General features: G+C 49.4%; 1 protein-coding gene across 1 annotated transcript; it reads right to left on the bottom strand.

The window, feature by feature from the left end:
* Positions 1-27,294: 27,294 nt before the first annotated feature.
* On the bottom strand, positions 27,295-131,487 carry LOC140405458 (complement C1q-like protein 2). Its single transcript, XM_072493908.1, has 2 exons — positions 130,606-131,487; positions 27,295-28,517 (listed from the first exon to the last, which is right to left on the bottom strand). Exons 1-2 carry the CDS (start codon positions 131,173-131,175, stop codon positions 28,338-28,340), a joined length of 750 nt encoding a protein of 249 aa, XP_072350009.1. The 5' UTR covers positions 131,176-131,487; the 3' UTR covers positions 27,295-28,337.
* Positions 131,488-144,179: the final 12,692 nt, after the last annotated feature.

Raw genomic sequence — 144,179 nt, 5'->3', positions numbered from 1 at the left:
TGGAAGATCCATGTAAATCGCGTAAAAATTGTGTAAACAGCATTTGTGCCGAAAGTTCCGGCGAAATTGCAGCGAATAATCAGACAAATTCACACACAAATTAATGGCATATGGCAGTTTCTGTTCCTTGCAGAGTTTGTGGAATCATAGAAATTTCAGAACAGAAGGAAGCCACTTGGTTCATCAGGCCTGTGCTGGCTCTACATTTTCTTGCTCCTTCCCTACCCGTTTTAATAATTTTCTTCAAGTGTTTAATTCTCTCAAGTATCATGATTAATGCAGCTTCAATACCCACTTGTCAAACTGCATTCCATATTCTAATCACCCCTTGCATAGAAAATTCAACCCCCCCCCCCCCCCTCCCCATTACAAGGCAAACAATGAAAATAATCTTCATGGAAATCTTTTCATAAAACTTCCATTTTATAAACTCTCACCTTTTGTGTTCCAGTGAATACATGCCTAGTTCAAGTCAACTAAACGTATATATTTCCAGCAGTGGTATCAGAGTGAATTTATATTGTAACTTTTCCTTTGCTCCAATGTCATCCCTACAATGGGATGCCGACAACTGCACAAAATTGCAGTTGCAGCCTCCCTCCCCAATTTCTTGTTCTGCTTCAATGTTAACTCCTCATTTTCACCCCCAAAATTTTGAAGTTAATTTGTGGTGGGTTTTTCAGGGAGCTTCCCACCAGCTATTCTGGTGAGTTCCCCACCGCTATTCAATGACACTTAGTCACTTTTTTGGGCCCTGGGGAGTTTCTCACCGGTTTAGCCCACACTTAGGGCGTGATCTTCCGGCAACGTTGTGCCGGAAAAGCATCTCGCCACGGCGCAGCACGGACGGTGAAAGCCAGGAGACCCCGCTCCCGGAATCTACCCGGCTCGCAACGTCTTGTGAGATTCAACGTAATCTTGCGAGACGTTGCGCTGTAAATCCCACCCACAATGGGTGGGATCAGTTTTTGGCAAATCTGCATATTAGAGCGAGGCAGTAAGCCTGACTCTAACGTGCAGATTCCCAAGGTACCTGAGGCTTTGGGATTCAATCACTTTGCCTTGGGGACCTTGAGCAAGGGCAATTTGGTACTGATCTCCACAAATGGGGACCAGATGGAACGGCACTCATGGGGTCTCCAGGGGGATCGGAGCCTCCTGAGCTGCATGCCCTTTGGGCAGGGTGGTGCCCTGGCACTGCTGGTGCCACCTGGGTACCCTGGCAGTGCCACCTGGATGCCAGCTGATGGAGCCAAGCTGGCATTTTTTGCGAGCCATGTGTTTCTCGGCACTGCGAATGCCGGGAAACATGTGGCTAAACATGCTCGCTCGGGAACTTTGTTCCCTTTTGGAAAGATCGCGCCTGTAGAATTTTCTTTCGCACCGGGGAGCTCAACTCCGAGATCGGGCGGCCATTTTCGAAAGGGTGCTCCGATTTCTAAGTGAGCTTGTGGGTCACCCCCCATCCATGTGCAATGTCACCCCTCACACACATGGGCACTACCCGACACTCCCCAAGTGAGGACACCCCGCCTCCTTTTCAGGACCCCCACCTGTCAACCCCCCCCAACCGTCTAGAGGCCCCTACTTACCTGACCTGCACAACGCCACCTGTCAAACTGCCCCCTACCCTCCTTTCATGGGCATGGCCCCCCCTTGGGCCTGGACCCTTGGTAGTGCCACCCTGGCACCTGGGCACCCTTGTACTGCTACCCTGGCACCCGGGCAGTGCTCCTACCAGCTTGGCAGTACCACCTGGGCAGTACCAAGATGGCCACGTTCCAAGAGGAAGGCCAGGGAGCCACCTTGCACTGACCTGACCACCCAGGATGGCCTGGAAGATCCCCTGGCTGTTTTGTATGGTCCACACGTGGACCAGTGCTGACCAGCGCCTGGCTGTGGTCTCGCTGGGAGGTCAGTGGATCCTGCGAGGCCGGTGGATCCCGGGTAAGTTCGCCGAAGTTGGTTTAGAACCGGCTTCGGAGAGCACCGTGTGGGCATGCCCCTTGTGGCCGTGTTTCTGACTCGGTTGCCCCATGGGGCTTGGGTGGAACCCACGAGGCCTCTCCTGGCATTTACCGGCTCGAACGAGAGCGCAACGCGGCCGGTGGATCGCGTCCTAGAATCTAACCACTCAGTTAGATCAGTACTAGAATTCAACAGCAGGCATTGAGCAAATGAGTCATTGGAAGAAGATAAGTTGATTAGGGTTAATTAGCATAATTTTGTGAAAGGTAGTTCATGTCTTACTAACCATTAATTTGACAGAGCTACCGAGATGGTAGCTAGAGGACCATAAGTAGATGTTTTACACCTAGATTTTTCAGAAGATTCTGTACAAGACATTGCTCGCTAAAACTGTTGTGCATGGAATTGGAGATAACCTTGTTGTATGGATAGGAATCTGGCTGGGAGCTAGAACAAGGTGTTAGAATAAAATGAATACTTTTTGATTGACAAGCAGCAAATCAGTTTTTCAAATGTGACCTCAATCTTGGAACAGAGGAGAGCGTATCTAAATGTTCAGATGACACTGGTATAGTAAATTGTGATAAAGAGAAGATTGCAAAAGACCATAAATTGTGCCCTTGGATTGATCAATGGCAGATGTAACAAGGAGTGAGGTGGTATATTTTAGATGCAAGAATGGGGATAAAGTCTAAATGATGAAGCGGGGATGGATGAACAAGGCATTTAGATATCCTGGTAATCATTCAAAACTTTCTAGGAGCTGTAAAAAGGGTTACTGGCCTTCATCACAAGAGGTTTCGAATAGAAAAGAAAGGAGGTGCTGCCGCAGTTAGAGAGTTAAATCTCATTTGAATATTTATGTTTCATTCTGAGAGGACACCTTAGGAAGGATGTACTGCCATTGAGAAAATCCAGCAATGATTCACAAGGATATAATACCTGGGATGAAAAATATGAGTTACAATGAGCGGCTAAGTAAACTTGAGTTATATCCCCTGGAATGTAAGGATGTTAAAAGGCGTTTAAAATAACAAAGATGTTTAAAACAATGAAGGGAATGGACATGAAAGATAGAGGGAATGACTTTTCCATTCAGGAGGGATATTTTGAGCTAAACTGGATTAAAACATAATCTAGGAAGAATGTCAGATAAAGAGTACATTATTCCTCACAGCTTGTTTGGTATCGTCAAACTTTGTTGTTGGTCCCTCCAAGACCATGTGCAAACCTGTGTCAATAACAGGCCCAACACAGATCCCTTGGGCACCCCAATGCTCTGCTTTCTATTCATGAGCCATTCCTCTATCCATCCCACAACCTTGCCTTGAATGCCATAGGCTTTATTCTTCGCAAGCCTTTCATGTGTCACTTTATCAAATGCTTTTCAAAGTACAAATATATCACCTCCACTAGATTCTGCATGGTAATTTCCTCAAAATAATTAAGTTAGTCAAACATGATCCATTTTTTAGAGATTTGTATTGACTGTCCTTGATCAGCCCATACGTTTCAAAGTGTTCACTGATTTTATCTTTTACTGTGGTCCCTGGCAGTTTTCCTAATGCAGCAGTAAGAGGATAATCGGAATACAGTTGTGTAATTATTTAACATCGCAGTGCAGGTGACCCAGTGGTATTTAGTATCATGAGCTGAGGGAAAAGATCAGTGCAAAAATAGCAGTTAGTTCTGTGTTAGGGTAAAGAGAGCAGGTTGGGAGGAATCCATTTCCAGTGTTTTATTTTAAATAGGCTGGTCAATGAGACTGGTGCTATAATGAGGGAAGACCGTACTGAATTCAGTATCAAACTGTTCAGGGAAGCCAGTTATAATAATAATCTTTATTGTCACAAGTAGGCTTACATTAACACTGCAATGAGGTTACTGTGAGAATCCCCTCGTCGCCACATTCCGGCGCCTGTTCGGGTACACAGAGGGAGAATTCAGAATATCCAATTCACCTAACAGCACGTCTTTCGGGACTTGTGGGAGGAAACTGGAGCACCCGGAGGAAACCCACACAGACACGGGGAGAACGTGCAGACTCCGCACAGACAGTGACCCAGCGGGGAATCGAACCTGGGACCTGGAGCTGTGAAGCAATTGTGCTAACCACTGTGCAACCGTGCTGCCCGTGTTGTTCAAAGCAGTACAGTAAAAGAATGATTGTAATGACATTTAAATTAAAATTATTCAGTAGGTTACAGCCAGAATGTAGGAGAAAAAGGTTTAATACTGGAGGAAGGGATAGACAATTACAGCACAGTGAATATTCATTTGCTGTATTTAGGAATGTTCATGATACCACATTTAATTTTCCTAAAATATGAGATTGTGGATTTAGATGCACTAGTGAAATATATTTTTTTAAATCACTAATTATGAACTTCAAAATAATCACAAAGTTACAAAATTGGAGGTTTCTGGAACACATTGAGGCAATCTAACACTGGATAAAAGCAAATTACCGCGGATGCTGTAATCTGAAACCAAAAGAGAAAATGCTGGAAAATCTCAGCAGGTCTGGCAGCATCTGTAGGGAGAGAAAAGAGCTAACGTTTCGAGTCCAGATGACCCTGTGTCAAAGCAATATTATCATTAGGTGGAGTTTGCTGTTTGAATGGTGATATTGACACCAGTGCCCATTTGTATAATAAAGGATAAACACTTGAGTGGATAAATTTCCTGTAAAAATGTGAAAATCTGTTTTTCTTTGTAATTAATGACCCACTAAGAAAACCTCAGAAGTGCCACATTTCAAAGCTCTGTGTTCTGAGGCTGCAGTTTTGTAAGTGAGTCACGAAGTGTGGACAAAAGCAGGTACCCCATTCCATTTTTGTTGAGGAGAAATTTCCTCTTATCTCCCCTGCTTCCTGACCATTCCACAATACAATGCGATGACATAACTTCCAGCAAAATGAATTGTTAGGCAACATGAGTGTCACGGGATTGCTTACTTTGCAGTTCTAGCTTGTTTTCCTTCCCACAATGATTAGCAACCTGGGGTCACGCTGTTGGGACCTCGGCCCATCCGGGCCGCTGAATAGCGGGGGGCCCGGAGAATCGCAAGACTCAGCACCTCGGGCGATTCTCTGGGCGGCGCGGCGCCGACCTCGATGACGCCGTTCTCGCTGGTTGGGAGAATGGTGGAACGGCGTCGCGCAAAAATCCGGCGTGAACGGCGATTCTCCCAGCCGGCGTGGCATGGGAGAATCCTGCCCTGTTTACTGTATATGCCTTCTGGACCGCATTGACGCCGCTGTCTAGGTGATGGAGAACTGCGACTTGGCGTCAAATTGGCTTCCGCTCAATTTTTCCGTTGGAACCTATTCTCCGCTCAATCGCGTTTCTTGATTGCGGCGTCAGCCAATGGAGGACCCCGCCCATTATTTTTCTGAATCGATTTTTAACAACTATTTTCTCGGCAGATGATTATCATTGATAAATGTTCTGAACATCACAATCTGAAGGCTTTTCTTTTTTTCCCAATAAATGTAAACAAAGGGATATTATTTTGGGCATCCATTGTTGGCAGGAAGCACTCTCAGATCAGCTTTAGCACAGTTAGCTGCTTCATGAAGTTCTAAGAGCATGCCAGCCTCAGATAACCCAGTTTACCACGCTCGTGTAGCATTTCCATTTTGCACACCAGCCATCCAAATGACCAATTTGAACAAGATGGCCAAAATATTGGTGGTATCTGATTATGGCTCCACAAGTCTATGGTATCCGATTATAAGATAATTGATTGAAAATGGCCCAACTTACATTATATGGAAATCTTGCAGGTAGAGGTCACATTTATAGCTCCTTCTGTCTGGGTTGAGATTGAGTCCACACTCCAGAGATGAAAAGATATGTCTAGCCCACTGTATCACCCAATCCACCACCATTGGAGAACTTTGCTGATGGAAATGCTTCATTCAAAGCTATTTGTGAGCATGGGTAGTCTTCACCCAACTGAAAACAGTAATTTAAACACACACATCACAGATCGCCATGCAATCTTAGCCAATGGCAAACAAGGTGAAATCATGGTGTTGATGCCAAAGTCTGTCAATAGTCTCTCCAATCTGACCAATGGCTGTTCTCAGCATCACTGTAAACATCATTTATCTTGTGTGGTAGAAATGATGAAAATTAAGCAATACCGGGAACTAGATATTCAAGCAGTATCACAGGAGCTGTCCTGAAAATCTCTAATCGAACGATGCAGAGAACTGCAGAACATTACAGAGCTCTGGAATAGCACTGGCTGCTTTCCCTCCCAATATGATTGCAGTACAAATTCATGTGAGGCACACAGAGTGTGGAGAATATAGAAAGCATGTTAATAATGCAATAAATTTTAGAACATGGCATTGACAGCAGTAGGAGAAAAACGTCTGCTTGGTCAAGAATCAATCTCAATATACTTTATCCTTGAAGATTTGTAAGTGGAAAGTGAGACACAGGCAGTTTCAATTAGTCCCAGGGTGCACCATTTTCATTGTCCAAATTCAGTTTCTCTATTAAAAACTCAATTCTGATGAAGGGTCTCCATATAAAGCATTAACATACATTTTGTTTAGAAGCTGTCAGACCTGCTGTATTTTTTTAAGAGTTTTGTTTTGTTTTAACTTCAGATTCCCAGCCATTTGCAGGTTCTTTTCAAACATTCTTGTCATTATCAATACAGGGGTTTGCTTCCTTTTTTCCTTAAAATGGCTATCGATGGCGCCATAACTGTACTTGGGCTGCCAAGCTAGGAAAGCCCTCCATTGCATTTCCCTGTCACTCTTATTTGTTAGCTTCTTGACTTCCAAACATGGAGTTGTAAGTATACTGTCACGCAGGCAAAAAGAGGAGTTGCCACAGCGATCTGGAGAAAAAGATGGTATTGCGCTTGCTTGGGACCATAGCCATGTAGTAGGTGCAATCAGTGCGGCCTAGGGGAAAATACAGCCAGTCAACAGCTACACACAGCCTCACTCTACATCTCAGAGCTGCTACGTCGAAGGCCCCCTAGTTCTGATTCAACCCAAAAATGGAATCATTTTCCCTACCTTTACCCAAGCAAACCCTTTCATAATTTTGAAGAACTCGATCAGGTCATCATCTCACACTCTTCTCATTTCTAGCCTGTTCAGTCTTTCCTGATTCGTATAACCTCTCATCTCTGGAATCATTCTAGTAAGTCTCTCTAATTTTTACATAATATGGAGACCAGTACTGTTCATAGTACTCCATTTTAACCAAAGTTCAATACAAGTTTAACATAACTTCTCTGCATTTCAACCCTATCCCTCTAGAAGTGAACCCCAGTGCTTAGATTGCTTTTTTATTCATGGCATTAATAACCTGCATCTTGCTTTTAGTGATTTGCATGTCTATACTCCCAGATCCCTGTATATCTATCCCATTGAGACGCTTATTTTCCAAGAATTATGTGGCTCCCTTATACTTCCGAACAAAATGTATTATCTCATACTTGTCCATATTGAAGTAATTTGCCAATTGCATGCTCATTCGGCAAGTTTATTAATGTATTCCTGTATTTTGTCACAAACCTCTTCTGTGTTCGCTACAATTCCCAATTTTGTGTCATCTGCAAATTTTGAAATTATACTTCTGATTCACGAGTCTAAATCATGAAATGGAAATTGTGAAAAGTGGTCCCAGTGCTGAACCTTGTGGAACATCACTTCCTACCATTTGCCAATCTTTTATCCCTAATCTCTGCTTTCTGTTTTGTAGCCACTTTGCTATTCATTTGCTTTGTCACCTGACTCCACATTTTCCACACTATCACACAAGATTTTTTTCTTGTATCCTGTCCTGTTAAAAGCTCAAACCTTTCAGTCCTTGCAACATTCAGGTGATCAAAAATCATCTCTTGGAGCAATATCTTTTGAATTCCAAATAAATCTGATTTAAAAACAAATTTAGACATGCCAGATCTCAGTTGGGCCACTAGATGGAGCATTTCTTAGTGGCAGACTGTTGAACATCAGAGGAGTCCGGGAACCAGAAGAATCATCATGGACACACAGCTACCATGGAAATATGAGTCAGTGAAGCATATAAGGTGACCCCATGTTTTGGGTGCCAAAATGCATGCTGAGGGCCATACTCGCATTGTTTAGCTCATAAGTTGGCGCATGGATCAAGCAGGTGACATGGACCATGTTGTTGCCAAGAAGTCCTGCGGGAGTTTGACACGTCCACGCAAAGCAAACCGTGCATGGCGACTGACAAACAGAAATGTGTTCTCTGGCAAATAGAATGAAGTAAGAAACAAGTTTCAAGCTAAACGTCGTAACATTTGCTAACTCCTCAAATAACTATGCTGCAGCGAGGGAATTTGGTGTTAGTGAAAAACTGGTGGGAGAATGGAAGAAGCAGGAATCCACCCTGAAGAAAATGCCCAAGACCAAATGCGCCATGAGATCAGGGACCAGTTCCTGAGAAGATTGTATCGGAATGGGTTCTTGAAAACCATCAGAACGGTTGCATCGTCACCAGAAATGCAATGCATTCATATGCACATCAGTGGACCAAATCAAATTGAGTCCAGCAAAGATTTCAGAGCAACAGATGGTTGATGTAGCCACTTTACGGAATGAAAATATCTAATGTAACAGAAGACCAAGATTTCTCAGAGAATACGAAAAGACCTTGGTGCCAAAATGACCCGTTTCCAGCAATTCATCATCAGACAGCAGCAAAAACACAAGTACACATTAAATTATGTCAACATGGATGAAACACCCCTGAATTTCAATATGTCCAGCAGTCGAACTGTGGAGTGAAAAGGTTTGAAAATGGTTCTAGTGAAAAACCACAGGACATGAAAAGACATGAAAAGCCTGCATGGCCAACAGAACAAATTAAAACCTATACTAATTTTCAGACGTAAAACCATGCCGAAAATCAAGCTCCCTTCAAGGGTTTTTGTGCATGCACCTTAACAATGGTTGAATAGACGAGGATGGACTGAAGTTGTGGATCAATAATGTATTGGAATAGACATTCTGGTGGCCTATGCAAAGAATGCAGCTTATTGGTGCAGGACATGTTCAGATCCTATAACTGATGAGATCAAGAGGGGCCTGTGAAGAAATAATACCCAAATTATAAGAGGGAATCTAACGTCTGGAGTTCAAACTTTGGATGTGCGTCTCAACAAGCCATTCAAGGATCATGTTCATGCCGAATGGAGTATGATTGATAGAGAAAAAAAATCTTCAGAAAGATAGCTTCATCATCAAATCAGATGCTCTTACAAACTATCAGATCATTCAATAAATGTGGAATTTCCAATTCAGTGAATGGAGAGGAAGATCATTTGTTGTGGACTGTGGATTGATGATTCTGAAACTAAAAGCACCAAATCCGATCCAGAATGGGATCCTTACAATAATGCCATAGCTAGTGATCCAGGATGAATTTGTGAACTCTTGGCATCACATGCTGAAGATGATGAATTTAACAGTTTTAAAAAAATGTTTTGATTGTGGTTCAAACTATCCTTGTAGAATTAATTAATTCAACAAAATGTGACACTGATTTAATTTGAAGTACCGTTTTTATTCTTTTTCGCGTTTCAAAATGGCAACCACCTACACCAACACTGGAAGTTCATGTTTTAAACCCCGTGCATAAGCTGGCCCCTGTTTTTGGAAGGATTTTTTGAAGCTTCAAAGAAAGACTTGTACTCCTGCGATTTGCAGTCTGCTGAAAAACATGGAGGAAGTTTCCTGTTAGCAAATACAGATCTGAGCTGAATTGATAGTGTTTCAGGAGAAGTCAATGGCTTGGAAATTCCTGCCCTTTCAGCTGAGGCATTATGCCAGATTGAAGGAATAAATATGGATAGAAAAATTACATACAAAGATACCTCACATTACTTGATTTGAAAGTGTGTTTTTACACCCTTTGGAAACCCTTTGGCTTTGGAAACTTAGACTATTTTAAAAATCTAAGAAATTGCCCAGGCCTAAGCTTTTTCCATTAGTAGCATCCTTCTAACATCGCTTGTGACATTGAATGGAAAGGAGCATAAACATAACCAATGATGCACTGGCATTCTATGATAATGTCATCACAATGCTTTACTGTGGGGAGCGAACTGTGAGCTGAAGAATCATTGCCTAAAGCAGTTTGTGACTGGAGATATAAAAGACATGCAGTGATATCCATTATGTTGAAACACATCACGTGCACTTGCCTTTGTTGTGTTACAAACAACACAGCTCTGCTGGTGGTCCTTTTGCCCCAAGCAAAGAAAAATTTTGCCCATTTTTATGAAGACATTGCTTATTTAAACTTATACAGGCACTAGAAACCAGAACATAAATAAAGAAGACATACTCGAAAGAGCAAATTGGGGATACTGATAGAATTCTGCCCCATTACGTTTTGATAGGCTGGATAAGGAGCACCTGTATCCTCTGGCATGTAGTTTGGTAACCCGAGGACATCGATTTATGGGATTGGCTGAAGAGCTAGAGGGGCGATGAGGAGAATTGTTTTTCAGGCAGTGAGTTGTTATGATTTGGAAAGCACTAACTCAAAGGATGATGGGTGCAGATTCAGAGGTAAAGGGAATGGGATCTATACTTGAAGTGGAAAGAATTTGCAGGGTTGTGGGAAAAGAGCAAGGGACAGGGACTAATTGGATAGATCTTTCAAAGAGCCAGCACAGGCATGATGGGCCGAATGGCTTCCTTCTAAGTAACAATCAGACACCTTGCTTATTTCTTAATGTAAATTCCACTTGTTTGTCCAACTAGCAAAAATTGGTTGAGTTACCATGTTGCCATTATAAAGTGCATTGACCAGCTCCCCTCCTGTGGTTCGAGTATATTTGCTGCAGTGAGAATTTACAATACTTTGTTTGCGTTGCGCTACTTGAGATACATTCTTCTTCAAGAAGCTCTGCTTACTAATGACCATATCTGTTCACAGGGGACCTGGGTTGTGGTGATCCAAGCAGAACAAGAAAATCCCACAAATCAATCATTCGCAGAAACTGTAGACTTTAATCAATGTGTGTGATTAATTTGCTGCTCCACTGTGGAATAATGAAGCTGGAAGTTTAGTAATACATCAGGTGCTGTGCAGGAGGAGCCAAGACCAATGGCAAGAACTTTGGGCACGATCTTCCGAAAAAGGAACAAAGTCCCTAAGCGAGCGCGTTTAGCCGCGTGTTTCCTGGCACTCGCAGTGCCGAGAAACACATGGTGATTCAACGCGACTCGCTTTGAATAAGGAGCCTAAATGGGGAATGCGTGGCTGAAGCCGCATATAGCCCCGTTTTTTACAATGGGGAGCTCCGCTCGCCAGAACGCCCCGTTGTAGCGAGAGATCGGGACGCCAGTAAGGCCTTGCTCTAATATGCAGATTTGCCAAATACTGATCCTGCCCATTGTGGGTGGGATTCTCCTCGTAACGGTCTCGCGAGATTGCGCTGAATCTTGCGAGGCATTGTGAGCCGGATAGATCCTGCCGCGGCGAGCTGCTTTTCCGGCGCAGGGTGGGCCAGAAGATCACCCTTTTGTATCACCTGGCAACCAGTGAAGGTTTTATATTGTTCATCAGACAAAAAAAGCCAGAATCCTCCGAGGTCCTACATCATATGGTGTGTTACCAATATAATGCTAAAGGGATCACTTCAAACAAAAACATAACATTTTAAAAATTATGTCACAAAAATCAAAGAAATTCTAGTTCCCAGACATTGGTGCAGTGAATGACAATGTTGTCCAACCTCTGCCTCACTTTCATAGACAATGATATCCTTTGCAAGACCTTGTAATGCGCTGTCTTGTGTCTTTATTCATTTGACTGATTAAATCAACGTGAGCCAATGTCACAATTTATAGTTACTGGTATTACTTGATGCTAAACATTGTCTTATTCAAGGCCCACTTTTAAATAATGTCTAACACACTGCACTGCAGAACAATGGGAGATAGTTTCAATGCAACCCTTTTATTTTCCTGTGTTGGGATACCATACCATCTGATAGTGTCCATTTCCCTCCCTAACAGCACTGTGGGTGTACTTACACCACATAGATCGCAGTGGTTCAAGAAGGCAGCTTACCACCACCTCAAGGGCAATTAGGGATGGGCAATAAATGCTGGTCTAGCTAGCGACACCCACATTTTGAGAGAATAAAAAACATTGCTTTCTATTGCTTGGAGAGCAAGAAAGGGAGTGGGATTGACATTGTTGAAACACATTGAGAAGCAAATCTGCTAGAGGCCAGAGAGATGGTGGGTGATAATTCGCCCTCGAGTCACATCATGAATACCACTGGATAATGCATATCAGGTAAAGTGTAAATACGCATGTTGTTTGGTTAGTGTAAGTCCACCGTTGACTCGTAAACATATGCATGCTCTAAACTATGTAGTGACTGCAGAAAAGCTGCTGTCCGAGAGAGAAAAATCAAAATTTCTTGCATTTATATGTTGCATTATCCCATCTCAGAAACATTTCAAATTATTCACAGAAATGCATACGCTGCAGCCATTTTGTGCGCAGCAAGATTTCACAAGCAGTAATGAAATGCATGACCAGTTAATCTCATGGTGTTAGTTGAAGAAGGTGATGCACGATCAATGACCACTAAAGCGAGGTTGTAGTCCAACTGAAGGCTTTAATAAGCTAGATGTTTCCCCCAGCAGCTCAGGTACAGAATGAGGGCTGCTGGGGCGGCACGGGTTCTTATACCCCGCCTATCAGGGCGGACCTATCATACACTCTAACCAATAGAAAGCATACAGTTTCCACCAATGGTATCTATAATACCACATTCACCCCCTGTTAAAAAAAAGAGTCCGGCGGGGGTGGTGGCCAGCAACTACAAAACATAACATGGTATAATTAGTTATGGAGGTACCGTAATACCTCCATACAGTGTTTAGTAACTATTTACAAGTCTGGTAGCTATGTACATTTGATGGTATATATTTACAGATTACAGTTAAAATGAAGCAATCAGTCGATCGGGGGCCCTGGTCGTCCTCTGTGATCGTCGGAGCCATGGTGGTGACTCCAGTGGAGGCTCGGGCATCTGTGACTCCGGGAGCGTGGCTTCGATCTCCATGGCAGCTTTGTCACCCCTAGACGGCGCTGGTGGGGAAAACGGCTGACCTGGGGAGGGAGCGCCTGCGGGGGGCGTCGGTGGGTGGGGGGGGCCTTGACGGGGGCGGCGGAAGGACCGATCCTCCTGTAAGGTGCTGAGGTGGAGGGGAGGGTGGGACTGGTGGCTGGAATGTGCGTGGGGTTCCGGCGGGCGCCAGGTCCCGTTGGGAGACCGTTCTTGTCGGCCGTCGGGGTACTGGGGGTTAGCATGGAGCAGATGGACCCTCTCGACCAACGGGTCCGACTTGTGCGCCCGCACGTGTTTTCGGAGCAGGAGGGTCCGGGTGCTGCCAGCCAGGTCGGGAGCGAGGTCCCAGAGGAGGACCTCCTAGGGAAGACAAGGAGACGTTCGTGAGGTGTCTGGTTGGTGGTCGTACAAAGCAGTGACCGGATGGAGTGGAGGGCATCCGGGAGGACTTCTTGCCAGCGGGAGACTGGGAGGTTCCTGGACCGTAGGGCCAGTAGGACGGTCTTCCAGACCGTTCTGTTCTCCCTCTCTACCTGTCCGTTACCCCGGAGGTTATAACTGGTCGTCCTGCTTGAGGCGATGCCCTTGCTGAGCAGGAATTGACGCAGTTCGTCACTCATAAAGGAGGACCCCCTATCACTGTGTATGTAAGCGGGGAACCCGAACAGTGCAAAGATGCTATGGAGGGCCTTGATGACGGTGGTTGCAGTCATGTCGGGGCAGGGGATGGCGAATGGGAACCGGGAGTACTCGTCAATCACGTTCAGGAAGTACGTGTTGCGGTCGGTGGAGGGGAGGGGGCCTTTGAAGTCCACGCTGAGGCGTTCAAAGGGACGGGAAGCCTTTATCAGGTGCGCTTTCTCTGGCCGGTAGAAGTGTGGTTTGCACTCCACGCAGATTTGGCAGTCCCTGGTGGTTGTCCTGGCCTCCTCGATGGAGTAGGGCAGGTTGCGGGTCTTGACAAAATGGAAAAAGCGAGTGACCCCCGGGTGGCAGAGGTCCTCGTGGAGGGCTCGGAGGCGGTCCACTTGTGCGGTGGCACATGTGCCGCGGGGCAGGGCGTCAGGAGGCTCATTTAGCTTCCCGGGACGATACAAGATCTCGTAGTTGTCGGTGGAGAGTTCAATCCTCCACCGCAAGATCTTGTCGTTTTTTTATCTTGCCCCGCTGTGCATTATCAAACATGAAGGCCACCGACCGTTGGTCAGTGAGGAGAGTGAATCTCCTGCCGGCCAGGTAATGCCTCCAAAGTCGCACAGCTTCTACTATGGCCTGGGCCTCCTTTTCGACTGAGGAGTGGCGGATTTCGGAAGGATGGAGTGCGGGAGAAGAAGGCCACGGGTCTGCCCGCTTGGTTGAGGGTGGCCGCCAGAGCTACGTCGGACGCATCGCCCTCTACCTGGAAGGGGGGGGACTCGTCGCTGGCGTGCATCGTGGCCTTTGCAATGTCTGCTTTGATGCGGCTGAAGGCCTGGCGGGCCTCTATCAACAGGGGAAAAACTGTGGATTGAATCAGGGGACGGGCTTTGTCCGCGTAGTTGGGGACCCACTGAGCGTAGTAACTGAAAAAGCCCAGGCAGCGTTTCAGGGCCTTGGAGCAGTGAGGGAGGGGGAACTCCATAAGGGGGCGCATGCGTTCAGGGTCGGGGCCTATAACTCCATTTTGCACTACGTAGCCGAGGATGGCTAGACGGTCGGTGCTAAACACGCATTTATCCTTGTTGTATGTAAGGTTAAGGATTTTAGCGGTCTGGAGAAATTTTCGGAGGTTGGTGTCGTGGTCCTGCTGGTCGTGGCCGCAGATGGTGACATTATCGAGATATGGGAATGTTGCCCGTAAACCGTACCGGTCAACCATTCGGTCCATCTCGCGTTGGAAGACCGAGACCGTTGGTGACACCGAAGGGAACCCTTAAGAAGTGATAGAGCCGCCCATCTGCCTCGAAGGCAGTGTATTTGCGGTCACTAGTGCGGATGGGGAGCTGGTGGTAGGCGGACTTGAGATCCACCGTGGAGAAGACCTTATAATGCGCAATCCTGTTTACCAGGTCGGATATGCGGGGGAGAGGGTACGTGTCCAGCTGCGTAAACCTGTTGATGGTCTGACTGTAGTCGATGACCATCCTATGCTTCTCCCCGGTCTTTACCACCACTACCTGAGCTCTCCAGGGACTATTACTGGCTTCAATGACCCCTTCCCTCAGTAGCCTTTGGACCTCTGACCTAATAAAGATCCGGTCCTGGGCACTGTAGCATCTGCTCCTGGTGGCGACGGGTTTGCAATCCGGGGTGAGGTTCGCAAACAGGGAAGGCGGGTCGACCTTAAGAGTTGCGAGGCCGCAGACAGTAAGGGGGGTATAGGGCCGCCGAATTGGAAGGTCAGACTTTGAAGGTTACACTGGAAGTCTAAACCCAGGAGTGTAGCCGCGCAGAGGTGGGGAAGGACGTAGAGACGGAAATTTTTGAACTCCCTACCCTGGACTGTGAGGTTTGCTACACAAAACCCCTTTATCTCCACTGAGTGTGAACCGGAGGCCAGTGAGATTTTTTGATTAATGGGGTGGTGAGGAGAGAACAGCGCCTTACCGTGTCGGGGTGTATGAAGCTCTCCGTGCTCCCAGAGTCGATTAGGCAGGACGTCTCGTGCCCGTTAGTGAATACGGTCGTCGTAGCGGTTGAGAGTGTTCGAGGCCGAGACTGATCCAGAGTCACCGAGGCCAATCGCAGCAGTTGAGAGTTCTGTTCGGGCAGTGTGTGGTCAGCCAAGCTGGGGTCCTGGGGGTTCATCCAAGATGGCGTCTCCCATTGGTCGCACATGGCTGGGGGTGCACAAAATGACCTTCCTTTTCTGTAGCTGGAAAGGTGTCAGGAATGGGGGAATCGGAGGAACTGGAGACCACCGTCGTCTCCTTGGTGGCTGGCCCCGGGATGGCATCCAGCTCATCCTCCTCCCTGACGGTGCCCATGGGGCCCTGAGGGTCTCCATGGGATGGAGGGGCAGCTGGAGTGAGCTCCAGAGGCCTCGGCGTTATCTGGCTCTGACAGTCCTGGCGTCTCCCCATTGTCTGCACCAGGGTGCCGATGCCCCGGCAATGCTCCTATGTGACCCGGCTCTGCTATGCAGTGCCTCAGCAATGTCCATCTGCACCTGGGACACTCTGGAGTGCCACGGCAATGTCTATATGTGTCTGTGTCACGTCCCTCAACACCTGGGATATGCTCTGCAGTGCCTCGGTAAGGTCCACCTGCATCTGGGACATGTCCCTCAGCAACTGGGACATGATGTCGAGGCCCTCAGCCATGGTCATCACAGACTGAGCTATGCTTTGGACACCAGCACTCAAGATGCTGACCTCGTACTCCATGCTTTTCATTGCGGTCACCATCCTAGCAGTGTTGGCCTCAGTGCCACGCATTACCGGAGCCATCTCCTGTGCCCATAGCCTTTGGGACTCCTCCAATTGGCTATACACCCGCCGGAGTGTCGCTGACACCCCCTCCTGAATCTCCTGGCCGTGTTCTAGCATCTGTATCAGCTCTGGGATAACCTTGTTCAGAGGCTCGGCTTGGACCCAGCTGAATCCTGGGGTGCAGCAGACCTCTGACTGCTGCCTCCCCTAGATGTTTCGGCCTCCATCTGATGTGCATCAGCAACTGTGTGGTGCTCAGCAGATTGTGCCCCAGAAGCCTGTCCTCTGATGTCGCCGACTGAGGTATGTGTCTCTGCGCTGTGGAAGGTGGAGGTGATGGAGACCACCCTCAGAGCTCTCCTCCGAGGTGGTCTTTTAGGCGGTGGTGGAAACGACGCTGGATGGCCCGGCCTCATCAGATGGAGATTCTGCGAGAGAATGGACATGTGGTCACTGAGAGGGAAGGATCATTTTGTCTGACTTTAACAACTCACTTGATACAGGTGATCTGGGTGAAGGGACAGTGGATCCTCACCTCTGCAGCACAGGCCAATCTCGCTGTCAGTGACTGCTCTCTCCCCGGTCAATCTTATGATCTCCAGGGTCCATTCCTCATAGTGGGTGAGGACTCTGATCTCTGGTATTCTTCTGCCCATCTTGGCATTCTCACTCCAGTTATGGGTCACCTTCTCCTGCGGGGACAAAGAGAGGGCATTGTGAGCCACACACCTGATGGATCAGAGGGGGTCTATAGCAGGTGGCATGTGTGGACACTGCAATTGGACATGGTGGGTACCAGGGGGTGCTTAGGAACAAGCACAAAGGCCGGATGTGGAGGGGGGGGATGTTAGCCAGTGATTTGTTGGGGGGACATCACCAAAGTGAGGAGCAGGTCTGCGCGCTTGCATGCTTTGTGTGTTGACTGGAGTGAGTGTCAGGCAGCGTTTAAACGCAGCTTCCCCTGGGTGGAGGCGAGACGCTAAGTGTGGGTCTGGCAAATCAGACAGCAAGACCGTCATTAAAGGCGAGAAGGTTGTGGGGTCTAATTTCTGGCACTAGGCGCGCTGAATACGATTTCGCCAACGTGGCCGTCGGTAAACACCCCGCCAATCGTGACCAAAATGACACTTGGAATTTTTTCCGCTAAATCACGCCCTATGTTCTCCCACCACAGCTGAATTGCACCTGATTTGTGATTCCCAATCCTTCGCCATACACATTTATGCATGGTGAGGATTGCGAACGATTCCCTTGGAAATCCGACTATCGGGCCACCATTTTGAGCAGGCGGCCCAGTAGTGAGGTTGACCCGACCCCCCCCCCCCCCCTCCCCTCCGCCACAGAGACCCCTTAAATACAGAGAACCCCCAGAGGCCCCCTAAATAATGAGTCCCGTCCCCCCCCAGAAACCCCATAAATAAAGAGCCCCACCTCAGAGCCCCACTAAATAAAGAGACCCTCCCAGGGTTCCTCCAAATAAAGAGAATAGAGGGACCCATAAAGAGACCCTCTAAATAGACCCCCCCACCCCCCCACAGACACTCCCTAAATAAAGAGGCACCCCCCCCACAGACCCCCTAGAAAAGTGAGCCCTGTCAGGAAGCCCCCCACAGAATAGAGACCTTGGTCTGGAAGCTGGAGAGCTGTCCCGACTGGGGCCTGGTGTACAATGTGTAATAAATAACCAGTTTGGACTTCCAGTTGCGGCTATGCAGAGCTAAGTCACACGTTCGGCAGCTCCCGCTAAAAACGGACTTTTGGGCTCTTTTTAGGGCCCGCAACGGCGCTTGTTCGACGTTTCCCGGTGTGGGAAGGGGACAGCAACATTCCCCCGATAGTGTATGGAGTGGACCAGGAGTGGGGCGATTAAAAAAGTGGCATTGAAGCAAAGAAAGGTGCGAGGGAGGAGGACCAAGATGGCGGTGGGCGGAGACCAGGCAGCGTGGAAGCAGTGGGCACAAGAGCAGCAGGAGCTTCTCCAGCGCTGTTTGAAGGAACTGAAAGCAGAGCTGCTGGAGCCAATGAAGGCTTCAATCGATAAGCTGCTGGAGACCCAGACGGCCCAAGGGGTGGCGATCCGGGAGGTCCGGCAGAAGGTCTCAGAGAACGAGGACGAGATCCTGGGCCTGGCGGTGGAGGTGGAGGTGCACAAGGTGCTCCACAAGAAATGGCAGGCTTCGAGGTTCGAGGAGATGGAGAACCGGTCGAGGTGGAAAAACCTGCGGATCCTGGGATCGGACGTGGGGGCCTACGTGGTCACCATGCTGAATTCGCTGATGGGAACGGGGGCCTTTCAGGGGCCCTTAGAGCTGGAGGGGGCCCACCGAGTGCTGGCGAGGAGGCCCAAGCCCAGCGAGCCGCCGCGGGCGGTGCTGATGCGGTTCCACCGGTTTGCTGATCGAGAGCGTGTGTTAGTGTGGGCCAAGAAGGAGCGGAGCAGCAGGTGGGAAAACGTGGAGGTTCGGATCTACCAGGATTGGAGCGCGGAGGTGGCGAAGAAGAGGGTCGGTTACAACCGGGCAAAGGCAGTGTTGCACAGGAAGGGGGTGAAGTTTGGCATGCTGCAACCGGCGCGTCTGTGGGTCACCTATAAGGATCGACACCACTATTTCGAGTTTCGAGTCCCCGGAGGAGGCGTGGGCCTTTGTTCAGGCCGAAAAACTGGACTCAAACTAAGGGTCGGGGATGAGGGGTCGCGGTGGAGGGATGGTTGGGGATTGTTGGGTTGTGTTTCGAGGGGGGGTTCTTTGCTTTTTGGGGGTTGATTGGGCATTGTTTTAATTAGGTCCGCCGGGCGGGCTCGTTGTGGGGGGGGAGGGGGGGGGTGGACTGCTTGGGAGGGGTCGGTGGTCGGTGGGGGAGGTGGGGCCCCGCGGGGAGGGGGGTGGGGGAGGGGGAGAGGCCTGAGTTGAGGGTAGTGGGGTAGTGGGACCGGGCCTGGAAAGGGTGCTGCGCCAGGGGAGGCGGGGACGGGCAAGTGGAAAGCGCGGGCTTTTTTCCCCCGTGTTTAGGGCAGAAAGGGCGGGGCCGGAACTGGGCAGCGCGGGCTTTTTCTCCCGTGCTGGGAGTGGAATGAACGAGATCATGCTGGTGGACAGGGGGGGGGAAGGGGAAGTTCCACACTGGGTGGGGTCGATGGAACGGCGGGAGTGGCCGAGGTCAGCAGGAGTCAGCTGACTGATGGGAGTGCAATGGGGGGAGCAATGCAGCTAGGGGGGGACAGGACTGCTGCTGGACTGGCCAAGGGGGGAGCTGGAGTTGGTAGAGGAGGTCGGGGAGGGGGTCTGCCGCTGTGGGGAACGGGCCGTGCGGGGGGCGCGGGCACGTGGCTGGCCTAGGAAGGGATATGGCTAGTCGGCGGGGGAGGGGGGGGGGGGTGGTGGCGGGTAGCCCCCTGATCAGGCTGATAACCTGGAATGTAAGGGGACTGAATGGGCCGGTCAAATGGGCCCGGCTGTTCGCACACCTGAAGGGGCTGAAGGCGGATGTGGCCATGCTTCAAGAGACGCACCTGAGGGTGGCGGATCAGGTAAGGTTGAGAAAGGGGTGGGTAGGTCAGGTGTTTCATTCGGGTTTGGATGCAAAAAATCGGGGGGTGGCGATCTTGGTGGGGAAGCGGGTGTCGTTCGAGGCGTCGAGCATTGTGGCAGACAATGGCGGTAGGTATGTGATGGTAAGTGGCAAGCTGCAGGGGGAGCGGGTGGTGTTGGTCAATGTATACACCCCGAATTGGGACGATGCGGGGTTCATGCGGCGTATGCTGGGCCGGATTCCAGACCTGGAGACGGGGCCTGATAATGGGGGGGGGGGATTTCAACACGGTGCTGGATCCGACATTGAATCGCTCTCGGTCTAGGACGGGCAGGAGGCCGGCGGCGGCCAAGGTGCTGAGGGGGTTCATGGACCAGATGTGAGGGGTGGATCCATGGAGGTTTGCGAGGCTGGGAGCCAAGGAATTTTCATTCTTCTCCCATGTTCACAAGGCCTACTCCCGGATTGACTTTTTTATCATGAGCAGGGCGCTGATTCAGAGGGTGAGGATACGGAGTACTCGGCGATAGCCATTTCTGATCATGCTCCGCACTGGGTGGACCTCGAGTTGGGGGAGGAGAGGGACCAGCGCCCGCTGTGGCGCCTAGAGGTGGGGTTGCTGGCAGACGAGGAGGTGAGCGGGCGGGTCCGGAAGTGTATAGAGACATACCTGGAGGCTAATGACAATGGGGAGGTGCAAGTAGGGGTGGTCTGGGAGGCGCTGAAGGCGGTGGTCAGAGGAGAGCTGATCTCCATTAGGGCACACAAGGAGAGGGGGGAAAGGAGAGACAGGGAGAGGTTGGTGGGGGAGATGATGAGGGTGGATAGGAGGTACGCGGAGGCCCCGGAGGAGGGATTGCTTAGGGAGCGGCGTAGCCTCCAGGCTGAGTTCGATTTGTTGACCACCAGGAAGGCAGAGGCGCAGTGGAGGCAGGCGCAGGGGGCGGTATATGAATACGGAGAAAAGGCGAGCTGTATGCTGGCGCACCAGCTTCGGAAGCGAGAGGCAGCTAGGGAGATCGGGGGAGTTAGGGATGGAGGAGGGAACACGGTGCGAAGTGCGGTGGGTATCAATGGGGTCTTCAGGGACTTCTACGAGGAACTGTACCGGTCTGAGCCCCCACTGGAAGAGGGAGGGATGGGTCGCTTCCTGGACTGGCTGGGGTTTCCGAGGGTGGAGGAGGGGCAGGTGGCGGGGTTGGGGGGCGCCGGTTGGGTTGGAGGAGTTGGTCAAAGGGATAGGGAACATGCAGGCGGGGAAGGCACCGGGGCCGGATGGGTTCCCGGTTGAATTTTATAAGAAGTATTCGGACCTGCTGGGCCCGCTGTTGGCAAGGACCTTTAACGAGGCAAGGGAAGGGGGTGCTCTGTCCCCGACGATGTCTAGAGCGCTGATTTCCCTGATCCTGAAGCGGGACAAGGATCCCCTACAGTGTGGGTCATACAGGCCGATCTCACTCTTAAATGTAGATGCAAAGTTGCTGGCAAAGATTTTGGCCTTGAGGATAGAGGACTGTGTGCCGCAGGTCATACACGAGGATCAGACGGGGTTCGTGAAAGGGAGGCAGTTGAATACCAATGTAAGGAGGCTCTTGAATGTTATAATGATGCCGGCGATGGACGGGGAGGCGGAGATAGTGGCGGCGATGGATACGGAGAAGGCCTTTGATAGGGTGGAGTGGGGGTACCTGTGGGAGGTGTTGGAAAGGTTCGGGTTCGGGGAAGGGTTCGTCAGGCTGCTGTATGAGGCCCCGGTGGTGAGTGTGGCCACGAACAGAAGGAGGTCAGAATATTTACGGCTACACTGGGGGACGAGGCAGGGGTGTCCCCTGTCCCCCATGCTCTTTGCACTGGCGATTGAACCCCTGGCCATGGCGTTGAGGGAGTCGAGGAACTGGAGGGGGCTGGTGCGGGGTGGGGAGGAGCACGGGTGTCGCTCTATGCGGATGATTTGCTGCTATATGTGGTGGACCCGGTGGGGGGAATGCCGGAGGTGATGAGGATCCTTAGGGAGTTTGGAGATTTCTCCGGGTACAAGCTTAATATGGGGAAGAGCGAGTTGTTCGTAGTGCACCTGGGGGACCAGGAGAGGTGGATTGGTGAGCTCCCGCTAAAAAGGGCGGAGAGGATTTTCAGGTACCTGGGGGTCCAGGTGGCTAGGAGCTGGGGGGCCCTGCATAAACTTAACTTCACGAGGCTGGTGGAGCAGATGGAGGAGGAGTTTAAGAGGTGGGACGTGCTGCCACTCTCCCTGGCGGGTAGAGTGCAGTCAGTTAAAATGACGGTGCTCCCGAGGTTTTTGTTCCTGTTCCAATGCCTCCCCATCCTGATCCCTAGGACTTCTTCAGGCGGGTTAACAGGAGCGTTATGGGGTTTGTATGGGCGCAGAAGACCCCGAGGGTGAGAAGGATGTTCCTGGAGCGGTGCATGGATGGGGGGGGGTTGGCGCTGCCTAACCTCTGTGGGTATTATTGGGCCGCCAACGTGGCAATGGTGCATAAGTGGGTGATGGAGGGGGATGAGGTGGCATGGAAGAGGCTGGAGATGGCGTCCTGTGTGGGCACGAGCCTGGTGACGGCGCCGCTGCCGCTTCCTCCAACGAGGTACACCACGAGCCCGGTGGTGGCGGCTGCCCTCAAAATTTGGGGGCAATGGAGACGTCACGGGGGAGGTGGGGGGCCTCGGTGTGGTCCCCGATTCGGGGGAACCACCGGTTTGTCCCGGGGAGGATGGATGGAGGGTTTCTGAGCTGGCACAAGGTAGGCAGTAGAAGGATGGGGGACCTGTTTGTGGACGGGAAGTTCGTGAGCCTGGGTGAGCTGGAGGAGAAGTTTGGGCTCCCCCCGGGGAACACCTTCAGATATATGCAGGTAAGGGCATTTGTTCGGCGGCAGGTGGTGGAGTTCCCACTGTTGCCGCCACGCGGGGTCCAGGACAGGGTGCTGTCGGGGGTGTGGGTTGGAGAGGGAAGGATTTCGGCAACATATCAGGTGATGCAGGAGGAGGAGGAGGCCTCGGTGGAGGAGCTAAAGGGTAAGTGGGCGGAGGAGTTGGGTGAGGAGATTGATGAGGGGATGTGGGCGGATGCCATGGGGAGGGTGAACTCTACCTCCTCTTGCGCGAGGCTCAGCCTCATACAATTTAAGGTGCTGCATAGGGCTCACATGACCAGGACAAGGATGAGCCGGTTCTTTGGGTGCGAGGACAGGTGTGTTAGGTGCTCAGGGAGCCCAGCAAATCACTCCCATATGTTCTGGGCATGCCCAGCACTGGAGGAATTTTGGAAGGGTGTAGCGAGGACGGTGTCGAGGGTGGTAGGATCCAGGGTCAAACCGGGCTGGGGGCTCGCAATATTTGGGGTGGCAGAGGAGCCGGGTGTGCAGGAGGCGAAAGATGCCGGTATTCTGGCCTTTGCGTCCCTGGTAGCCCGGCGAAGGATCCTTCTTCAGTGGAAGGATGCGAGGCCCCCAAGCGTGGAATCCTGGATCAGCGACATAGCGGGGTGTATTAAGTTGGAGAGGGTGAAATTCACCTTAAGCGGATTGGTACAAGGGTTTTTCAGGCGGTGGCAACCGTTCCTAGACTTCCTGGCAGAACGGTAGACAATGGTCAGCAGCAACCCGGGGGGTGGGGGGGTTTCGTTTTTCGTTTTTCTTGAGTGGGCGTGTATTTTTGCCTTTGTGTTGATGAAGATTGTTAATTTATTATTTATGTATATGGGGGGGGGGGGGGAGGGTTTGTTCTTTTCTTTCTATATTTTGTTGTTGATATTTTGTGAAAATTTGAATAACAATTATTTTTTTCTAAATAAATAAATAAATAACCAGTTTCTTTAAGCCTCTCGTGCGGACTCCTCTGTGGATCCAATACTGACATTGCACCGCTCTCTCATTATTCCCATGGATTGACAGCCTATCTTAGGTACTTAACTGCTGGTTTGGAACATGAATCCACAAATTTCTGACTCAAGCTGTTAGCTAAGCCAAACTGATACTTAAGAGAAGAGAGCATTGTTAATGGAGACTACGGTGTTTGGGAAGAGTTAGCTGATTTGGCAATAAGGGAGCTGGTACACATTTGTCTAATGTCGCAAATGCATACGGAACTACATAAATCATGTACGCCTCCTGTACAAGTGGTGTATATCTTATATATATATGTATATATTTCCCTATGGCCACGCTGTGCCCAAAAAGCAGCGTGCCGCGGCGCAGCGTGGCCAATAGAAGCCTGGAGACCCCGCTCTCGGGATCTACCTAGCTTTCAACGCCTCGCGAGATCTAACACGATCTTGCGATGTAAATCCCGCCCATTGTGGGTGGTATCATTTTTTGGCAAATCCGGAAATCTAAGCGAGACAACTAGTTCCACTTTAATGTGCAGATTCCCGAGGTACACGAGGCGTTGGAATCTATTCTCTTTGCTTCGGAGACCTCGGGCAAGTGTGGTTCAGTATTGGTCTCCACAAACGGGGACCAGACGGAACGGCACTCGTGGGGGTCTCACAGGGGACTGGACGCCCCAGATGCATGTCCTCTGGGCAGGATGGTACCCTGGCACTGCTGAGCTCCAGAGATCGGGATGCCATTCTCGCTGCACTGGGGGGTTTTGGCAAACGGGGCTCCTCAATGTACAAAATGGGGCTATGTGCAGCCTTCCCCACTGAGGCCCCCAATCAAACCTGGGTGCCATTTTATAGCATTGTATTTCTCGGCACTGAGCATCAGGAAACACTTAGCCTAAAATAGAAGTCCCATAGGGAGTGCGTTTAGCCATGTACAATAGCCGTGCCCAATTTATTAAAATTGGCATCAACAGCCCTCCCTCCACATGATCATTCTTCGAACAATAAATGCTAGAAAGCTATTTGGCTGTGAGGACCATAATGAATGAGTCAATTCTGACCTCATTCCAAGTCCGCATGCATACTCTCCTTCCAGCAAGTTAATTAGTCTTACATATTGTCTGATGTCTTTGGAAGCCAACGCAATGAGATTGACTTTAGGAATAAATATCAATCATTTGTGCTGACTGGAACAGGGGAGGGTGGAGGTGTTAAAGAGGCCAAAGCAGGAATCACTTTCCTATTATAGGTGAGTGGCAGAACAATACAAGGGATTCTGTGGGATAGGCATCCTAAAGCTGTTTCGCCTTAGATTATTTTAAAACAACTTTGGGCAAAAAACAAATTTTGTTTTGTTAGAAAGAATTACCTGCTGTGTTGAGACTGTCCAAACTCATTTCATTTAGGATACTTGCAGCCAGCAAAGAGAGTCACCATTCATCGTAGTTTTGAAGTGACTGACACCATCTGCCCACAATGGACTCGATAAAAGCTGACAGTTCAATCATATCAGGCATCGGTTCTGTACATCAACTCTTAAAATATGAACAAAGTAGGTAATATGACCAGCCACCATCAAAAAGGAGATGCTGTCTCAGAACAGGATAATCTTTTTCTTAAATTAGCGTACCCAATTCTTTGGCAGCATGGTGGCGCAGTGGTTAGCACTGCTGCCTCACGGAGCCGAGGTCCCAGGTTCGATCCCGGCTCTGGGTCACTGTCCGTGTGGAGTTTGCACATTCTCCCCGTGTTTGCGTGGGTTTCGCCCCCACAACCCAAAGATGTGCAGGGTGGGTGGATTGGCCACGCTAAATTGCTCCTTAATTGGGAAAAATTAATTGGGTACTCTAAATTTATTTTAAAAAAGCGTACCCAATTCTTATTTCCAATTAAGGGGCAATTTAGCGTGGCCAATTCACCTCCCTGCATATCTTTGGATTATGGGGGGTGAGACCCACTCAAGACGCGGGGAGAATGTGTAAACTCCACACAGACAGTGACCCAGAGCCGGGATTGAACCCAGGTCCTCGGCGCCGTGAGGCAGCAGTGCTAACCACTGCGCGACCGTGCCACCCAGAACAGGATAATCTGTGGTGGGAGAAACTTGATTCATTTGTAGAGTATTTCAAATGGATAGAGAAACCATATGAATCCTGTGTGAATCAAAAACTCTTTGTACAAGATAACTTACAGTGCTTATGCTATTATGTGTGACATGCGCATAGTACAAATCAGTCTACTTAGCATGCATATCAAATTTGCTTCCTTTCAGTTCAATCACATAGGCCCTATTTACATGAAGGTATCATCTTGTGATTTATCTTTATGGTTAATAATTTATCAAATGATTTTAGCATTTTGAATGGCTATCTGCGCAGAATTTCTAAAATTCTAATTTAATTTGACATAGTGCTGAAACTAGGTGGTGCACTTGTTAACAGGATCAGCTAACACGTATTGGGTTTTTGTGGTTTGGCATTCTTGGAAAGACCAACAGATGCCATTCAAGGCCTCAAAAAGTGATGTTCCTGTCTGCTGTATTTTTCACAGAATTAGTCACTAGTAACCTTTGCACTCCATGGGATGCAAGCTCAAATTAGAGGACATTTCTCCACAATTAATAACTCCCATCAACAAAGAATTTCAACTGCTAAACTCATAAATGTATGCAAATATAAGAAACAGGTGCAAGATCAATTTTGGGAACTAGAATGGTACTAGCCAGCAAATGAAGCATCTTGAACATTTTCATTTCTAGAGTCCAATTCAGTAACGTTGTAGTTCTGCGTAGCTTTCTGGGAAAGCCATACAGCCAAAAAATCTGGAAGTCAGGAAGAAAGACAGATCTGCTCATCTACAATCCTTCTGACACTAGTAATTAAGTGTCCTTGCTGTCAGTGAACAAATGTACAGATATTCTAGCAGAAAGAAACACTTCATAGAACAGTTTCTATTCTGCAGTTTGGTATCAGCAGATTCTGCCAAATTCTAACTTCAGCCAGATTTAGTAAGATTAGCTTTCTCTCACTGTGTTACGTGTTTTCTCCTACAAATATTTCAGTTTAAATGCTCGATGTGTTTGCATGAAATTTCTTTGTGCCCTTGGATTTAAAAAGCACACAGTAATTTAGTACAAGCATATTAATTGTATGAGAGCAGCACTGGTCAAGAACATATACCCTGGCATTTCTTCTTTCTGTCAGAACTTCCCTCCATTTATTGGGTCACTGCCAAGGTATTCAATGTGGTCAATGATGTAAGCAAGTCATCTTGCTGATTAACAGAAACTGACTTCTGTAATGTGACTTCACAGCATGTGGAAGCATGGAAGTGATGGTCTGGTGACAGGGCTCAGCTAGTGTGCGATAAAGATAAGACCAGAACTGGTGGCCTACAGGAGGTGAATTCCCCAACCTAAATAATACTGAAAGCAACCATTTTCACGATAACTAACGCCCCCTTTATTTTGCATATTAAAGTGATGTTAGCAACAGGGCGGAGTCAGTAATAAGAACAAACATTTCATAAATTTGATCTTAATGATTGCTGAGAGCGTAGATAGTTATACTTGGGGAAAACAGCATCATTTAAAATTGGTAAGAAAAAAAAGCATTGCATTAATATAGCGCCTTATCATAATGAGCTTCTTTGAAGTGCAGTGATTGTTACATCGGCAAATGCAGCAGCCATTTTGCGCAAGCAATAATCCAACAAACAGCAATGACCTGTCAATCGTTTTTTGTAGTAGTTAGCAGAGGGAGAAAATAGTGCCATAGGATCTTTAACATCCACCTGCACCACTGGAACATGTTGATGGGTCCTTGAGATTTATTATAAAGTTTATGTTGCTGCCCCTATTCTCAGTAGATTATATCACTACTGATGATGTCACGGGTTGATTGGCAACCTGGCAGTTTCATTGCTGATACAAACATGACATCAGCCAGTGGGACATGGCACATAGAAAGCAAGAAGGAAAATTTAAGGATCAGGATCAGGATTTGGGACTTTTTGTTCTTTAGGTTAAATAATGGAGCCTTTACCTGTCAAAATGTATAAAGCACACTGCTGGGTTAAATATTTGATTGAAGTGAATGTCAAATATGCTTCTGGCACATATACTTGCCTTGAAGTCAGATTGTACCATGTTAGTGATTTGGCGTTCATCGTTATTTAATCCTCTGGATTTTTATATACAGTTTTTTAGCGCCATTCATTGCCTTTGCTTATCACAGGATTCCACTTACTTCTCTCACATTGCTAAAAGATCAGATTGTGTCAATGGATCGATTGATACACTAAAATAAAAATAAAATACTTATTGTGAAGCAAGAAATAAAATTGCAAAAGGATCTTTCATTTATCTATTGAACATTTAGAAGTTAGGGGGTTGCTAATATTCTGTGCTCCATTTGACCTGATCGATACTAAACACATTCCTCCCCGGTTGGTCTGCAAAAGGACACAAAGGCGCCTTTCATCAGTCTGGGTAGATGATGAAACCGGAAAAGGTGCTATACTTGTTGTTATTGCCACCATGAACTTTCCCTCCATCAAGCTTCACGTAGACTTCATCTCCGACATCCAGGTGCAAGATGACACTGTTGCTAGCGTAGTCATAGTTCTGATCAGCGTCTTGGGCAATGGCACTGGCACGTACCTGAACCAAGATAGAATACAACAGGTATCAGTGGGATTAAACAATCTCTCAGTTCTCATCTCCTCCTGTGCTATTCCCTGATTAAACAAATGGAAAGATAACCAAGTTCAGGGCTTTGATTTTCCCTATTCTCTTTGGAGAGGCACATCCATCAGATCCAATTTGTTTTGTCTGAAAATGTTTCAGAAATTATAGCATAGCACACCTTTCCTTGAGCATTACTAGAATTTGCTGAATGGAATTTTATTGAGAACTTGCCAATTACAGTGCGTTGTATCACACAGTTAAGGTCATCACTGAGAACATAGAAATTCTCCCATGAACCACATCCAATTTACCCTGTTATCAAATTCTTCTTCTGAGAGAACGTTCACCCTAGTTTCTCTTTACTTTCTCACCTAAAGGTAACCAAGCAGGAATCAGGAATGATACAGGTCTGTGTCTGCTTGTTCTGTTTCAATTTCTAACATGTTTACATGTGAAATGCATCAAAACAGATCTCAAAACCAAATTGGTTCTCACTTGTTAAGGATTTGACTCAGTCTATAACAGGGTTAAAAAATGGAATCAGTTAAAACACAGCTAAAAATCCTTTGAGAAACTCGCACACAATTTCACGCAAACACAGATGCAAGAAATCAGGAAAACACGCTGATGACATTGTACCTGCTTTTTAGAAAAATAATGTTTTGTTTCTAAAGAATAGCTCATATCAAAGGGGTTTAACAGTAAGACTAACATTGGGTGGGATTTTCCCCAAATTTGTCAGCGTGTCAGGTTCTGACTGAAAACTGCCGTCATTCTCTTCAGAAACGCAGCTATGTTTTCAAACTAGATTTGTTGGCACTTGGTGCACAGAACGTCTGGGGTCATGGTTTATGCAGTCACTCTGGCGGGATCTGATAGATCTTTAAACGGCGCCCCGAACTGCGTTTAAAATAATTCCCCCAACCCCCACGGACAACTCAGTATGGGGGGGGCACTCTTCCCCCCCCCCCACCCAGGGATTGGCCATGCCAATCCCTAGATTGTGTGGTCCTGTTCCAGGTGCAAACCTAACCCCTGCCCCACCGACCACCCATAACTCCCACTGACCGCCGAGGTCTCTGGCCGCGTGGCTGAAAGCAGTTGCTAACTGGGAATTGGCAATCGTAGTAATAAATAATAATAATCTTTATTATTGTCACAAGTAGGCTTACATTAACACTGTAATGAAGTCACTGTGAAAATGCCCTCGTCGCCACATTCCGGCGCCTGTTCGGGTCACAGAGGGAGAATTCAGAATGTCCAATTCACCTAACAGCACGTCTTTCAGGACTCGTGGGAGGAAACCGGAGCACCCGGAGGAAACCCACGCAGACACGGGGAGAACGTGCAGACACCGCACAGACAGTGACCCAAGCCGGGAATCGAACCTGGGACCCTGGCGCTGTGAAGCAACAGTGCTAACCACTGTGCTACCGTGCCGCTTAAGTGAGCACTTCCACATATCCCGAGTGGATCCCTGTGGGTTGGCGTGCCATGTAGCATATTGGAGTTATTGCCTCGCATCCAAATCAGACTGTGATGCCTGGCCACTGCAGGAAGCAACACCATGGACGCAGCAGCCAACATCCAAACACCCAGGGGCTGGGCCCAAGCACCGGGGACATTTCAACGACCAGAGGGTGGATGTGTGCATCGGGGAGGGGACCAGTGTCCGGTCCAGGTAACGTTACCTGCGGGTGTCTGTGGTACAGGGTGTGGGGACCGGTGAGCAGGGGACCCCGCTGCTGCCGGGGGGGGGGGTGTGTGTTGGCAGGACGTATTGCGGGGGGGGGGGGGGGGGGGAAGACAATGGAGGGACTGGAGAGTCCCGGGGTGGGGTGGAAGATACCACTGGTTGTCAGTCTCACACCCTCTCCCGATTCCTTACAGATATTACACGATATGGACAATATCTTCAACCTCGTTGAAGCGGCCCTCTTGGTGTTGCTGGGCCAAACGCCGGAGTAGATGGCGGCAGCAGCATCGATGGAGACTTGAGGTGGCGGCCCATGTGCAGGGCCCCGCACCACACCCTGAAGACACGGCCACCCATCATCCCAGGGATGGACCCAGAGGGGGAGGCCGGCGACGGTCCAAGGTGGACAGGCGCCACTGGTCTTTTGAACAGATGACAGATAGCGTGTCCCACAGGTGTTGTATTGGCCTAGGTCAGCGATTTTTATTAATTAACAACTGCCCCAATCCCCCGATGGTCCCTCCAATCCCTCCCATCACCCGCCCCCCCCCCCACCAACCCCTCTCTCCCCCCCCCCCCCCCAACCCCACCGCCACCCTAGCAGTGACGGCCTCGGCGCCACACATTGCCGACGACATCTCCTGTGCCCGTAGTCTCTGGGACTCCTCCAATCGGCTATGGACCTGCTTGAGGGTCGCTGACACCCCTCTCTGAATCTCACAGCCGCATCCTGGCGTCTGCATCAGCTCCAGGGCAAACCTGGTCCAGAGGCTCAGCATCTGACTGGGACCCAGCTGGGCCCTGGGATCCAGCAGACCTCCGACTGCTGTCTCTCCTGTGGGTTCCTGCCTCCACCTGATGTGTATCAGCAGCAGCTGTGTGGTGCTCACCAGAATGTGCCCCAGAAGCCTGTCCACTGCTGTTGTCCACTGAGGTGTCTATCTCTGCGCTGATGGAGGGTGGGGATGACAGCTGCGACACTTCGACGGTGACACCCTCGGAGCTTTCGTCCGAGGTGTTGTCGTGAGAGGCAAGGGCCACCCCGGATGGCGATACAGCGGGAGAATGGACAAATGGTCAGTGGGAGGGATAAGTCAGCCTGTATGGCATTAACAACTCACGTGTGAAGGTCATCTGGGTGGGGGCCGGTGGATCCTCAGCTTTGCGCCGTACACTAACCTCTACGTCAGTAACATATCTGTCCTCGGCCACTCCCACTCCAGGGCCCATTCTTCGTAGGGGGTGAGGAGTCAGATGTCCGGCACCCCACCGCCCGTCTTGGTCCTTTCCCGTCTGTTGTGGGCCAACCTCTCCTGCAGGGACACAGAGGGGGCATCATTGGCCGCATGCGTCGTTCATCGCGGGGGTGGGGTGGGGGCTCAGGGCAGGGAGGGATTCAGCAGAGGAGCTGGTTGGGGAAACAGCCCGTATGGGGTGGGTTTGGCGCGGGGTGAGGTGGGCGGCACTGCTGACTGTCCAAGACCCTCGGGGAACAGGGCATCCCGTCTGGTGTTGACCGCGTCCAGTAATCTGCCCAGGTCGTCATCCCCGAATCGTGGGGCTGGTCTTCTCAGTGGCATAGCTGAATGGAGTTAGCTGTGCCGGATCAGTTTATAACCCTGCAAGGGACTCATCCAGCGAGGGATGATGGTTCCCTAGTGTTGATTGGGTTGTGAGTTAACCAGCACTAGTATAACAGGTCAGCTGCTGTAGTAGTTGACAGAAAGGAGTGAGGACCCGGAGATGTGTAACTGGGTCCTGTGTAAATACTGCTGTTATACTGAATAAACGTCTTTCCTGTGAAATGTTCCGACTCCCCTTTGCTGTTTACTTCAGTGCCACACTCCCTTGTTGACGGGGGGGCTGGCGAGTGCAGACCGGGCGAATCAGCTGGTGGGACCATCATTTGCGGTGTGAAGCCCATGGGGCCTCATTAAGTGGACAAATTAGAGGTCAGCACGGTGGCGCAGTGGTTAGCATTGCTACCTCACGGCGCCGAGGTCCCAGGTTCGATCCCGGCTCTGGGTCACTGTCCGTGTGGAGTTTGCACATTCCCCCCGTGTTTGCGCGGGTTTCTCCCCCATAACCCAAAGATGTGCAGGGTAGGTGGATTGGCCACGCTAAATTGCCCCTTAATTGGGAAAAATGAATTGGGTACCCTAAATTTTTTTTTAAAAAGTGGCTAAATTAACGTTTCATAGTGGTGACGACTTCGCCGGTCCGAGCGTCGGGAAACTTGCGGCAGTTCCCACTCGCTACCACACTTGGAATCCTTTTTGATTAAATCGCGCCCTACATCTGGAACACCAGCCGCAGAATAAAACTGGATGGAATATTAGAGAGATTGGGAATGTAATGAATTCACACACTACAGGTCGTTCTAATTGAGAGCAAGTTTTAGGTAGGTGTTAAGATGCACACAAGGATAATTATTGAATCAAACTTGAAAGAAAAATAATTGATCATACAGATTTAATCTAAGCTTTATTTTTTGGGGGTGTTTTCAAATTAAAGACCCCAGTGGGGTTATCACAGACCTGTGACACAATGAGCTACTGCATGGAATGATGTTACACATCAGACATGTGAGTGTTCCATCCAAAAACGGCGCAAATCCGACCTTCATCACGCCGCCCCAAACGTCGCAAAGTATCCGGCCCGGAATGGGCTAGCAGCGATGTGACGGGATACGCGCTTGCTCACATGCTTCACGCCGTGCGGCGTCATACACGCCACACAGCGTGACGGCTCATCAGGACGCGCTGCTCTCCCCCCACCCGACCGGAACACCCGACCGGATGGCCACCCACTGCTCAGCCCCGAGGTTCCAGTCACGGGATGTGGAGGCGCTCCTGGATGCAGTGGAGCAGAGGAGGGAGGCCCTGTATCCCGGACACGGCCGCAGAGTTGCCCCACGTCACAGCCGGCGTCTGAGGAGGGAGGTGGCAGAGGCCGTCACCGCTGTGGCCCTGACACCACGGACAGACACCCAGTGCCACAAGAAGGTGAACGACCTCGTCAGAGCAGCCAGGGTGAGCCTCCCCCCCCCCGCCCGATATCCATATCCCCCTCCCCATGTCCCCCATATCCCCCCTCCCCCATATCCCCCCTCCCCATATCCCCCCTCCCCCATCTCCCCCATATCCACCTTCCCCCATTTCCCCAAGTGAATCCAGCCCTAACCTTAACCTCTGCAATACACGCGCAACCGATAGCGTGCATTCATATACCTGTTTAACGCTGTTGCCTTTTACCACCCCCCCCCCAAACAGGAGAAACGCGCACACAACAATAGGGAGCATGTGAGGACTGGAGGAGGCCCCGTTGATGAGAGGCCACTGACCGAACACGAGGAAAGGGCCCTGGAACTGGCTGGCGGACCTGAGGACCGGGAGGTTGCTGATGCAGAGGGCGGGGGCGTACTAGCAAGTGAGCCACCGACAGCCCGTCCCCATATCCCCCCTCCCCTATATCCCCCTCCCCATATCACCTGATCACTGCCTGTGTGTCTACCCACGCATGCTTCATTGTGTATCGCAGGAGCAAACGTCGAGGCGCCCATCCCCGCAGATGCAGACTGCCCGCATGATGCCCCTCGGAGGCCACGGGAGACGGAGAGACCCGGACACTCCGGCATGCGACGCCCGCAGGATGCCCCTCGCACACCACGGGAGACGGAGAGACCCGGACCCTCCGGCATGCGACGCCCGCAGGATGCCCCTCGCACACCACGGGAGACGGAGAGACCCGGACCCTCCGGCATGTGACGCCCGCAGGATGTCCCTTGGAGACCACTGGAGACGGAGAGACCTGGAGCAACAGGGAGACGACGCCCCCGTCTCGTGCGGGTGCGACGACGCAGGCGTGTGCCACCCAGCGACAAGAGGGGCAGCCACAGGCCCCTGTCACAGCCGAGCCAGGACACCACTACCCAGGACACCACTACCCAGGACACCCCTACCCGGGACAGCACTACCCAGGAAAACAAAATACCAGACAGTGACACAGAGTGGATGGGTGGAGACGAACCCCCACCCCAAAGTGCCATGGACTCAGAGTGGGACGAAGAGCACGACACAACGCCACTGCTGTCACCAACACCCTCCAACATCGCAGAAACACTCACCTCGGTTGGGCACTTTAGTGATGAGGCGTCTGGTACACTCACTGGTGCGCACAACACAGCCGTCCCGGTACAGCAGGCGGAGGTAGGAGCAGCAGAGGGGCCGGGCGGTCGGAGGGCAGCCCAGCCCAAGCGAACGTCTGCCGCCCAGATGGATCCCGGGTTCCTGGAGTTACCACACCCACCCATAGATCCGATGCAACCACCGAACCGGAGACGAGTGAAGAGGGTGACGGCCGGCTTGCGGCGGCTGCGGTCGCAGGTGGAGGAGTCCACCCGCGTCCAGGAGCTGGAAGTGGTGCCGGTCATGCGTGCCACCCAGGCCGACACCGCACGGGTGGCATCCGCGGTGGAGGCAATGGGTGCGACGTTATCAGACATGGGGAGCGGTTTGCGAGGCCTGGGGCTTTCCGTGCAGGCGGTGTCTGTGGCCCAGGACATGGCTGCCCTCTCACAGGAGGCCATGAGCCAGTGCCAGCGCCAGATGGCAGAGGCGGTCAACGCCATGGCACAGTCTCAGCAGGCCATAGTCCAGTCTCAGCAGGCCATGGCCCAGTTTCTGCAGGCCATGGCCCAGTCTCTGCAGGCCATGGCCCAGTCTCTGCAGGCTATCGCTGAGGGCATCGGCGCCATTGGCCATGTGCGAGCCGGCGTCGCACAGTCACAGACAGGGTTTGCCAATCCCCCGAGCTCCATGGCTGCAAACCTGCAGACCCCTGTCAATACCAGCACGGGCCTCCAGGACTGGCAGCGCCAGATGTCGGGGGGGCGTCGGATGGCCAGTCCGTTCGCATCCCCCACCCATGTAGAGGCCTGGGGGCCATCGGGCACCCTGAGGGAGGAGGAGGTGCTGTGGTCCGTCCCGGGTCCCCCTGTAGGGGAGGTCCCAGAACACCACGACACCTCGGACCCCCCCCCCCCCATCCTCCTCCCCCCGGCACGGACCCCCCCATCCCCCTCCCCGGCACGGACCCCCCCCCCCCCCATCCTCCTCCCCGGCACGGACCCCCCCCATCCTCCTCCCCGGCACAGACCCCCACATCCTCCTCCCCGGCACGGACCCCCCCATCCCCCCTCCCCGGCACGGACCCCCCATCCTCCTCCCCGGCACGGACCCCCCCATCCTCCTCCCCGGCACGGACCCCCCCCCCCCCCCCCATCCTCCCCGGCATGGACTCCCCCCCATCCTCCTCCCCGGCACGGACCCAATCCCCCCTCCCGGCACTCCCCCGGAGCCCAGCCCACTCTAACCACCCCCCCCCCCCCCCCCGCCCCCCCGCCGCACACACACACAAAACCCTACACACACCTCTCCCCCACACATTCAGACTGCGGCCACGCCATCGCCTGTCCAGCGGCCAACCCCCCAGGCCGTCACCCACCTCCACGCTGGTCGGCGTGAGCCTGGAGCACAGGTTGACGTCGATTGAAAGGAGGTTTGATTTACGTCGACGTGACCCGTCATCACGTCGACGGGACTTCGGCCCATCCGGACGGGAGAATATCGACAGGCCCAAAATCGATTGCCTTGCGCCCACCCGTGCCATTCTCCGAGGTTTGTGGCGCCATTGACGCCCCGGCGACTTTTCTCCCTTCGGAGACTTCGGCGGGCGCGGAATTCACGGCGGCCAACGGGCATTCTCCGACCCGCTGGGGGGTCGGAGAATGACGCCCCAGTTATTGCTCATTCCAAAATGGCCACAGAGCTTTGAAACTGTCCTAGGGTTTAGTACAACTCCTTTGGAATTTACAGATGATCTAAGAGGGCCTCTTAAAACAGTTTCCAAAATCCTGTGAGATGCCGACAGAATCACAACAGCAAAACTGCAAATCCTCAGGAAACCACTGAAGTTTATACACTGGAATGGATCAGATCTGTCCACAATGAACACTAGCAAATTTATATTCTAAGTTCCTATATATGATTTAAAATAAAACAATTTTGACAAGAATGATCTCAGTGAGAAAGACATTTTCCTTACACAAAATAAGTAAATAAAGATAAAACCAATGCTTAGGTGTTGTAACATTTTCTGTTAACTGCTCTTCAATTGAAAGCCCATGGCTATGACCCAGATTACATATGCCCAGCTCACTTCAGCTCTTTGAAACAGAAATCCAGACTCCAAACAACTTCTGTTCAGTTTGCCAAATTCTCTATCAATATCTTAATTTCTTCTGTTCTACTAATTTCAGCTGTACAGTGAAACCGATTTAAGCTTTTATAGCCTATTTTCTTCCCTGCTCTCATAAAGGTGTTAATCTGTGTTGGGGCATTGTTCCATACAACAGGCACCTTGGGTATTAGCAGGCTTTTTTCCTACCTGGGAGGGCACATCGGTCAACAGTTGGCATCCATACCCTGTCCACGTTCCAGCACTGGCACCTGATGTGCTTCTGGTAAAAGGTGTTTTAAGTCGTATGGATGTTAAAAGGAAAGCTTAAAGGATTACTTAGTGTTGTATTCTTTGGGGGTTGTATTTTAATTAATGGTTGCTAAGATGTTCACTGTATGTTTCAAAAAGGTTAACTTGAGTTCATAGAATAAACATTGTTTTGCTTCAAAAAATACTTTTCCATTGCTGCTGTACCACACCTGTAGAGTGGGCCGTGTGCTCCCCATACCACAATCTATTAAAGGTTGTGGGTCAGGTGAACTCCATGATACGCTTTGGGGTTCTCTAAACCCTGGCCCATAACACAGCACAGACCAGGAACAGAACCACTGGATCTTTCTGATCAGGTTGGCTCAGTACAATACCGGGTACAGCATTTAGGAATTCTGCTTACACCAAAATTCCTCTCCACCCTTTAGGACAAGGCTAATCATAAAGAATAAAAATGTACCAGAAAGTACATCTAAATTGCATATGGGTTTAATAATACATTATATATGCTTTTTGGTAAAATATATATATATTTTTAACACAACTGCATGGTCTTTTGCACTAATTAAAAAAGATGATTTCTACAGTACAATGCTGCTGCTCAGTGCGTGACAGAAACATTCAGCACTGCCAAGGACCGCACTTTCTAATATGACGTGTCCCTGAGTCTACCCTTGATAGGTCCCAAGGCATCAACTGTCAGCACCAATTGTTGTTTCCCTCCTGCTTCTTCACATTCTCAACGCATGATCAATTGTGCAGCTCAAAAGAGGTATTATGCTATTCTTCAGTGATATATATAAAGAAAGCTAGCCTGCATGTTGCCTTGTTTGCTGGTGTTAAGGTGAAAGATGACCAGAAGATGCAGCAATTTTCTTTTTCTGCATCCAAGAATTGATGCAGAGTAACCGAATGGCATATCAGGCTGCTTCTGACTACACTGCCTCAGTCAATTGTTTCAAACTGAGATATTAAATAATGCTCTCATATCAGAGAAATGTTCTTTTGGCACCTCTCTTACCATCCTGCACCGAATACATGAAGAAAATCAGTTTACAGGTTTCACCATCATGCCATTTCTTATCATTTTTAAAAATCTATACTACGATAGCACTGGGGACTCTAAACCTTCCTCAATTGTTTCCTCTGAACTGCCCCAGATGCTCTTTATCTTCCTTGTATCCTTGCGGTGCAGATATCAGGATTCATTCTTGTCAGATACTCAAAATATGCAACTCCTCATCTTCTTCAACCTTCTCTTCCTCTTTCAATTTTCAGGCTTTTAAAACCTAGCCTGGCATCACATAAATTTATCAGTCTATCTTGTCTTGCAAACCTTGGTGATCTTCTGTATTAAAGATTTTTTCCCCTTTGTCTACATTTATTCAGTTTATAAATGCTGCTGCAACGTTTTTCTAAACAATGGCATGACATTTTTCTCATGGGTTATTTATTAACATCCAACATCATGTAGATTTAAAAATCATAGCCAGTGTAAAAATTGTATTGAAACTTAAATATGGATTCATGCTATGCTGTAGTTCCAACGTCATTGAGGTAGCAGAGGTCCTCAAGCCCTGTTAATTAATCTTTTCAGTTATATAAAGTTGGATTTTCTGGCTCACTGTGTTCTATCAATGTCTCACATGCAAACTGTTTCCCCATGCTCATGCACATTGTTTATACCAGTCCTCCTGTTCACACTCCCCGAGCTCTCGGCCGCCACCACTTCGTCCCAGGTAACTCTGGCTGCCCTGTGGCTCACCCTCGGGGGAACAGGACATTCCTCCACTGCATCAAGGAGCCTCTCGAGGTCTGCATCCCTGAATCCTGGGGCCGGTTGTCTCGGCGCCATGGCTGCGAGCTGAGTGGGGTTGGCTGAGCAAGTGCTGCTTAACCTTGTTAGTGGGAGGCTGGTGAGCACGGTCCCGACGAATCGGCTGGTGAGTCTTCATTTGCGGCGAGAAGCCCGTGGGGCCTCGTTAAGTGGACCAATTAATGTTGAATAGGGTTGCCGGCCTCGCCGGGTCGAGCGGCAGAAAGCTCGCAGTCCCCTTTATTATTTAATCACTGCAACCTTCTATCCTATCATAAGACCTCTTGTTCTGTACTCCTCTCCCCCTCCATTTTCCTGGAGTCTGTACTTGTTTGCAAACTATTAAAGCTCGAAATTTCAACACATAATGAGGAGCGTAGATAAGGTAGATAGTCAACATCTTTTCCCAAACGTAGAGGAGTCTTGAATTAGAGGGCATAGGTTTAAGGTGAGAGGGGAGAGATACAAAAGAGACCAGAGGGGAAATTTCTTCACACAGAGGGTGGTGAGAATCTGGAACGAGGTAGAGGCGGGTACGATTTTGTCCTTTGAAAAGCAGTTAGACAGTTACATGGGCAGGGTGGGTATAGAGGGATATGGGCCAAATGTGGGCAAGTGAGACTAGCTTAGTGATAGAAATTGGGCGGCATGGACCAGCTGGGCCGAAGGGCCTGTTTCTATGCTGTAAACATCTCTGACTCTAGATTCCCACTGGTTATCACACTTCAAAATCTTTCTGGAAAAGTATTTTTATTCCAATTTTCAACATTTTACATTTAGGGGCAGCACAGTGGTTAGCACTGTTGCTTCACAGCTCTAGGGTCCCAGGTTCGATTCTGGCTTGGTCACTGTGTGCGGAGTCTGCACATCCTCCCCGTGTGTGCGTGGGTTTCCTCCGGGTGCTCCGGTTTCCTCCCACAGTCCAAAGATGTGCAGGTTAGGTGGATTGGCCATGCTAAATTGCCCTTAGTGTCCAAAACGGTTAGGTGGGGTTACAGGGATAGGGTGGTGGCGTGGGCAAGAGTAGGGTGCTCTTTCCAACGGTCGGTGCAGACTCAATGGGCTGAATGGCCTCCTTCTGCACTGTAAATTCTGTGATTTTACAAAAAAAACCACACGCAACATATTAAACCTCCCACCCAATAAGAACCCCCCTCCCCCTTCCCCCTCCCCTTAACAGTCAACGGGAACCAACTCTCCAAAATGCAAAATGAACAAACCCCAACTCTTGTGGTACCCATCACTCACCCTCCCCCCGCTTCCCCCCCAGGGCAAATTTCACCTTCTCCAGGGCTAAGAACGCCAATCGGTCCCCCACCACGCTGAGGCACAGGGTGGAGAAACTGACCTCCACCCCAACAGGACCCGCCTGCGAGCAATCAACGAGGCGAAGGCTACAACATCTGTCTCCGCACCCGTCTGCACCCCAAATATGGCCTCCAGGGGACTGGGCTCCACATCTACATACAAAACCGCCGAGCTGGTGCTGAAAACTGACCTCCAAAACCTTTCCAACTTTGGACAGAACCAGAACATATGCACAGCGGGCCCCGCCCACACCATTCACAGATATCCTCTACCCCCTCAAGCAGCCGGCTCATCCTTGACTTTGTCAGGTTCTCCCTGTGCCCCACCTTCAGCTGTATCAGTCTGGGCCTCGCACACGAGGTCGAGGCATTCACCCTCCACAGCACCTCGCACCACGATCCCTCCTCCAATGCCGCCCAACATTTAGCCATAATCCTCATGTTTTACCATGTTAAGGGTATGTGGTAGTATGTATTAGGGTCATGTGGGACTGTGAAGCCGTGATGCCATTGGCTGACAGATCCCGGGTCCTGGTTGGCTGTTGACTCCTGGCTCCGCCCTGAAGGCGGAGTATAAGAACCCGAGATTCTCCCCGCCGCTCCATTCTGTTGCTGAACTGCTGGGGACAAGTCTCGCTTAATAAAGCCTCATCGACTTCATCTCTACTTGTCTCTCTCATAAGTCATTGTGCGCTACAATTTATTAAGCGAGCTTAAAGGACTATGGAGCTCCGGATCGCCCCGGAATGCCTGCGGATCAGCCCCCACGCAGTGAACTCGGCAGCAGTTTTTAAACACTGGCAAGCTTGTTTTGAAGGCTACCTCCGAACGGCCCCCGGACGGATCACAGAAGACCAGAAAATGCAGGTCCTGCATTCGAGGGTAAGCCCGGAAATTTACCCTCTCATAGAAGACGCAGAGGATTTCCCGACGGCGCTCGCAGCACCGAAGAGCATCTACGTTCGCCCCGTGAACCAGGTCTACGCACGCTACCAACTCGCAACGAGACGGCAAAGTCCCGGCGAATCGTTAGAGGAATTCTACGCCGCGCTGCTAATTTTGGGACGGGGCTGCAGCTGCCCGCCGGTGAACGCGATTGAACACACGGACATGCTAATTCGCGATGCGTTTGTGGCAGGTATGAACTCTCCCCAAATCCGCCAAAGACTTTTAGAAAAAGAGTCGCTAGGACTCTCAGAGGCACGGGCCATTGCAGCTTCCCTAGATGTGGCCTCGCAAAACGCCCGCGCCTATGGCCCCGACCGCGCGGCAGCCCCTTGGGCTCCGTGGACCCCCGTCGCGACAAACCCCCCCCCCTCCCTCACAGGCTTGCGCGGTTAAAGCGCCAGATCATCCCGGGGGGGCCCGCTGCTATTTCTGCGGGCAAGCGAAACACCCCCGGCAGCGCTGCCCGGCCCGCGCAGCTATTTGCAAAAGCTGCGGCAAGAAGGGCCATTATGCGGCTGTGTGCCGGTCCTGGGGGGTCGCCGCAATCCCCGGAGAAGAACGAGCCCAGCGCATCCCAAACGCTCCCCAACCCCCCCCAGCGCCCCATGTGCGACCCACGGGCGCCGCCATTTTGGGTCCCGGCCACCACGAGGGGAGGATGGGCGCCGCCATCTTGTGACTCCCCAGCCACGTGCGATTCATGGGGGCGGCCATTTTGTCCACCCCCGACCACGTGCGATCCATGGGGGTGGCCATTTTGTCCACCCCCGGCCACGTGCGATTCATGGACGCCGCCATCTTGGATGACAACAAAGGACCCCAGCATCGACGGCTCCACGGGGTCCGAAGAAGACGCCGAGACACTACGACCACGACTGGCTTCGGTGACGCTGGATCAATCACGGCCCCGGACGCTCCAGACGACAACAACAACGGTGCTGATCAACGGACACGAGACATCATGCCCGATCGACTCCGGGAGCACCGAAAGTTTCATTCACCCCGACGCGGTAAGACGCTGTTTTCTGACCATCCATCCAAGTACGCAAAAGATTTCCCTAGCTGCAGGATCCCACTCCGTAGAGATCAAAGGGTTCTGCATCGCGAACCTAACGGTGCAAGGGAGGGAGTTTAAAAGCTACAGGCTCTACGTCCTTCCCCAACTCTGCGCGCCCACATTACTGGGATTAGATTTCCAGTGTAACCTGCAGAGCCTAACATTTCAATTCGGCGGCCCAATACCCCCACTCACTATCTGCGGCCTCGCAACTCTCAAGGTTGAACCGCCGTCCTTGTTTGCAAACCTCACCCCGGATTGCAAACCCGTCGCCACTAGGAGCAGACGGTACAGCGCCCAGGACCGGATATTTATTCGGTCTGAAGTCCAGCGGTTGCTGAAGGAAGGCATAATCCAGGCCAGCAATAGTCCCTGGAGAGCCCAGGTGGTAGTAGTAAAGACCGGGGAAAAGCAAAGGATGGTCATAGACTATAGCCAGACCATCAACAGGTACACACAGCTAGATGTGTACCCTCTCCCCCGCATATCCGACATGGTAAATCGGATTGCCCAGTATAAGGTTTTCTCCACCGTGGACCTCAAGTCCGCCTACCACCAGCTCCCCATCCGCCCAGGTGACCGCAAGTACACAGCCTTCGAGGCAGACGGGCGTCTATACCACTTCCTAAGGGTCCCATTTGGTGTCACGAACGGGGTCTCGGTCTTCCAACGGGAGATGGACCGAATGGTTAACCAGCACGGGTTGCAGGCCACGTTCCCGTATCTCGACAACGTAACCATCTGCGGCCACGATCAGCAGGACCACGACGCCAACCTCCAAAATTTCCTCCAGACCGCTAACGCCTTGAACCTCACATACAACGAGGAAAAGTGCGTTTTTAGCACAAACCGGCTGGCCATCCTGGGATACGTAGTGCGCAATGGGATAATAGGCCCCGACCCCGAACGCATGCGCCCCCTCATGGAATTTCCCCTCCCCCACTGCTCCAAAGCCCTGAAACGTTGCCTGGAGTTCTTTTCATATTACGCCCAGTGGGCCCCCCAGTATGCAGACAAGGCCCGCCCGCTAATACAGACCACTACCTTCCCCCTGTCGACAGAGGCTCGCCAGGCCTTCAGCCGCATCAAAGCGGATATCGCAAAGGCCACGATGCACGCCATCGACGGGTCCCTCCCCTTCCAGGTTGAGAGCGACGCCTCCGACGTAGCTCTGGCGGCCACCCTTAGCCAAGCGGGCAGACCCGTGGCCTTTTTCTCCCGAACCCTCCACGCCTCAGAAATCCGCCACTCCTCAGTGGAAAAGGAAGCCCAAGCCATAGTGGAAGCTGTGCGACATTCGAGGCATTACCTGGCCGGCAGGAGATTCACTCTCCTCACTGACCAACGGTCGGTAGCCTTCATGTTCGATAATGCACAGCGGGGCAAAATTAAAAATGACAAGATCTTAAGGTGAAGGATCGAGCTCTCCACCTTCAACTACGAGATCTTGTACCGTCCCGGAAAGCTGAACAAGCCGTCCGATGCCCTATCCCGCGGCACATGTGCCAACGCACAAATAGACCATCTCCAAGCCCTCCACGAGAACCTCTGCCACCCGGGGGTCACTCGGTTCTACCATTTTATAAAGTCCCGCAACCTCCCCTACTCTGTGGAGGAGGTCCATACAGTCACCAGGAACTGCCACATCTGCGCGGAGTGCAAACCGCACTTTTTCAGGCCGGATAGAGCGCACCTGATCAAGGCTTCCCGCCCCTTTGAACGCCTCAGTCTGGATTTCAAAGGGCCCCTCCCCTCCACTGACCGCAACACATACTTCCTGAACGTGGTGGACGAGTACTCCCGTTTCCCCTTTGCCATCCCCTGCCCCGACATGACAACGGCCACAGTCATTAAAGCTCTTGGCACCATATTCACACTGTTCGGTTGCCCCGCATATATCCATAGCGACAGGGGGTCCTCATTCATGAGTGACGAGCTGCGCCAGTTCCTGCTCAGCAAGGGCATAGCCTCGAGCAGGACGACCAGCTACAACCCCCGGGGGAACGGGCAAGTAGAGAGGGAGAACGGCACGGTCTGGAAGACCGTCCTACTGGCCCTACGGTCCAGGGATCTCCCAGTTTCCCGGTGGCAGGAGGTCCTCCCGGACGCTCTCCACTCCATCCGGTCGCTGCTGTGTACCACCACTAACCAAACGCCCCATGAGCGCCTCCTTGTCTTCCCCAGGAAGTCCTCCTCCGGAACGTCGCTGCCGACCTGGCTGGCGGCCCCAGGACCCATCTTGCTCCGGAAACATGTGCGGGCGCACAAGTCGGACCCGTTGGTCGAGAGGGTTCACCTCCTCCACGCGGACCCGCAGTACGCCTACGTGGCGTACCCCGACGGCCGACAGGACACGGTCTCCCTGCGAGACCTGGCGCCCGCCGGCAACACCGCCCCCCCCCCCCCCCCCCGACACCGATCATCCCCTCCCTGCCACCGGCGCACCCCGCGACCGCCCCCTTCCCGGGAGGATCGGTCCTCCTCCCGTGTCCGCCCAGGAGTGAAACAGGAACAAACACCGAAACGCTCCTGGAGACGACAACGCCGGAACAAGCACCTGCACCACCACCGGGGCTGAGGCGATCGACGAGGAAGACCAGACCGCCCGCTCGACTCATGGCATCGGCGTGACACCAAGAATGTTGTTGGACTGTAACAAAAAAATTTTCTCTTACTAATATTGTAAATAGTTTCACAAACCTTGTACATAGCCCAGTGTAGGGCTAAAACTGTAATGACATGCCCGAAATTTTCCTCCCAGGACCAGCCTTGTAAACCCCTACCACCATGCGAACCACCACCCCGCCGGGTTCATTTTTAACAAGGGGTGAATGTGGTAAAATGTATTAGGGGTCATGTGGGACTGTGAAGCCGTGATGCCATTGGCTGACAGATCCCGGGTCCTGGTTGGCTGTTGACTCCTGGCTCCGCCCTGGAGGCGGAGTATAAGAACCCGAGCTTCTCCCCGCCGCTCCATTCTGTTGCTGAACTGCTGGGGACAAGTCTCGCTTAATAAAGCCTCATCGACTTCATCTTTACTCGTCTCTCTCGTAAGTCATTGTGCGCTACAGGGTATAAGACAGCCAACATTTGCAAGTTGTTGGATTTTGTTCTGCAAAAAGAACAAAGCAAACCTTTTGTTTTGTGTTTTTGCAACATAGCTAGTAACTGATATCACATGGATAGAGTACCCCTGGACACTAATGAGAAATATGCAAAAAGTGATATCTGAGACTATTCATGAATAAAATTAGGTTTTGTCAATAAATATTTACAACTAAACATTAAAGGCTTTTTCCCACTGGATAACCCAGAGTTTCCTCCAAATGGATTAGTTTTTTAAATTAATGAGTAACAAATCAGAGAGATGGGACCTGTACATGAAGGCCGGATTGCACCTAAACTGGAGGGGCAACAATATCCTGGGTGGGAGGTTTGCTAGAGCTCTTTGGGAGAGTTTAAACTAGTTTGGCAGGGAGATAGGAACCAGAGCTATGGATCAGAGGATAGGGTAGCTGTTGAACGGGCAGAAATAGTATGCAGCAAGTCTGTGAGGAAGGATAGACAGTTGATAGGACAAAGTTGCACTCAGTGGAATGGGTTGAAGTGTGTCTGTTTCAATGCAAGGAGTGTCAGGAATAAGGGAGATGAACTTAGAGCATGGATCAGTACTTGGAACTACGATGTTGTGGCCATTACGGAGACATGGATTTCACAGGGGCAGGAATGGTTGTTAGATGTTCCGGGGTTTAGATGTTTTCAGAAGAATAGGGAGGGAGGTAATAGAGGAGGGGGAGTGGCACTGTTAATTAGGGAGTGCACCACAGCTGCAGAAGAGGAGGTAGTCGAGGGTTTGTCTACTGAGTGAGTATGGGTGGAAGTCAGAAACAAGAAAGGAGCAGTCACTTTATTGGGAGTTTTCTACAGACCCCCCAATAGCAGCAGAGAGATAGAGGAACAGATTGGGCGGCAGATCTTGGAAAAGTGCAGAAATAACAGAGTTGTTGTCATGGGTGACTTCAACTTCCCTGATATTGACTGGAACCTCCTTAGTGCAAATGGTTTGGATGGAGCAGATTTTGTCAGGTGTGTACAGGAAGGATTTCTGACTCAATGGGCGCGATTCTTCGATGCCGCGCCGTTTGGGAGAATCGTCTGGGGCGCCATTTTTTCACGCGACGCCAGTCCAACGCCCTCCCGCGATGCACCCAAGCGGCGAGATCGGCACTATCTAGTTCTGTGCGGCACAGTCCGGTGAATCGCCCGAGACACCCAAAATGGCGATTCTCCGCCACCCCCACTATTCTCAGACACGGATGGGCCGAGCGGCCTGCCCAAAACGACGGCTTCCCGCCGGCGCCATCCACACCTGGAACGCTGGGGGGGGGGGGGGGCAAGGGGGGTTATTTCACCGGGGTAGGACTCAAAAGGGGTCTAGCCCGCGATCGGTGCCCACCGATTGGCGGGCTGGCCTCTCTGAAGGAGGACCTCCTTTCCTCCGCGTCCCGCAAGATCCATCCGACATCGTCTTGCGGGGCGGCCTCGGGGAGGACGGCAACCACGCATGCGCGGGTTGGTGCTGGCCAACCCACGCATGCGCGGGTGACGTCAGTTAGGCGGCGGATGACACGGCGCCGCTTTTCTGCACCGCCAATGCCCGGCGCGTGCTGACGACGCAGCTTTAGCGACACGCCCCCCCCCCCCCCCGAGTTTCTCGTGGCCCCAATCCTAGCCCATTTTCAGGCCCTGAATCGGTCGAGATCGGGGCCGTTTTGCGCCGTCGTGAACCTCGACGGCGTTTACGACGGTGTGGGAACTTAGTCGCGGGAGCGGAGAATTGCGCCCAATATATAGATAGGCCGACTAGGGGGGAGGCCATATTGGACTTGAACCAGGCCAGGTGTCAGATGTCTCAGTGGGAGAGCATTTCGGTGACAGTGACCACAACTCCTTAACCTTTATCATAGTCATGGAGAGAGATAGGAACACACAGTATGGGAAGGTATTTAATTGGGGGAGGGGAAACTATACTGCTATTAAACAGGAACTGAGGAGCATAAAGTGGGAACAATTGTTCTTGGGGAAATGCACAACAGTACTGTGGGGATTGTTTAAGGAGCACTTGCTGTGAGTGCTGAATAGTTTTGTCCCACTGAGACGAGGAAGGAATTGCAAGGTGAAGGAGCCTTGGATGACAAGAGAAGTGGAGCTTCTAGTCAAGAGGGAGTTGGAAGCTTACGTAAGGTTGAGGAAGCAAGGATCTGGCACGGCTCTAGAGGGTTACAAGGTAGCCAGGAAGGAACTCAAAAATGGACTGAGGAGAGCTAGAAGGGGGCATGAAAAAGCTCTGGCAGGAAGGATTAGGGAAAACCCCAAGGCGTTCTACACTTATGTGAGAAATAAGAGGATGATCAGAGTGAGAGTAGGGCCGATCAGGGATAGTGGATGGAACTTGTGCCTGGAGTCTGAGGAGATGGGGGAGGCCCTAAATGAATACTTTGCTTCAGTATTCACTAGAGAGAGGGACCTTGTTGCTCATGAGAACAGTGTGAACCAGGTTAATAGACTCAAATAGGTTGATATTAAGAAGGAGGATGTGCTGGAAATTTTGAAAAGCATCAGGATAGATAAGTCCCCTGGGCCTGACGGGATATACCCAAGGTTACTACGGGAAGCGAGGGAGGAGATTGCTGCGCCATTGGCGATGAACTTTGCGTCCTCACTCTCCACTGGGGTAGTACCGGATGATTGGAGGGAGGCGAATGTTGTTCCCCTGTTCAAGAAAGGGAATAGGGAAATCCCTGGGAATTACAGACCCATCAGTTTTATGTCTGTGGTGAGCAAAATATTGGAAAGGATTCTGAGAGATAAGATTTATGATTATTTAGAAAAACATAGTTTGATTAAAGATAGTCAGCATGGCTTTGTGAGGGGCAGGTCATGCCTCACAAGCCTCATTGAATTCTTTGAGGATGTGACGAGACACATTGATGAATGTCGGGCAATGGTGTATATGGATTTCAGTAAGGCATTTGATAAGGTTCCCCATGGTAGGCTCATTCAGAAAGTTAGGGGGCATGGGATACAGGGAAATTTGGCTGTCTGGATACAGAATTGGCTGGCCGAAAGACAGCAAGTGGTAGTGGATGGAAAGTATTCCGCCTGGAGGTCGGTGACCAGTGGTGTCCCGCAAGGATCTGTTCTGGGACCTCTGCTGTTTGTGGTTTTTATAAATGACTTGGACGAGGAAGTGGAAGGGTGGGTTAGTAAGTTTGCCGATGACACAAAGGTTGTGGAAGGGTGGGTTAGTAAGTTTGCCGATGACACAAAGGTTGGGGGAGTTGTAGATAGTGTTGAGGGTTGTTGCAGGTTACAACAGGACATTGACAGGATGCAGAGCTGGGCTGAGAAGTGGCAGATGGAGTTTAACCTCGATAAATGTGAAGTGATTCATTTTGGAAGGTCGAATTTGAATGCTGAATACAGGGTTAAAGGCAGGATTCGTGGAAGTGTGGAGGAACAGAGGGATCTTGGGGTCCACGTACATAGATCCCTCAAAGTTGCCACCCAGGTTGATAGGGTTGTTAAGAAGGCATATGGTGTGTTGGCTTTCATTAACAGGGGGATTGAGTTTAAGAGCCGCGAGGTTTTGCTGCAGCTTTATAAAACTCTAGTTAGACCACACTTGGAATATTGTGTCCAGTTCTGGTCGCCTCAATATAGGAAGGATGTGGATGCTTTGGAGAGGGTACAGAGGAGATTTACCAGGATACTGCCTGGACTGGAGGGCATGGGTTATGAAGAAAGGTTGAGGGAGCGAGGACTTTTCTCACTGGAGCGAAGAAGACAGAGAGGTGACTTGATAGAGGTGTACAAGGTGATGAGAGGCATGGATAGAGTGGATAGCCAGAGATTTTTCCCCAGGGTGGAAATGTCTGTCACGGGGGGACATAATTTTAAGGTGATTGGAGGAAGGTATAGGGGAGATGTCAGAGGCAGGTTCTTTACACAGAGAGTGGTGGGTGTGTGGAATGCACTGCCAGCAGAGGTGGTGGAGCCAGAGTCATTTGGGACATTTAAGCGACTCTTAGACAGGCACATGGACAGCAGCAAATTTAACGTGTTTAGGTTAGGTTGTTCTTAGATTAGGATAAATGGTTGGCGCAACATCGTGGGCCGAAGGGCCTGTACTGTGCTGTACTGTTCTGTGTTCTATGTCTCAGGTACGATCCCAAGTTTGTGGTATTTGCTGATCTAACCTGGGGATATGGTAGGAGTGCTTTCATTAGTTCCTGGTTCTGATTTCTATTCAGTGAAATCTTAAGTTTGTTGTCTTTGGATGAAAACAATGATGTGATGCTGCCCCCTCAGTTGAATGGCTCATTCAGACTTGGACCTGAAGAATGATGCCTTAAAGGAGGCATAGAGGGCAATTGTGGCCTGTAGATTCATACCCCAGCACAGGATGAATTATTTCAGGATAGAAGGAGGGAATGGGGAATTTGGCAATTTGGGGGACACATGATGGTGGGTTGGGGGGGGGGGGAGATATGTAAATAGGCAGCTTTTATAATAAAATAAAGTGTCAGTATGTGGAATCCTATTTTACTCTGCAGTTATATTAGTAGAACAGTTAAAAGGGGAATGCCTAAAGAAAGCTGAATCCACTTTGACTATTAAATAGAAAACTCCAATCTGACTTAAATCAAATAGAACTGTCTAATATTGCCAAATATTGACTGATGCTGCGATAACACTGGTGAAAAATTGCTCCGAGAACTGGAGGAAGAATCAATCGTGGTTTACAACCCACAAGGCTCAAATCGTCATTTAACGCCAAAAATTAAAGAGTAGACATGTGGAGCAACATTTGGACGTTGTTTATAATCTCTCGAAATGGTATAAAAAAGAAACAAAACTTTAATGTACAAATTCTTGTTCATTCTCCTGGTGCAATATTTCACTGTCCAGTCTCAAATGCTGCACTCAGCCAAGACATGGGAATGGAAATTGTTAACAATGATCTATTCTGACAATCCAAACGTGAATTCATACAGATTCACGGTTCATAATACACAAATACAAGTGGGAAAAAACAAAAAGAATGCTGGAAATTTGAGCAGAAAATACTGCAGATCCTTAGCAGCTCAGCCAGCATGTGAAAGATTAATGTTTTATGTGGGTTCTGTCGTGTTGGGTGTTCCGATACACAAACAAACCAACACGGTTGTAGATGGTACAACTCTGTTTTATTATTCTGTACAATAATAACTATTAACTTCTGGCTGTGGTTCGTACTTCACCAGCTAACCTGTGGACCCAGCCCTAGCACTATCTTAGTGAGGCACTCAGCACATGGTGTATGTCTGAGTGGCGCGCTGTGAGCTCTGTGCTCTGAGCTATCTCCTGTTAGAATGAGCGGGAACTGTGGTGTTCCCTGTTTTATAGTGCGTGTGCTCTCACTGGTGATTGGCTGCGATGTTGTGTGTGTGTTGGTTGGTCCATCTACCTGTCCATCAGTGTGTGTGTGTGATTGCACCATGATATGTTAATATGGGTATCATGACAGGTTCCTTCATCATAACCACAGTCAAGTTGAAAAAGTTCTTTTAAAGGGTGACAAAGTAAACTCGGGGAATGCCAGCAATGAGTGGGTGTGCTCAAGATGTTAATCCATCCATCCCTCAAATGGTGTCTGGTCTGCTGTGCATTTTCTGCATTTATAGGTAGTGAATGAAAGAAAGAAGCACTTGCATTCCTATAATGCGTTTCATAATCTCAGGATGTCCCAAAGTGTTATACAGCCAACAAAGTACTTTTGAAGTATAGTCAGTAAAATAGGAAATATGACAGCTAATTTGTACATAGTAAGCCCCCACAATAAGCAATATGATAATAACCAGATAATCTGTTTTGGGGTTGGTTGGGATGCAAGCTTGCATCAAACAACGTAGACGTAAAAAGACGAGCTGAGGCTTCTCTGTGAATTCACCCTATCCAGCATGAAGCACGGATTGAATTTGCCATATGTTTGTCACATGCCCAGGTTTTATTGATATCATGCTGGTAAAGGCAACATAATTTTGCTTCAACTTGCAGTTGGTCTAAACAACAGCAACGCCATATTATAAATATAACAGCCTGACAAAGGAGGGACTCATCTAATGTATAATACAACAGCTGCCAGCAGAAGGATGCGGAGGCTGCGACAACGGATGAACAGACATCGCGCGACAATCACCAGGCAGGAATGTTCACTTCCAGTCGGGGAACACTTCAGCCGTCGAGGGCATTCAGCCTCTGATCTCCTGGTAAGCGTTCTCCAAGGCGGCCTTCAGGACGCGCGACAACGCAGAATCGCCGAGCAGAAACTTATAGCCAAGTTCCGCACACATGAGTACGGCCTCAACCAGGACCTTGGATTCATGTCGCATTACATTCATCCCCCACCATCTGGCCTGCGAAATCCTACCAACTGTCCTGGCTTGATACAATTCACACCTCTTTAACCTGTGATTATCCCTCTCTCCGGTCACACCGTCTGGACCAGTAAAGACTTAATTACCTACAAAAACTCGCATTCAAAGTAATGTCTTGCATCATTGAATTTGTCTATATGTGTGTTTCTGAAACCCACCTCTTCATTCACCTGAGGAAGGAGCTGCACTCCGAAAGCTAGTGATTCGAAACAAGCCTGTTGGACTTTAACCTGATGTTGTAAGACTTCTTACTGTGCTCACCCCAGTCCAACGCCGGCATCTCCACATCACAACAGAAGGATGAGCAGAAAAAGATTTGCAGCAGGTTTATGTTTCCTTTCCCCCCCAACCCTTGAAATCTCTTATGAAGGATAAGTCAAAGATAGATTCACTCTAAGATTAAGAAAACAATTCATAATTGGTCTTTGTGTTGACTGAAAGAAGAATCGAGAATCTATCTGTAATTAGTCAGCATTGCATGTGGCTGTGCCTCTGACAGAACACACAACTCTATCTTTTCAATTTCTGACATTAACAAATATGCCCTGTTCTTGGTTGGTTACTGATCACTGGTCAAGGAAGCTGGTCACTATATTACCTTCCCATCAATCCAGCAACACCAACAGTAAATTGAACAAAACTTTTCTGCTAAAATAAAAGCAAAATACTGCAGATGCTGGAAATCTGAAATAAAAACAAAAGATGCTGGAAAAATTCAGCAGGTCGAGCAGCATCTGTGGAGAGTGAAACAGTCTGAACGTTTCGGGTCCATATCACTTCTGCAGAGCTCTGAAGAAGTCATACAGACTTGAAACGTTAACACTTTTATCTATTCTTCTTGGATATCATTGTCACATGACAAAGTAGAGCCCTTCTGAGAATTAGATCACATTGCGCATTTGGCTCGTCGATAACCTTATGAACAAGTTGCTAACATCTACTATCGAACGTAGAGTCATTTACAATCATATAGCAAATTTGGCCCAAGGTGCCTGTGCCAACTCTATGAAACAGCTACAAATCAGTCCTATTGCCAGTTGCTCAGGATCCTGTCAAGGCTGCTTTATTCTCTCCCATTCCTCATTCTAAAGATGTTCAGAAACAAATCAGGGGCGGGATTCTCTAATCCCGCGGCAGAATGTCCACGCCGTCGTAAACATCGTCGCGTTTTCCGACGGCGTCAACGGGCCGACCCGATGACTAATTCTGGCCCCTACAAGGGGCCAGCATGGCACTGGAGCGGTTCACGCCGCGAACTGGGCGCTGCGGGATCCGCCCATGCGCAGTGGCTTCTTTCAACGCGCCGACCCGACGCAACATGGCGCAGGGCTACAGGGCCCTGCTCGTAGGAAAGGAGGTCCCCAGCCAGAGAGGCTGACCCGCCGATCAGCTGAACACGGGCCAGGCCACATCGGAGGCCCCCCCACCCCCCAGGGTCGGGCCCCCCCAACCCCCACAGGCTGTCCCCTGACCCTTCCATGCCGAGGTCCCGCCGGCTGAGAGCAGGTGTGGACGGTGCCGGCGGGACTCGGTTTTCTGTTACAACCGTTCGGTCCAACCCGGGCCGAGAATCGACGGGCAGGCCGCGTAGAGCGGCCTGCGACTGGCGCCGTGCCAACCATGCCGGCGCCACTCTGCGGAGAATCGCGTGCCGGCGTCGGGGCGCGTGGCGCGATTCGCGCCAGTCACGGGGATTCTCCGGCCCGGCCCTGGTCTGAGAAAATCCCGCCCCAGATCTATGGCGACAGCTGATGAGAGAAAGTTTCTGAATGTTTATTAATTAGAGATAGTATAACAGCTGCAGAAAGGCAGTTCGAGGAGTATCAGCCTACTGAGGTAGTATGGGTTGAAGTCAGAAATAGGAAAGGAGCAGTCACCTTGTTAGGAGTTTTCTATAGGCCCCCCAATAGTAGCAGAGATGTGGAGGAACAGATTGGGAAACAGATTTTGGAAAGGTGCAGAAGTCATAGGGTAGTAGTCATGGGCGACTTTAACTTCCCAAATATTGAGTGGAAACTCTTTAGATCAAATAGTTTGGATGGGGTGGTGTTTGTGCAGTGTGTCCAGGAAGCTTTTCTAACGCAGTATGTAGATTGTCCAACCAGAGGAGGGGCAATATTGGATTTAGTACTGGGTAATGAGCCAGGGCAAGTGATAGATTTGTTAGTGGGGGAGCATTTTGGAGATAGTGACCACAATTCTGTGACTTTCACTTTAGTAATGGAGAGGGATAGGTACGTGCAACAGGGCAAGGTTTACAATTGGGGGAAGGGTAAATACGATGTTGTCAGACAAGAATTGAAGTGCATAAGTTGGGAACATAGGCTGGCAGGGAAGGACACAAATGAAATGTGGAACTTGTTCAAGGAACAGGTGCTACGTGTCCTTGATATGTATGTCCCTGTCAGGCAGGGAAGAGATGGTCGAGTGAGGGAACCATGGTTGACAAGAGAGGTTGAATGTCTTGTTAAGAGGAAAAAGGTGACTTATGTAAGGCTGAGGAAACAAGGTTCAGACAGGGCATTGGAGGGATACAAGATAGCCAGGAGGGAACTGAAGAAAGGGATTAGGAGAGCTAAGAGAGGGCATGAACAATCTTTGGCGGGTAGGATCAAGGAAAACCCCAAGGCCTTTTACACATATGTGAGAAATATGAGAATGACTAGAGCGAGGGTAGGTCCGATCAAGGACAGTAGCGGGAGATTGTGTATTGAGTCTGAAGAGATAGGAGAGGTCTTGAACGAGTACTTTTCTTCTGTATTTACAAATGAGAGGGGCGATATTGTTGGAGAGGACAGTGTGAAACAGATTGGTAAGCTCGAGGAAATACTTGTTAGGAAGGAAGATGTGTTGGGCATTTTGAAAAACTTGAGGATAGACAAGTCCCCCGGGCCTGACGGGATATATCCAAGGATTCTATGGGAAGCAAGAGATGAAATTGCAGAGCCGTTGGCAATGATCTTTTCGTCCTCACTGTCAACAGGGGTGGTACCAGGGGATTGGAGAGTGGCGAATGTCGTGCCCCTGTTCAAAAAAGGGACTAGGGATAACCCTGGGAATTACAGGCCAGTTAGTCTTACTTCGGTGGTAGGCAAAGTAATGGAAAGGGTACTGAAGGATAGGATTTCTGAGCATCTGGAAAGACACTGCTTGATTAGGGATAGTCAGCACGGATTTGTGAGGGGTAGGTCTTGCCTTACAAATCTTATTGAATTCTTTGAGGAGGTGACCAAGCATGTGGATGAAGGTAAAGCAGTGGATGTAGTGTACATGGATTTTAGTAAGGCATTTGATAAAGTTCCCCATGGTAGGCTTATGCAGAAAGTAAGGAGGCATGGGATAGTGGGAAATTTGGCCAGTTGGATAACGAACTGGCTAACCGATAGAAGTCAGAGAGTGGTGGTGGATGGCAAATATTCAGCCTGGATCCCAGTTACCAGTGGCGTACCGCAGGGATCAGTTCTGGGTCCTCTGCTGTTTGTGATTTTCATTAATGACTTGGATGAGGGAGTTGAAGGGTGGGTCAGTAAATTTGCAGATGATACGAAGATTGGTGGAGTTGTGGATAGTAAGGAGGGCTGTTGTCGGCTGCAAAGAGACATAGATAGGATGCAGAGCTGGGCTGAGAAGTGGCAGATGGAGTTTAACCCTGAAAAGTGTGAGGTTGTCCATTTTGGAAGGACAAATATGAATGCGGAATACAGGGTTAACGGTAGAGTTCTTGGCAATGTGGAGGAGCAGAGAGATCTTGGGGTCTATGTTCATACATCTTTGAAAGTTGCCACTCAAGTGGATAGAGCTGTGAAGAAGGCCTATGGTGTGCTCGCGTTCATTAACAGAGGGATTGAATTTAAGAGCCGTGAGGTGATGATGCAGCTGTACAAAACTTTGGTAAGGCCACATTTGGAGTACTGTGTACAGTTCTGGTCGCCTCATTTTAGGAAGGATGTGGAAGCTTTGGAAAAGGTGCAAAGAAGACTTACCAGGATGTTGCCTGGAATGGAGAGTAGGTCTTACGAGGAAAGGTTGAGGGTGCTAGGCCTTTTCTCATTAGAACGGAGAAGGATGAGGGGCGACTTGATAGAGGTTTATAAGATGATCAGGGGAATAGATAGAGTAGACAGTCAGAGACTTTTTCCCCGGGTGGAACAAACCATTACAAGGGGACATAAATTTAAGGTGAAAGGTGGAAGATATAGGAGGGATATCAGAGGTAGGTTCTTTACCCAGAGAGTAGTGGGGGCATGGAATGCACTGCCTGTGGAAGTAGTTGAGTCGGAAACATTAGGGACCTTCAAGCAGCTATTGGATAGGTACATGGATTACGGTTAAATGATATAGTGTAGATTTATTTGTTCTCAAGGGCAGCACGGTAGCATTGTGAATAGCACAATTGCTTCACAGCTCCAGGGTCCCAGGTTCGATTCCGGCTTGGGTCACTGACTGTGCGGAGTCTGCACGTCCTCCCAGTGTCTGCGTGGGTTTCCTCCGGGTGCTCCGGTTTCCTCCCACAATCCAAAGATGTGCAGGTTAGGTGAATTGGCCAATGATAAATTGCCCTTAATGTCCAAATTGACCTTGGTGTTGGGTGAAGGTGTTGAGTTTGGGTAGGGTGCTCTTTCCAAGAGCCGGTGCGGACTCAAAGGGCCGAGTGGCCTCCTTCTGCACTGTAAATTCAATGATAATCTATGATTAATCTAGGACAAAGGTTCGGCACAACATCGTGGGCCGAAGGGCCTGTTCTGTGCTGTATTTTCTATGTTCTATGTTCTATGTATTGGACTTCGGCTGAAGATTCCCCCACTAATTCCACAGAGTCCTGCTGAAGGTATGATGAGGCTTATTGGTTTAGGATGAGAGTAATAGAGAAACCCTTTGGAATGATCATCAAGTGAATTAGATTTTTGGCTGAGTTGGAAATACACCATTACATTGTACTTAGAAAGTCACCCACATCTTTGTGGTTTTATGTCTTCCCCAACACCACTATTTATCATTGAATCATAGTCAGGCTTCTGGAGAGTAGGTTAATCTATTTTTTTTAATAAGCTGCTGAATTGTATTGTGTCTGTTGTGATTGCAGAAACTCCTGGGAGAATGCGGGAAATATATGCTAATCTTACTAAGTGGCTTTACCCTTTCTCGTCCAACTTTTGCGTTTTGATGGCTTTGCTCTCTGCTAAAAAGGAGCAGGAAGCTTTTGGGGCAAGTTTAGTTACCCAAATAAAACTATCCAATTAAAAAGTATAACTCAAAGGCTACAAAGAGAAGCCACCTTAGATGTTCATTTATGCAGTGAAACCGCGTTCAGATGTTCTTCAGTGATGTTAATTCCAGAGGACTCCGCGCCTCCCCCATCCTTTTACTAACTTTGGTGTCAATGTATTATTTTCTCAGATTGTGAATCTTTTTTTCTAAGTCTCTAACAAGATTTTTGCTATGTTTAGTCTCCTTTAACAGCAGCTGTTTTCTGTTTTTTGGCTCCCATAAGTCCTGATCACATCTAAAGTGGGGAAACATCTAGGGCCTAATTAGCTGCAAGATCTCCAAACACTGCCAAAAGAAAGAGGAACCTACATGGAATATAGATGGGTTTATTGAATAAATTCACATGCTCTGAAAAGTGTTCCCTTTGTTTCTGCATATTACTGGATCAGGAAATCTAGTTTATGGCTTCTCAGGATTTAATAACTAAACCACTTGAGTAAATTTGGTTTACGTGTCAAGGGTTATTAAATTATTTTAAGATATATATTTTTGAAGAACTAATCACACTTGAATTTTACAAATTTTGTTTACAAATAATCAGTGACTTCTTTAAGCCACAGCAAAACTGATATTTTTCATTTTGTAAATTCTCTTTGTATTTCCGATGTATTAAAAAGATATTTTATGATTTATATTTTTCATCAAAAATACATCAAGCTTTAGCAAACATAATTTGATTGATAAAAGTATGATTACTAATTATTTATTAAATGTTTGTATTAAATTGTAAAGTAATTTCAAATAAATAAACTTAGCAAATGAAGGCACACTGCATTAGTATTTTGAAACCAAATGCTTGGCGTAGTTAAATGACATAAAGAAGCATTACTGTTGCTCTACAGTTTATGCCCATATTGCTGCTTTTGCAAGACAATAGATAGTGCCCAAGGAGTCAATTGCACACTCTCTCATCCAATGCAAACAGATTGATACAGATGAGTTACTGAATTTAGCTCTTATGCATTTAGCGGGCATGTTACTGGCAATCACGATCAGTAGCACTTTGTTTAATACCTAAAAAAACAATCAGGACCCTGCTACAGAGGCAGAGGCAGCAGGGGGGGTTGGCGTTGCCAAACTTGCTTCATTATTATTGGGCGGCGAATGTGGACAAGGTGCGGCGGTGGTGGGAAGGAGAAGGGGTAGAGTGGGTTAGGATGGAGGAGGAATCTTGTAAGGGGTCTAGTTTGAGGGCTATGGTGACGGCAGCATTGCCAATGGCTCCGAGTAGGTATTCAGGGAGCCCAGTGGTGCAGTCCACGGTGAAGATATGGAATCAGCTGAGGAGACATTTTAGGGTGGAAGGGATGTCGGTGCTAACGCCGCTGTGCGAGAATCATGGGTTTGAGCCGGGAGGGATGGATAGTGTATACAGGAGGTGGAGGGAAGTGGGGCTGGTCAAGGTGAGGGATTTGTATTTGGAGGAAGGGTTCGCCAGTCTGGAGGAGCTAAGGGAGAGGGTAGAACTGCCGAGGGGTAGTGAGTTCAGGTATCTACAGGTTAGGGACTTTGCACGAAAGGTCTGAAAGGGGTTCCCTAGATTTCCGGGATACACCCTGCTGGAGCGACTGCTGCTTCCGGATGTGGAAGGGGAGGGAAGAATTGGGGATATACACAAGTGGCTGGGGGAGCAGGGAGGCGAGCGGGTGGTGAAGATCAAGGAGAAATGGGAAGCGGAGTTGGGAATGGAGATCAATTGGGGAGCACGGAGTGAGGCACTGCGAAGGGTAAACGGGACCTCCTCTTGTGCAAGGATGAGCCTGATACAGTTTAAGGTGGTGCACAGGGTGCATGTGACCCAGGCAAGAACGAGTGGGTTCTTTCAGGGGGTAGCAGATGAGTGTGAGAGGTGTGGGCGGGGGCCAGCAAATCATGCGCACATGTTTTGGGGTTGCGAAAAATTGGGAAGATTCTGGGCGGGAGTGTTCGCGGTCTTAGCCAGGATAGTGGAGGAGGGAATGGAGCCGGACCCTTTGGTGGCGATATTTGGGGTTTCAGAGAAGCCGGAGCTCATGGAGAGGAGGAAGGCCGATGTCTTGGCCTTCGCCTCTCTGATTGCACGGCGATGAATTTTGCTGGAGTGGCGGTCGGCATCGCCACCGGGGGTAGCAGCATGGTTGGGTGACCTGTATGACTTCCTGCGGTTAGAGAAGATAAAGTATGAGTTAAGGGGATCAGCAGGGGAGTTTGAGAAAAGGTGGGGGATGTTTGTGACAAACAAAAAAAACAATTAGTTTCCAGAGCACATTTATGACTGGCCATAATGAAAGGATCTTACTAAATTTAGAGGTTAAAAATAGTGCAGTCATTTCTGCACATGTGTTGCAAAATTCAATTTTTAACCTGGACACTTGGGTTCATTCCACCAGCTTCCTGATTCTTTCAAACATTGCTACATTTCATTCATTAGGAATTGTATTTTAAAATATCAATACTACGTGCACATACTTCCTTCAAACAATTATTTAATGCTGTTAGAATGAACTGCCTCTGAGTGCATTTCCACAGAGAGAAGATGGTGTTTTTTCTTTGCTCCCACCCCATTTTCCCTGCTTCTGGACTTTAAACTTGTTACCCCTCTAATTTTCTCAAGTCTGATGGAAGGTCATCATTGACTTTGGATTTCCGAGCAGTGGCAATGGCCGTCAGATTGCCACTTTGCTCAGAAATTCCCCGAACCTAACACTGCTCCACATTCTTCAGAGACCTTCCGAGCTGCACAGCGCGTTTCCATCCAGGAACTCCATCAAAGTGGGTTAGTTGGGTCGGGTGAGGGGAGTAATCGGGTAGCCATGCGGGTGGGGAGGGGAGTAGTAAGGGGCTCAGTGTGAATGATTGAGGGGTTAGTTGTGTAGTTACCCAAATGTGAGTCTCGGCTTTAATCTGTCCAACACATCCTGGGTAACTAACTACCCAGGTAAGACCATAAGACCATAAGACATAGGAGCGGAAGTAAGGCCATTCGGCCCATCAAGTCCACTCCACCATTCAATCATGGCTGATTTCAACTCCATTTACCCGCTCTCTCTCCATAGCCCTTAATTCCTCGAGAAATCAAGAATTTATCAACTTCTGTCTTGAAGACACTCAACGTCCCGGCCTCCACCGCCCTCTGTGGCAATGAATTCCACAGACCCACCACTCTCTGGCTGAAGAAATTTCTCCTCATCTCTGTTCTAAAGTGACTCCCTTTTATTCTAAGGCTGTGCCCCCGGGTCCTAGTCTCCCCTGCTAATGGAAACAACTTCCCTACGTCCACCCTATCTAAGCCATTCATTATCTTGTAAGTTTCTATTAGATCTCCCCTCAACCTCCTAAACTCCAATGAATATAATCCCAGGATCCTCAGACGTTCATCGTATGTTAGGCCTACCATTCCTGGGATCATACGTGAGAATTTCCGCTGGACCCGCTCCAGTGCCAGTATGTCCTTCCTGAGGTGTGGGGCCCAAAATTGCTCACAGTATTCTAAATGGGGCCTAACTAATGCTTTATAAAGCTTCAGAAGTACATCCCTGCTTTTATATTCCAAGCCTCTTGAGATAAATGACAACATTGCATTTGCTTTCTTAATTACGGACTCAACCTGCAAGTTTACCTTTAGAGAATCCTGGACTAGGACTCCCAAGTCCCTTTGCACTTCAGCATTATGAATTTTGTCACCGTTTAGAAAATAGTCCATGCTTCTATTCGTTTTTCCAAAGTGCAAGACCTCGCACTTGCCCACGTTGAATTTCATCAGCCATTTCTTGGACCACTCTCCTAAACTGTCTAAATCTTTCTGTAGCCTCCCCACCTCCTCAATACTACCTGCCCCTCCACCTATCTTTGTATCATCGGCAAACTTAGCCAGAATGCCCCCAGTCCCGTCATCTAGATCGTTAATATATAAAGAGAACAGCTGTGGCCCCAACACTGAACCCTGCGGGACACCACTCGTCACCGGTTGCCATTCCGAAAAAGAACCTTTTATCCCAACTCTCTGCCTTCTGCCTGACAGCCAATCGTCAATCCATGTTAGTACCTTGCCTCGAATACCATGGGCCCTTATTTTACTCAGCAGTCTCCCGTGAGGCACCTTATCAAAGGCCTTTTGGAAGTCAAGATAGATAACATCCATTGGCTCTCCTTGGTCTAACCTATTTGTTATCTCTTCAAAGAACTCTAACAAGTTTGTCAGGCACGACCTCCCCTTACTAAATCCATGCAATCCTAATCCGACCCTGCACTTCCAAGAATTTAGAAATCTCATCCTTAACGATGGATTCTAGAATCTTGCCAACAACCGAGGTTAGGCTAATTGGCCTATAATTTTCCATCTTTTTCCTTGTTCCCTTCTTGAACAGGGGGGTTGCAACAGCGATTTTCCAATCCTCTGGGACTTTCCCTGATTCCAGTGACTTTTGAAAGATCATAACTAACGCCTCCACCATTTCTTCAGCTATCTCCTTTAGAACTGTAGGATGTAGCCCATCTGGGCCCGGAGATTTATCAATTTTTAGACCTCTTAGTTTCTCTAGCACTTTCTCCTTTGTGATGGCTACCATATTCAACTCTGCCCCCTGATGACTCTCCTGAATTGTTGGGATATTACTCATGTCTTCTACTGTGAAGACTGACGCAAAGTACTTATTTAGTTCCTCAGCTATTTCCTTGTCTCCCATCACTAGATTACCAGCGTCATTTTGGAGCGGCCCAATGTCTACTTTTGTCTCCCGTTTGTTTTTAATGTATTTAAAGAAACTTTTACTATCATTCCTAATGTTACTGGCTAGCCTACCTTCATAATTGATCCTCTCTTTCCTTATTTCTCTCTTTGTTATCCTCTGTTTGTTTTTGTAGCCTTCCCAATCTTCTGACTTCCCACTACTCTTTGCCACATTATAGGCTTTCTCTTTTGCTTTGATGCATTCCCTAACTTCCTTTGTCAACCATGGCTGCCTAATCCCCCCTCTGATAACCTTTCTTTTCTTTGGGATGAACCTCTGTACTGTGTCCTCAATTACTCCCAGAAACTCCTGCCTTTGCTGTTCTACTGTCTTTCCCACTAGGCTCTGCTCCCAGTCGATTTTCGTCAGTTCCTCCCTCATGCCCCTGTAGTTATCTTTATTTAACTGTAACACCTTTACATCTGATTCTACCTTCTTTCTTTCAAATTGGAGATTGAATTCTACCATATTATGATCACTGCCTCCTAAGTGTTCCCTTACTTTAAGATCTTTAATCAAGTCTGGCTCATTACATAACACTAAGTCCAGAATGGCCTGTCCCCTCGTGGGCTCCATCACAAGCTGTTCCAAAAAGCCCTCCTGTAAACATTCAATGAATTCCCTTTCCTTGGGTCCACTGGCAGCATTATTTACCCAGTCCACCTGCATATTGAAGTCCCCCATGATCACTGTGACCTTGCCTTTCTGACATGCACTTTCTATTTTGTGGTGCATTTTGTGCCCCTAGTCCTGACCACTGTTAGGAGGCCTGTACATAACTCCCATTATGGTATTTTTGCCTTTGTGGTTCCTCAACTCTACCCACACAGACTCCACATCATCTGACCCTATGTTGTTTAGTGCTATTGATTTAATTTCATTCCTAATTAACAAGGCAACCCCGCCCCCTCTGCCTACCTCCCAGTCTTTTCGATAGGTTGTGAATCCCTGGATGTTTAAATGCCAGTCCTGAACCCCCTGCAACCACGTCTCTGTGATGCCTACCACATCATACCTGCCAGTCACAATCTGGGCCACAAGCTCATCTACCTTGTTCCGTACACTGCGCGCATTTAAATATAGCACCTTTAATTCTCTATTGACCGTCCCTTTTTGTTTTCTTAGTGTGGTGGACCTTGGTTTGCTGAGCCTTTCCACACAGTCATATTTTGTGGGATGGGGACTATCGTAACCTCTCCTGAGTTCTGTCTTTTTGTGCTTTTTTGTATTCCTAAGCAGCTACGCTTCCCACTGATTCCTTCACCTCTTGGTTCCCTGACTTTCCCTTCCCCCCAATCTCTAGTTTAAAGTCCTATTGACCACCCTATTTACTCTTTTCGCCAGAACACTGGTCCCAGCTCGGTTCAGGTGGACACCATCCCAACGGTATAGGTCCCCCCTGTCCCAAAACTGATGCCAGTGTCCCATGAAAAGGAACCCCTCTTTCCCACACCACTCTTTCAGCCACGTGTTAACTTCCCTTATTCTTGCCTCCCTATGCCAATTTGCACGTGGCTTGGGCAGTAATCCGGAGATTATGACCCTTGAGGACCTGTTTTTTTTAATTTGAATCCTAGCTCTTTATAATCTCTAAACAGGTCCTCTTTCCTAGACTTGCCTATGTTGTTGGTGCCGATATGGACCACAACAACTGGATCCTCCCCCTCCCTCTCCAGTATCCTTTCAAGTAAGTACCGCAGATTTCTCTCTGTCTCCAACTCTATCTCAGAGTTGGACGCATTCAAGCATGGTCCTGGGGAGCAATGGAATTTAAACTTCCCAGGCAATCCCCATCTGGTCCATGCGTCAGGACCTCCGCAGGATCCTGATGCGCATCTTTGGTCATACATCCAGTCTCTGACAAACTGGAGACAAAAGTCTTGGCCTTTTAACTCTGTTTCTCTCCACCCAGATGCTGTGAGTAGTTCCAGCATTTTCTGTTTTTACATTAGGGCGCAGAATTGCTGTGGTCGACTTCCGGTGACGGGGATGTGCTGGCAAGTCGCACATTAAGTGGCTCTCCTCCGACGAACCTGAAAAATAGGCTCTTTTCACCCAAAATAGCCCGGTGACACCCAGGAAAACCATCCACACACCGCTACCAACAGCACTATGAGAGGAAAATGCGAAACAGCAGCCATTCCAGAGGCCGTGTGGAAACTAGGAGCAGAAAAAGACCTGGACAAACAAACGACCGAGCCTGCCGACGCACGAGGTGGCAAAGCTCGGGCCTCACCAGAGCGGGAAGGACCAGCCCGCCGCAAAGGAAGCCCCCCCACACGAGGGGATGGGTGGAGGGTGTTTCTCTCAAGAGGATTGAGAGAACATCGGGAAGAGACAAAAACCGACATCCAAGCTGCGGTCAAGGGTGGCAGTCGCGGAAGTTCTGGCGACCATGCAGGTGACCCTAGGCAAGGCGGAGGCGACTGGAAGGCCAGGAAATCACCATTAAAGAACTGGAAAAAGCCGCAACAGACCAGGGGAGACCGGATCATCGCCCTAGAGAAAGGTGGCAAGGCTGGTCGCGACACGGGAGTCTGAAGGGGAAAATTGAAGACCAAGAGAACTGGTCGAGGCACCAAAATCTATGGATCGTGGGCCTGCCTGAGGGGATCGAAGGTAGGAACCCCACGGACTACGTGGCCCAAATGCTGGGCAACAAGGCGGGAAGGGATAGCTTCCCCAGCCCACCAGGAATTGACAGAGCACACCGGTTGCTTCGCCCAAATCCCAGAGCCAGGGAACAGGCAAAATGCACCGGTACCAAGACCTGAATGAATCCTGCGCTGGGCGAGACAAACTATGAACTGTAACTGGGAAGGTCACTGGATTCGGATCTAACCAGGACATTGGGGCCGACCTGGCCAAGCGCTGGGCAGAATTCAATTGGGTGAAGTCCGCGCTGTACAAAAGCAGTGTAAGGTTTGAGATACTGTACCCAGCCAAGCTCTGGGTCACATTCCAAGGCAGGGAGCACTCTTTCACGGCCCCTACAGATGCCGACAAGTTTGGCTCGGAGAAGGGACAAGAGAAACGGCAGCAGGGACATTGATGAAGAGCTCATAGGAAGAGACTTTTACTTTCTCTTTTCCGAATTGCCAACTGTGAATCACGCTGCAGCGCAGGAGGAGGTGAGGGGAACGACAGATAAGAAGCTCAGGGAACGGCAGGATGCACAACCAGCCCTGGAAGGGGGCCACCACGCTAGCGGGGTAGCTAGTACCGGGAAGCGTGCAAGAGAGAGAGGCCGTGGTGCATCTCCCGCAAGGGAGGGAAGTCCCTGGCCGGGGGCTGTGGGGCGGTGGGCGGCGGAGGCAGCCACTTTGGAGGATCCCTGAACACAGGGAAACCCCGGAGTGCAGGGGCTCACCCACATGGCGCACCCACAGTTGGCGGCCATGTTGGGTGGCCCCTGGACAAAGGGAAACCCCGCAGCGCAGGAACCCAACCTCATGGGATGAACAGTGACCACGGCCATCTTTACAGCCCCCAAACAAAGGGAAATCCCGGAAGGCAGGGGCGCGTCCACCAGGTTAGCATGGTTGATCCTGCAGGAGTGGGGGGACGACAAAGACCCCCCCCCCCCCCCCCCCCATCAGGATAGTCACCTGGAACGTCAGGGGACTTAACGGCCCAGTGTAAAGATCCAGAGTCTTCGCCCACCTGAAAAGTTTGAAATCTGACATAGTCTTTCTCCAAGAGACGCACCTGAGAGAGAAAGACCGACTGTGGGTAAGGAAGGGCTGGGTGGGACATACTTCCTGCTACGGGACAAGGGCCAGGTGGGTAGCCATACTGATGAATAAGAGGACGATATTTACGGCGACAAAGACGGTAACGAACCAAGGGGGATGGTACGTCATGGTCAACAATGTGCTGGACGGGGCACCGGTAGTACGGGTGAACGTGTACACTCCCAACTGGAACAACACAGAGTTTATTAAAAATCCCCAACATAGACACACACCGACTAATCATAGGGGGGACTTTAACTATGTACAGGACCCATGGATGGACAGGTTGAATCCCAAAACAGGTAAGACCTCCACATGGCGAAAGAACTCGGCACATTCACAGAGCAGATGGGGGCAGTGGACCCATGGCGGTTCCCCATCCAGGGGATAAGGAGTTCTCCTTCTTCTCCCATGTACACAATATATATTCACGGATTGACTTCTTCGTAGTGGGGAAATTGGTGCTTCCCGGGCTAGTTCGAGCAGAATATTCCGCGATCGGAATCTCTCACCATGCTCCACATTAAATGGATGTGAGGTTGGAGGCGACCATGCCCAGCGCCCCCCATGGAGGTTGGACATGGCCCTCCTGGCCGATAAGGCCTTCTGCGATAAAATATCACAGGCCATAGACGAGTATATTATTAATAACCAGAATAGGGAGGTTTCGCCCTCCACGTTCTGGGAGGCGCTAAAGGCAGTGTGAAATTATTGCTTATAAAACACGGAGAGATAGGGAGGAGAGGGTGGCTAGGCCACAGCTAGTTGACTCCATACTGGAGGTAGACCAGCGATACTCCGAGGCCCCGACCGTAGAGCTCCTGGTGGAGAGGAAAAAGCTACAAATGGACTTTTTGACCTGCTCTCCTCGAGGAAAGCAGTGCACCAACTCCACCAGGCAAGGGTTACCCTGTACAAACAAGGAGACAAAGCCAGCCGCCTGCTGGCTCACCAACTGAGAAAGCAGGCAGCCACGAGGGAATAGCCCAGATTAGAGACAACAGAGGCAAACTAGTAGCGGAGTCGGAAAAGGTCAACAAAGCATTCGAGACTTTCTACTGGGGGTTGTACACCTCCGATCCCCCAGCAGGGGACTGGAAGATGAAGTAGTTCCTCAATGGACTGGACATGCCAGTCGTGGGGAAGGATAGGAGATGGGGCCTGGAAGCAGCACTAGAACTGGGAGATGTCATGGAGAGTGGGGAAGGCGCCGGTACCGGACGGTTTCCTGGCTGACTTCTCCAAAGCCCCGCACCTGCAGGAGATGTTCAGAGATTCACTGCCGAGGGACATCCTGCCACCTATGCTAGCACAAGCCTCAATCTCACTGTACCCAAGAAAGACCAAGACCCAACAGAATGAGGGTCCTACAGACCCGTCTCGCCGCCAAAAGCAGACGTGAAAATACTGGTCAAGATCCTAATCAAGAGGCTGGAGGACTGCGTACCAGAGGTGGTAGCAGAAGACTAAATGGAACACACTCCCACTCTCCCTGGCAGGGTGGTGCCATGCCCTGGAGTGGCAGGCTTCGGGGTCTCAAAACAGCCAGATCTATTCATGGGGAGAAGGGCTGACGCCCTTGCCTTTGGCTCCCTTATCGCCTGGCGGAGAATCCTGCTTGGCTGGCGATCGGCAGCACCACCCAAAGCTGCAGGCTGGCTGTCCGACCTATCGGAGTTTATCCAATTGGAGAAAATTAAATTTGCCATCCGAGGGTCGGAAGAAGACTTTCACAAAACGTGGGAGCCATTAATTCGGTTGTTCCAAGACCTGTTTGTAGCCAACAGCCAATAAAGCCAAAGAACAGGAGAGGGTAGTCACGATACAGCAAGGAGAGGGGGGGGTGAGGAGAACAAAGAGACATGGAACCCAGCCATGCCCAACAAATAGCAAGAGATACAGCATCTCACCAACACAACTGGAGCAGGGTACAAGAACAGACGAGGGAAGAAGGCACGCTAAACGGCCGGGGGTGGGAGGGGTGTCAAGAAGAAAATGAGGAGGGGGAGCAGGGGACACAGCCAGAATCAAAAGCCTACTGGAAAATGAAAAACAGAAAACCGTAATCATTATAAATAACGTTAAGACGACTGATGTAAATAGCAAAAGCAGACCGGTGTGTAAATATTTCTCTTTATCCTTTTTTTCTTTTGTCTTCAAAGCGTGTGTCCATACTTATCCTTGCTATGTATACTACAAAAACCTCACTAACAACATTTTATACAAAAAAAAATATTGAAAAATTGGTATGGTCACTGTATGTTGTAACATGCAGCGGGATTCTCTGGTTTCCCCTGCCGCGCTGTTTGCTGGGATTCTATCTTCCGATTGGGATTTCCCATTGAAACCACCCCATGCCGCTGGGAAACACGTGGGCAGGGGTGCGCTGCGGTGGGTAAAGTGAATTTCAGCGACGGGGGAATTCTGGCCATGGCAAATGCATTCAAAAAGAATACATCCACAATGCCCCCATATATAGAACCAGAACAATGTGGTCCTTTCCGTAACATCTATTTTGTATCTTTTAACAGAGCCAGCATATAAGAATAGCTAAAGTTAACATATGCTTAATTTGGCTTTTCACCGTAGGAGGGGCTTTTCACAGTAACTTCATTTGAAGCCTACTTGTGGCAATAAGCGATTTTCATTTCATTTTCATTTTCATTTCATTCAATTCACTTAAGAAACTGGTTCTATTGACTGGTTAAGCTTCCTTATCTTGGACTTGGATTAACACATTTCACACAATCTGCAATGTAATGAGAAGAATCTTTCCTGTTTGCATTTGTACCGAGGTTAGATACAGAAGGACATCTCGAAATGGTTCTCAGTACACTATATTACCTGGGCACAATTAATATTTGGAGATCAGATGGGTTGGTGCACACACTTGTATAGGAACCCATCTGATCTACCTCCCGATTAAATGATTGATTTTCTTTGGGGAAGTGGATGGCTGCATGGCGGCCAGAGCATCTTTCATCCAAACGTGGCTGGAGTGTCGGCAGGACAGGATTCTGACAGCAAACAATCAGCTGGGAAAATATGGTTACTTAAGAGTTTGTAAGTATGTGACTAGGTAATGGTATGATCTGCAGAAATTCAATTATAAATATTTACCATCAAATGGGAAGAATCAAGAGATGGGTCTGTATTTCACAGATGCGCTGTATGTTACTAAAATGTTGTCATTGCAGACAAATGGGATTTCAATTTTGCTGTTTACATGTAAACAGATAAGTAGGACTGAGTGCCATCATTAATTTACTTTAATCTAAACTTGTGATTATTCAATGCTATAAAAGCATCTCATTTTAATGATGTTCTAACAATCATGACTTAGAGCACAACTCAAGGAAAAGATTCCCAGATGAGCACTATGTGGTTATCAGGCTCACACAGCTACGGTTAGACCTCACTGGCAATTTTAGACAAGCTAAGAACCCGACTTGCAATTCCCATGGACAAAATTAACTGCTGAACTAATTGGAGGCACTCTGTGTTAATGGAGTTTGTCTTGAGTATAAATCAGAGTCAGCGAAGGCTATTCATTTTCATTTTACTTTGTCAGGTTTAAACAGATGTTTTGTTCCTTTAAATGGCCCTTAGCCTTTAAGATGGATTATGTGACACAGGTAATGTATGATCACATTAACCCCACGAGTGCTGAAAAGCGTTTACATCTTTTCTTCCTGCAAGATCGATAAATTGATCTTGCTTACATTCCTACTGCTGATTTTATAAATTAGAATTTGACAAAAAGGAGAGCATACCTTAATTTTTTAGAATCCACTGAATAAAAATTGAGATGGCTGCTCATCTGGGAATCTTTCCTTTGAGTTGTGCTCTAACTGATGTAAGAACATCATTAAAATAAGATGCTTTTATAGCATTGAATAATCACAAATTTAGATTAAATGCTAATAATATACAACATAGTGATTACATTTCCCTGGTTAAAATTAACCTGTGAGCAATATTGATTCTGCCATCCACCTTCATTCTTGTTTCTCAGAGCCTTCAAGTACTATACAATAAAGACAAAAGTACCCAGATAGCAACAGTAAGTACACAATGTAATTCATTTAAATATGAATTTATAAATACAAATTATTTTGTTATTTATTGTCCCAGAGAGCAAATTATGTCAAAAGATTATGGGCACGATTCTCCGGCCCCGTTGTGCTCTCGCTCAAGGGAAATGAGGCGGGTGAATAGCAGGAGAGGCAAAATCAAGAACCAGACGCCAAACCGTTTAGAATAATAATAATAATTATTGTCACAAGTAGGCTTACATTAACACTGCAATGAAGTTACTGTGAAAATCCCCAAGTCACCACATTCCAGCGCCTGTTCGGGTACACAGAGGGAGAATTCAGAATGTCCAATTGACCTAACAGCACATCTTTGGGGACTTGTGGGAGGAAACCGGAGCAGCCGGAGGAAACCCACGCAGCCCCGACAATATTCCAGCAATAGTACTGAAGACTTGTGCTCCAGAACTTGCTGCACCCCAAGCCAAGCTGTTCCAGTACAGCCACAACACTGGCATTCTACCCGGCAATGTGGAAAATTACCCAGTTCTGTCCTGTACACAAGAAACAGGACCAATCCAACCCAGCCAATTACCGCCCTATCAGCAAAGTGATGGAAGGAGTCATCAACAGTGCTATCAAGTGGTACTTAACCTGCTCATGGAGCTCAGTTTGGGTTCCGCCAGAGTCACTCAGCTCCTGACCGCCTTACGGCCTGGTTCAAACATGGACAAAAGAGCTGAATGCCAGAGGTGAGGTGAGAGTGACTGCCCTTGACAGCAAGGCAGCATTTGACCGAGTATCGCATCGAGGAGCCCGAGCTAAACTGGAGTCAATGGGAATCAGGGAAAACTTTCCGCTGGTTGGAGTCATACCTGACACAAAGGAAGATGGTTGTGGTGGTTGGAGGTCAATCATCTCAGCTCCAGGACATCACTGCAGGAGTTCCTCGGGGTAGTGTCCTCGGCCCAACCATCTTCAGCTGCTTCATCAATGACCTCCCTTCCATCATAAGGTCAGAAATGGGGATGTTCGCTGATGACTGAACAATGTTCAGCACCATTCGCGACTCCTCAGATAATGAAGCAGCCCATGTCCAAATGCAGCAAGACCGGACAATATCCAGGCTCGGGGCTGACAAATGGCAAGTTACATTCACACCACACAAGTGCCAGGCAATGACCATCTCCTACAAGAGAGAATCTACCCATCGCCCCTTGACATTCAATAGCATTACCATCACTGAATCCCCCATATTCAACATCTTGGGGGTTATCATTGATCAGAAACTGAACTGGACTAGCCACATTAATACTGTGGCTACCAGAGCAGGTCAAAGGCTGGGAATCCTACGACGAGTAACTCACCTCCTGACCCCCCCCCAAAGCCTGTCCACCATCAAAGGCACAAGTCTGGAGAGTGATGGAATACTCTCCACTTGTCTGGATGAGTGCAGCTCCAACAACACTCAAGAAGCTTGACACCATCCAGGACAAAGGAACCCACTTGATTGCTCCCATTTCCACAAACATTCAAACCCTTCATCACCGATGAACAGTGGCAGCTGTGTGTTCCATCTACAAGATGCATTGCAGTAACTCACCAAGGTTCCTTAGACAGCACCTTCCAAACCTACGACCACAACGATCTAGAACAGCAGCAGATACCTGGGAACCCGACCACCTGGAGGTTCCCCTCCAAGCCATACACCATCCTGACTGGGAAATATATCAGCTGTTCCTTCACTGTCGCTGGGGCAAAATCCTGGAACTCCCTCCCTAACAGCACTGTGGGTGTACCTACACCTCAAGGACTGCAGCGGTTCAAGAAGGCGGACCACCACCACCTTCTAGGGATGGTCAATAAATGCTGGCCTAACCAGTGATGCCCATATCGGCTATGGACCTGCTGGAGTGCCGCTGACATCTCCCTCTGGATGTCCCGGTTGCTCCCTAACATCTGGCTAGGATCCTGGGATCCAACAGACCTCTCCGGTCTCTCAGCCGCGTGTTTCTCAGCTGGGTGCCATTTGTGGCAGCGGGATTAGATCCTCCGGGAAACCCGTGGGCAGCGGTGCGCTGCCAGCAGGAAAAATGAATCACAACAACTGGAGAATTACAGCCATCAATCCAGTCTAGACATTCAGATTTTGTTCACATTCCATTGGGCCTTTATTGATGTTTATAAATCCCATAACAAATTATTTCAGAGGCGATTCACCAAGATGTTGCCTGGGGGGGAACATTTCAGTTATGAAGAGAGGTTGGATAGGTTTGGGTTGTTTTCGCTGGAGCAGAGAAGATTGAGGGGCGACCTGATCGAGGTGGACAAGATTATGAGGGGCAAGGACAGGATGGATAGGGAGCAGCTGTTCCCCTTAGTTGAATGGTCAGTTACGAGGGGAAACAAGTTCAAGGTGAGGGGTGGGATTTGAGGAAAAATGTTTTCCCCCAGAGGGTGGTGAGGGTCTGGAACGCACGGCCTGGGAGGGTGGGAGAGGCGGGTTGCCTCACATCCTTTAAAAAAGTACCTGGGTGGGCACTTGGCCCATAGCCTGGAATGTTATGTGCCAAGTGCTGGCAAATGGGATTAGGAAGGCAGCTCAGGTGTTTTTCATGTGTCGGTGCAGACTCGATGGGCGGAAGGGCCTCTTCTGTGCTGTATTCTTCTGTGATTCTGTGATTCATTCATAGAGATTTCCGGTGCTTGAGAAGTAACCTGTAAAGGGTTACAAGTGAATGGCACTGACATTACAAACCATGCAGAATAACTCTTTTTAAATGACACCCAAATTATTCAGCAGGCAGTCAACTAAGTTCCACACGGTTGTGTGGACCTGCTGTGCTTCTGAACTGGATCTCAGTGTGATTTTACAGTACAATTGGCTGAACCCTGACTACCGTATTCACTTTCCCTTTTCCTAGCATAATAAGAAATAAAACTAGTTGCTCGGATTAGAATGTGTAGTAATTTTGTACACCATTTCATTTTTAACACATTTACAATAATGATACATGTAACAAGCAGTGGGATTCTTTCCCCGGAATGGCACTGAGTACCAATATGAATGTTTCCAAGCTTCGTTGTGAGCATTCTTTGCAAGAGTGTGAGATTATCCTCAAAAGAAGGAAACTAACTTCATTAAAATATCAGTATAAGTGGAGAGACTCGTGAACTGGAGATAGAAGCAGCTGATTCTGCCTATCTGTTGTGCCCAATTAGTCCGACTCCATTTCAATACTTGCTCAGTAAGTGACATGTGTTGATATTCAATCTTATATCATTTACTCAAAGGTTAAAAAAACGTAAACTTTAATGATGTCTGTTTGTATGAAAGCCAGCATCCCCAGTACTAAATCAATAAGCAGCAAGGATCCCAACTTCCACTGTCTGTCAGTTAACGTAACAGGATCTCATTATCATTGGTTTATTTGTCAATTTCAGATCAATTTTCAAGAAATGAGCTGCCCAGTTATCACGGTGTTCTGACTTGGGTTAAATGGGGGAAAAGGATGGACTAGGTATTGAAATTTTAAAGGTTTCATGTTCTGTCATCACCTGACAACTCTTGGCTATTTCTAAGATGTTTTGAAAGGAACAAAAAAATCACCATGATATTTAATTTTCTAATGCTATTTCCTCTCGTGAAAGCACCAGCTCATGCTGGATATGATTCCATGGACAACAGCAATCTCTTGTAACTTAGTTACTCATCATGTGCAAGATTTAAAAGTAACTCCTGGCAGGTTATTCCACTACAGAGAGGCATCACAACCAAATCCAATTTTAGCCTTTGTCAACATCCATTTCCTGGCAGAAGCCATAATACAGCAAGCAGGAGGAACTCTAGCTGGTACAGACTGTCTGTAATCCTGAGATGCTAAGGCCCCATCTGAGATCAGCTCATTAAGCTCAGAGCAGGGATTTCCCAAGGCAGCAGAAACGTGCATCGTATCTTTAAGTCGCTGGAGGGGGCCTGACACTGGTTTGTGATGCTATCGCAGCCCTAATTTTGTGAAATTAATTCAATATCCAAAGCAGTAGATGTGTAACACAATTTCATTGAAATGTACTAATTCTTCAAAACCACAGATAAGAGTAGAAAAATAGGGTAACAGCTGTGGTGAATGGAACCGCTGTTAATTCACCAGTGCACTGTGATATCAGGGGCGAGATTCTCCGACCCCCTGCCGGGTCGGAGAATCGGCGGGGGCTGGCGTGAATCCCGCCCCCGCCGGTTGCCGAATTCTCCGGCACCGGAGATTCGGCGGGGGCGGGAATTGCGCCGCACCGGTTGGCGCCCCCCCCCCCCCCCGGCGATTCTTCGGCCCGATGGGCCGAAGTCCCGCTGCTAGAATGCCTGATCCGCCGGCGTGGATTAAACCACCACATGTACCGGCGGGACAAGGCGGCGTGGGCGGGCTCCGGGGTCCTGGGGGGGGGGGGGGGGGGGGGGGGGGCGCGGGGCGATCTGGCCCCGGGGGGGTGCCGTGGGGGCACTCTTTTCCTTCCGCCTTCGCCATGGTCTCCACCATGGCGGAGGCGGAAGAGACCCCCTCCACTGCACATGCGCGGGGATGCCGTGAGTGGCCGCTAACGCTCCCGTGCATGCGCCGCCCGGCAATGTCATTTTCGTGCCAGCTGGCGGGGCGGAAATCAGTCTGGCGCGGGCCTAGCCCCTCAAGGTTAGGGATCAGCCGCTCAAGATGCGGAGGATTCCGCACTTTTGGGGCGGCGCGATGCCGGACTGATTTGCGCCGTTTTTGGCGCCGGTCGGCGGACATCGCGCCGATTACAGAGAATTTCGCTCCAGGTTCCTGCTGTATCGTGTTGTGTTATGTATTTAACACTGTGGGCTCCACCTTTGGGCCATTGTACGGCTTCACCCACAGGGGGCTATGTCGGGGCATGTACGGGCTCTCCCATGGCTCCACCCCTTACAGGAAGTATAAAGGCAGCTGACCTGCGGGGCCGCATTCATTGTTGTACCGGTCACAGGCAGGCTGTTGTAAGCTGCTTAAAACCACAGTTTACTTCTCAACGTGTCTCTCAGTGAATTGATGGTCGCATCAATTTAATCAGCTTAAAATACTAATATGGAATCAGCCCTCAAATCTGACAGACTGGAACTCGATCCACAGGCTGCGGAGGCGAGAGAAATATTTTCGCACTGGCTTCGATGCTTCAAGGCCTATCTTGCCACGTCGTCTACACCATCTGTCACGGACGAACAGAAACTGAGTCTTCTCCACGCACGGGTGAGCCGTCGTATTTCTGTCCAGCTCGACGGCGCCGCGTCATATACAGAAGCCCTCGCACTACTCGAACGCATATATGTACGGCCCGTGAACGAGGTCTACGCGTGACACATCTTCACAACTCGCCACCAGCGCCCTGGGGAGTTGCTAGATGACTACCTACGCGACCTCAAAGCCCTCTCGCGCAACTGTAACTACCAGGCCGTTACGGCCACTCAGCACATGGAGCTCGCTGTCCGAGACGTTTACGTGGCGGGGGTCCGATCGAACAATGTAAGACAGCGCCTGCTCAAAAAAGGGGCCCAGGACCTGGAGGACACGGTAACACTAGCTACCTCTCTGGAGGTCGCGTTTCAGAGCCTTACTGCGTTCCCCGCCGACCACGCGACCCCCTCGTGGGCCCCCGACCAGAGACTACCCCAGGCTTGTGCCACGCGGCCGCCCGCCCATCATGGGGGGCTTCCCTGCTATTTTTGCGGCCAGTCCCAACACCCCCGACAGCACTGCCCGGCCCGCAACGCGAACTGTAGTAACTGCGGGCGAAAAGGACACTTCGCCAAGGTCTGCCTGGCCAGGTCTAAAAACTCGAACTCACAGGCCCGATCCACAGACCCACAGGCCCGCAGGCCCCGCAAAGTGGTAGCGTGTCTGCCGATTCCGCCTCCTCACAACACGTGCGACTCTTGGGGGCCACCACCGTGGCCATCCTCCCCCACGCGGCCGGCCACGTGCGATCCATGGGGGACGCCATCGTCCTCACCGCCCGCCACGCTTGACCAACGGGGGCTGCCATCTGCTACACCGCCCGAGATGTACGAACAACATGGACAGCAGCCATCGCGGGGCCGCCCCAGCACCTCCGATCACGCCGCCGGCTACCCACACCTCAGTGCGGTCACCCTGGACCAGTCGCGACCGAAGCACCTCTGGAGCTCCATGATGGCCGTCCGGGTAAACGGGTACGAGACACCTTGCCTTTTCGACTCCGAGAGCTTCATTGACCCGGACATGGCAAGACGTTGTTCGCTCCCAATATTCCCGACGCAACAAACTATCTCCCTCGCCTCTGGGTCGCACTTGGTGCAAATCCAAAGGTGCACTACTGCAACCCTAGCGATCCACGGCGCTGAGTACACTAATTTTAAACTATATGTGCTCCCAGACCTCTGCGCTCCTCTCCTCTTAGGACTCGATTTTCAGTGGAACCTCAGGAGCCTAACTCTTAGATTCGGGGAGCCCCTGCCCCCGCTCACCATATGCAGCCTCGCGACCCTAAAAATCGACCCTCCCCCCCTCTTTGCGAACCTCACCGCCGATTGCAAGCCAGTAGCCACCAGAAGCAGGCGGTATAGTATGCAGGACAGGACATTCATTAGGTCCGAGGTCCAGCGTCTCTTGCGGGAGGGGGTCATAGAAGTCAGCAATAGCCCCTGGAGAGCTCAGGTGGTGGTCGTCAAGACCGGGGAAAAGTTCTGGATGGTGGTTGATTACACCCAGACCATTAACCGGTTTACACAACTCGATGCGTACCCCCTTCCCCGGATTGCAGACATGGTAAATCAGATCGCGCACTACCGCGTGTTCTCTACGGTGGATCTGAAGTCTGCATACCACCAGCTCCCAATCCGCCCGGAGGACCGCCACTACACGGCGTTTGAGGCAGACGGCCGCCTTTTCCATTTCCTCCGGGTCCCCTTTGGCGTCACAAATGGGGTTTCGGTGTTCCAACGAACAATGGACCAAATGGTGGACCAGTACGGGCTGCGGGCCACGTTTCCGTACTTGGACAATGTCACCACCTGCGGCCATGATCAGCAGGACCACGACGCCAACCTCCACCGATTTCTCCAACCCGCCCAAAAACTCAACCTCACCTACAACACGGAGAAATGCGTTTTCCGCACAACCAGGCTAGCCATCCTCGGCTACGTCGTGGAAAACGGGGTCCTAGGGCCCAACCCTGACCGTATGCGCCCCCTCCTCCAATTCCCTCTCCCTCACTGCCCCAAGGCCCTGAAGCGGTGCCTTGGATTTTTCTCCTATTACGCCCAGTGGGTCCCCCAGTATGCGGACAAAGCCCGCCCACTAATTAAGGCCACCATTTTTCCACTGGCAGCCGAGGCTCGCCAGGCCTTCAACTGCATCAAGGCGGACATCGCCAAAGCTGCAATGCGCGCGGTGGACGAGTCCGCCCCCTTCCAGGTGAAGAGCGATGCTTCAGAGGTCGCTCTCGCCGCCACTCTCAACCAAGCAGGCAGACCGGTAGCGTTCTTTTCCCGCACCCTCACCACCTCTGAAATTCGACACTCCTCAGTCGAAAAAGAAGCCCAAGCCATCGTGGAAGCCGTATGGCACTGGAGGCACTACCTCGCTGGTAGGAGGTTTACCCTCATCACCGACCAACGATCGGTTGCCTTTATGTTTGACAATACGCAGCGGGGCAAGATCAAGAACGACAAAATCTTGAGGTGGAGGATCGAACTCTCCACCTATAACTACGATATAGTATATCGTCCTGGGAAGCTCAACGAGCCCCCAGATGCCCTGTCCCGTGGCACGTGCGCTAGCGCACAAGATGACCGATTACGTGCTATCCACGATGACCTCTGCCCCCCGGCTCACCCACTACATCAAGGCCCGCAACCTGCCCTACTCCATCGAGGAGGTCAAAGCTGTAACCAGAGACTGCCAAATCTGTGCGGAGTGTAAACCGCACTTCTATCGACCGGATAAGGCCCACCTGGTAAAGGCATCCTGGCCCTTTGAACGCCTTAGTATCGATTTCGAAGGGTCCCTCCCCTCCAATAATGGGGTCTGGTAGACCGTCATACTGACCCTACGGTCCAGGAATCTCCCGGTTTCTCACTGGCAGGAGGTCCTCCCCGATGCGCTCCACTCTATTAGGCCCCTCCTTTGCACGGCCACAAACCAGACCTCTCATGACCGCTTGTTTGTTTTCCCTACGGGAGCTACCTCAGGGGCCTCGCTTCCGCCCTGGCTGATGACACCGGGTCCAGTCCTCCTCCGAAAACATGTTCGGAGCCATAAGACCGACCCCCTGGTAGAGAGGGTCCAGCTCCTGCACTCCAACCCACACTCTGCGTATATCAGAAACCTCGATGGCCGGCAGGATACCGTCTCCCTCCGGGACCTGGTGCCCGCAGGCTCCGACACCACTCCCACTACTGCATCCCCCACACTATGGCCCGTCCAACCTCCCATGTTCAGCGCCCCCACCCCTATATGGTTCTCGCGCTCCCTCCCACCCGCCGCACCGGTCCACAGGAATGAAGCTCCGGAAGAGCCGCTCCAGGAGTCCACGCCTGTGCCTGCTCCGGGCCCAGCTCCACAGCCACCCGAAACGGCTGCAACACCAGTGCTTCGGCGGTTGCAACATACGATCCGGGCACCAGACCGACTGAATCTGTAAACCCGTCACCCCCGCCGGACTACATTTTTTAAACAGGGGGTGAATGTGGTGAATGGAACTACTGTTAATTCACCAGTGCACTGTGATATCATGTTACCGCTGTATCGTGTTAAGTTGTGTTTAACCCTGTGGGCTCCACCTATGGGCCATTGTACGGCTTCATCCACAGGGGGATATGTTGGGGCATGTACGGGCTCGCCCATGGCTCCACCCCTTACAGGAAGTATAAAGGCAGCTGACCTGCAGGGCCGCATTCATTGTTGTACCGGTCACAGGCAGGCTCAGTTGTAAGCTGATTAAAACCACGGTTTACTTCTCAACGTGTCTCTCAGTGAATTGATGGTCGCATCAACAGCATTAACAAATTCTGCACTGCAACACTTTGAAAACAAGTATTTATGGATGAATGGCAGTCACATTGTGAGGACAGGTACCCCTCTCTCCCTCGCTGTTTGTTTTGATGTTCTTGTTCAAGCCTTAGTTCCATCTCTGAAGCAGTGTGTCTGCAGAAGCTGTTCCATCCTCTACAGTTGCAAATGCTGCAACTGAATTATAAATATTATGAATAAAGGAAACATCTAACCACAATATGGTTTTTATATGTTAAAGGGAAAGAGTATTCTACTAAATTGTCAAATACACCCAAATGAAGGTGCCGTGGCAAAATCTCCCTCCTTTCCATCAGTTTCCTGGGGCAAAATTCTCCGGAAACGGCGCGATGTCCGCCGACTGGCGCCCAAAACGGCGCAAATCAGACGGGCATCGCGCCGCCCCAAAGGTGCGGAATGCTCCGCATCGTTGGGGGCCGAGCCCCAACATTGAGGGGCTAGGTCGGCGCCGGAGGAATTTCCGCCCCGCCAGCTGGTGGAAACGGCCTTTGTTGCCCCGCCAGCTGGCGCGGAAATGACATCTCCGGGCGGCGCATGCGCGGGAGCGTCAGCGGCCGCTGACAGTTTCCCACACATGCGCAGTGGAGGGAGTCTCTTCCGCCTCCGCCATGGTGGAGGTAGAGGCAGAAGGGAAAGAGTGCCCCCACGGCACAGGCCCGCCCGCGGATCGGTGGGCCCCGATCGCGGGCCAGGCCACCGTGGGGGCACCCCCCGGGGCCAGATCGCCCCGCTACCCCCCCAGGACCCCGGAGCCCGCCCACGCCGCCTTGTCCCGCCGGTAAGGTAGGTGGTTCAATTTACGCCGACGGGACAGGCATTTTAGCGGCGGGACTTCGGCCCATCTGGGCCGGAGAATCGAGCGGGGGGGCCCGCCAACCGGCGCGGCGCGATTCCCGCCCCCGCCGAAATTCCGGTGCCGGAGACTTCGGCAACCGGCGGGGGCGGGATTCACGCCAGCCCCCGGCGATTCTCCGACCCGGCGGGGGGGTCGGAGAATTTCGCCCCTGAGGAGTGGCTTTTCTACAGGAGACCGATTTAAAAATTGGGGACCAGACAACGCTGGGGAAAGGATGGGTCGGACAAATGTTCCACTCGGGTTTGGACATGAAGACGGCGGGAGTGCCGATGTTGGTGAACAAGCAGGTGGCATTCGAGGTGGGGAACATGGTGGCAGATTCGGGGGCGGGGGGGGGGGGGGGGGGAGGTTCATGATGGTTAATGGGAAGCTGGAGGGGATGCCGGTGGTTCTCGTAAATGTTTTTTGCCCCAAACTGGTACGATGTGGGGTTTATGAGGCGAGTGCTGGGGAAGATTCCTGACCTGGACTCGCACCAGTTGATCATGGGGGGGGGGGGGATTTCAACACAGTCATTGAACCAAGTCTGGACCGGTCGGGGAAGGTGTCAGCGGTGGCGAAGGAGCTGAAGGGGTTTATGGAGGGTATGGGGGTTGGACCCGTGGAAGTTTGGGAGGCCGAGGGCGAAGGAATTTTCTTATTTTTCCCATGTGCTCAGGGTGTACTCGTAGATTTACTTTTTTATGGTGGACAAGGTGTTGGTTGGCGGCTGTGGCCAACTCGGAGTATTCGGCGATTGTGGTCTCAGATGGATTTGCGAGTGGACCGGAGGGGGGCAGCACCCGCAGTGAAGGCTGGATGTGGGGCTGTTGGCGGATAAGGAGATGTGTGAGCGGGTGAGGGCCGCCATTCAGGGGTACGTGGAGCTGAACGACACGGGGAGGTCACGCTGTGGGAGGTCCTCAAGGCGGTGGTTCGGGGGAGTTTATTTCGGCTCGGAAACGCAGGGAAAAGTTGGAACAGGCAGCGATGGCAAGGCTGGTGGAAGAGATTCTGAGGGTGGACAGGAGGTATTCAGAGGCCCCGGAGGCAGGTTTTTGAGGGAGAGGCAGAGGTTCCAGATGGAGTTTGGATTGGTGTCCACAGGGAAGGTGGTGGGGCAGTTGCGGAGGGCCAGAGGAGCAATATATGTGTATAGGGAGAAGGCGAGCAGGATGTTGGCCCACCACCTTAGGAAACAGGAGGCGGCGAGGGAGATCGGTAGAGTGAAGGATGGGAGGGGACGGGTGGTGCTGGACTCAGTGGGGGTGAATGGGGTGTTTGAGGAATTTTATAGGAGGTTATATGAATCGGAGCCCCCGGCCGGGGCGGAGGGAATGTGATGGTTCCTGGATGAGTTGGAGTCTCAAAGGGTGGACGAGGAGTTGGTGCAAGGTATGGGGGCCCCCATTGGGTTGAGGAAGGTGATGGAGAGCATGGGGATGATGCAGGCAGGGAAGGTCCCGGCTCTGGATGGATTCCCGGTGGAGTTTTACAAAACAATTTGGCGGGGGGCCTAGTGCCGTTGCTGGAGAAGGCATATAATGAGGCTAGGGAGAGGGGGGAACTCCCCACTGCAGTATCGCAGGCTTCCATCTCCCTGATACTGAAACAGGATAACAATCCGGAGTAGTGTGGATTGTACCGTCCGATATCAATGCTGAACCTTGGCACTAAGTTGTTGGCGGAGGCGTTGGCTCCACGAATCGAGGACTGTGTCCCAGGTTGATAGGTGAAGACCAAATGGGTTTTGTGAAAGGGAGACAGTTAATGGCAAATGTGATGAGGTTGCTTAACGTGATTATGATGCCCCCAGAGGGGCAGGAAGTGGAAGTGACAGTGGCAATGGACGCGGAGAACGCTTTCGACCGGGTGGAGACGTCTGTGGGAAACGTTGGGGTGGTTTTGAGTTTGGGCAGAGGTATGTGGACTGGGTCCGGCTGTTGTCTCGGGCACAGGTCACAAGTGTACAGACGAGCCGGGTAAGCTCGGGATATTTCAGGCTGCACTGTGGGACAAGGCAGGGGTGCCCAATTTCACCGTTGCTTTTTGCCTTGGCTATGGCGCTTAGAGCGTTGAGAGATTGTGCGGGGGGAGGGGGGGGGGGGGAGGTGGGAGTCGAGCACAGGGTCTCGCTGTCCGCGGATGACCTGTTGTTATATATTTTGGACCCACTGGGGGACATTGGCAGTATTATGGGGACTTTGGTTCTCTAGACTGAACATGGGAAAGAGCGAGGTGTTCCCAATTGAGACCAGAGGGCAGGAGAGGAGGTTGGGGGAACTGCGTTCAAGGTGTTGGGGGAAAGTTTCAGGTACTTGGGCATCCAGGTGATGCGGGGCTGTGCACCGCTGCACAAGTTGAATTTGACTCGTTTGGTGGAGCAGATGAAGGGGGTGGGATGTGCTGCCGCTGTCGTTGGCGGGACCGGTCAGACAGTGAAAATGCAAGATAAGGTGTTATCAAAGGAGGGGGTAGAGGAGGGAAAGGTGTCAGAGGTCTACAAGGTCTACAAGGAACTGGTGGACTGGGAGGGAGCCCCAGTGGGAGATGTTAAACCGAGGTGGGAGGAGGAGCTGGGGGGAGGCCGGCACTTGGGAGGATGCCCTGCGGAGGGTGAATGCGTCCTCGCCGTGTGCAAGGTTTAGCCTTATCCAATTTAAAGTAGTCCCCAGGGGTGCACATGACTGTGGCGAGGATGAGTAAGTCCTTTGAGGGAGTAGAAGACAGGTGTGGGCGGTGCGTGGGGAGGCCCGTGAACCATGCCCACATGTTTTGGGCATGCCCAAGACTGAAGGGGTTCTGGCAGAGGTTTGCAGCCGAGGTATTGGGGGTGAAGGTGGCCCCGAGACCAGAGGTGGCGATATTTGGGGTGTTGGAAGACCTGGGAGTCCAGGGAGTGAGAGAGGCCGATGTCTTGGCCTTTGCCTCGCTGGTAGCCCGGAGATGGATTTTGTTTGGGTGGAGGGACTTGGAGCCGCCAAAAGCGGGGGGGGGGGGGGTGAACGGCCTGGCGGAATTCCTCAGGTTAGAAAAGATCAAGTTCATCTTGAGGGGGTCGGTCAATGGGTTCACCCGGAGGTGGAAGCCATTCAGTGACTTCTTTAAGGAGGATTATTGAGGTGTCGGCAGAGAGGGAAGGGGAGGATAAGGGGGTTAAAATGGGGAAGGCAGGCCAGGAAGAGAGGTAGAACAGGGGAGAGTGGGTGTTGGTTATTTATCACATTGTACAATTTTACTTCTGCTTGTATTTGTTGTGTTTATTGTTTGTTTATATAAATGCCTGAATCAAATATTTTTTTAAAGAATTTGTTGAAGTAGAGATAAAACATAACAGGGACTAACTCGCAAAAATAGTCATGCACAAATGTCTAATTGGTGATACAACACACCCAAATTAACAATGCACCTATAAATAAAACAAATTCCGAGTGAATTTTGAGCCAATCCAGCCCAAGGATGTTAGTGGTCGGGAATAAAGCATTTTTCAACTCTTTAGACCCAGACTCAGCATGTAACTTGCTCGAGGTCAGGATTGGCATGGGTTAGATGCAGTTTTCCTGCCCTCCATGCTGCCCTGATTGCCATAACCCCTAAGCTCAAAAGAGTGCCCCTCACTGAATCAAGATGGCACTTTCATTTCCCACACCAGCCATCCCAATAGCCTCCCCGAGTGAGATTGTCCAATTAGTGCTAATTAGGGCTGAATGATGGGCAGTTTTCTGCTACAGACTAGGAACCAATCTGAACATGTACAGGTTCATTTCACTTATCTTTTAACAAGGTAAGACTTTCACCTTATCAGTCTGGATTAAGACCATATCCCAGACGCAAAAGGAGAGCATTTTTACCCACGACATCACCCAGTTTACACTTTTTGAACTCTTGACAATTACAGTATAAGGTTCTTTTTCATTTATTTTTACCCTCTAGTTCACCTTTTCCTGCTGATCATCTTTCTGTAGGAGCTAATAACTGAGATGGCATTAAATGCAGTTTTTCTGCTCTGTCAAAATTATAAATATTGGGCGAGATCTACCGGCCGTGTTCCAGCCGAAAGGCAGCATGGCGCGGCCAGTAGATGCTGGGTGATCCCTCTTGCGGGATCTATCCGACTCGCCACGCCTCGCGACATCTAACGGTGGGATCACTTTTTAGCAAATCTGCACATTAGAATGGGACAGCTAGTCTCACTAATATGCGATCCCACGATCTACCCACGGCGTGGGGACTAACTGCCTCGACTTGGTGAACCCGGGCGAGCGCCGTGCAGTGCTGGCCTTCGCAGACGGGGACCGGACAGAACGGCACTCATGGGGGTCTCCCAGGGGAGCTGAGGCCCCCAGGTGTTTGCCCTCTGGGCAGGGTGGCACTCTGGCACTGCTGGTGCCACCCAGGTACCTTGGCATTGCCAGCCTGGCACTGGCACTCTGGAAAGGTGCCCAGGTGGCAGTGGCAAGGGCCCTGCCAGGATGGCATTTTGCCAGTGATGTAGAACGGGGGGGGGGGGGGGGGGGGGGGGGGGTAGGTAGGTCAAAGAGATCAGGATGCCATTTAAAAATAGTGAGTTGAGCTCCTCAATGCAGAAAATGGGACTAAGTGTGACCTCGGCCACGCATTCTCCGCTGAGCCCCCCAATCTACCCACATGGCCGTTCGATAGTGTGGCGTTTCTCTGCGCTCCAAGTGCCGGGAAACACCCAGCTGATTGAACTACGGGACTCTGTTCCCATTCAGGTAGATCGCACCTATTATATATCAAAGATTACTATAAAGCAGACAATCAATGAGAAAGGACTGTGTCCTACTGAGGGTGTTTAAGAAACTGTATCATTAGTGAGCCAGCTAGACGTGAAATTAGTGCCTGTTATTTTGGAATGTTGCACAAGGATATTTTGTGTGGTTTACCAAGTATATGTGGTGCTTTAAGTAAAACATGCTTTGTTGAAAGCTGGGCGGGATTCTCCCTTCTGGGGACTAATTCCCACACCCACCGGAAAACGGGCGGGAATCACTCCGGACTTTTTCCTAGAAAGTCCGGGGTGATTCTCCGTCTTCAAGGGGGCTAGCAGGGCCCCGGCATGGGTCCTGCAGCTCCGACTGCCGGCAGGGCCCTGCAGTTACGCCCGCGGGACCACGCTTGTGCACGGCGGCAGGCCGCGGGTCCGCGCATGTGCACGGCGACCGTCTTCGCGCCGGCCCCTGTGCAACATGGTGGCGCCCTATAGGGGCCTGGCACGGAGGAATGCCGCCCCCGGAATGAGCGTGCCCGCCTATCGGTAGCCACCGATCGCAGGCCTGGCCATTGTGGAGGCCCCCCCAGAGTTGGATCTCCCGCCCCCACCACCAGGGCGGCCCCCGCAGCCAGAATGCCGAGGTTCTGCCGGGTGTGACCACATGTGAACCACACTGGTGGGACTCGGCAGGCTCTCGGCCTGTCGAGCATGGGGAAATCGGCGCGGGGGGCCGGTTTAAATGGCCCCCCACCGGAGCCGTGTCGATAGCGCACGAGCGACTGGCAGCGATTCTCCGGTCGCCGGAGAATCGCGTGCCGGCGTGGGAGCCTATTTTGGGTAATTCCCCGCCCCCACGCCGAGAGCGATTTTGGCGCGGAGGGTCGGAGAATCCCGCCCATGGGCCGGGAATCTTCGTTCCTGAGACTAAGTGTTGACGCCAGGGCAGGGTTCTATGACAGCAAAACTGGTGCCGCATCTGGACCGATTTAACAACCACGGAGGGGCTAGCATTGGTGCCACGAGGAACACAATCGATTCCGATGAAAAGAGGGATTGGCACTCAGGAGGCCGACAAGCTTCAGGCTCATTATACACACTTCACTCCCCACACACACTCATCCCAGCCAACAAGATGGCACTGGTTGCGCTGGAGCGCGCCCATCCTGTTGATGGATTGGCTGGGCCAGAAAGCACCTAGGGAGCTGGCCTTGGGGGACAGTCATACGACCCATGGCACTAAGTTCACAGTGGGCAGTTAGTGGCGTGCACAGCTGCATGGCTGCCTTGCAAGCTACGGCTATGGTGCTCCGTGCCTGTCCATCTGACCCCACAGCCCACCTCCTGGCCACCCCCCGCTACACCCCCGACCCTGGCAGAAGCACCCCGTCCAGCGACACAGCTATCAGCACACTATGGCGATGTTGAACACTTTCCGTATTCCATCTCTCCCCCTCAAAAGCCAGGGCGCCTGTTTCACGATTTTTGAAAGCATAAGTGAACCTTGCCATTGGGAATTCCCCTGGTGGAGACAGCGAATCGTGGAGGCCCTGGAGAATACCAGGTCAGGCCTGCTAATGATACGCAAATAGCATTTACTGTACGTGCAGAGTGAAACGCATTGGTGCCGCTGTCGATGCAAAGGAGAATTGCGATTTGGCACGAACCTGGCGCCCGCCACGATTCTCAAAACCGATTCTCCGCTCAATCGCCTTTCCCGATTTTGGCGTTGCCGACGGAGAATCCCGCCTATGATCATTAAGGTAAGAGGTGTCAAAACTTGCAAGTGGAACACTTTCTTGTTTTGGGGACCCATTGTTAGCATCAACTGCCACAGACATGTCTAGCCACAATGGCATTATCGGACGTGACCGCTGCATAGTCCTTGTGAAGATAAAATCTCTCCTCTATTTGAGTATCTTCCATTATGTTATGTGGCACTACCACCGTGCTGAGACAGGCACAGATTTAGCAGACCAAAATTTGGCATCAATGAGATGTGGGGGAGGGTTCCCCGTTGGGAGACCCGGCCAGAATTCTCTGGTCGTTGCGATTCAATTTTCCCGCCGGCGGGTTTCACGGCGGAATGGGGTGGTTACAATGGGAAATCCCATTGACAATCGGTGGGGAGATAGAATCCCGAGGCCAGCAAACGGCACACGGCTGGGAGACACATGGCTGGTGTCCTGGAGAATCCCGCCCCAAGTGTTCTGCCAGGACTGACTCGCGAGCGATTCATGTTCCCATTGGGGGCACTATTCAAAAAGCAAGTCAGGACATGCAAATGGGCCAGCGCACTGCTGGCATGAATTCAGAACAATTCCCGGTCCAACGGGCATTCTAACGGCTGGGGCCGGAGATAACTCGAAAGAGCCTGACAGCCAGAACTGTTTTTAAGCACTTCCCACACATTCACTGAAGCCACGAAGATGGCTCACAGAAGACCTGCCCTCCCGAGGTTAGGACTCTGAGATGGACTCACAGCTCCATGCCAGTGAGGAGCAGAGGGTCACCCTCTTCTCCAGGGTGGGCCGCAGACTCGACGCTGCCGTCCTGACCAGTGCCTGAGAGGTGTTGGCAGAGGCAGCCAGCGCTACCAGTCTCACCAGGAGGAGACAACTCGTGATCCTGAGGGATGGAGGTCACTGGGTGAGGCCCAGGAAGGGCTCCAAAGGCCACGTTGCACGATTCCTCGGGTTGGGATGAGCTCTGCTGATCCCCTGATCCTCTGCAATGGGGTAATGCTTCTGAGGTATGCCAACACCTGATGGATCCCTGATTGAGCTTGGCCACGCCCATCCCCTTGATGCAGCTGGGATATGAGGGATCCCAGAGGGGTGGCCGGGCTGGGCTCCCAGATCACCAGGGGCTCGGCTCCCAGAGCATTCAAAGGACACAGGCAGCACTCAGCAGTGTGAGCAACCAGGAGCTGTAAGTAGCACCAGAAGGGTGTGTTTAAGTCACATACTGCAGCAACAGTGGTCTGAGCCAGGCCACCCCAGTCCCAAGTGGACTCCCCGAGTCAACAGACCTGGCACCAAGTCGCTCCCGCTACTGCCCCCAGTCCGGGCAGCCACCCCCCCAACAAGCCCAACAATTATTGAGGGTTTTTCAGAGTTATTTTAGCCTCCCGCTCCCCCTCCGCAGCCATGGCGCCTTGGTCTCGCTTGTAAATACTTGCACTAATTTGCGCCCGCGTGACTTCCCCGAGAGAGGAGGAGCATCGCGGAAGGGTGGAGCATGAAGTGTACAAACTGCGAATGATATTGAAATCCTTGCAAATGGCGGTTTTGTATGGATCCGTGGGACGCAAACCTCTATATCGGTGCTAGTGAGGGATTTGAGCATGGCGTCACAAAGCAGAGAATTTAGCCTGTGATTTCATTGAAATGTATTCGTTCTTTGAAACCACAGATTCAAGTAGAAAGTAATGTTACAGTATCAACAGATTCTGCCTCCAACACTGGCATTTTACTATGCACTTAATCAGTACCAGTAGAATTGTACACCACTACCACAATCTATAACTTTGTGCCCTGGTACATCCCTCATCTCTCCATCACCATTAATCCATGAAACCAAACCAGAATGTAGAATGTAAACTGTGTGTCAGGAGCAGCATCAGGCATGAATGAGGTGTAAATCTATTAAACAGGGCTGGTTGCACACTAAACATCAAACGCACCAGGCTATAGTCGCAGCTGAGTGGTCCCAAAACCAACAGATCAGAGGAAGGTTCTGTAACCCTATTACATCCAGTTGAGAATGGTAGTGGAGAACCGGGCAACTAACAACTAGGGGCTTTTCACAGTAACTTCATTGAAGCCTACTTGTGACAATAAACGATTATTATTATTATTAACAAGAGGAGGGTACTCCATGAATAACCCTTCCTCAACCATTGTAGCGCCAAGCACACAAGTACAAAAAATGAGGGTGAAGGATATGCAAGTGTTTTGAGAGAATGATGCCACTTTGTCTCCGTTCAGGGTCTTCAGCATCAAAGATACCAATATCCAGCCAGACTGGTTCACTCCAAGTGACATCGGGAAACGGATGAGTTCACTGGTCAGAGTAAGGATTATGGGCACTGAAAATATGCCAGCTCTAATGATAAAGCCCTGAACACTTAGCGAAATAATGGGCAGAATTTTAAAACTGTGGGAAAAGACAACCGCAGGTCAGAAGTCCAAATGTTACTGGATCGGGCTTTGCCATGGCTTTTTAACTGAGGCACGGAATTAGCATCCCACTGTTGGATTTCCTGACCCAATTGCGCCAGATGGGCACAAGGATGATCTGCACCCGACAGTTATTCAAATGGAGTCTGACAGGAGTCAGAATATATCCAACATCCATTAGAGAAGAGTCAGAAACGAGAGAAGAGGCTTTCCCCCGGTTCTCTGAAACATGCCTGGAGGTCATGCCACAGGCTGTTCCCAGCAGACAGAAGGGACCAGTCTCTGAAACCAAGCAGGCGTGGTTCAAAGTGGCTAAGGAGGTGAGGAGGAGTGTGGTACCTTGCACAGTGCCGAAAGAGTCTCTGTAACTTCAACAGGGCAGGAAGAGTCTCTGTAACTTCAACAGGGCAGGAATGGCGTGTGCCATTTCACATTCAAGTGGCAACCCCAACACTCTGCCTTTCCAAGCTTTCTCTGCTTTCTCGCACAGCATCCTGAGACCAACACAATTTGCAGCTCCACCTATTCCTCTCTCCCGAAGCACCGTCTCACGTCGCCATCTGAACAACCCTCATGAAGAGGTGAGCACGATTAATGTTGGGTTTTCAACATGCCGCAATTTTGTTTTGTTGTTTTAACGCCCTTCATGCATCTACACCCATCCCTGTTGCACATTAAAATTCCCCCATATCTTTCTATTGTCCACGTTACAGGGCTTGGCACAGTCTGTCGGTTATTCTTCCAAGCAACCAAAAAGCATTACAGGTACTTAAATTGCACAAGGCACTTGCCTGATGGTGCTTCGAAGTTCCCCTCTCACCTATCCGAAATGTCTTTGAATTCATTTTAAAAAAATTCTATTGAGAACATTTTTCAATATAACACCATAAAACCATACTACACAACAAATACAATTCCAGATTCAACTACCCCCCCCCCCTCCCCACACCAAAAAGGAGACAAAACCAGGACAAAAGCCAAAACAAAACCAGAAACCCCCCTCCCCTAACATCTGATGGTGGCCAGCTCCCTGAAATTGGAAATGAAAGGCTGTAATCATGAGTAGAACTCTCCTGCCGACACCCTCTTGATATACTTGACCTGTCGAAACGCTATAAGGTCACTTAACCAAGATGAAGCACTGGGCGAAACCCAAACAGAACTGGCCTTCGGGCTATTAGTGAGGCAAAGGCCAGAGCATCTGCCTTCGTCCCCATCCAGCGAATCCGAGACCCAAAGATAGCCCCCAACAGGCAAGGCTCCAACTTGATCCCCCAAATCCCTGACATGGTGCTGAAGGAGACCCAAAGATTCACAAGTTTAGGACAAGACCAGAACATATTGTTGTCTGTAAAACCTCAGATATTTCGATTAGTTTATTACTCAAACGTTTTACCCAGGAGCCTTTCTTTGCGAGATGAACAAATTCCAAATACAAGTGTATGATTCAACCAAATTTATTACTAAACACAGTAAACAGTCATTCCCCTTAAATTATCCCAAACAAGACAAAGATTCCTAATACTACCCGTGCCGATGATCTTAGTCGAGCTGCAAGTCCAGTTCTCGGAGTCACGATTGTCTCAGGACCTTCGTCCGCAAGATGAGTCTTACACACTACTTCCTTCCATCGCTGTTCGGTCGTCCAAATCTTCTTTGCTACGTCGACTCTTCGCTGGGGAGGGTCCTGAGTGGTCGATCTTTATACCTCTCTTCGTGCCTTTCCAGAAAGTTCTATGGCCCTCAGCCAATAAGGTCTCGGGGCAGGGGTCGCAACACCCAATGAAGTTGCCGATTGCAACTCTGCAGGACCCGAGGAACCCACCCCCAGGTGTATTGTTGGCATGTAACCTTACTCCATATATTGTAACTTGGTGCCAGAAAGTGTAGCTTTATCTGGGCAACCCAAAGCAATCAATCCAAATGAATGGGACTGATTATCTGCTGATGTGTTGTTCACAGGGCAGGCCCAGTCACCTCCTCGCAGTTTTTCTGTGTTCAGTGTATTTGAACTTGGCCAAGTTTGAATTCCCAGCAGGCCTGCCTAGAACTAGCTGTGGTTTAATTTAAATTATTAATTTAGAATGTCCAATTTTATATTGGGCCTAAATTCAGGACGCTGTCCATTTTACCACAGTATGTGTATGATTTGTCGAACATGCTCGCACCTATCCTCTACTTCCGGGAAAACCCCACTCATCCGTGCGCTGGTCAGATGTGCCCTATGCACCACCTTGAACTGAATCAGGCTGAGCCTAGCACATCAGGAGGTGCAGTTGACCCTGTGTAGGGCCTCACTCCACATCCCCCTCAAAACCTGACCCAGCTCCCTCTCCCACTTCCCTTTAACCTCATCCAATGGAGTTTACTCCATCCACACAAGCATGGGCAGGGTGGATAGGGAGCAGCTGTTCCCCGTAGTTGAAGGGTCAGTTACGAGGGGAAACAAGTTCAAGGTGAGGGGCAGAAGGTTTGGGGCGTTCTGAGGAATGCACTGCCTGGGAGGGTGGTAGAGGCGGGTTGCCTCACATCCTTTAAAAAGTACCTGGATGGGCACTTGGCAGGTCATAATATTCCAGGCTATAGGGCCAAGTGCTGGCAAATGGGATTAGGTGGGCAGGTCAGGAGTTTTCCATGCGTCAGTGCAGACTCGATGGGCCGAAGGGCCTCTTCTACACTGTATTATTCTGTGACTATAAATATCCAACATCTTCCCCTGCCCTAGCTCAACCGCCAAAAGAACCATATCCATCAAAGAGGGCGAGAGTGCCAGAGGGAAGGAAGGAATCTCCTTACGCAAACCGTTACGCACCTGATAATACCTAAACAAATTAGTTCTTGGAAGCTGGAATTTACCAAATCATTCCTCAAAATCGGCGGACTTCCCTTCTCCAAACATGTCCCTGAACCGTTCAAATCCCTCCTCCCCCTATGCCCCAACAAAGAAGCCAAAACCACTGGAGCAAAGCAATGGTTTCCACAGATTGAGGCTAACAACGACACGAGGGGCTGGTTTAGCACACTGGGCTAAATAGCTGGCTTTGAAAGCAGACCAAGGCAGGCCAGCAGCACGGTTCAATTCCTGTACCAGCCTCCCCGAACAGGCGCCGGAATGTGGCGACTAGGGGCTTTTCACAGTAACTTCATTTGAAGCCTACTTGTGACAATAAGCGATTTTCATTTCATTCACATGACACCGAGCTTGCACTATCTCCATATTCTCAGAGTAGTCAGAACCTTCGGACCTGAAGTCCACTTTGCAGGGGAAAGCTGAAGAGGAGTTGTAACCAAGGCCCTCAAACTGGTACCTAGACAGGCACTCCATCCGCCCCCATATGGACTCAGTACCCATAAACACCTTCTCAATATTCTCCGCCCAATAATAATATAACAGATTTGGCAATGCTCAAACCCCCTGCCCCCCACACCCTGATGCCCATTCCCTCTGCAGAAACACCCTATGAATCCATGGGGTCTCGTTTGTGAGGCCAAAACTGTGGCCAAGCTGGGCGCCCACCAGAATGTCATGCTCTGGTGCCTTGACAGCGGCGTCAATGCATTCTACTCTGCACGTACAGTAAACGGCACATACAGTAAACACTGTCCACATATCATTGGCAGGCCCGACCCGGTATTCTCTGGGGCCTCCGTGGTGCTCCGCCTCTGCCGGGAGCAATTACCGACGCCATTTCACTTGCGGTTTCAGAAATCGGGAAACAGGTGCAATGGCCGATGAGGGAGAGAGAGGAGGTAGGACATGCAGAGGCGCGACCATGGGCTGCCAGACCTGCTTATGGCTGGGGGAGACATCTGCCAGACCCTGGTGGGGTGGGGGGGGGGGGGGGGGTGATGGGGGGCGACCATGGATGGGCCGTGGGGTCAGGGTGCCCTTCCCAAGGGACCGGGGTGTCACCCCACCACCCCCGCACCCCAGCCCACACACTCCTTCCCACCACCCCTGAATTTCACCCTCCAGCCCATCAACTTGCCAACACCACCCCCCATAACCGGCCGCTACTTGGCGGTAGGGCAACACCCACTGTAGCCCCTACAGGACAGGGGCCGCATGTTAAACGTTTTAGTTACCGTTGTATGAAGAATCAGAAGTCCTGTTCCTTCTCAGCAAACACCATTTATTTCACTTCCACAGCCTCTGCACAAAACTCCAACAACACACCACCTGACACAAGGGCCACCTGAAGCCCCTTTACATATCAGTGTCAATCATTGGATACTTAACATAAATGAGACAACTAATTGCAATGTCTCTTAATGCATTACTTAACTCTTAACCCATTACTTAACAGTCTCCCCTTTCTTGGAGAAAAAAATAATTTGGTGAAAACAAAATTTAAAGAAACTCAAAAACACACACGCAATTTCCCCGCTTCTTTTTTTTGAAGAAAAAAAAAAAAAAAATCACAGAAACAGGCGCCCTTCATTAACAATATCCAAAAGTTACATTTCTGTCAATATCTGAGATATATAAAAGGCCATATCCACCGCCTCTACAAAGCTTAACGTCTCAGCAGCCAAAGTGCTTTTGACCACTTTCCTTATTTTCTGTGTTTCCCACACAAGAGGACAACATTTACCATTGTTCCCCAAAGGAAAATTATAAAACCTCCTGTGCTTGATTTGCACAGGACGCATCACTATAAACTATAAATTTCAAGTACCTATGGTCACCCAAAACCTGGAACCTCAAAACACACTCCTGCTTTTTTTTTACTTTGGCCAAATGCTTTGTTTGCTCTTATTATGTCTCCCACTTTGGGATCATTCATTTTTGTACTCAACTCTAAGACTTCAAAATTCACGTCCGGTCTACTCTGTCTACCTAACCAATTCAGTTGCCCAATTAAACATTGCAGTTGCTCTTTTTCCATCTTTGAAACCTTGCATCTTTTTGTGAAAATCCGGCCACGACTAATTGCTATTGGGCTGATGCTTTCCAAATAAGATTGCTGACGTAAAGTTGCCCCTAACTTAGTGTGGTAGTATGTATTGGGGGTCATGTGGGACTGGAAGCCCTAATGTCATTGGCTGACAGATCCCGGGTCCTGGTTGGCCGTTGACCTCTAGCTCCGCCCTGAAGGCGGAGTATAAGAAGCCGGAGTCCTCCCCCGCAGGCCATTCTACTATCGAGCTGCGGGGGAACAGACACGCTTAATAAAGCCTCATCGACTTCACTCTATTCGTCTCACGGAGTCTTTGTGCGCTACAATTTATTAAGCATGCCTAAAAAAGGACTATGGAGCTCAGGATCATTCCGGAATGCCTGAGGATCAGCCCCCACGCAGTGAACGCGGCAGCAGCCTTCAAGCACTGGCAGACTTGTTTCGAGGCCTACCTCAGAACGGCCACCGGCCGGGTCACAGAAGACCAAAAACTACAGGTCCTGCACTCGAGGGTGAGCACGGAGATTTTCTCCCTCATCGAAGATGCGGAGGACTTCCAGACGGCGTTCGCAAAACTGAAAAGTCTCTATGTCTGCCCAGTTAACCAAATCTACGCTCGCTACCAGCTCGCGACGAGATGGCAAGGTCCCGGAGAATCGATGGACGAATTCTACGCCGCGCTGCTGATTTTGGGACGAGCCTGCAGCTGCCCTTCGGTGAACGCAAATGAACACACGGACATGTTAATGCGCGATGCTTTTGTGGCAGGTATGAATTCCTCCCAAATCCGCCAAAGACTTCTAGAAAGAGAGTCGGTAGGACTCTCAGAGGCCCGGGCCCTAGCAGCCTCCCTAGACGTGGCCGCACGTAATACCCGCGCCTACGGCCCCGACCGCGCGGCAGCCCATTGGGCTCCGTACGTACCCGTCGCGACAAACCCACCCCCCTCGGACACCCCATAGGCTTGCGCGGTCCAAACGCCAAGTCGCACCGGGGGCGCCCGCTGCTATTTCTGCGGCCAGGCGAAACACCCCCGGCAGCGCTGCCCGGCCCGCGCAGCAATCTGCAAGAGCTGGGGGAAAAAGGGCCATTTCGCGGTTGTGTGCCGGTCCCGCGAGGTCGCCGCTGTCCCGGGAGAACAGGGAGCCCTGCAAGCCGTTTACGCTCCCCAACCCCCCCAGCGCCCCATGTACGACCCGCAGGCGCAGCCGCTCTGGGTCCCGACCACCACGGTCCCGACCACCGCGGTCCCGGGAGAACAGGGAGTCCTGCACGCCGCTTACGCTCCCCAACCCACCCCCCCCCCCCCCCGTCCCCACGTATGACCCGCCGGCGCTTCCACTTTGGGTCCCGACCACCACTCTCCCCGGAGAAGAGGGAGTTCTGCGCGTCTCTAATGCCCCCCAAACCCCCCCCGCGCCCCACGTCTGACCCGCCGGCGCTACCAACTTGGGTCCCGACCACCGCTGTCCCCAGAGATGAGGGAGCCCCGCGCGGTCCTAACGCTCCCCAACCCCCCCAGCGCCCCATGTGCGACCCGCAGACGCCGCCATTTTGGGTCCCGGCCACCACAAGGGGAGGAAGGGCGCCGCCATCTTGGACCACCCCAGACCTGTACGACGCGTCGGGGCGGCCATTTTGTCCACCCCCGCCGCCATCTTGTGACCCCCCAGCCATGTGCGATGTATGGGGGCAGCCATTTTGTTCATCCCCGACGCCATCTTGGACGGCAACAACGGACCCCACTCCACTACTACAACCAGGTCTCGCTTCAATTACGCTCGATCAAGCTCGGCCCCGGACACTCCAGACGACGACGACAACGGTGCTAATAAACGGCCACGAGACACCATGCCTAGTCGACTCCGGGAGCACGGAGAGCTTTATCCACCCCGACACGGTAAGACGCTGTTCCTTGACCACCTATCCCAGCGCACAAAAGATTTCCCTAGCTGCAGGATCCCACTCCGTACAGATCCAAGGATTCTGCATAGTTACCCTAACGGTGCAGGGGAGGGAGTTCAAAAACTACAAACTAAACGTCCTTCCCCAACTCTGCGCCCCCACCTTACTGGGATTAGATTTCCAATGCAATCTACAGAGCCTTACGTTCAAATTCGGCGGCCCAATACCCCCACTCACTATCTGCGGCCTCGCAACCCTCAAGGTGCAACCCCCGTCCTTGTTTGCGAACCTCACCCCGGATTGCAAACCCGTCGCCACTAGGAGCAGACGGTACAGCGCCCAGGACCGGACCTGCATTCGGTCCGAAGTCCAGCGGCTACTAAAGGAAGGCATAATCCAGGCCAGCAATAGTCCCTGGAGAGCGCAGGTGGTAGTAGTGAAGACAGGGGAGAAACAAAGGATGGTCATAGACTATAGCCAGACCATCAACAGGTACACACAACTAGACGCGTACCCTCTCCCCCGCATATCCGACATGGTCAATCGGATTGCCCAATATAAAGTCTTCTCCACCGTGGACCTCAAGTCCGCCTACCATCAGCTCCCCATCCGCCCAAGTGACCGCAAGTACACAGCCTTCGAGGCAGACGGGCGATTATACCATTTCCTAAGGGTCCCATTTGGCGTCACAAACGGGGTCTCGGTCTTCCAACGGGAGATGGACCGAATGGTTGATCAACATGGGTTGCGGGCCACGTTCCCGTATCTCGACAATGTAACCATCTGCGGCCACGACCAGCAGGACGACGCCAACCTTCAAAAATTCCTCCAGACCGCCAAAGCCTTGAACCTCACGTACAACGAGGACAAGTGCGTTTTTAGCACCAATCGGCTAGCCATTCTGGGCTACGTAGTGCGCAATGGGATAATAGGCCCCGACCCCGAACGTATGCACGCCCTCATGGAATTCCCCCTCCTGCACTGCCCAAAAGCCCCGAAACGCTGCCTGGGGTTCTTTTCGTACTACGCCCAGTGGGTCCCCCAGTACGCAGACAAGGCCCGCCCCCTAATACAGACCACGACCTTCCCTCTGTCAACAGAGGCTTGCCAGGCCTTCAGCCGCATCAAAGCGGATATCGCAAAGGCCACGATGCGCGCCATCGACGAGTCCCTCCCCTTCCAGGTCGAGAGCGACGCCTCCGACGTAGTTCTAGCGGCCACCCTTAACCAAGCGGGCAGACCCGTGGCCTTTTTCTCCCAGACCCTTCACGCCTCAGAAATCCGCCACTCCTCAGTGGAAAAGGAAGCCCAAGCCATAGTGGAAGCTGTGCGACATTGGAGGCATTACCTGGCCAGCAGGAGATTCACTCTCCTCACTGACCAACGGTCGGTAGCCTTCATGTTCGATAATGCACTGCGGGGCAAAATCAAAAACGACAAGATCTTAAGGTGGAGGATCGAGCTCTCCACCTTCAACTACGAGATTTTGTATCGTCCCGGAAAGCTGAACGAGCCGTCCGATGCCCTATCCCGCGGCACGTGCCAACGCACAAATTAACCGCCTCCAAACCCTCCACGAGGACCTCTGCCACCCGGGGGTCACTCGGTTTTTCCACTTTATCAAGTCCCGCAATCTCCCATACTCTTGAGAGGAGGTCCGTACAGTCACAAGGGACTGCCACATCTGCGCGGAATGCAAACCGCATTTTTTCAGGCCGGATGGTGCGCACCTGATTAAGGCTTCCCGCCCCTTTGAACGCCTTAGTCTCGATTTCAAAGGGCCCCTCCCCTCCACCGACCGCAACACATACTTTCTTAATGTGGTGGACGAATACTCCCGCTTCCCATTCGCCATTCCCTGCTCTGACATGACCGCGGCCACAGTCATTAAAGCCCTGAACACCATCTTCACACTGTTCGGTTGCCCCGCCTACGTCCACAGCGACAGGGGGTCCTCTTTCATGAATGACGAGCTGCGCCAGTTCCTGCTCAGAAAGGGCATAGCCTCGAGCAGGACGACCAGCTACAACCCCCGGGGGAACGGGCAAGTAGAGAGGGAGAACGGCACGGTCTGGAAGACCGTCCTACTGGCCCTACGGTCCAGGGACCTCCCAGTTTCCCGGTGGCAGGAGGTCCTCCCGGACGCTCTCCACTCCATCCGGTCGCTATTATGTACGAGCACTAATCAAACGCCTCATGAGCGTCTCCTTGTCTTCCCTAGGAGGTCTTCCTCTGGAACGTCGCTGCCGACCTGGCTGGCGGCCCCAGGACCCATCTTGCTCCGAAAGCATGTGCGGGCACATAAAGTGGACCCGTTGGTCGAAAGGGTTCACCTCCTCCACGCGAACCCGCAGTACGCTTACGTGGAGTACCCTGACGGCTGACAGGACACGGTCTCCCTGCGGGATCTGGCGCCCGCCGGCAACACACACACCCCCCCAACACCATTCACCCAACCCCCCCCCCTTCCTGCCACCGCCGCACCCCGCGACCGCCCCCTTCCCAGGAGGATCGGTTCCCCTCCCCTCAGGCCCAACCAAGAATAAAGCCCAAGCTGAAACCGTAAGGCTCCCGGAGACGACAACACCGGTACAAGCACCACCACCACCACCGGGGCCGAGGCAATCGACACGGACGACCAGACCGCCCGACCGACTCGTGGCGTCGATCTAAATCAATATATGGACTTTTCACAAGAACATTTTGCTTTTCTCCCGATACCTTCTGTAAATAGTTGAAACAGGACAAAATTGTACAATACTGTATTGCCATGTGAATGTTTTCCTCCCAGGACCAGCCCTGTAAACCCTTACCACCATACGAAGCATCACCCCGCCGGGTTCATTTTTGACAAGGGGTGAATGTGGTAGTATGTATTGGGGGTCATGTGGGACTGGAAGCCCTAATGTCATTGGCTGACAGATCCCGGGTCCTGGTTGGCCGTTGACCTCTAGCTCCGCCCTGAAGGCGGAGTATAAGAAGCCGGAGTCCTCCCCCGCAGGCCATTCTACTATCGAGCTGCGGGGGAACAGACACGCTTAATAAAGCCTCATCGACTTCACTCTATTCGTCTCACAGAGTCTTTGTGCGCTACACTTAGTCTGTCCGATTTCCAGTCCAATATATTTAAATGCACCGGAAGCCTGACTTCCGACCCTGAATTCTTTCCTCAAACCAGAGATTACAAAAGCTTCAAAATCACTAGTCCCACCCCACAAAAATTATTTGACATGCATCATAAAGATGCCAGAAAGGTTCCCTTTATAGTGCCAGTAAAACATTACCGAATCTACTTTCAACTGGTAACAGCCTAACTTTAACAAAACTGACCTTACCGAAAAACACCAGACTCTAGATGCAACATGTAAACCACATACACATTTGTTCAACTTCCAGAATACCCCTTCTGTGTTAGCTGCTTCTTTAGGAGGACGGAGAAAAATGTCTCTCTGGAGCTGATGCCCCTGCAAGAAGGCAGCTTTCATATCTATACATTTGCATTCCCATGCCTTTGTGGCTAATAGAGCCAAGAAGATCTTTAAAATAACCTTTCATGCTGTAGGTGAATCTACCCTTAAATCCTGATCTTCCAAGCTTTCTTCAAATCCCCTTGCCATAAGCCTGGCCTTTGCCTTATAAGTTCCATCCGGAAGAACCTTTTCCGTGCAAATCCATCTGTGGGATAGAGCTCTTTGTCCCCTATCCGGTACTTCCGTGTATACCCCAAATTCACTCCAACTATGCAGTTCTTGCTGTTTAGCATCTTTGATAACTTTTCATTTAATTTATTGGAAGCCACCAAAATCTCAGGTGCATGTGGGCTTCTACTCCTATTAGTATTCGTAGTTTTACTCATGTTCCGAGACCTTGATAAACTACGTCCCCTCTCCCGCCTGGTAACTTGTTCTATATTGCTACTGCTTGATCTTTCCTATCTGCTGTGGGATGTCCTTTCAAAATTCTCGACCTTTTCCTGCGGCCCTGGGGCGAAATTCTCCCCCAACGACGCCAAAAACGGCGCCAATCAGACGGGCATCGCGCCGGCCCAAAGGTGCGGAATGCTCCGCATCTTTGGGGGCCGAGCCCCAACATTGAGGGGCTAGGCCGGCGCCAGAGGGATTTCCGCCCCGCCAGCTGGCGGAAACGGCCTTTGTTGCCCCGCCAGCTGGCGGAAATGGCGTTTGTTGCCCCGCCAGCTGGCGCGGAAATGCGGCGCATGCGCGGGAGCGTCAGCGGCCGCCGACAGTTTCCCCGCACATGCGCAGTGGGGAGAGTCTTTTCCGCCATGGTGGAGGCCATGGCGGAGGCGGAAGGGAAAGAGTGCCCCCACGGCACAGGCCCACCCGCGGATCGGTGGGCCCCGATCGCGGGCCAGGCCACCGTGGGGGCACCCCCCGGGGTCAGATCGCCCCGCCACCCCCCCCAGGACCCCGGAGCCCGCCCACGCCGCCTGGTCCCGCCGGTAAATACCAGCTTTGATTTACGCCGGCGGGACAGGCAATTTCTGGGCGGGACTTCGGCCCATCTGGGCCGGAGAATTGAGCGGGGGGTCCCGCCAACCGGCGCGGCCCGATACCCGCCCCCGCCCAATCTCCGGTACCGGAGACTTCGGCGGGGGTGGGGGCGGGATTCACGGCGGCCAACGGCCATTCTCCGACCCGGCGGGGGGGTCGGAGAATGACGCCCCAGTTCACTAACCGATGTACTATCTGAACTGGCACTGCGTTTCTGTGACCTGCATTTTTGAACTTCGTGTTCCCAATCCATTGTCTTAACTCCCTCCCCTGAATGCTGTACATTCAACCAATGTTTATACTTTCCAGTGGCCTTCCCTGCTCTAATAACAGTTGCATCCTTCCATTGATTAGGCCCTTCAGGCAAGTATGTCACCTTTGTACCAACCTTTGGCAGTTGTCCTTTCGGAAAAATGGCCTTATCCCAGATCTTAAGGTCCACAGCCACAATGTCGTTAAAATCCCTGGCCAAAGGTAGGGTTACTGTCGGTCGTGCTGGTGTCCTTCTGTACTTCCTACAAACTTCACAGCAGTCACTAACCTGTTCTATCAGTTTAGTATAGTCTTCATCCCTTACCCCTGCATCCTTTAATACATTTTTCAGCCTCCAAGGAGACGGATGTGCAAATTGCCTATGCAGTTTTAATACCACAAGCTTTTTATCAGTGAAAGTCCCATTTTCAACTGCCATTAACACATCCTTAACCACTCTACTTGAAATATTCTTTGTCAGTAATGGAATACAATAGTGTCCCGACTGTGTAAATTGTAAGTCCACCGTCTTTCCAAAAACTGTTGCCTTATCCTGTTCCATATCCAGTTTCATGTGTGCTTTCTTCATCGACGGTCTGCTCAGAAGCAAAGGTATCTCACTTGATACAACATCCGTGCTAATGAAATGATTCACTCCGGCAATATTGCAAGGGATCACCACTCTTTTCAGCGACTTCAGAGTATTATCATCCCCAAACCTGAAACTTGTGGAACTTTCAAATTCCTTAACCTTGTTACGACTTTCAGCATTCAAGCAGTCCAGGTAACATTTTAACCAGTCAATTCCACACACAGTAGATGTGCAGCCACTGTCCAATACAGCACAGTTGAAGGATTCTGCAACCAACACCCTCATTACCGGCGTACAACTACTTGTTAATAGGACAATGTCTTCTCTCTGAACACTATCCTTTTCCTCTTCTGACTCTTCCGTGTCATGTGTTGCTTCAAACACTCTATCATAACGTTTTGGACAGTTGAAGACATAATGGTATTGAGAGTCACATTGAAAACATCGATTTATCATGCCCCGTGCATTTCTGGTGTTCATCTTCCTATTGTAGGTTCTAACTGGGTTTCTGTCTTCATAATTTCCTTGTCTCGGTCTCCTTCTATAGTCTTGGGCCCTGTTTGTAGCCATACGATTTTGCCATCTGCACCACTACCCGTCTGCACCACACCCGTCTGCACCACACCCGTCTGCACCACACCCATGTATTTCATGACCTCCTCCGGGCTCAACGAGGACTCCAACTCATCCCTTCTCTCTCGTTCTACAACTGGGATAGACAAGCCATCCAAAAACTCCATCATAGACAGCCCGTCCTCCAGGGGCTCAGACTTATAAAGGCTACGATAAAAAGTCTCGATAGCCTTTTTGACCTTACCTGGGACGGAGACCAACTTGCCACTTGAGACCTTCACCTCCACAGGTGACGGGCCTTCTCCCCGTGCTCATAAGCCTCCCTCGAGCGTCGCAGCTGACGCATCACCCTGTCTGTCAACAGCAGCCCAAATTCCAACTCCAATTTCTTCCTGCTTGCCAACAACTCCAGTGTTCGGTGCCAGCGTTGGGATGGCACCCACCAACCTGTCTCTCCATCCTTTCACTCTTCTCTTTATCTACCCTACATTAGACTTCCTCCCCCTTAATGACTGCCTTCAGAGCTTCCCACAACTTAGAACTTAGAACATACAGTGCAGAAGGAGGCCATTCGACCCATCGAGTCTGCACCAACCCACTCAAGCCCTCACTTCCTCCCTATCCCCCTAACCTAATAACCCCTCCTAACCTTTTTGGACACTAAGGGCCATTTAGCATAGCCAATACACCTAATCTGCACGTCTTTGGACTGTGGGAGGAAACCGGAGCACCCGGAGGAAACCCACGCAGATACGGGGAGAACGTGCAGACTCCGCACAGTGACCCAGCGGGGAATCGAACCTGGGACCCTGGCGCTGTGAAGGCACAGTGCTATCCACTTGTGCTACCGTGCTGCCCAACGTGGATAGTCTTGCTCCTATTAAACTCAATGTACTCCCCAATGGCGGAGGAAACCATCTCACAGAATCCCTTATCCGGCAACATAGTCTCCAACCTGCACGGGGGGCGCTGGGCGGGGTCCGACCCTACTGACCCGAACATCAAATCCACAAAATGTGGAGCATGACCCGAAATAACTATTGCCCAATACCCTGCCCCCACCACTCCCAGAAGCAGAGACCTACCCACTATAAAAAAGTCAATCCGAGACTAGACCTGATGCACCTGAGAGAAAAAAGAAAATCCTTCTCATTTGGATGTACAAATCTCCACGGATCTGCCCCCCAGCTCCCCGCCCAAAAAAGGCCAAAAGTGCCTTTGCCACCCCAGAAGGACACAAAGGCTTGGGCATCAATCTATCCAGCTGAGGGTCCAGTACACAGTTAAAATTCCCTCCCAGGATTGGCTGGTAGAGTCCAGATCGGGAACAGATGGCAGCAACTTATTGAGAAAAGCTGCATCATCCCAGTTTGGTGTATAAATATTAACAGACCACCGGGGTACCCGGCAAAGACCCACTGACCATTACATACCTCAAGTTCGGATCTATCACAATCCTCACCGCCAAAAAAATACTATCTTATTAATCAAAATTGCAACCCCCCCCCCCCCCCCCCCCCCCGGGCCCTACTGTTAAATGCTGAATGAAATACTTGTCCCACCTCGCCGTTCCATAACCTTATCTGATCTTTAATCCCTAAATGGGTCTCCTGCAACAGCACCACATCAGCCTCCAAACTCCAAAGGTGCTAAGGTGCGCAAACACCCGAGATCTTTTTACCGGGCTGTTCAACCTCCTCGCATTCCAAGCGACCAGCTGAATAGGGGATCTTCTACCCCCCCCCCACCCCCCCCCCCCCCCCCCACCCCCCCCCCCCCCCCCAGTCAGCCATTCCCACCCTGTGGGACAGTCCAGCAACTACTCAAAGAGCCGACACCAGGCCCACCCAAGATGGTCACTAAATTCCTCCTCAAAACAGAACAAAGAAAAGTTTACAGTCACTGTCAGTAAAGTAACCCTCTCCCTTGCCCGCCTCCTGTCTACCACACCCACATAACCCAGCAAGCAACAAGGCAAAGACTCCCCCCTCCCTCCCAAACCCCAACAAAAACAAAAATCCAAAACTCATGCTTAGACCCCTCCCCCACAGCATGAGCTGCAGATACCTTGCTCCCCGCCGCTCACGTTAACTAACTATAGAGCTAACTAACTATGTAGCTAACTATGTAGCTAACTAACTATATAGCTAACTAACTATGTAGCTAATTAACTATACAGCTAACTATATAGCTAACTAACTATGTAGCTAACTATGTAGCTAATTAACTATATAGCTAACTAATTATAGAGCTAACAAATTGGCCCCCACACAGAGTAATAAACATAACAAAAATAACATAACGCCAACCAGCCCCCCCCCCCCCCCCCAACCCAAATTCAAATTTAATAGTTCCAGGAAACAAGGAACAAGAACCACACCTATCCCACAAAACCCCTGGCTTAGCACTGGGCTAAATAGCTGGCTTTTAAAGCAGGCCAAGGCAGGCCAGCAGTGTAGTGTTACCTGCGTGGTCGATAACACGTGTTACTCAATCCTTGGCTGATGGTGAGGTCCTCTGAATCTTGTTGAAGAAGACTTGAACTCGTCCAGTAACAACAAAGGTTTATTGAGTAACTATAACTATTAATGCGTGAGTTCTTTACCTTAACATGGGAACTAGGAATTGGATAACAAGATTTAACAATTGTAACTAAATGTAACTCCACTAACTATCTATGTGATTCTGATGTTTCCCTGTTCACAGCACACCCGAGAGAGAGACAGAGACCCCGTGTGGCTGCCCTTTATACCCCTGTTGGTCCAGCCCTCTGGTGATCATGTGGTGCTGCTATCTACCCATTAACCCCTTGTGTGCATGCACCTACAGAGATCACCACAAGCAGCACGGTTCAATTCCCGTACCAGCCTCCCCGAACAGGTGCCGGAATGTGGCGACTAGGGGCTTTTCACAGTAACTTCATTTGAAGCCTACTTGTGACAATAAGCAATTTTCGATTTTTTTTCAAGTACAAAACTCCAAAACGCCCAATAAACACCCCACCAAATCCCCAAAATCACACTCGCATTCCCAGACAGACACCTCCCAACCAATATAATTCACAGTTATCTCGATCAAAGTCCAATGCATCTGCACAAACACCTCAGCCTCCTCCGGAGTCTTAAAGTAATAATCTTTTGATTCATAAGTCACTTGGAGGCGCGCAGGGTAAACAATGCGAAACCAAACATTGTTCCAATACAATACGGCCTTGGCCTTGTTGAATGCTGCAAGCCTCTTGGCCGGCTCCGCTCCAACATCTTGATAGATCCTCAGAACGTGGCCTTCCCATTTGGAGTCTCACCACAGAACTCTTTCCCTTTCTTGATAACTGAGAAAGCACGTGATGACTGTTGTGTTATGCTGCTTCAGATAACACAGGCTGCTACTTGATGCAGTCTGAACTAAAGGATGCTCCAGACTCTGAAATGAGTTCAACGTGTTTATTGAACTATTAACACAGTTCTCAAATGAGTTCGACTCTCTGCTAATCCAACTGTAGTAACTCAGTCTAACTGTAGCAGCTTGCTCTAAGCCACGTGCTGGGGTGTGATGCTGCTGATCAACCCTGTCTAACTCTCTAGATGTCTGTCTGTGGAAAGAGGCAGGGTGTGAGTGCCTCATCCCTTTTATAGTGTTTATGTCATGCCCCCTTGTGGGGATGCCACCTCTGAGTGTCCTGACTGCCCATTGGTTGTGTCCTATTCTGAGTGTTCATTGGTTGCATGTTTGCATATCATGACAATGATCACACACGATGGCCCACCAGCACGGACGGGGCTTCTGCCTCGACAACCCGTGGGCCCGATCCAGCTCGGGAGGGGATGCCATTTCACCCTCCCCCACCTTCCCAAACAACTGCATCATAAACTTTGTTGGATTGGGACCCTCCAAGCTCTCTGGCTCCCCCACAAACATCAAACCCTTTGACAAGGAGTCATCCAGACTTAAAACATTAGCTCCCTTCTCTCTCCACTGATGCTGCCAGAGCTGCTGTGATTATCCAGTATTTTCTGTTTTTGTTTCCGATTCCAGCATCACAGTAATTTGTTTTTAACCCTCAATTTCTGTCTGCTGGAGTGACTTTCCAATTCGTCCACCTTGGCTCTTAATGCCCTGTTGTCACCGGCCACCCACGTCCTCTCCACTTCCAGAGAGGTGATCTGGTCACTTTGCCTTGAAAGAGCCAACTCCCATAGCTCCGCGCCCTGCACCTTTACCACTTCGTCCATTTTTGCCAAGGCTGTTCGAATGGTGGACATCAACCCCTCAATCGCTCTCTCATGGTCCTCAGAGACTTCCCGCCGTAGTTTCTTAAGCTCCCCCACCAGGATGTTCGTAAGCATCTCAGCGGTTAGTGGAGTGGCCACCGACGCTGCAAGAGCCTCCGCCATTTTCTTAACAGACAAAGCTCGCGAAGCCTCAGAGTCCGACAATGATTCCTTATTTTTTCTGCTGCCCATCAAACTGACCAAATTCCACCCCAAATCTCCTCCGAAAACCAGGCGAAAAGGGCTTAAATCAAAGTTCTCTGGTGGGAGCCATCTCATGTATGATTGCTCTCTACATGTCGCCACCTGAATTTATACTATTCAGCCTATGTAATTCCTAGAGGTTAGGAATTCTGCAGCGAGTGACTCACATCCTGACTCGGAGCCTGTCCACCATCTACAAGGCACAAGTCAGGAGTGTGATGGAATACTCTCCACTTGCCTGGATGAGTGCAGCTCCAACAACACTCAAGAAGCTCGACACCATCCAGGACAAAGCAGCCCCACTTAATTGGCACCCCATATACAAACATTCACTCCCTCCAGCACCGACATCTAAAAGATACACTGCAGCAACTCACCAAGGTCCATAGAGAGCACCTTCCAAACCCATGACCAATACCATCTAGAAGGACAACAGCAACAGACACATGGGAACACCGGCACCAGGAAGTTCCCCTCCAAGCCATTCGCCACATTCACTGTTGCTGGGTCAAAATCCTGGAATGCTCTCCCTAACAGCACTGTAGGTGTACCTACATCTCAGCGACTGCAGTGACATTATCCCAACCCCATAACTTCTACTATTTAGAAGGACAGGGCAGCAGGTGCATGGGAACACCAGCACCTACATGTACGCGAGGTCACAAACCTGATTGGAAATATGTTGTCATTCCTTCATCATTGCTGGGCTGAAATCCTGGAACTCCCTCCCTAACAGCACTGTGGGTGTACCTACACCACACAGACTGACTGGTGTCCAATAACAATCCAGGAACTCTCTCTCTAACAGCACTGTGGGTGTACCTACACCACACGGTCTGACTGATGTCCAATAACAATCATGGAACTCCCTCCCTAACAGCACTGTGGGTGTACCTACACCACACGGACTGACTGATGTCCAATAACAATCCAGGAACTCCCTCTCTAACAGCACTGTGGGTGTACCTACACCACACGGACTGACTGGTGTCCAATAACAATCCAGGAACTCCCTCTCTAACAGCACTGTGGGTGTACCTACACCACACGGACTGACTGGTGTCCAATAACAATCCAGGAACTCTCTCTCTAACAGCACTGTGGGTGTACCTACACCACACGGTCTGACTGATGTCCAATAACAATCTAGGAACTCCCTCTCTAACAGCACTGTGGGTGTACCTACACCACACGGTCTGACTGGTGTCCAATAACAATCCAGGAACTCCCTCTCTAACAGCACTGTGGGTGTACCTACACCACACGGACTGACTGATGTCCAATAACAATCCAGGAACTCCCTCCCTAACAGCACTGTGGGTGTACCTACACCACACGGTCTGACTGGTGTCCAATAACAATCCAGGAACTCCCTCTCTAACAGCACTGTGGGTGTACCTACACCACACGGTCTGACTGATGTCCAATAACAATCTAGGAACTCCCTCTCTAACAGCACTGTGGGTGTACCTACACCACACGGTCTGACTGATGTCCAATAACAATCCTGGAACTCCCTCCCTAACAGCACTGTGGGTGTACCTACACCACACGGACTGACTGATGTCCAATAACAATCCAGGAACTCCCTCTCTAACAGCACTGTGGGTGTACCTACACCACACGGACTGACTGGTGTCCAATAACAATCCAGGAACTCCCTCTCTAACAGCACTGTGGGTGTACCTACACCACACGGACTGACTGGTGTCCAATAACAATCCAGGAACTCTCTCTCTAACAGCACTGTGGGTGTACCTACACCACACGGTCTGACTGATGTCCAATAACAATCTAGGAACTCCCTCTCTAACAGCACTGTGGGTGTACCTACACCACACGGTCTGACTGGTGTCCAATAACAATCCAGGAACTCCCTCTCTAACAGCACTGTGGGTGTACCTACACCACACGGACTGACTGATGTCCAATAACAATCCAGGAACTCCCTCCCTAACAGCACTGTAGGTGTACCTACACCACACGGTCTGACTGGTGTCCAATAACAATCCAGGAACTCCCTCTCTAACAGCACTGTGGGTGTACCTACACCACACGGACTGACTGGTGTCCAATAACAATCCAGGAACTCTCTTTCTAACAGCACTGTGGGTGTACCTACACCACACGGACTGACTGATGTCCAATAACAATCCAGGAACTCCCTCTCTAACAGCACTGTGGGTGTACCTACACCACACGGACAGACTGGTGTCCAATAACAATCCAGGAACTCCCTCTCTAACAGCACTGTGGGTGTACCTACACCACACGGACTGACTGATGTCCAATAACAATCCAGGAACTCCCTCTCTAACAGCACTGTGGGTGTACCTACACCACACGGACTGACTGGTGTCCAATAACAATCCAGGAACTCCCTCTCTAACAGCACTGTGGGTGTACCTACACCACACGGACTGACTGATGTCCAATAACAATCCAGGAACTCTCTCTCTAACAGCACTGTGGGTGTACCTACACCACACGGTCTGACTGATGTCCAATAACAATCCAGGAACTCCCTCCCTAACAGCACTGTGGGTGTACCTACACCACACGGACTGACTGGTGTCCCAATAACAATCCAGGAACTCCCTCTCTAACAGCACTGTGGGTGTACCTGCACCACACGGACTGACTGATGTCCAATAACAATCCAGGAACTCCCTCCCTAACAGCACTGTGGGTGTACCTGCACCACACGGACTGACTGATGTCCAATAACAATCCAGGAACTCCCTCCCTAACAGCACTGTGGGTGTACCTACACCACACGGACTGACTGGTGTCCAATAACAATCCAGGAACTCCCTCCCAACAGCACTGTGGATGTACCTACACCACACGGACTGACTGATGTCCAATAACAATCCAGGAACTCTCTCTCTAACAGCACTGTGGGTGTACCTACACCACACGGACTGACTGGTGTCCAATAACAATCCAGGAACTCCCTCTCTAACAGCACTGTGGATGTACCTGCACCACACAGACTACAGTTGTTCAAGAAGGCAGCTCACCACCAACCATCTTCTCAAGGGCAATTATGGGTGGGCAATAAATGCTGGCCTTGCCAGCGACTCTACATTCATAAATTAATTTTTAAAATTATCAAAGCCTATGGAACAAATAAGAAATAACTATTCTGCATTATTTACCTCAATAATTAAATCCTGAATTACAACTTGAAGTTGCTGAGCGCAATGTGTACATGCAACAAAACCCCTAGACAATGTTACAATAGTTTGACCATTGGGATTTAATTTATTGAGATACTGAAAGTAGACAATGAAGTCCACTCATTAATGTAAGCACATGAAACAAGCATTCATCGCCCCATAATATCTTATCACTTGCCAAAGGTCAAAGTTAACACCGCGCTCTCTGCAGTTTCCTCCTATTAGAACTATTATCTCTGGACTTCCGGTGGCGGCTATGAAGGAGCAGGTCGCACATTTGGTGGCTCCCGCTCGGGTCAGACCTTTGGACCTTTCCCCCCGATTTTGTGTCGGACGTGATTTGGTAAATTGATGGTGGAGGCAATTGTGGAGTGGATTCCTACATCAGTGCATGGAGAGGCGGACCAGGAGTGCTCGCAAAGGAAGAAATAGGCGAACAGAGACGGCTTGGTCTGAGGCTGTAGCGGGAGAAAGCATGGCGGAGGACCGGGGTCCTGGCTCGATGACCCAGCGGTCGACGGAGCAACTGCGGAGCAGTTTATTCAGGAGGGCTTTGCCAAGCAGAAACAGGAATACTTGGACCCGATTAAGGAATCGATTGCGCGGCTGGAACTTAGACTGGATGCTCAAGACCGGGCGATCCAGAAAGTAGAGAAGGTGCTGGCTGAGCAGGAGGAACATCAAACTGCGGCGGAGTTGGAGTTGGGGATGCTGAGAGACCAGCAGGAAAGGCTCCTGGAGAAGGTGGGGGACCTAGAGAACAGGTCCTGCCCGCAGAACTTGAGAATCGTTGGTCTCCCGGAGGGGTCCGAAGGAGCGGACGCAGGGGCGTACATAGCGGGCATGTTCGAGAAGTTACTGGGGGATGGGACGTTCTCCCGACCCGGAGGTGGACAGGGCTCACAGAGCGCTCGCGAGAAGCCGCGAGTGGGGGACCCCACGAGGGCAATGGTGGTAAGATTCCACAGGGACTTGGACAAGGAGTGTATTTTACGGTGGACCAGGCAGACACGGAGTTGTAAATGGGAGAACAGTATCCTGAGGATCTATCGGGATCTGAGTGCGGAGGTGGCCAGGAGAAGAGCGGGGTTTAACCAGATAAAGTCAACCCTTTTCAAGAAAAAGGTGAAGTTTGGACTGCTGTATCCGGCCTGTCTCTGGGTCACGCATGAGGAGCATCATTTTTATTTAGTCGCCCGAGGAAGCGATGGACTTCGTTAGAAGGAAAGGACTGGTGGGGGACTGAGGTGTTTGAACCTTGCTGCAGCGCTCACGTTAAAAAAGTTTCTTGTTTTTCGGATGTTATCTGTAATGCCTTCTGTATTGACTTGGGGCTTGTTGCAGAGCTGAGTCAGTTAAAATTTACATTTGCACTGATGGGGGATGGAGGTGTGATTGTTAGATGTTGGATCTTCTTTTTGATCTTTTCTTTGTTTTGTCAGTGGGAAGCTGGCAGGGCTGCCGGTGGTACTAGTGAACGTCTATGCGCCAAATTGGGATGATGTGGAGTTCATAAATAGGATGTCGGGGAAGATCCCGGACCTGGATTTGCATAAGTTGGTCATGGGGGGGGGGGGCGTCTTTAACACAGTCATCGACTCTGGGCTAGACCGGTCGAGCTCAAGGACAGGCAGGGTGCCAGCATTGGCAAAGGAGCTAAAGGGGTTTATGGAACAAATGGGAGGGGGGGGGGGAAGAGGGGTGGACCCCTGGAGATTCGGGCGGCCGAGAGTGAAGGAGTTCTCCTTCTACTCACATGTGCATAAAGTGTACTCCCGGATTGATTTCTTTATTTTGAACAGGGCTCTGCTGACGGGGGTAGTGGACATGGGGAATTCGGCGATCACAATCTCGGATCATGCCCTGCACTGTGTTGACCTACAGGTCAGCAAGGAGAGTAGCCAGTGTCCGCACTGGAGGCTGGACGTGGGACTTTTAGCTGACGAAGAGGTATGTGGGCGGCTGAGGAAATGTATTCAGAACTATCTGGAAGTAACGACACGGGTGAAGTTTTGGCGGCAGTGGTCTGGGAGGCATTGAAGGTGGTGGTTAGACGGGAGCTGATCTCGGTACGGACCCATAGGGAGAAGGTAGACAGAGCAGAGATGGACCGACTGATAAAGGAGATACTGCAGGTCGACCGGATGTATGGCGGAGACCCCAGAGGCAGGGCTTCTAAAGGAGCGACGGAGGCTACAGGCGGAGTTTGGCTTGTTAACTACAGGGAAAGCGGTGGAGCAGCTGAGGAAAGCGATGGGGGCGATTTATGAATATGGAGAGCAGGCCAGCAGAATGTTTGCACAGCAGCTTAGAAAGAGGGATGTAGCCAGGGAGATCGGGAAAGTAAAGGACGGATATGGGAACCTGGTCGGAGATTCAGCAGGGGTTAATAAGGCATTCAGGGAGTTTTACAGCAGGTTGCATGAGTCGGAACCCCCAGCTGGGCCGGAGGGGATGAGGCACTTTTTAGGGGGGCTGAAGTCCTGAAGGTGGACTGGGGGGGGGGGGGGGGGGGTTGGTAGAAGGGCTGGGGGCCCTGATCGGGTTGGAGAAAATAGCAGAGAGCCATGCAGTCGGGTAAAGCCCCGGGGCCGGATGGGTACCCCGTGGAGTTTTATAAAACGTTCTCTGGGCTAGTGGGGTCATTGTTGATGAGGACATTCAATGAGGCAAGGGAGAGCGGGGTGCTTCCCCCGACGATGTCACAGGCCACGATCTCATTAATCCTGAAGTGGGACAAGGACTCGGAGCTATGGGGGTCCTATAGGTCGATATCCCTACTAAATGTAGACGCCACATTGTTGGTCAAAATCTTGTCCTCTAGGATTGAAGACTGCGTTCCGGACGTGATTGGGGAGGACAAAACGGAATTTGTTATGGGTAAGCAGTTGCCGGCCAACGTAAGAAGTTTGTTAAATGTGATTATGATGCTCCCAGAAGGTAGGGGCGTGGAGGTAGTGGTTGCAATGGACGTAGAGAAGGCATTTGATCGGGTGGAATGGGAATATCTGTGGGAGGTACTGGGGCGGTTTGGATTTGGCCGATGCTTCACTGACTGGGTCAGGCTGCTGTATCAGGCTCTTGTTGCAAGCGCACGGACGAACAGGTCAACATCGGACTATTTCAGGCTGCATCGGGGGACGAGACAGGGATGCCCCCTCTCCCCACTGCTGTTCGCGTTGGCCATAGAGCCACTGGCAATTCTGCTGAGAGCCTCAAGGGGCTGGTCCGGGAGGGGAGTGGAACACAGAGTCTCGCTATACGCAGACGACCTGCTCCTATATGTTTCGGACCCACTAGAAGGGGTGGAAGAAATTCTGAGGATTCTGGGGGAATTTGGCCGGTTTTCAGGTTATAAACTGAATATGGGGAAAAGTGAGATGTTTGCGATCCAGGCAAGGGCACAGGAGAGGCGACTGGGGGAGCTGCCGTTTAGGGTGGTAGGGGGAAGCTATCGATACCTAGGCATTCAGGTGGCGCGGGAATGGGAATGGCTACACAAGTTAAATTTGGCCCGATTAGTAGACCAAATGAAGGACGATTTCCGAAGGAGGGACGCGCTCCCATTGTCACTGGCTGGGAGGGTGCAGACAGTGGAAATGACGGTCCTCCCGAGATTCCTGTGTGTGTGTCAGTGTCTCCCCATCTTTATTCCACGGATCTTCTTCAAACGGGTCAATAAGGTGATCACTGGCTTTGTATGGGTGGGTAATACCCCGCGAGTAAAAAAGGGGATGCTGGAGCGGAGCCGGGGGAGGGCGGGCTGGCACTTCCGAACTTTAGTAATTATTACTGGGCGGCAAATATAGCCATGATTAGGAAGTGGGTGGTGGGGGGAGGGTCGGTGTGGGAGCATGTGGAGGCGGCATCATGCAAGGGCACTAGTTTGGGGGCATTGCTAATGGCGCCTCTGCCGGCACGGTACTCCACCTGTTATGGGCCAGGGTTTAGAGAACCCCAAAGTGTAGCATGGAGTTCACCTGACCCACAACTTTTACTAGATTGTGGTATGGGGAGCACACGGCCCACTCTACAGGTGTGGTACAGCAGAAATGGAAAAGTATTTTTTGAAGCAAAACAATGTTTATTCTATGAACTCAAGTTAACCATTTTGAAACATACAGTGAACATCTTAGCAACCATTAATTAAATTACAACCCCCAAAGAATACAACACTAAGTAAACCTTCATAACTTCCCAAACAACATCCAGAAGACAAAAGACCCTTTCAACACAGAGATCAGGTTTAAATTCTCTAATGAGAGCAGTTATCCCTTTGAAATCACCCAAATGAACACACTTTAGCTTGTAGAGAGATCCATGCACATCTGCTGCCTTTCACTGCAGCTCTTCTCTCTGAAAACAAAACCAAAACCTCACTCCATAGCAGCCTGCTCAAAAACGAAAGTAAAGCAGACAGACAGCCCAGCTCCACCCACTCTCTGACATCACTGCAGTAATAAACACCCATTTCTTAAAGGTACACCCACTACAGTTATTCTATAAAAAACACCCATTTCTTAAAGGTACTCTCACATGATACACCAGGCCCGTGGTGGTGGCGGCCCTGAGAGTCTGGGGGCAATGGAGGAGACATGTGGGAGCGGAGGGACCATCGGTCTGGTCTCCAATCTGTAATAATCACCGGTTTGCCCCGGGAAGGCTGGATGGAGGGTTCCGGAGATGGCAGAGAGCAGGGATTGAGAGGGTGGGGGATATGTTTATGGAGGGGAGCTTTTCTAGCCTGAGGGAGCTGGAGGAGAAATTTGGATTGACGAGAAGAAATGAGTTTAGGTACCTGCAGACGCGGGACTTCCTACGCAGGCATGTCTCAACCTTCCCGCTCCTACCGCCAAGGGGGATACAGGACAGGGTAGTTTCCAAAATGTGGGTGGGAGAAGGGAGGGTTTCTGACACTTACAAGGAGCTTATGGGATCAGAGGAGACACAGACCAAGGAGTTGAAACGCAAGTGGGAAGAGGAGTTAGGAGGAGAGATAGAGGATGGTCTATGGGCGGACGAGTTGAGTAGAGTCAACGAGTCCACATCATGTGCCAGGCTCAGCCTGATACAGTTCAAGGTCGTTCACCGGGCTCACATGGTAGTGATGAGCAGGTTCTTTGGTGTAGAAGATAGATGCGCAAGGTGTGCGGGAGGACCAGTGATCCATGTCCATGTGTTCTGGGCATGTCCGAAGCTTAGGGGATTTTGACAGGGGTTTGCGGACGTCATGTCCACGGTGTTAAAGACAAGGGTGGCACCGAGTCCAGAGGTGGCGATTTTCGGGGTGTCGGAAGACCCGGGAATCCAGGAGGAGAAAGAGGCAGACGTTCTGGCCTTTGCTTCCCTGGTAGCCCGGAGACGGATACTATTAGCTTGGAGGGACTCAAAGCCCCCGAAGTCGGAGACCTGGCTATCGGACATGGCTAGCTTTCTCTGTTTGGAGAAAATCAAGTTCGCCCTGAGAGGGTCACTGTTAGGGTTCGCCCGGAGGTGGTAACCGTTCGTCAACTTCTTTGGGGAAAATTAACTGTCAGCAGAAGGCCGGGCCGGGGGGGGCTTAGCTTAGTTTCGAGTAGGGGATAGCTAAAGGTGGGACCTGTAAGGGAGGAAGACGGCTTTTGCACTATGTTTATAGTTTCATGTACATTGTTTATTCTGTTTATTGTTATAAAACCATAAATACCTCAATAAAATGTTTATTAAAAAAAAGAACTATTATCTCTGTGTAATCTGAACAAGTCACCATTTGAAAAATTGATTTAACCCACATTTCTTCACTGAATCTGAATTTGTTTGGGAATGGCGAATGGAATTCAAATTCATTCATATTTTTAAATATCTCAATTAATTCAACACGAATTGGATTTCAATTGGTTTAATTAGGATCTGGAAACCACTTTGGAATTCTTCCTTTTTAACTGGAACAAAATACAGCAGATATCCATAAATTCACTTGCTGCATAAATATTAACACTCATCTTTATGTAACTTGTATTAAAACCATAAGACACACACTGGTTTACTACTGTTAAACTGATTTAAGTCGCTGTTTAAACACCGCAAGTAATTTCCAAGGAAATGTTCAATATTTATCCCATAAACTTTATGTATAAGTCAGAGTAAATTGCCCAATTATCCTGTCTTATTACCATTTAAATGGCTACATAAAGTTTTAATTTACGATGATATACTTTGCTAAGTAGCAATTTACACTTGGGGAACTGCATTCACATTTTTTGCTAGTAACAGCTGGTCTGATGCCAGACTTTGGCAAAGCACGTTGAGAAGCTGACGGGCACTTGACACTCAGACATGCAAGGCTGTCAATCAATACCAATCAACAAGAAAACCTGTACTTTTCCTTTTTAATCTCCCTCTTCTTCTGGAAGGTGAAAGGCCATTTTAGATTACAGTTCCACATGCACCCTCCTTCCTCCTGTATCTTTCTCAAGCGGAGTTTTTTCTTCTGTGAGCATAGACAATGAACATCAACAGGCTTTTTAGTCATAGTGAGAATTATAGTTAAGCTCAAATCTGTCCTTATCCAAGATGGAAGATCCATCACCAGCTTTCCAATATATCCCCATTATCTCCCTGCTGTGTGGCAAAACATTCCTGGGTTGTAAACCTGGCAGCTGTGCCAGAATGGGTCCATCAGTATCCGGGTGCACTGATCCTGCTAATCAACAAACATCCTAATATCAAGACTCTACTGCTCAGGTTGACAACCATCCTGATGGAAGTTACTACGCCCCCATTCACTCAGCAGATTGGCCACCATTGATACATATGAGTTTCACAAGAGCTTGAGGAGCAGGAACTCCAGGTTTATTGCATCAGAGCTGCTTGATCTGCCTCATAGCCCTGTAAAGGATGAATGGAACTTCACTGCAACTAGGTCTTTTCCCTTTTCCAGAAGGGACGGGGGAGTGGTTCTGCTGGACTTACAAGGCCATGGGAAATGTGGGGCGCGATTCTCTGACCGCGGGACAGAGTGTCCGCACCGTCGTGAATGCCGTCGCGTTTCACGACGGCGTGAAACGGGCGCGAGCACTAGTGATTCTGGCCCCAACAGGGGGCTGGAGCGGTTCACGCTGCTCCAGCCTCACTTCCTGGTGCGCACTGGGGGCGGCAGCAACCCGCGCATGCGCGGTGGCTGTACGGAATGCTCCGGCCCCGACGCAACATGCCGCGGGGTTCTGGGGCCAGACGCACAACAAAGTAGGCCCGGGGGGGGGGGGAAGAGGCCGGCCCGCCGATCAGTGGGCCCCGATCACGGGCCCGACCCCATTGGAGGCCCCCCCCCGGGGACGGAGCCCCCCCTCCCCCCCCCACAGGCCGGCCCCCGACCCTTTGCGCAGAGTTCCCGCGGGCAGCGACCAGGTGTGGACGGCGCCGGCGGGACTCTGTTTTCTCCGTGCGGTCACTCGGCCCATCTGGGCCAGAGAATCGGCGGGCCGGCCTCGTACAGCGGCCCACAACCGGCACCGCGCCAAACGCGCCGGTGCAAATGGCGCCGATTCTCCGCACCTCGGAGAATCACGCGCCGGCATCGGGGCGGCGTGGTGCGGTTGCGGCGATTCTCTATCCCGGTGCGGGTCTGGGAGAATCACGCCAGTAAACCTTTGGACACGGGATGTCCTGGTAGCTTTGAGTGTGCATCAATTTTCTGCATTAAAAAAAATCATATCAATATTTATCACATTAATAAATATGGAATTGTGGCTAATATGGGGAAAGGCAGGGGAATGGCACTAAATCATGATGCTTGTCTGGAGAACTGGTGCAGACATAATGGGCCAAATGGCCTTCTTTTGTGCCATCACAATTCTGGGATTGAATAGCATCATGCTTTCGAGTGCCACTGTGGTGTGTACACTATTGGGTGGTGGGATATGGGCTCAAATCCACAATTACCCACACACATTGAGTTCCTGATCTTCGATAGGCTGTCAAGAAGAGATGCCAGGTTGAGCCGGGAGGTATTCTTTAAAGGAAGACAGAACATTAACGAGTGTTATAACCCAACAGGAGGCCCAGGGATCTGCAGCCTCAGAGTCCCTGTGGCCTTACCCGAGTACAATTTACCCAGATGAGGGGGCGAGGCAGGGCTACCCCCCCCCCCCCCCCCAACCTTTTCCTAGGACTGCTGGGACATAAATACACCGGCTCAGGTGTGGGCTGGGCGCGGGAGACCCCTGAGACTTTACAGCGAGTAAACTATCACTAGCTGTCTGTGCATGCTTGTTAGTGAGAGAGGCAGATGGATGCAGACGCATGCATGCACAAACACACACACGTACAGGAAATTAAGCTACATTTATTAGGCTGAAGCAGAGATCAGCAGTCATTGGTACATAGATCAACATCAATGCTCTTTCATTGTAGTTGCAGAGTACATAGGAATCTTTCCAAGTGTCAATGCACAAATGTACCTTTTCTAAAGCAATAGCATTGGTGGATGTATGCTGCGAAACCCCTGGATTACAGAGTTACAATGCAGAAGTAAAAAGGACAAAGGTAGACTGCAGTATGAGTCAGCAGGTGTACGACTCAGTCAGGAGATTGCACAGCTAACATCAGGTGATAGGAGAGGATAGATTCAAGGCCAGAGCCAGCAGATGAAGAAAGACAGAGCAATGAGTTAATGGGGATTTACTGGAAACATGGCAAAGGACAGAGTGGAGCAAAGAACAACTATGTGCATAATTGAAGCTGACCATATTAGTCATAAATGAGGAATATTGAGGTCATAATTTGATTATACCAATACTTCTTTAATTGGGCATTGCCGTCCTCAGCTCTTTTACTGAGGATGAGACAGACACCAACCACTTTTTCCAAGGTCAAGTGGATTAAAATATTTATTTTTCAATCATGGGAGAAAGGGGAATAGTAACTTCTATATGTATGCCGCATTAAGTTCACACTCAAGCCATTTATCATACTATATCCAACTTTTATATTTGTTCTCAAAGGAGTCATGTTTTGTATATTTTGTACTATCTTCTTAGTATTTTTTTAAAGGATATAGTATTAGTATTTTTATTTTTAAGAACAGGAAATTAGAATGCTCTCCCTTTAACTTCGAGATTTGGATTCAATGCAAACAACAAAGAACCAATGAAATCTCATTTGGACAGGGATTTAATGGTCCAGTAGATCAGAACATTGTCCTTGATTCTTTTTTCACCCAAATCTCTTATTGTCTCTGATGGGACACTAGGTCATTGACCAAGAGAAAGGTTCAAATCAATCCTAGATTATAAGGTTCTCTCTGTATAGAAGGAAAACACTGGTGGAACTATAGGTTCAGATCACTAACAATTAACTATCAACATATTACCCTTTTACAGTTGTTACTTGGTTTTAAATACAGCCAGCAGCAGGGAATGAGAGCTTTCTTGAATGGTGGGGGCTGCCAGAATACTGTGCTTTATGATTTTTACATTGGGCTGGTAAACTGTTGTTCCACCTCAGAGACCAGTTTTGAATCCAGCCCAATTGATCTCTGTCTCCTGGCTATAAGGTCCTTAACTAAAAGGAGTTTGGTTCATGCCTTAGACTTCAGAATTCTACAGCAAAATAGAACTCAGTGGACGTAATTCTCACAGCGTACATTTAACTGTCATAAATTTAGACATGTTCACTTAAATTTGGTTATACTCCATACTAGTGGGGCAGCACGGTGCCGTAGTGGTTAGCACTGCGGCCTCACGGCGCCGAGGTCCCGGGTTTGATCCCGGCTCTGGGTCACTGTCCGTGTGGAGTTTGCACATTCTCCCCGTGTCTGCATGGGTCTCACCCTCACAACCCAAAGATGTGCAGGGTCGGTGGATTGGCCACGCTAAATTGCCCCTTAATTGGGAAGAAAAAGCTTTGGGCACTTTAAGTTAAACAAAATACTCCATACTAGTGTATTGAATCCAGGACAGTTCTAGTACTTTGCTATTTGCACCAGAAACTTGGCTCGATTTTTGCTTCTCCATCCCTTTCACCGTGAAGGCACAAGCTGATGATGCAAACTCACCATATGGTGAATAACAAGCAGGAGCCCAAGATTTACCTTTCTGGGGCCCCCACATGGTTGAGCATCTGCTGGGCATCAGTAGGCAGGTTTTTATCCCAAAAATGTATTTCTATTCCAAGGAATATTTACTAAAATAACAAGCTTTGAACAAAACAAATATTTTATTGTCCCTGGCCTACAAGTCAATTGATCACACCTGTCCTGGCTGACTACAAGAAAGCCTAACTATACAACAGAACTTATAGATCAGGAGCTAATTGAGACGACAGCATGCTTATGCGCAGAATGGTCACTCTTCAATGCACAAGCAAATTTCTCCTCAATCAGCTCTTGTCCACACATGTGAAGTTAGCCTCTCTTGGAGTCACCTAGGACAAACACATCAATCAATTCATGAAAGACAATTGCATTTTATTATATAGAGAATATGTCACAGACAGCAGTGAGGTATAATAAATACCTGCACAAGTAAGGCTGATGGGATAGCTTGCAAGTAACAAAGTCATAAATGAGTTATTGTTGATGTATTGAGATCATATTCATCATCCCCCCCTCCCTGCTAGTTGTGGTCTATCTAGTTGTTTTAATCATTCCACATGTTTGAAATATAATTTCTAAAGATGTTTTTCATTTTAAGATAATTGTGGACATGTGACAAATATCTCACAGGCCACATGTTGCACTATCATTTAAAATCTTACATTAGATATTTTTTCAGTGTCTGTGTCAAATGGAGAAGGTTAAGGAGGAGGAAAGCTCAGTTCCTGGGGGAACTGGAATTATTTACTTGGAAACCCTCTACAGTGCTGCAACATTGGCAGGTGTGGCAACTTTACGTTGCCGCAAATTTTCACAATGCAGTTAATTTATTAAAGTAGAATCATACAAACCAGAAGGAAACTATTCATCCAATTTCACCTGTGTCAGCTCTTTCAAAGATCTATCCAATCAGTCCAACTCCCAGAAATAACAGTTTAATTTTATAAATGTCTTTAACTCAACTAAAAGCCGTATATGCAACATATTTCAACATTTGCACTTATTTGCAAACTGCAGAGAAAGTACCAATAAAGATGGTCATCATATCCATTCATGAAATTAACGTAAAGGGCAAGTATGACATGCTACATAATCCTAGATGTTAAAAAGGGAGACCTCAATACTTACTGGTGTCTCTCAAATTATCACTTTGTAGATTGCCAATACCCAGCAATTGTGAAGCGTAAAATAAGTCAACAAAGACCCTTCCTGTGACTTCATGAATGGAGGAAATCAAATTTTCTTCAATTAATATATATTCCATATAGAACCCATCCAGGCTGTTCTTCTGCAGATCATACTCAATCTACTGTACCTTGGATTGAGGAAACATGCGACAAAGTTTCTCCCTCCCTCATTATAAAAGTAATTTGATTCAAGTTCCAGAATTATATTACATGAGACATTTCATACCAGTTGCCTTCCTTTATGTAACATTTAATTGGACCCATCAGCTCAGGAATCACCACATTTCACATAAAATGTAATCAACCCCATTTGTACCTATTGTCAATCCCATTCCTAAATGCATACTCATTCAGCTCTTCTCAAACGGTATAAACCAGCGCCGTCATAACTAGCCAGAAGCAAATTACTGCGGATGCTGGAATCTGAAACCAAAAGAGAAAATGCTGGAAAATCTCAGCAGGTCTGGCAGCATCTGTAGGTAGAGAAAAAAGCCGTCGTTATTGAGTTGGCAATTCTTCAGTAGCTTTAGGGCTGTGCAGGCCGAGCTTATTTGAAGGATTTATTTTTTCCGCCAGCTGCTGAATAGTGTCAGATCTCATATCCAGGAATATTACTTTTAGCTTTTGCTGTTCTTATATTTAATTGGGTAACTAGTAGTAGGTACTGATACCTTGAACATTTTAAGTGGGCACTGGAGTTATTTTTGAAGTTTATTTAACGTTCTTGTAAAAATCTTGGGCGGGATTCTCCATTTTGCCGGCAGCCCGGGGGTTTCACGACGGCGTGGGGCTGCCCCACAACGGGAAACCCCATTGACCGGCCAGCGTCACGGAGCATCCCGCCGGTGGGGTGAACCTGAAATGTGGCGCGGCGGGGCGGAGCATACAGCCCCTTATTTTTGAAATGGGGAAAATTGTTCGATGTATTGCTCTCGTACCCTCTTTCCACAATATAAATGTTTCAGCATTTAAGAATCAAGGAACAGCTGAAGCTGCATTCCCTTCTAGCAACATATTTAAAAATGATTTTGTGGGATGTAGACGTCGTTGGCTCGGCCAACATTTGTTGCCCATTTCTAATTGTCCTTGAGAAAGGTAACATTCTGGGGCTGGTTTAGCACACTGGGCTAAAGCGCTGGCTTTTAAAGCAGACCAAGGCAGGCCAGCAGCACGGTTCAATTCCCGTACCAGCCTCCCCGAACAGGCGCCAGAATGTGGCGACTAGGGGCTTTTCACAGTAACATCATTGAAGCCTACTTGTGACAATAAGCGATTTTCATTTCATTTCATTTCATTGTTCAATACGCAGTACATACAGGTTTTAAGCCAATACAACGTAGGAGTGTTTGGTGTCAAAAATAGCAATCACAAGTTTGGGTCCACAGGCGTTTAGCACATCATCTTTCACCTGTGTGGTGGGTTCAACGCCAGCCATGAGAGATGTATTGAAATGCTCCTCTTCATAACATGCCTATACGAAATGAGGTTGGATAGTCACGACCCTGTTCCTTGTAGACATGGTTGCACAGTGCAAATGGAGTACTAATTGCCATCAAATTGACAATCTTACTGCAGAGGTCATAAAGGTGGCTGTGGTGGGAAGTGGAAACATTACACTGGTGTACTAGAGGCTGCTCATCTCAGATTGGGGTTAATGCACAGAGCTGAGCAAGAGTACAGGAAGGGTACTCTTCCAGCCAGTTTATACCTAACCTGAGAATCCTTGATGCTGGCTGTCTGAAGTGGAAAATTGTTCCATTATCAATCATCGATAATCTAATGAACAGCAAGAATTACCACAAAAGGATGGGGGAAAAGAAAAGCAGGTCCTCACTTTGCCTTGATTTATATTTTAAATTTAAAGTGATGTTGGTTTTATAGGGGCAGCACATAACCAATCAGGTGGAACAAAGTAAAGCAGGACTTCAGAGCAGATGTGGGCAGCGAAACTATCATACGCTGTGAATTCATGATTCACGAAAACAAGGAAAAAAGGGGAAGCGTAAGAAAGCAAAGTTCAATTGTTGACTGTGAAAGCATAATTAAGTACAGCACAGATTGAAGGCCACACGAAGAAACAAGCAAGGAGTGCAAAGTGCTTTACAGAGACACTTCAGTTTGTTTTTAAGAAACAATATTTCTATTAAAATAATGCAAAACACAGTGATCACAGTAAAATGGGGAAAGCACAGTTAAGACCATAAGACATCAGAGCAGAAGTAGGCAATTCGGCCCATCGAGCCTGCTCCACCATTCAATGAGATCATGACTGATCAGATATAATCTTCAACTCCACTTTCCCGCCTTATCCCCATAACCCTTAATTCCCTCACTGATTAAATATCTGTCTCTCTCAGCCTTGACCAGACTTTTAAAAAATAAATTTAGAGTGTCCAATTCATTTTTTCCAATTAAGGGGCAATGTAGCGTGGCCAATCCACCTACCCTGCACATCTTTGGGTTGTGGGGGTGAAACCCACGCAGACACGGGGAGAATGTGCAAACTCCACACGGACAGTGACCCGGGGCCGGGATTGATCCTGGGACCTCGGCGCCGTGAGGCAGCAGTGCTAACCCACTGCGCCACCATGCTGCCCTCGCCTTGAACATACTTAACAACCCAGCCTCTGCAACTCTTTGCGGTAAAGAATTCCACAGATTCACTACCCTCTGAGAGAAGAAATTCCTCCTCATCTCTGTCTGAAATGGGTGACTTTTTACTCTGAGATTCTGCCCTCTAGTCCATGACTCTCCCACAAGAGGAAACATCCTCTCAGCATTTACCCTGTCAAGCCCCCTGAGAATCCGATATGTCTCAATAAGGTCGCCTCTCATTCTACTAAACTCCAATGAGTACAGGCCCACCCTACTCAACCTCTCCTCATACGAAAATCTCTCCATAGCCGAGATCTTCTCTGGACTGCCTCCAATGCCGGTATATCTTTCCTCAGTTAAGGGGACCAAACTGTTCATAGTATTCCAGGTGTAGCCTAACTAGTGCCTTGTATTGTTTTAGCAAGACTTCCCTATGTTTATACCCCATTCCCTTTGAAATAAAAGTCAGCATTCCATTTGCCTTACCAATAATCTGCTGAACTTGCATGCTAGTTTTTTGTGATTTATTGATGAAGACCCCCACGTCCCCCTGTGCTGCAGCTTTCTGCAGTCTTTCTCTATTTAAATAATATTCAGTTCCTTTATTCTTCCTACCAAAGTGCATAACTTCACATTTTCCCAAATTATATTTCATCTGCCAAGTTTTTATCCAATCACTTAACCTGCCTATATCCCACTGTAGAGTCTTTGTGTCATCCTCACTACTTTCCTCACCACCTGTTTTTGTGTCATCCGTAAACTTGGCAACAGTACAATTCAGCTTTGACAAAGATCATCTTGAGTCAAAACGTTTGCTTTTTGTTCTCCCTACAGATGCTGCCAGACCTGCTTAGTTTTTCCAGCATTTTCTCTTTGGCTTCTATCCATGCTGATATACTACCCCCAAAACCATGAACTCTTCTTATTAAGTAGCTTATTGTGCAGTACCTTATCAAACGCTCTTTGGAAATCCAAGTATATTACATCTACTGGTTCCCCTTTATCTACCCTGCTCGTTACCACCTCAAAGAATTCTAATAAATTCGTCAGGCATGATTTCTCCTTCATGAAGTCATGCTGACTCTGGTTGATTATATTATGCATTTCTAATTATTTGGTATTACATCCTTTATAATGGACTCTAACATTTTCCCAATGACAGAAGTTAAGCTAACTGGTCTATAGTTACCTGTTTTTGAATAAGGGAGTTACATTGGCAGTTTTACAATCCTCTGGGAATTTTCCAGAATTTAAGGATTCTTGGAAGATTACTACCAGTGTATCCACTATCTCTGGAACTACTTCCTTTAATACCCTAGGATATTATCCTCTTCCGAGAATCCTTCTTCCTCACTGGGATATATCTTTGTGGGAGTCATGAGCTATTTTCATAAATCTCTGCCAGTGCTGATCAACCATCTTTCCTGTTAAACTCCTTTCCCAGTCCACTCCAGCCAACTCTGCCCTAATTTCTTTATAATTACCCTTATTTAAATAGAGAACAGTTGCTTCTGACCCAAGTTACATTTCTAGAAAGAGCAGGGAAAGAAGAGATGAAAACCAACTGCTATCCAAACATATGAGAAATAATGCAGGGACCAGACTTTATGCAATCAAGTAGGCAATGTAATTAGGCACAGTTATTCCCATGTTGTCTCAAAAAGGATGTTGGGAAGAGCAACAACAAAGCAGTTTGATTCTCGATTTTATTTCTGCACTCATCTCTGCTCACAGCATTTTGCCTTCCTGTTACATTGAACAAAGACAGCAAATTGTTGAAATCTTTAAAAGTGAATGGGACAAATTTAAAAACAACTCGTTTGTGCATGTATTTAAAAAAATAATTTTAGGGTACCCAATTATTTTTTCTTCCAATGAAGGGGCAATTTAACGTGGCCAATCCACCTACCCTGAACATCTTTGGGTTGTGGGGGTGAGACCCACGCAGACACGGGGAGAATGTGCAAACTCCACACGGACAGTGACCCGGGGCCGGGATCAAACTCGGGTCCTCAGCGCCATAGTCCCAGTGCTAACCACTGCACCACCGTGCCGCCCTTGTGTGCGCATGTAATTACATTTAATTCAGACAGTTATTTCTTATGTAGAAAACAATGGGAATAAGATTCAGAACTTTTGATTCTCATGCAATTACTTGAGGGGTTGTTTAGAAAATATTTTATTGAAGCATTTGTAATTTTCACAGATTAACACATTAACATTTCTTAAACAACCGCGCGGGCCGACACACGCAAAACACCTAAAAAACAAAAAGCAGTACACAACGTCCCCTACTACCCCTGCCCTATCCCCTAATTATCCGAATACTAAGTTTCCTGTCCTTATCTAACATTGCCCTGCCTCCTGTTTTCCTCCTTCCCCCCCCTCCCCCCTCCCCTTACTGCTGAAGTTCAATTTTCCTTGAAGAAATCGATGATCGGCTGCCATCTCCGGGCGAACCCCTGAATTGATCCTCTCAAAGCGAACTTGATATCTTCCAGGCTGAGCAACCCTGCCATATCGCTGACCCACACTCCTGACTTTGGGGGCTCAGAGTCCCTCCATCCCAGCAAAATCCATCTCCGGGCCACCAGGGAGGAGAAGGCCAGGACATCGGCCTCCCTCTCCCCCTGGCCCCAGTATCTTCCAATACCCCAAATATTGTCAGTTCTGGACTCGGAGTTACCCTCCCTTCCAGGACTTCTGACATAACGTCCGCAAATCCCTGCCAGAATCTCCTCAATTTCGGACATGCCCAAAACATATGCACATGGTTAGTCGGGCTACCCCCACACCGCCCACATCTATCCTCCACCTTCTCAAAGAACCTGCTCATCCGGGCTACCGTCATGTGGGCCCTGTGGACCACCTTGAACTGGATCAAGCTAAGTCTAGCACACGACTAGGATGAATTGACTCTCTTCAAGGCTTTTTCCCACCGTTCAATTTCCAACTCTCCTCCCAGTTCCTCTTCCCATTCTCTCTTCACGTCCCTGATCGGGGCCCCCTCCCACTCCATCAACTCCTTGTATATCTCCGAAATCCTCCCCTCTCCAACCCCTGTTTTTGACATTACCTTATCCTGTAGTCCCCTCGGGGAGGCGAGGAAAGCTTGGAACCTGCCTCCGGACAAAGTCCCGCACCTGAACCTACCGAAACCCGCTCCCACCCGGCTGCTCAAACTCCTCCTCTAATGCCTCCAGGCTCGGGAAACCCTCCTGAATGAAGAGATCCCCAAATCTCTCAATCCCTGCCCACTGCCACCTCCTAAAGCCCCCATCCAGCCCCCCCGGAACAAAACGGTGGTTGTCACAGATCGGTGACCACACTCCAGTCCCATGTGCTGCCTCCATTGCCCCCACACCCTTAGGGCTGCCACCACCCCAGGCCTTGTGGAGTACCGAGCTGGCGAGAACAGCAGAGGCGCCATTAGTAAAGCCTCCAAACTCGTACCCTTGCAGGATGCTGCCTCCATCCGCTCCCAAACCGACCCTTCTGCAACTACCCACCTCCTGACTATCGATATGTTGGCAGCCCAGTAATAGTTAATAAAGCTCGGGAGGGCCAAGCCCCCCTCTACGCGACCCCGTTCCAGGAGTGCCTTCTTTACTCACGGGGTTTTACGCGGCCACACAAAACCCGATATTGCCGCGTTCATTTTCCTGAAAAAAGCCTTTGGGACAAAAATCGGGAGACATTGAAAAAAGAAAAGCAGTCTCAGAAGGACTATCATCTTCACCGTCTGAACCCTCCCCGCCAGCGTCAGCGGGAGCATGTCCCATCTGCGGAAGTCCCTTTTCCTTTTGATCGACAGCTTTGCCCAGATTTAACTTGTGAAGCTGCCCCCAATCCAGAGCCACTTGAATCCCCAGATATCTAAAACTCCTCTCAACCACTTTAAAAGGTAACTCCTTCAGTTTCCTTTCCTGCCCCCGCGCATGGAACACGAACATCTCGCTCTTTCCCATATTTAACTTATAGCCTGAAAATCGCCCGAATTCTCCGAGTACCTCCATGATTTCGGCTATCTCCACCGGGCTGGTTTAGCACACTGGGCTAAATCACTGGCTTTTAAAGCAGACCACGGCAGGCCAGCAGCACGGTTCGATTCCCGTACCAGCCTCCCCGAACAGGTGCCGGAATGTGGCGACTAGGGGCTTTTCACAGTAACTTCATTGAAGCCTACTCGTGACAATAAGCGATTTTGTCAAGTTCAAGGGGACATGGGTTTAAAGTGTGTGGGGAAAAGTTTAGAATAGATGTGCGCGGCGAGTTTTTTTACACAGAGCGTGGTAAATATATGGAACGCGCTGCCTGGGGAGGTGGTGGGAGCAGGTACGATAGCGGCATTGAAGGGACATCTAGACAAATATATCAATAGGGTGGGAATGGAAGAATACGGACTCCATAAGTGCAGACGGTTTTAGTTTAGGCAGGTACCATGGTCGGCGCAGGCTTGGAGGGCTGAAGGGCCTGTTCCTGTGCTGTATTGTTCTTTGTTCTTAAGTGAAATCCCCAAAGGGCTTATGTCAAGATAATCAAGTCACTTGGAGTTATTAAAGGAATGTCATCTTCATCACAAAATGTTTCACTACACTTTTCTCATTTTCTGCCAAACACCTGATTTGATGACCTAAACCATGTTACAATGCCAGTAGATGTTTTTGTGCAATATCACTGACAAAAATAACATTCTGTTCCTTTCCCCCCTGGGTGAATAAGATTTTATCCAAAGTGCACTGACTGTGAACTGAAGGTGAGAAAGGTGCCTCAGATGCTCACAAGGCTCTGTCTCCACGATAGTGTCAGGGGTACCACCCTTCACCCCCACTGCTCCAAGTCAAGTCAGTTAGTTGAATGCCAACACTCTAGCTCAGTAGCAATGGCTGCTCATAATGTTGCCTATTCTGCATATTTTCTCGTACGAATCAAGTGTAAATAATAACTATTTATGAAACAGAAAGCATCTATTTATTATTTAGCAAACATCTAATTTTTCCACATGTTTTTATGCTGTGACTACAGAGGGGAAAAGTATGTATAAAGTTTTTAGAAAGGTTTTGTTAAAAGACTGATCACTTTCTTTGTAGCACTGGAGAAATCCCACTGTGCAGGATGACAGCTTTCGATGTCGGCCTGAGTCTTATCAGTTTACTTGAGAGTCTGACGGGAATCCAAAGCTTTGTGAAATGTATTACCACAGAAGGTACAGAACATGTGAGGTTTAAACCCATTAATTTGCAGATACCTCAAGTTACAGATACTAACAGATCTCGGTGTACTTACTTAGGATTTCAATGTAACCAACAGTATTCCAGATCCTTAAAATCCATGCAGGCCAAAGCAGCAAATAACATATGTAAGAGCAATAGTACAGAGTTGCGTGGGTTTTGCGGACCAGACTGCCAGACCTCAGGAGTTGAATGTGACCCACAGGTTTGAACATTCCTGGGTCTCGACAGTTTACTGCAACTCACCAGTTATAGTCTAAAACGAATGAAACCCAAACAAAAAGCACAAAATCTTCAATCCATAAAGGTGACTGCCAATTGTAGTGCAGCTGACCAAGGTGGCAGCTTGGGGTTACCTTGGCAGTTTATGACAGTTGCCAGCCTACAAACTCAATGCAATCCTGCAGCAAGTGGCATGTCATCAGATCGACATTGGGGTAGCAAGATTTTCAAGATGGTTGAAATGTTAATACAATAGGATATTGTGGCTAATAAAACATTAAACTAAAAGTCCAGATATTTCTTCATGGTTTTTCATTGGAGGTGAGTAGCAAAGGACAGCAAACAGCATTGAGTTTTTCCAGACATGAAGCCCAACAGGAATGTATGCGACTTTGATAGGAATTGGCCATGGGTTTATGCAAGGTTTCTCAAGTGCATAAAAAACCTAAAATGCAGTTGGATTATAGAAGACAACTACAAAAAAGCTAAACACTTCTCTCCCTTTACACAGACTTGGTGCACACGTAACACTTTTAACACAGAATTACATTAAACACATTTTTGTTTGTCATTTCACAATAATTATTTAGAATATACATACATAAAATATATGCATAATAAATGCACACATTAAAAAGTATACATGATCCTGGGATTTATAGAAGCAAATACGTTCAGATAAATGTGTATAAATCACTGGTTAGACTTCAGTTGGAATATTATGTTCAATTTCAGGCACCTCACTTTAGGAAGGATGTCAAGGTCTTGGAGAGGGTGCAGAGGGGATGTTGAGTTGTAGAGCTTCACAGCATAGAAGGAGGCCCTTCAGCCCATCGTGTCTGTGCCAGCCATCAAGCACCTATCTATTCTAATCCCATTTCCCAGCACTTTGTCTGGAGCCTTGTGTGCTGTGGTGTTTCAAGTGCTTATCTAAATGCTTCTTAAATGTTGTGAGGGTTCCCGCTTCTCCCATCCTTTCAGGCAGCGAGTTCCAGACTCCCACCACCCTCTGGGTGAAAGTGTTTTTCCTCAAACCCCCTCTAAACCTCCTGCCCCTTACCTTAAATCTATACCCCTGGTTATTGACCCCCTCCACTAAGGGGAAAAGATTCTTCCTATCCTGGTATCTATGCCCTTTGTAGTTTTGTCCACCTTACTCAGGTCCCCCTCAGCCTTCTCTGCTCCAAGGAGAACAACCCCAGCCTAACCAGTCTCTCTTCACAGCTGAAACGCTCCAGCCCAGGCAACATCCTGATGAATCTCCTCTGCACCCTCTCTAGTGCGATCACATCTTTCCTATAATGTGGTGACCAGAACTGTACACAGCACTCCAGCTGTGGCCTAACCAGCATTGATACAGCTCCAACATAATCTCCCTGCTCTTACATTCTGTGCCTCAACTAATAAAGGCAAGTATCCCATATGCCTTCTGAACCACCTTATCTACCTGTCCTGCAGCCCTCAGGGATCTATGGAAATGCACCGCAAGGTTCCTCTGGTTCTCTGTACTTCCCAGGGTCCTACCATTCATTGTATATTCCCTTACCTTGTTAGTCCTCCCAGAATGCATTACCTCACACCTTTCAGGGTTAAATTCCAATTGCCACTGCACTGCCCATCTAACCAGCCCGTCGATATCATCCTGTAATCTAAGACTTACCTCCTTGCTATTTACCACATCGCATACCAAAAGTGAGGAAATCCAGTTATATGGGGAGACGAGAGAAGCTGGGTTGTTCTCCTCAGCAAAGGAGGTTTAGGGAAGATTTAATGGGTGTGATAGGGCAGGAAGGCGGGTAACCAAGGGACACAGACTTAAAACAGACAATTGACAAAAAAAGCCAGAGGAAATTTAAGGATAAAATTTAAGGATATTTTGTTTTGACTCCTTGAGGTATATTATCTGGAATGCATTGCCTGATTGCCTCAAAGTGGTGGAAGCAGGTGCAATAGTAACTTTCTAAAGGGAACTGGATGTATACTAAATGAGAAAATTCCAGGGCTACATGATGAAAGAGCAGGGTTGGGAGACAGAAGCTCTTTCCTAGATCTGCAACGGCAGGATGTGTCCACTAGCCTCCTGCTACTGTATGCTGCTAATGATACAACACTTATGCACACAACCATTTGGCCAGCACGGGCCTTACGTCTGTGGAGAATTGTCTGATGGTTGCAGGCTTCTTTTGTTATTGATCATCGCTCCGGATCATGGAAGGAGAGGCAATAAGCGGGGGCGAGGAGGGTGAAAAATACACAGACAGAATGTTGGAAATCCAGCATCTCCCCCGCCACCAGCAACAAGTGCCCCCGAAAATCAGTACACTTTGCTCTTCAGTAAACGAATAATCTCCCATGAATATGGAGTATGTCCGATCTCAAAGCTAGCCGTTCAATATTTCTGTTTTGCAGAGCTACGGAACTTTTTCCTTACAAAATTTTTGTCGACAAAATTATGATGAGGGGCATAGACAGGGTGTATAGTCAGAGACTTTTCCCCAGGGTAGAGGGATCAATTACTAGGAGGCATAGGTTTAAGGTGCAAGGGGCAAGGTTTAGAGGAGATGTACGAGGCAAGTTTTTTTACACAGAGGGTAGTGGGTGCTACCGGAGGAGGTGGTGGAAGCAGGGACGATAGTGACATTTAAGGGGCATCTTGACAAATACATGAATACGATGGGAATAGAGGGATACGCACCCCGGCAGTGTAGAAGATTTTAGTTTAGATGGGCAGCAGTTCAGACCAAGGCCAGCAGCGCGGGTTCAATTCCTGTACCAGCCTCCCCGAACAGGCGCCGGAATGTGGCGACTATGGGCTTTTCAGTAATTTCATTTGAAGCCTACTTGTGACAAGCAATTTTCATTTTGTTCAGCATGGTCGGCACAGGCTTGCAGGGCTTAAGGGCCTGTCCCTGCGCTGTACTTTGTTCTTTGCACAGAGTAAAGTTTACAAACTTTTCTTGCCGGGTACAGGACTTACCTGGCCGTTCTTGCACAGGTCTGCCCACATACTGGTGCCGTCCCCTCCTCTCATCAGCACATGGTAAGTAAAGAAGTAGATCCCGGGCACGGTGCAGGTGAATTTGCCCGTGGACGCCTCGTAGTGGTTGCCAACGTTGGTCACGACATCGTCAAACTTGAGGATCTCGTAGCCCTCGTGAGGTTTCTTGAGCCCGGCGTAGAAGGCGATCTTCGGGCTGTGGAGGGCGGTGCTGAACGCCCCTGTCCCGGAGCCCGGTGGCCCGGGGGCACCCGGTTTGCCCAGGTCGCCCCATTCGCCAGGGGGACCCCTGGGACCCGGGGGGCCAGGCTCTCCGGGGGGTCCCCGGGGTCCGGGTTTGCCCCGCCGCCCCGGGTCGCCCTTGCCCCCGTGCAGGAAGGGCGGCGGGGACATCAGGGCGAGGTCCTGAATGGCCTCGGCCGCCGTGGAGCTGGGCTTGGGGCTGTAGGGGTCACAGACCATTCTGCAGCTGCCCAGCATCTGGTAGTGGGCAGACGCCTTGGAGCTCTGCACCAGCAGAGGGATGGCGATGAGCAGCACCAGGACCATGGCCACCCCAACGGCAACTCCCACCACTCGCTTCCTGCGGCTGATCCTGGACGCAGCCAGCGTCAAAAAGTCGTCCTCACTTTTGGAAGTAATGGTGAGCGATTTCCCCGAGACCGCGGCGACAGAGAAACACAAAAGCTCTGTGTGGAGAGACACTTTGCGGAAGAGACTGAGGAATGGGGCTGCAGAAAGTTGCTTCCTTTCTCCTGCTGCCCTGTCACTGACTAAAGCAAGTGTGCTCCGAGAGGCTGCTGCAGCAGCTCTGACCAGGGGGAAAGGGGCGATTTGGTGGACAATCTGAGCGACCCCTGCCTTTCAGATGGTGGGAAATCACATCTTCCTGACGCCAGCCGCCCTGGGCTGCGATTGCTTCACACAAACAGCTCTGCGGGCTTTTTTTTCTCTCTCAAAACAAATCACCGGGTATTTAAAACAACCGAACATTAAAGTTGGCGCAACACTTCAACGTGATGTGGACCATTTGCAGTTGCCGTTTACACTAACGGAGCAATAACTCATATTTCACGTACTTGTAACTTTTAAAGGACTATTCATTGTGGCTGGCTGGAGGATTGCACTCATTCAAACACAGATCACAGCATGTCTACCTCTGCTAGCTGCACAACTCACCCAGTACACTTTCATCACACACGCACTTGGTTGAAACCATGGCAGGAGATAAACTAGACAAATAATTAGTTGTTATGTCCCTCTGCTATCAGCTTTCCTACACAATACACAGCTTTCCGTTTCAACACGATCTGGCCAAGTGCTGCGTCCAAACCAAGTTACTCGATTCGCAGAAAGTCGCTGCCTGATTTACAGAAAGCACAAAACCTGAAGGATTCTTTGGAGACAGGGGAGTTTCCAAGAAGCATTTCAGTTTTAAAAAACGCGTTTGGGACAAAGCTTAGCAACAAAGCGATCTTTGTTCGCTCATTGTTTCTCTCATTCTTTCTCATTTTTGTGTCTGTTTTTTTATGAAACTCCGTTTCCTCCTTTTTAAAACAACGCCATCTCCATTCAGACTGGCAGGAAGCACTGTCAATTTACATGTATAATTCCGTTTCCAGCGCCAATTGCAACTAACATAGCAACAAGGTGAATGAAGCAACTTGCAACTTCGAGCCCGGGAATTGCACTTCGTCCCCATGTAACTTCTGCCTGTTTTGACTGCCGAACTTAACGCAATATTCACCAAAATTAATCGTAACTGTACGCCAGTATTGGCTCTGTTTTCTTCTGAATTCGCATATGAACGAACGAGGCTTTCAGTGTAATGTTTAATGCACAATTACTTCACCCAACTTGTTTATGAGTCAGTGGATAAGTACTACAGGGGCGTATGCTTTATAAAACAATTAAAGCTCGCTTCTTCCACGCTGGGATCTAACGGACACACCTCTGAAATGGTCAATAAAATGTAATTTTACTGTGTTTTAATATGTGCCGGGTTTCTGCAAAGCAAAACTGTTCGACCTCAGCTCAGGCTGCCTTGTCTCGCGTTGCAGACGATGCTACTTGTTTATCAATTCTCCTCTTAACTTGATAAACACGTAAAGGAGACCTACAGATCGCAATCAATACAATCTCTAACCATAATTAATCACCGCTATCCAAACGGCAACAGTGGGTTCTGCCAGTTCCTGTCTCCGCACAAAGTTTTATTTTAAATAACCAAATTAACTAGAATTCAATTTCAATAGACCGCCAGTTGGACAGAATGCTTCACATTCTAGATTCCTATTTCCTCATTCCATCCTATTGAATGGCTTAAATGGATCATTTTTGAACTTGCTGCAAATCAAAATATATATTCTAGCGATGCCAGTGACCTTAGTTGGGCGGTTATATTTGAATGATTAAGTGCAGCAGCCTTTAGGTGATAAAAAGGCGTTTGTTTAACTGTCTGGGGAGATCGGCAGAGCCAAGTAATTGGTTACATTTCATGATTGTTTTAAAAGAAAACAGGATCAGGATTGCGAATGAACTGGGATCAAGACTGAATGTGGTAAGAAGAAAGCTACACTTGGCTACAATAGTGTATTAGGGATATTCTAAGCTATCTGCGAGTTTTCCTGGGCACAGATGCGGGTAGTCACCCAACTAATTAAAAATCGATTGTAGCTTCCTCAGCAATGAAGGGAGGAAGGCGGGTTTTAATGAGGCCGGATAATAGTCCACATTAAAAAAACAATCTGTTAAATCATATTATTTGCAACCTTCATATAAACACCGAATAGCAACACATAGAATTCAATCAAAGGGACATTGTTGGGTAGAATACACCCACATTGATTAATAAAGGAAAAATAGATCCACACCCTCTGAATGTATGGTTCTGGCCGATTTGCACAAAGTAGGCCCATAGTAGGGTCAGTGACATGCAGTATTATCGAGGATTGCCGTGGGGTTTGAGTATGTTCACGACTACACACAGAATGTGACTTTCGCCCATACGAACTAAATTGCTTCTGCGACGCAAAATCTTGGAATCAAAAAATATACTGGCAAATATTACTGATTGGTCGCTGGGCTGGAGTTGAGGAACTCATTATTTTGTTACGGTCAGTCAGTTTTCTCGGATTTTTCCTTTGCTGGATTTCCTGCGACAATCATAAATCCCAAATTGTATGGCTAAAATCATTCAGTTGTCTGCTATGACCCTCCTTCAGTTTAGGAGGCTTTCGCATGAAGCACCGATTCTAGGGGTAGTTCTCCAGCAGTGCTTTTTTAAAATGTCATGAGTGAGGTAGCAGAACTGTTATACTTTAATTTTAATATATCTGTTTCTTATGTCCTGTGTTGGTGGGTCAGACTACAATCAGGCTTCTTCCAGACCTGCACTCAGTCGCTCAGGCATATTTATATACAGCATACCACAATCTGCATGAATGTCTGAGAGATTTATTTTAGAAGAGGCTGTTTTATATCTTAAACTACAACACAACACAAGGTCGCAAACATTCTAATGTTGTCGCGACTCTATCCATTCACTGGACACCAGCTCCTCACCTTATGAACCAAATGGCATCCTGACTAGCACTCCAGCGATCAGGGGTGCTGTCCTTAGAAGATATATTCAACCTGCCTCTCTTTTTCTAGCTGCTGTGACAGATATTAAAGATCCCATGGTAATAACCAATTTCCAAGTATGTGGAGACCTGGGACCTCTACTATTTGTGGTTTTTATAAATGACTTGGATGAGGAAGTGGAAGAGTGGGTTAGTAAATTTGCCGATGACACCAAGGTTGGGGGAGTTGTAGATAGTGTTGAGGGTTGTTGCAGGTTACAACTGGACATTGACAGGATGCAGAGCTGGGCTGAGAAGTGGCAGATGGAGTTCAACCTTGATAAATGTGAAGTGATTCATTTTGGAAGGTCGAATTTGAATGCTGAATACAGGGTTAAAGGCAGGATTCTTGGAAGTGTGGAGGAACAGAGGGATCTTGGGGTCCACGTACATAGATCCCTCAAAGTTGCCACCCAGGTTGATAGGGTTGTTAAGAAGGCGTATTGTGTGTTGGCTTTCATTAACAGGGGGATTGAGTTTAAGAGCCGCGAGGTTTTGCTGCAGCTTTATAAAACCCTAGTTAGACCACACTTGGAATATTGTGTCCAGTTCTGGTCGCCTCATTATCGGAAGGATGTGGATGTTTTGGAGAAGGTACAGAGGAGATTTACCAGGATGCTGCCTGGACTGGAGGGCATGTCTTATGAAGAAAGGTTCAGGGAGCAAGGGCTTTTCTCACTGGAGTGAAGAAGGCAGAGAGGTGACTTGATAGATACAAGGTGATGAGAGGCATGGATAGAGTGGATAGCCAGAGACTTTTCCCCAGGGTGGAAATGGCTGTCACGAGGGGACATCATTTTAAGGTGATTGGAGGAAGGTATAGGGGAGATGTCAGAGGTAGGTTCTTTACACAGAGAGTGGTGGGTGTGTGGAATGCACTGCCAGCAGAGGTGGTGGAGTCAGAGTCATTAGGGACATTTAAGCGACTCTTGGACAGGCACATGGACAGCAGTAAATTGAAGGGGTGTAGGTTAGGTTGATCTTAGATTAGGATAAATGGTCAGCACAACATCGTGGGCTGAAGGGCCTGTACTGTGCTGTACATTATGTGGTCCATTTTTAGTTACATAGAATAGAGAAGTTGGACTGTTCTCCTTCGAGAAGAGAAGGTTAAGAGGAGATTTGATAGAGGTATTCAAAATCACGAGGGGTCTGGACAGAGTAGACAGGGAGAAACTGTTCCCATTTGGTGGAAGAATCAAGAACAAAGGGGCACAGATTTAAGGTAATTGGCAAAAGATGCAATGGTGACATGAGGAGAAACTTTTTCATGCAACAAGTAGTCAGGGTCTGGAATGCACAGCCTGAGAGTGTTGGAGGCAGATTCAATTAAGGCATTCAAGCGGGAATTGGATTATTATCAGCAAAGGAGGAATGTTCAAGGCTATGTGAAGAAGGCGGGAGAATGGCACTCTGTAAAATGCTCCTACGCAGAGCTGGTGCAAACATGATGGATTGAATGGCCTCTTTCTGAGCTATAACAATTCTGTGATTCTGGAATACATTTGGTTAAGCCCAAATGTGTTCTATGTAAAGCAGTTTGGAATCTTTCTAAGAGACAATAATAGAATACCATGCAATGATATATTTCACCTGCCCAGTGACAATGTTCCACATCTATTAGCTTGATATAAAATATCAAGACTACTTAATACAGGCATAGGTATTGTGCCTGTTTACTTTGAATTGTGGAGTCAAGGGTTTCTCCTGTAGAGGGCTGTACTGTGGCAGTTATGTGCCTCAATTATCCTGTTGGGATTAGGATGAAGGTGTATTTTGGACCAGCCCGTATGAAGTTATACTGTCTGCGCACTGCTCTTTAATTGGCTAAACACAGTTTTAGGCATTTGTGCTTAACCAAATGTATTCCAGAATCACAGAATTGTTATAGCTCAGAAAGAGGCCATTCAATCCATCATGTTTGCACCAGCTCTGCGTAGGAGCATTTTACAGAGTGCCATTCTCCCGCCTTCTTCACATAGCCTTGAACATTCCTCCTTTGCTGATAATAATCCAATTCCCGCTTGAATGCCTTAATTGAATCTGCCTCCAACACTCTCAGGCTGTGCATTCCAGACCCTGACTACTTGTTGCATGAAAAAGTTTCTCCTCATGTCACCATTGCATCTTTTGCCAATTACCTTAAATCTGTGCCCCTTTGTTCTTGATTCTTCCACCAAATGGGAACAGTTTCTCCCTGTCTACTCTGTCCAGACCCCTCGTGATTTTGAATACCTCTATCAAATCTCCTCTTAACCTTCTCTTCTCGAAGGAGAACAGTCCAACTTCTCTATTCTATGTAACTAAAAATGGACCACATAATTACAGAATTGTTACATCACAGAAGGAGGCCATTTGGCCCATCGTGTCTGTACTGGCTCTCCAAATGAACACCGCGACTTAGTGCCATTCCTCTGCCTTTCCCTGCCCTCCTGCCCTTGTCTCTATTCAAATCATCATCTAATGCCCTCTTGAGTGCCTCGTTTGAACTTGCCTCCATCGCACTTCCAGAAAGCACATTTCAGACCCCAATCCCTTAAAGTGAGAGTTTTGTTTCCTCTAAACAGTTCTAATTGTCAGCCTCGAATTGGTGGCAATATTTCTGACATTAGAAAAAGAGGTGCACAACTAGTGTCAGTCATTCCTTTGATGAGTAATTCAAGAACTGCCTGAGACCCTTCTCTTTTAATAACTGTCACAGTTATACTGTAGCTGATGTACCTGTAGATGCAGCCCCGCCACTGTTACAAGTGATGCTATGTAGTTCCATAGAATCCCTCAAATCTCTACAGTGCAGAAGGAGACCTTTCAGTCTGCACTGACCCTCTGGGAGAGCACTCTACCTTGGCCCACTCCCTGCCCTATCCCCGTAAACCTGCACATTGAACAAAGAACAAAGAAAAGTACAGCACAGGAACAGGCCCTTCGGCCCTCCAAGCCCGTGCCGACCATGCTGCCCGACTAAACTACAATCTTCTACACTTCCTGGGTCCGTATCCCTCTATTCCCATCCTATTCATGTATTTGTCAAGGTGCCCCTTAAATGTCACTATCGTCCCTGCTTCCACCACCTCCTCCGGCAGCGAGTTCCAGGCACCCACTACCCTCTGTGTAAAAAACTTGCCTCGTACATCTACTCTAAACCTTGCCCCTCGCACCTTAAATCTATGCCCCCTAGTAATTGACCCCTCTACCCTGGGGAAAAGCCTCTGACTATCCACTCTGTCTATGCCCCTCATAATTTTGTAGACCTCTATCAGGTCGCCCCTCAACCTCCGTCGTTCCAGTGAGAACAAACCGAGTTTATTCAACCGCTCCTCATAGCTAATGCCCTCCATACCAGGCAACATTCTGATAAATCTCTTCTGCACCCTCTCTAAAGCCTCCACATCCTTCTGGTAGTGTGGCGACCAGAATTGAACACTATACTCCAAGTGTGGCCTAACTAAGGTTCTATACAGCTGCAACATGACTTGCCAATTCTTATACTCAATGCCCCGGCCAATGAAGGCAAGCATGCCGTATGCCTTCTTGACTACCTTCTCCACCTGTGTTGCCCCGTTCAGTGACCTGTGGACCTGTACTCCTAGATCTCTCTGACTTTCAATACTCGTGAGGGTTCTACCATTCACTGTATATTCCCTACCTGCATTAGACCTTCCAAAATGCATTACCTCACATTTGTCCGGATTAAACTCCATCTGCCATCTCTCCGCCCAAGTCTCCAAACAATCTAAATCCTGCTGTGTCCTCTGACAGTCCTCATCGCTATCCGCAATTCCACCAACCTTTGTGTCGTCTGCAAACTTACTAATCAGACCAGTTACATTTTCCACCAAATCATTTATATATACTACAAACAGCAAAGGTCCCAGCACTGATCCCTGCGGAACACCACTAGTCACAGCCCTCCAATTAGAAAAGCATCCTTCCATTGCTACTCTCTGCCTTCTATGACCTAGCCAGTTCTGTATCCACCTTGCCAGCTCACCCCTGATCCCGTGTGACTTCACCTTTTGTACTAGTCTACCATGAGGGACCTTGTCAAAGGCCTTACTGAAGTCCATTTGGACAACATCCACTGCCCTACCTGCATCAATCATCTTTGTGACCTCCTCGAAAAACTCTATCAAGTTAGTGAGACACGACCTCCCCTTCACAAAACCATGCTACCTCTCACTAATACGTCCATTTGCTTCCAAATGGGAGTAGATCCTGTTTCGAAGAATTCTCTCCAGTAATTTCCCTACCACTGACATAAGGCTCACCGGCCTCTAGTTCCCTGGATTATCCTTGCTACCCTTCTTAAACATAGGAACAACATTGGCTTCTCTACAGTCCTCCGGGACATCACCTGAAGACAGTGAGGATCCAAAGATTTCTGTCAAGGCCTCAGCAATTTCCTCTCTAGCCTTCTTCAGTATTCTGGGGTAGATCCCATCAGGCCCTGGGGACTTATCTACCTTAATATTTTTCAAGACGCCCAACACCTCGTCTTTTTGGATCTCAATGTGACCTAGGCTATCTACACACCCTTCTCCAGACTCAACATCTACCAATTCCTACTCTTTGGTGAATACTGATGCAAAGCATTCATTTAGTACCTCACCCATTTCCTCTGGTTCCACACATAGATTCCCTTGCCTATCCTTCAATGGGCCAACCCTTTCCCTGGCTACCCTCTTGCTTATTGATTACGACCAATCCACCTAACCTGCACATCTTTGGACTGTGAGAGGAAACCGGAGCACCCAGGGGAAACCCACGCACACACACGTGGGGAGAACGTGCAAACTCCACACAACAATCAGCTGAGGCCAGAATCAAACCTGGGTCCCTGGCGCTGTGAGGCAAGAAGAATTAGAAAACAAACTGATGGAGCAGGCTGCAGAATATGTTGCACATCCTGAGCCAGCACTACGCTTTTCATGGACACAAAATATGCAGCACAACTGCAGTGTTAAACTATATATAACTAATCAATGCAAAGCTATTGAATCCTGAACTTATCCCGTGAGGGAGAGGGACTGAATAACTCTCACAAGTGGTACAGACGTGACTGTGAAGTGCAGTTCCTGCACAAGTGTGACTGAAGATGTGGTACTGTATGAGAAGAACGTTTAATGACAAAATTATCCTGCACAGAAGAGGTTATTCAGACCGTCATGCTTTCTCTTTGAAAGAGCTATCTATATTAGTCCCATTCCCTTGCAGTTTCCCCATAGCCCTGCAAATTAGTTTTAACCTTTTCAAGTATATATCCAACTGCTTTTTAAAAATTGCTATAGATCTGCATCCACCAGACTTTCAGGTACTGCACACCAGATCATCTTAACCTGTTGCATTAAAAACAAATAGTTTGCCCCAGTTCCTTTGCCAATGACCTTAAATCAGTGTCCCCTGGTTACTGACACTATTACCAGTGGAGAGAGATGTTTCTTATTTACTCTATCAGTGCAGTGGGTAGTGTCCTGCTCTGAGTCAGAAGCTCCAGGTTTGAATCCCAATCCAAGACTTGATGGCCACAGAAGGTGCATTCAAAACACAACCAGACAGCATGATTATCAACCTGAAAATCCTTCCAATATGCCTATGGCAGGCAGTAAGAGCGAAAGAGATTCCTGGTCAGCCATGCTTGATGTGGAGTGGTGCTGCTCAAGCTATATATAGCCTCTGGCTTCAAGCTAGTGGCCTGTTCCAGGAAAAACAAGCAGTGGAAAAGTAAGCATGGGCTTGGTTTGCCTTAGGTGTCTCTAGATGTGGGAAGCTTTCCAAGTCTATTGAATATTCCCTTAGCCTTCTCTGTGCTGAGGGCAACGTCTCTGCTTCTCTCGCCTCTCCATTTAACTGAAGTACCTCAGGCGGGATTCTCCGACCCCCTCTGGGTCAGAGAATCGCTGGGGGGTGGCGTGAATCCCGCCCCCGCTGGCTGCCGAATTTTCCGGCGGCGGGGATTTGGCGGGGGCGGGAATCACGCCGCGCCAGTCGGCGGCTGCTGGCAGCGGCTCCCCGGCGATTCTCCGGCCCGCGATGGGCCGAGTGGCTGCCCGTTTTCGGCGCGGCGTATGTTACGACAGGTACTTACCAGTGGGATCTGGCTCCGCAGGCGGCCTCCGGGGTCTTCGGGGGGGGGGGGGGCGCAGGGGATCTGTGCCCCCACGGTGGCCTGGCCTGCGATCAGAGCCCACCGATCCGCGGGCGGATCTGTGCCGTGGGGGCACTCTATTCCTCCACGCCAGCCGCTGTAACGGTCCACGATGGCCGGCGCAGAGATGAACCCCCCCTGCACATGTGCTGGGATGATGCCAGCACACACTGGCGCTCCCGCGCATGCGCAAACACGCGCAGGCCGGCGGAGGCCTTTCGGCGCCAGTTGGCATGGCGCCAAGCCCTTCCGCGCCGGCTGGCGCGGCACCAAACACTCCGGCGCTGGCCTAGCCCCTGAAGGTGCGGAGGATTCCGCAACTTCGGGGCGGCCCAATGCCGAAGTGGTTCACGCCACTCCTTCGCGCCGGAGTTGCCCGCCCCGCCGGTTTCGGAAGAATCCCGCCCGAGAATTTCTGGTATAATGTCGTAAATTTCCTCTGCACCCTGTCCAAGGCCTTGATATCCTTTCTAAAAGGTAGTGAACAGAATTGGACAAAGTACTCCAACTGAAGCCCATCCAATGACTTATAAAGCTTTAGCATAACCCTTTCTTTATAATCTGCCTTTAATGCCCTAAGTGCTTTTTTTTAGCAGCCTTATTGACTTTTTCTGCCGCCTTCAATGATTTGTGGATGAAAACCCCCAAGTCTATGTTCTTGAACTCCCTTTAAAACTCTACCATCAAGTTTACATTGCCTCTCATTCTTCCTTCCAAAATGCATCACTTCATACTTCTCTGCACTGCATTTTGTCTGCCATGAATCTGCCTATTTCACCAGACTGTTTGTGTCTTTCTGAAATTTGCGACTATCCTCCTTACTGTTTTCTATATTTCGGAGTTTTGTCTCATCTGAAAACTTTGAAATTATACTCTTTTGGCATGCACTGGTATTCCAATGTGCCGTGCAATGGCACTACTTTGGTTGTAGATTCAAATCAAAAAAACAAATCCGAAGCTAAGTTCATAGTTTTTTTTTTTGTGAGGTCTATAGATTTTTCTTTACATACCACCGAGCCAAAGAACTAGCCAATTGAGTTTTATAGGATTGGGTATATCACACTGCGATCATGGGAGATTGTAAAGCCTAGTGGGTGCATTACTGCCGTTAGCTGACATTGTATTGTAGAATGTTCAGAACTGAAGGGAGCATTCGTGCAGATGTCATTCAGGGTACGAACAGCTTGCCAATGCCTCAATGGCAAATAAAACACATACCCTTTATGTGAATGTTTCTATCAAGTAAATACTATTTAAAGCAGTGACCCTGAATGGCATTGATACCGCCTGTCTCCCTGTACTGAAGTACTTGGTCTATATTAACAGCAGTTCCCCAGTTTGAAACAATTGGCACAAAACTGTCCAATTGAACATCATAGGACTGGGTATATTAATGACAATTAATTTGGAGGAGGCTGTGGAAAAGCCGGAATAAACAGGTATATTGGTTATATTGCACATACAAAAATTGTGAACCTAGTCCCTCCTAATCCAGTAAGAGCTCAACCTAACAACTGTACCTAAAAACACAGTCCCAAGTCTAACCTGCTCTTATAAAGCAACAGTTATTCAATTACAATGAAAGAGAAAATGCTGGAAAATCTCAGCAGGTCTGGCAGCATCTGTAGGGAGAGAAAAGAGCTAACGTTTCGAGTCCGATGACTCTTTGTCAAAGCACTATTCAATTACAATGTAAATCAAATAAATGTGTACTTGATCACCTATTCTTCTTTAACCAAAGATCCCCATTAACGAAATGGTCACATAGTGGCACATACTATGCAGTGTAAATTACAAACTTTAGAGACTGCAATGTACATTTAGCATTTGAAAAGTTAGTAAGAGATCAAGGAGCATTGAAAAAGAATAGATGACTATTTCTGGGATTAACAGCAAAATCCAAGTGAATGAGAGTCAGGTGCCTTTCATTGGTTACATTTTTAAAAACATTTTGAATGAGCAGCTTTCAAATCCATTTGTGCAACTGAAACCAAAGGATGTTTGGAATGATTTTCATTTGGGATGTTTTCTGGAATTTATGGAATTTCAAACGCTCTTTTCCCCAAGATAATTGTCAAAGTACCCCAATTAACAAGGTTGACCTGGATTATGTGATTCCAAAGTAGAACTGCTCACCTGTTCGAAGATATCACTTTTGTCGGAATGAAAATCTATCAATAAAGGAAATTCCAGGTTAAGGCACAACATCCTAAAGCATCCTAAGGCAAATATCCTGATTTTTTGTGGGAAGAAATGTGTAAGAATACAATGGCCAATAATGTTTAAAAATTCACACCATGATGGCGACCTCCTGACCAGGGATACAATCTCTTGTCATGCTTTGGAGACAAGATCCAGAAACTTGATGTTTCATTACATCACCTCAGTTCCCAGCATTCCCTGCCACTCCAAACTGGTCCATGCAAGATTATCTGTGAGACAGATTATGCAATTAAATCAAATCCCTCCTCATCACATACTTCACTAATCAAACAACACTGTGTAATTAACAGTGAGACATGTTAAACAAGAGACGTTCACTTCACGATGCTCTCAAAAGCAGTTCTCCCAGGTCATCATCAGGCTTTTCCTAAATACAATGCATTTTTCCTTGATGGTTTTCACAGAGGTGAGAATTAATCATGAACAATGCAAAAAGGATTAAGCTATCTTGATCGAAGGCAATGGTGCAACAATTTTTATTTTGCTATTTTGAGCTGCATATCTTTCTTTGTTTTTAATTCTCAGGATGTTTGATCCTCTTTCCCTTATTTTTTGCTCATTCAGGGGATGTGAGTGGTTAGGCCAGCATTTGTTGCCCATTCCTAATTGAATTGAGAAGGTGGTGGTGAGATGCCTTCCTGAACCGCTGCAGTCCATGTGGTATAGGGAGGGAGTTCCAGGATTTTGAGCCAACAATAGTGAAGGAATGGCGATACAGTTCCAAGTCAGGGAACTTACTGGTGGCGGTGTTCCCATGTGTTTGCTGCAATGTATCTAATAGGTGATGCACACAGCAGCCAATGTGCATGGGTGGTGCAGGGAAGGATGTTTAAAGTGGTGGATGGGTTGATGATCAAGCGGTCTGCTTTGTCCTGGATGGTGTTGAACTTCTTGAGGGTGGTTGGAGCTGAACTTATCCAGAGAAGTGGAGAGTATTCCATCACACTCTGAACTTGGGCCTTGTTGATGGTGGACAAACTTTCGGGAGTCAGTGGTACAGAATTCCCACCCTCTGACCTGCCCTTGTAGCCCCAGTATTTATAAGGCTGGTTCAGTTCAGTTTCTGATCAATGGTAATCCACAGGATGTTGATGGTGGGGTTTCAGTGATGCTAAACTCATGCTCACATTGTCTGAACAAACAATAAAAAAGAAGAAAAAAAACCCAAAGAGGACATGTAAGTAAAGGGAAACAAGATCAAACATCCGTTGATCAAATTAATTTAATTGAATCAAACAACATGGGCGTCATTCTCCGCCGGCGGGAGTCTCCGTTCTGCCGGCACTCGGGGGTTTCCCGACGGCGTGGGGGTGCCCCACAATGGGAAACCCCATTGACCGGCCGGTGTTACGGAGACTCCCGCCGGCCGGTCGGCGCAGAAATGTGGCGGGGCGGGTAGGAGAATTTCGCCCCATGTTCCTTCAACTGTTCGTAATAGGCAAAGTACCGACCATACTCAACTAGTCCACGCTTGCAAAACCTAAAACAAAACATCTACTGTGAGATGTGATTTGACGATTGGGCAGTACTTGCTGGACAACACTGAGTGTGTTAATAGCTAT

Source organism: Scyliorhinus torazame, chromosome X (assembly GCF_047496885.1).
Source record: "Scyliorhinus torazame isolate Kashiwa2021f chromosome X, sScyTor2.1, whole genome shotgun sequence".
Classification (NCBI taxonomy): domain Eukaryota; kingdom Metazoa; phylum Chordata; class Chondrichthyes; order Carcharhiniformes; family Scyliorhinidae; genus Scyliorhinus; species Scyliorhinus torazame.
This window is presented reverse-complemented; position numbering and strand designations above follow the sequence as displayed.

Excerpts from the sequence above, each read along its gene's own strand:
- LOC140405458 (XM_072493908.1), bottom strand. The coding sequence starts at position 131,175 with ATGGTCCTGGTGCTGCTCATCGCCATCCCTCTGCTGGTGCAGAGCTCC. Across the intron at positions 28,518-130,605 it reads ACCTGTGCAAGAACGGCCAG|GTACGTGCCAGTGCCATTGC; the intron begins GTAAGTCCTGTA and ends ATCTTGGTTCAG.